Source organism: Dipodomys spectabilis, unplaced genomic scaffold (assembly GCF_019054845.1).
Source record: "Dipodomys spectabilis isolate Male_0828 unplaced genomic scaffold, ASM1905484v1 ptg000125l, whole genome shotgun sequence".
NCBI classification, from domain to species: domain Eukaryota; kingdom Metazoa; phylum Chordata; class Mammalia; order Rodentia; family Heteromyidae; genus Dipodomys; species Dipodomys spectabilis.
In genome coordinates, this window is record NW_024870802.1 from 19,667,772 (window position 1) to 19,792,981 (window position 125,210).

General features: G+C 40.4%; 2 protein-coding genes and 3 pseudogenes across 3 annotated transcripts; 4 read left to right on the top strand and 1 right to left on the bottom strand.

Annotated features, from left to right (window-relative positions):
- Positions 1-9,906: 9,906 nt before the first annotated feature.
- On the bottom strand, positions 9,907-101,303 carry Btaf1 (B-TFIID TATA-box binding protein associated factor 1). Of its 2 annotated transcripts, XR_006148836.1 has the most exons (39): positions 100,988-101,303; positions 93,432-93,555; positions 85,436-85,550; positions 81,953-82,099; positions 81,227-81,390; positions 75,772-75,908; positions 70,735-70,864; positions 70,414-70,482; positions 68,087-68,176; positions 66,480-66,575; positions 66,205-66,381; positions 65,602-65,742; positions 63,641-63,765; positions 59,258-59,378; positions 55,672-55,776; positions 52,398-52,547; positions 52,023-52,165; positions 51,590-51,764; positions 49,238-49,441; positions 44,929-45,355; positions 42,866-43,056; positions 41,308-41,461; positions 40,795-40,904; positions 38,109-38,310; positions 36,916-37,064; positions 31,612-31,764; positions 31,276-31,397; positions 31,025-31,192; positions 28,758-28,835; positions 28,525-28,654; positions 25,428-25,569; positions 25,216-25,346; positions 23,226-23,351; positions 20,254-20,406; positions 17,661-17,872; positions 16,392-16,551; positions 15,909-16,079; positions 13,092-13,489; positions 9,907-9,962 (listed from the first exon to the last, which is right to left on the bottom strand). XR_006148836.1 is itself a non-coding variant. In XM_042689200.1 (38 exons), the coding sequence occupies exons 1-38, from the start codon at positions 100,999-101,001 to the stop codon at positions 13,346-13,348; spliced, it is 5,550 nt and encodes a 1,849-aa protein (XP_042545134.1). In that variant the 5' UTR covers positions 101,002-101,303; the 3' UTR covers positions 12,328-13,345. The 2 variants fall into 2 exon arrangements, 1 of the variants encoding a protein (XP_042545134.1); XM_042689200.1 differs by lacking the exon at positions 9,907-9,962 and having other exon boundaries at positions 12,328-13,489.
- LOC122115728 lies at positions 14,137-14,880 on the top strand (annotated as a pseudogene).
- Positions 76,701-76,799, top strand: LOC122116069 (annotated as a pseudogene).
- A 13,387-nt stretch (positions 101,304-114,690) lies between the features above and the next one.
- Positions 114,691-116,026, top strand: Fgfbp3 (fibroblast growth factor binding protein 3). Its single transcript, XM_042689587.1, has 2 exons — positions 114,691-114,773; positions 115,142-116,026. The coding sequence occupies exon 2, from the start codon at positions 115,208-115,210 to the stop codon at positions 116,012-116,014; it is 807 nt and encodes a 268-aa protein (XP_042545521.1). The 5' UTR covers positions 114,691-114,773; positions 115,142-115,207; the 3' UTR covers positions 116,015-116,026.
- A 5,429-nt stretch (positions 116,027-121,455) lies between these two features.
- LOC122116021 lies at positions 121,456-122,072 on the top strand (annotated as a pseudogene).
- Positions 122,073-125,210: the final 3,138 nt, after the last annotated feature.

Sequence of the window (125,210 nt, forward strand, 5' to 3'; positions counted from 1 at the left end):
CCCAGGGGCTCAGCCCACCACGGCCTCCATCTTCTTCCTGGCCGGCAAAAATTCCCCCAGGGCCAGATGCGTGATGACCTCAGTCTCAGTCCTCAGAGAAAGGAAGCTGGGAAAAAGCCTCGTGCCTCTGCGGGCTCAGGCGGATCCAGACTCGCGGGGCAGGGAGCACATGGCCTTCCTCTGCCCACGAGTTGGGGTCTCGGCTGATGTTCATATCCAGAATAAGCAGCCTTGGCTATGGCTCTGTACGTTGCCTCAATGTTTAGTTCTCTTTTTGCTATTTTTTCCTGTCACACTTTTGGCTCACCTGCTAAGTTTGAGGGGCTGTTGCTCCCTGAATTCACCAAATGCTTACCGTCCCCCTCCCCCCACCCCCCCAAATTCTGGAGCTTCAATCTACGCATGCTAGGCAAATGCCCTACCACTGAGCTACACCCAAGTCCTTCTGTTTTCATTTTTGAGACAGCACTATTTCCTCTTCTTTGTTGGGGCTGGCCTTCAAACTTGTGATCCTCCTGCTTTTGCTTTTTGGTTACCTAGGATTACCGGTATGTGATGCTATATCCAGCCAAACCACTCTGTAAAACTCCCTTGGCAAGTCTGGCGGGCCTGGTGTCTTTGCAAAAGACAGGCCCTGTAGCTCACCACTGGCATCCGTCAATAAAAGCAAATCACAGTACCTATGCATATCGACTAGGATGACTAAAACAAGGGCCTGAAAATGCATGACTTAGGAAAGATCTTGGTAAGTACTGGTACAGGGGCGAAGTATGTAGCCACTTTGGAAAACGTCTGAGAAAGCTGAATGTATGACCTTTGGCCCAGCTTTTTCACATATAGTTCCCAACAGAAATAGGTCAAATGAGCCAGGCATGTGGTGGCACATGCCTGTAGTCTCAGCACTGTGTGGCAGGAGGAGCGAGAATGCCAGGCCAGCCTGGCTGCCTAGCCAAACCCTGTCTCATAAACAAAAATTAAGCCGGGCGCTGGTGGCTCACGCCTGTAATCCTAGCTACTCAGGAGGCTGAGATCTGAGGATCGCGGTTCAAAGCCAGCCAGGGCAGGAGAGACCGTGAGACTCCTATCTCCAATAAACCACCAGAAAACCGGAAGTGGCGCTGTAGCTCAAGTGGTAGAGCTCTCGCCTTGAGCTGAAGAGCTGAGGGACAGCGCCCAGGCCCAGTGTTCAAGCCCCAGGACCGACCAAAAAAAAAAAAGCAAAAATTAAAATAAACGACGTAAGTTAAAAAGAAAACCACATTATAATGATCACAGCAACATGTTTATATAAGCCCCAAATGAAGCTATCCAAATACTCTGAATTGTTAGAATGGATAAATTATACTGCATTTGCAAATGGAATACTTCTATCAACAGTAAAGATGATGACCTACAAGCATATGCAACATTAGTCAGAGCCCACAAATTAGTGTTGATCAAAATATCCTAGATGGCTAGGGTTGTAGCTGTAAAGCACAAGCCTAGCATGCCTAAGGCCCCAGGATCCATTCCTAGCATCAATCAATCAATCAATCAATGGCAACCACAAAAAGACACATAATATTTGATTTCATTCATTTCACGTAACTGGGAGTATGAAGGCGGCTTCTAGGGTATTGGTGACATTGACTTGGGTGATGGATACATTAGTGGTGAAGGGAAGGGATAGGGGTCCCTCACCTCAGTTCACATGCCAATCAATCACAGGAACTTGAGACCCACAATGAAAAGCATTTCAAGGGATCTCATGAGGTAGAAGTTGAGCCAGGATTTCAGTAAAAGAAGATCAGAGAGAAGTGGCAGGTAGAAACATCTCCTGTGCTTACCATGCAGGAAATGGAGACTCCCAATGGCGATTCTTGTCCAGCAGGGATTTCATGTTTAGTTCCTATCTAAGATACCTGGCCAGTGCAGACAATGAGTTCTGGATGTTTTATGCCTATTATGCAAATGTAGCTAAACTGGGTCTCATTGAAAAACATGGGGATGTAGTCTATGCTTACCCAAAGTACAGTTGGTGTTTCAGGATTTCCACTTGCCAGACATGTCCTTTAACTTTCTACAAGGAGGCAGCCTTGCCTTTGTGTATGTATCTCCGTTTTTGGTTAACTTGCATTTGTGTGGCCTGTTGCTCTCAGCTGACACTCCACCACCTGAGCCATTCCTCCCGCCCCCCACCCCCTGCGCCCAGCTTCTGCTGATTAATGAGGATGAGGGATGGAACCTCAGACTTTTCTGCCCAGGGTGGCTTCAAACCTTTATCTTTGGATCCCAGCTTTTGGACTAGCTAAGATTACAGGCACGAGCCAGGGACATTGGCGGTGGCAGCTGCTTCCTCTTCCTCCTCCTCCTCTTCTTCTTCCTCCTCCTCCTTCTCCTTATTTTCTTCTTCTTCTTCCTCCTCCTTCTCCTCCTTATTTTCTTCTTCCTCCTCCCTCCTCCCTCCCTCCTCCTCCTCCTCCTCCTCTTCTTCTTAGTATTATTGTTGGTCCTGGAGCTTGAACTTAAACCCTGGGCCTAGGCGCTGTCCCTGATCTTCTTTTTGCTCAAGACTAGCACTTGAGCCACAGCACCACTTCCAGCTTTTTTGAGTAAATTGTAGATTATGAGTCTAATGGACTTTCTTGCCTGGGCTGTCTTCTTGAACCACGATCCTCAGATCTCAGACTCCTGAGTAGCTAGGATCAGCTTGTTCTTTTAACCTCTAACATCTGAAGGGAGAGCAAGGCAGAAGCCTCCTGCTTTTTTTCTTTGTTTGCATTTCCTGGTTGTGGTTTTCTCTCTGAATTGCCTCTTTCACTGTTTATCTCTCGTTTCGCTGCCCCCTCAGCAGTCTTTCCCACCGTTGCAATCCTGCCTGTCCTGACCTGGGCACTTTTCTGTAAGCTTCAGTGGTGCACCCCAGACAAAGCAAAAAGCAGGGGCTCTGTGAGGCGTGCAAGTGGACATCTGCATCACATGGAATTCTTTCCCAGCCCATGTTCACAATTGTGAATAGCCACAGCTCCTTGCTGGGGTCATTGCTGCCAACTGACCACCCAGCCTGGCCCCTTGCCCAGTGACTCACACCATACTCCCCCTGCTCCCAATCCATACCTTGCTAATGTCAGGCTCCCTGAAGCCTACCATAGCACCTAGACTTTTTCTTTTTTAAAGAATAGGAAGCAGTGGAGAAAAAAAAGTTAAAAAAAAAAATCAGACCGGGGTGGGGGGTAAGGGGGAGGAATATTGGTGGTGGGGGGGTGGGATATGGGAAGGAATAGAGAGGGGAAACAAAGGAGGAGGCAACAATGCTTGATAAGAAATGTACTCATTATCTTGCCCATGTAATTGTAACCCCTCTGTACAGTATTTTCATAATAAAAAATTAAAAAAAAAGAACAACAACATCAGAGACAGGCACTGGTGGGTTATACCTGTAATCCTAGCTAATCAAGAGACTGAGATCTGAGGATTGTGGTTCAAAGCCAGTACAAGCAAGAAAGCCATCACCCTCTCTAATTAACCAGGAAAATGTCATACTGGAGAGATGGCTCAAGTGGTAGAGTGCCAGTTGTGACTGAAAAAGCTAAGCAGGCATGAGAGACCCTGACTTCAAGCCCCCGTACTGGCATGAGTGCATGTGTGCACACAGCCACACATGTGTACACACACACACACACACACACACACACACACACACACACACACTTCTCCACAGTTGCTGGTTGAGCAGGGAGCTTCAGAAAAGGCAGTTATTCTCCCAGTACCCATGCTGACGTTCTCCTAAAGTCTTAATGACTGAAAAGCTGAACTGGAGATGTAGCTCAAGTTGACAGAAAAACAAAAAAAGTGAGTATGAGACAGAGTTTAAACCCCATACTGGCAAAAATAAAAATGTCATCACTAAACTATAGATCATTTGTTAGATTTTCTTTTTTTTTGGGGGGGGGTCCAGTTGTGGGGCCTGAACTCTGGGCCTGGGCGCTGCCCCTCAGTTCTTCAGCTCAAGGCTAGCGCTCTACCACTTGAGCCACAGCGCCACTTCCAGCTTTTTTCAGTTTGCTTATGTGGTGCTGAGGAATCGAACCCAGGGTCTCATGCATGCAAAGCAAGCGCTCTACCACTGAGCCATCTTCCCAGCCCTTGTTAGATTTTCTTATCTTCCAGAAGTGTTAGTTTTGTTACACGTGTGACAAGGTTTTAGAAAGGAATACAGTGTGCATGTTTGCTTGTTTCTTTGCACATGGCTATTTAGTTAGTCCAGCTCTTTTCTCAAGGATTTTTCTGGGCACAGAATTCTAGTTTGGTAGATGTTTATTTCTCTACTTCATAGATATTTCATTCCACTTGCTTTTTGTTCTTTTGATTCATGAAGAAAATTGGATCTTTTTTGTTTTTGTTGGTCATGGGGCTTGAACTTGGCCTGGGCGCTGTCTCTCAGCTCTTCAGCTCAAGGCAAATGCTCTAACACTTGAGCCACAGCCCCACTTCCGGTTTCCTGATGGTTAATTGGAGATAGGAGTCTCATGGATGTTCCTGCCAGGGCTGCCTTTGAACCATGATCTCAGATCTCAGCCTCCTGAGTAGCTAGGCGTGAGCCACTGATGCCTGATTTTTTTTGGGGGGGCGGTCCGGTTGTGGGGCCTGAACTCTGGGCCTGGGCGTTGTCCCTCAGCTGTTCAGCTCAAGGCTAGCCCTCTACCACTTGAGCCACACCGCCACTTCCAGCTTTTTTTTCTTTTTGCTTATGTGGTGCTGAGGAATCAAACCCAGGGCCTCATGCATGCAAGGCAAGCGCTCTACCACTGAGCCACCTTCCCAGCCCAAGAATATTTTTATACTTATTTTAAAGGTGTTTTTACTTCTGCTTCCCCCCCTCTACATCCCAAATTTCATTTTTCGTTTTCCTAAGTCAGTCAGCTAGATGTGGATTTCATGTTTACTCTGCTTGGTGCTCTCAGTGTTTCTGGATGTGGGTTAGTGTCTGCTGCTACCTGGAAAGTTTAAGCCATTTTTTTTTTTTTTGGGTAGGTCATGGGGCTTGGACTCTGGGCCTGAGTGCTGACCCTGAACTCTTCAGCTCAAGGCTAGCACTGCACCATTTGAACTACAGCGCCACTTCTGGTTTTCTGGAGATAGTCTCTCGGACCTTTCCTGCCTGGGCTGGCAGGAACCATGATCATCAGATCTCAGCCTCCTGAGTAGCCAGAATTACAGGCATGAGCTACTTGTACCTGTGGCTGGCAGTTTAAGCAATCTTAAGCTACTTTTCCTTCCACTTCTATTGATATAACACACATTGAACTTTTGTAATTGTTCCAGTTCTGCGGTGGTTTCATTTTAGTTTTACTTTGTAGTTTCTGTTGGCACATTTTCTAGTTCAGTGGCTCTTTCCTGACCCTGTGTCCAGTCTACCGATGAGACCACCGAAGAAGTTTCATTTCTGTAACATGCGTTCTCTACTTATCTTACCCATGCATCCTTACATGTTGTCTGCTTTCCCAGTTAGAGCCCTGGTATACTAATCACGTTGCTTTCCCAGTGGCGCGCACGTGTGTGTGTGTGTGTGTGTGTGTGTGTGTGTGTGTGTGTGTGTGTGTGTAACTACCAGGGCCTTGGGCATAATAGGTAAAGGCTGTGCTGATGAGCCAGCCATATGCTCAGCCTTTTAAATTGGTTATCTAACTCTGGTATTTATGTGTTTTGTCTTGTCTTGCCTTGGCATGTGTTCTAATTCTTAAAGTCAGACATGGGTATTAGGAAAGAGGAACTGAGGTAAAGAGCTGTTAGCAGGAAAATGTTAGGGTGGTTTGCTCTAGTATGGATGTTAGTGGCTTCAGTTTCCTCCAGATTCCCCATTTTTTTCTCCTCTCGTCTTTGTTTAAACAGCTTTACTGAAATATAATTCATATGCCACACAATTTACTCTTTGCAAAGTCTACAGTTCAGCCAGGGTATTGCAAAGGATACAGATGAACAAGTACAGGGGAGGGAAGTGCAGAACTTCCCACCCTCCGACAGGAATTCCTTCTACATGTGCAGCCATTTGAAAACACAGTACTGACCCTCCTCCCATCCCTCCCCTTTCCCTTCTGAGGGGCAGGTATTGCAGGTGTGAACCTGTCTTAGCTCATTTTCCACTTTTTTTTTTTTTTTTTTGTATGTGCTGTTCCTGCCTGGGCTTCAACTTAGGGCCTGAGTGCTGTCTCCGTGCTTGTGCTCAAAACTAGTACTCTACCATTTGAGCCACAACTCCACTTCTGCCTTTAGGTGGTTAGCTGAAGATCAATCTCATATACTCTCCTGTCTAGGCTGGCTTTGAATCCAATTCTCAGATCTCAACACCTGAGTGTTAAGATCCAGTTTTTAAATCATCACATATTTGCCAAAGACTGCCACGCAGGGGCTGGGAAGTTGGCTCAGTGGTAGAGTGCTTGCCTTGCATGCCTGAGGCCCTGGGTTCGATTCCTTAGCACCACATAAGCAAAAAGAAAAAAGCCGGAAGTGGTGCTGTGGCTCAAGTGGTACAGTGCTAGCCTTGAGCTAAAGAGCTGAGGGACAGCGCCCAGGCTCAGAGTTCAGGCCCCACGACAGGACCAAAAAAAAAAAAGACTGCCAGACAATGCACCGCAAGCCTCCTCCTCTCCCCCTACTCTCCTACCCACTTCCTGATTTGAACCAACACTTTTTCACACATGTCAGGGATCTATTCACCCTGCATTCTCATGCTAGTGTCCACCCAGCAAAAGAACCTGTTTCTCTTTACCTTTCCTGCTACTGATCAACTAATATTAGCTTCTGATTTGTGTGCCAGTCCTGGGGCTTGAATTCAGGGCCTGGGTGCTGTTGTCTTGAGCTTTTGTTGCTTAAGGCCAGAGCTCTAGTACTTGAGCCATAGCTCCACTTCCAGGTATGAGAAACCAGCCAGCCCTTTTTCCTTTTTTTTAAATAGCATTTCACTATGTAGTCCAGGTTGGCCTCAAATTCTCAATCCATGCTGAGATTTGAAGACTGTATTACCATGCCTGTCTCTGACTTACCAATTTCTTTTTATTGTTCCATCCATGTTTGTTTTATGTATTTTGAACTGTATATTGTATATATCAATTAACACTTGCACTGGACACTGGTGGCTGAGATCTGAGAATCGTGGTTTGAAGCCAGCCAGGGCAGGAAAGTCTTTGAGATTCTGAACTCCAATTAACCACCAGAAAACCAGAAGTAGTGTTGTGGCTCAAAGTGGCAGAGCACTAGCCTTGAGCACAAAAGCTGGGTACAGCACCCAAGCTTTGAGTTTAAGCCCCATGACAGACAAAAATAAATAAAATTAAATTAACATGCCAGACATCAATGGCTCACACTTGTAACTCTAGCTACTCAGGAGGCTGAGATCTGAGGATCACAGTTCAAAAGCCAGCCCAGGCAGTAAAGTCTGTGAAGTTATTATCTACAATTAACTACTCAAAAGCTGGAAATGACACTGTGGTTTAAAGTAGCACAATACTAGCCTCAGACAATGCCCAGGCCTGAGTTCAAGCACCAGTACGGGCGCAAGCATGCATACGTGCACGTGTATGCTATATCCTCCTAGTTAATCTTATACCCCCTATTTTTTTCTTATGGTGGTACCAGGGCTTGAATTTAGATCATATCTTCCAAATATGTCTCTAGTCTTCATCTTTCCTTTATCTCCAGATTCCTATTCTACCTCATTATCTCTACTTCTGATATCCAATGGGTATCTGAAATTTAACGTGAACAAGAGAATTGATTTTCTTCTTTACCCCACCCCCATCCCCACCCCCTGCCACCACCAAACTGGTCCCTTTACAGTCTTCTATGTTTTTCCCCTGACACAATTTACCCAGTTGTATAAGAACCCAAACCAAGGGTTTGGATTGTAGTTGTTTTTTGCCAGTCCTGGGGCTTGAATTTGGGGCCTGGGCTCTGTTCTTGAGCCTCTCTGTGCTCAAGGCTAGAGAAACACTTGCAGTTTTATGTTGAGGTGCAACAAAGACTGAATGACTTGACAAAACAGAATGGGCTATGAAAAGAGAAAGTGAATGAGATGAGCAGAGACCACTTGTAAACATATGGCAGAATTTAGATATGGTCTGAATTTGATAGGAAGCCACTGGAGAATCTGCCAAGTAGGAAGACCAATTAGAAGCCACTTAAAGCTAGAAGAGACAAGATAGGGCTAGCTATTTTACTACTATAGAGATCAAGAAAGGTGCAGAGGGCCGGGCGCGCTGGTGGCTCACGCCTGTAATCCTAGCTACTTAGGAGGCTGAGATCTGAGGATCGCGGCTCAAAGCCAGCCCGGGCAGGAGAGACCGTGAGACTCCTATCTCCAATAAACCACCAGAAAACTGGAAGTGGCGCTGTAGCTCAAGTGGTAGAGCGCTCGCCTTGAGCTGAAGAGCTGAGGGACAGCGCCCAGGCCCAGAGTTCAAGCCCCACGGCCGACAAAAAAAAAAAAAAAAAAGAAAGGTGCAGAGATCTGAAATTGTTTGTAGCTACAGACAGAACTTGCTGCTGGCCTAAACTGCCAGACAGATCTTTCTGGACCTCTCATGAGGTATTAGATTTTCTCATTTTCAGCCATGACTCTGGCCTGATCTTTCTTACTTTCTACTAGTTTGTCTCTATGAACCCAACTGTAGGTAATTTCATAAAATAAACAGTTCAGCATAAGCTCAAAATTGGAAGTCTACAACTCTCTATCTATCCTTCCCTCTCCCTACCCCATTGATTGTTTTATGTTATCTTCATGTGTAGATACCATGTATTTTTTTTTTTGGGGGGGGGGTCGGTTTTGGGGCTTTAACTCTGGGCCTGGGTGCTGTCCCTCAGCTCTTCAGCTCAAGGATAGTGCTCTACCTCTTGAGCCATAGCACCACTTCCGGCTTTTTCTGCTTATGTGATGCTGAGGAATGGAACCCAGAGCCTCATGCATGCCAGGCAAGCACTCTACCACTGAGCCACCTTCCTAGCCTAATACCATGTATTTCAATGGGTTACATTTGATAAATCATCAAAAATAATATTAACTGCTCTCCTTTCATCTTAAGCTCTGCTAGACCCAGTGAGACATATCACTATGAGAGTATATATATATATATATATTTTTTTTTTTTTGGGGGGGGGGGGTCAGTTACAGGGCTTGAACCAAGGAACTGGGCACTGTCTCTGAGCCTCTTTGTGCTCAAGGCCAGCACTCTACCACTTGACCCACAGTGCTACTTCCACAGTTTACTGGAGAGAAGAATCTCATGGACTTTTCTGCCAGGCTAGCTTTGGACCGTGATCCTCAGATCTCAGCCTCCTGAGTAGCGAGGATTACAACATGAGCCACTAGTGCCCAGCTTTCACTGATCTTTTTTGCTCAATATGGATGGATTACAGGCATGAGCCACAAGTCTTGGGCACCCTCCATCTTTGTCATTCACAGCTGGTACCCTAACACTTGAGCCATGACCCCAGTTCAAGCTTTTTGTTGGTTAACTGAAGATGAATCTATTAGATTTGTCTGCCTGGGCTAGCTTCCAACCTAGATCCTCAGATCTCAGCCTTCTAGGTAGCTAGGATTACAGGTGTAAGCTCTCTTCAATTGCATCTAATAAACTATATATATATATATATACACACACACACACAAACTATGTCTCATTTATTGATAGACTGCATTGTTTTTTAACTTTTAATCATATTTTTGTGGCCTTTCTGATTATTATATTTGCATCTGTTAACTCTCCTATAAATTACTCTTATCCAAGAATCTCCTCCCCCCCACCCCCGCCGGCTCCCAGTAGTCTTACAGGTCAAGTTTACATTTATTGCTTTTAGGATGTCAGAAGTTGTGTTTCCTGTAGAATACATTTAGTATAATCCAACCATTAAATTTGCCTGTACAAAGCGACTCCACAGCGAAGAGGCCCGGCCCGTACGAACACCTCCTGGTAGTAGCACATGGAAACCTGGCTTGGATCCTCTGCTCGTAGCTATTCAGAAATAGACATTGTTTTTCTGATTCGGATGATTCTATTACCACATGGTTACACTGTGGATTTTATGGGAAGAATAAATGTCTTTCTACAAGGGTCTTAGGACTCAAATCCTTTATGCAACAGAACTTGACTGGTTTGAGTAAATTTCTCAGACTCAGAAACCATTTCTATGAGGCAAATTTTTATCAAATTAGTTGTTTACTTAGAAAGCTTAGTATCGGGCTGGGAAGGTGGCTCAGTGGTAGAGCGCTTGCCTTGCATGCATGAGGCCCTGGGTTCGATTCCCCAGCACCACATAAGCAAAAAGAAAAAAGCCGGAAGTGGCACTGTGGCTCAAGTGGTAGAGTGCTAGCCTTGAGCTGAAGAGCTAAGGGACAGCACCCAGGCCCAGAGTTCAGGTCCCACAACCGGACCCCCCCCCCGCCCCAAAAAAAAAAAAAAAAAAAAGAAAGCTTAGTATCAAGACCAGGCAATTTCTTTGAGTAACTCAAAATTTTATCTTATTGACTCACATTGCGTTTTCTGGCATTTGGTATCACCTTTCTGCAGTCAATTTCACATAATCCCAGTGAAGCAAGCATATATTCTTAGAGATCGACAGTTCACTGCAGAAGACTGTATTGGGATTAACTATCTGGAACAGATGTATAATAAAATGTTTGCTACTTTTTTTGTTGTTGTTCTGTTTTGCTGGTCCTTGGGCTTAAACTCTGGGCAGGGGTGCTGTCCCTAAGCCTTACTGTGCTCAAGGTTGGCACTCTACCACTTGAGCCACAGTGCCACTTATGGCTTTTTCTGAGCTTATTTGGAGATAAGAGTCTCACAGAATTTCTTGCCAGGGCTGGCTTCAAACTGTGATCTTCAGATCTCAGCTTCCTGAGTAGCTAGAATTACAAGTGTGAGCCCCTGACTCCCAGCACACTTGTTACTTTTCTGTCATTTCTATTATGTGTGTATAGTTCTACTTTTTGCCTGTAAATGGTGACATTCTCACATAGTTTCACTGGAATATTTACTTTTGAATAAGCTTACATAAACATCCAGAGGAATAAGGGTCTATCAGTTTAGTACCAAGGAAAAGTCAGAGTTTCTTTCATGTTACCATTTTAATAAGGTATTGAAAAATTAGGATATTTTAAAGAAATCTTTGTGGAATAAATAAGTATATGTGTAATAAGTATGTGTATAAATCATATATGAAAAAGAACAATAATATCCAGACCACCAAATTCTTAAAATTTTCTCATAGGAAATACCAGTGGTAAAATGGATAATCGCTGCATCTATAAGTTTAACTGTTTTAAATTTTCTATAACACACAAAAAAGGGAAACAACACAATGGATATTCATGAACCCATTATTTAGTTTAAAAGTTTTAATGTTCTATCATGCTTGTTTTATTTCCCAAACTTGCACGCTAAAAAAAAACCAGTGTCATCACATACATAAAGCTGACAGCGGGTCCTGAATGTCACTCATGGTCAGTTATCCTGTGTCTCCATTAGAAAGGACAGTGACTGGGACACTTAAGAATTTCTGTTTATGCATTTTTCCTTTGCTTGGAAAAACTGGAATGTATGGTTTAGCATTTCACAACAAAGGCTATTTTAAAAATAAAAAACTGTGACAACCTCTAAATGTTTTACTACTCTATACACATACTTTGAGATTAAACCTTTTAATATTATGTTTAAATATTTTGTACCTAGTTCTACTATTCAAATTGGGGTGTGGAGGCACAAAATAACCCTTTAATTTTTAGGGTGTAAATTCTTGTGTCCTTTACTATCTCTTCTTCATACACCTTTTTAGAAAATACCAATTGCTATGAACTACCTTAAAAGTTGATCTATGGAAATAGCAAAGTTTTTTTTAAAAAGTGTTCAGCTTTTAAAAACCTGTGTGACTGAACTATATATAATCAATCATTTTTTCTGATTATTTCCTACAAATAACACACAATTGCATATATTGTACAATTTCAATCTTATATTTATTCTCTTGTGGAATGCTAGGTTGAATGTTACAATATGGTTGTCAAGGCTACTGAAATGTGACACATGTCCATGTCTAAGTGCTGCAGAACAGTATAACTTTTATAATTTTAAACAAAACACTTGTTATTGTACAGCTGAGGTCTGATGGTTTTTAAATTGATACCTAAGCGTATGGTCTGACACAAACCTTGGGGATGTTTATTTTCTGTACATATATACAAATATATTCCATTTATGTGTATGCACATAGGCATGTATTAATTTATGTAGGAAATTTATAAAATTATATATACATATGCACACATGCATATCTATATACATCTATCCACCCTCACTATTGAGCTCATTTTTGTAATACTAGTTAATTGGCTTTATGCTCAATTATTGCTGCCTGGTATAATTACATGATTTTCGTGCCCAACCAGGCACCTCTGTGAGTCTGGGACAGACACATCTGTGCATACAGATGTGTATACTCATGTATGCTTGTGTGTATATATGTAAGAGGGGAGTTATATCTCCCTCTTCGTTTCAGTCATGCATTACTACAATAAACAGTCTTCACCATAGGTTTTGGAATTCTAAACAGTGTAAAATCTACTTCTGAAAAATTGGATCATTCATAGTTACAAAATATATTATATATATTTATATATATGATTGAAACTTATTGAGTACACATGTTCTTTGAATCTGGCTATATTCTAGCCATTAGATAAATTAAAAAAAAACAAACCACCCTCTTAGTAGGATGTTACGGTAGTCTTAAATATACCAGTACCTGAATTTAAAATGATGTTAAAGATTTGAAAAACACTATGCACCTGCATTAAATATATAAAGGTTTTCAACAAGGGCCTAGTTTAACTCATCAACATTTTCATGTTCCAAAATTGACTATCATAGTCATTATTCTTAAAATTATGGCTCATTAAGGCTTTTACAGAAAAAGCTCTATTTTTTAATCAATTATAAAATTATATTTTAAAGAAAAAATGTACATGAACCCCGAATACCCATGGACATCATCCTGGACAAAGTGACTCCACAGCGAAGAGGCCCGGCCCGTACGAACACCTCCTGGTAGTAGCACGTGGAAACCTGGCTTGGTTCCTCTGCTCTGCAGCTATTCAGCACATACAATTTAACCCTTTCACATTAGCATTTAAATTTAATACAGTGCAAATATTTGAGAATAACTTGTCCCCCAGTGAAACGAGAGCCAGCATTGTGCTGAATACTCTTCAGATCTATTTACACATTGAGCTAAAAGTTCACCATAAACTTAGAAATTTGCTGAATATCAGCAGAAATGTAACTGAACTAGCAGCAATTACGTTCACAATATTTGACAGTTACTTGAGAGAATGCATAAAATTTTCCAGGCTATATTCTGAATCATATTGTTCTTGATCCCAAAGATCACTCAGATTTTCAAGAATTGATTTCATACTTGCTTTTCCAGAAGTTGAAGTGTCAGCTTTTTCTGCTTTGCCATCCTTAAGAAAAATTGGCAAAAGATAATTAACTTCAGAATATTTTCCTTTAAAATACTAGACTTGCTTCTAATACTGTACCTATTCATATGTACTTATTCTATGTCCCTGCAACTAACGTACTTTTCCTTACTAATTTTTTTTTTTTTTTGGTTGGTCGTGGGGCTTGAGCTCTGGGCTTGGGTGGTGTCCCTCAGCTCTTCAGCAAGGTGAGCCCTCTACCGCTTGAGCCACAGTGCCACTTCCGGTTTCCTAGTGGTTTATTGGAGATAAGAGTCTCACGGACTTTCCTGCCCAGGCTGGCTTTGAACCTCCATCCTCAGATCTCAGCCTCCTGAGTAGCTAGGATTACAGGCGTGAGCCACCGGCACCTGGCGCCTTACTAATTTTTATTTGGAAAAAATTCCAACAGCATTACAAAGTACTATGGTACTTTTGTTGTATTTGCTTTTGTCTTTAGTCCCCCCCATATACAGTGGATATATATGGATATATATTACTAGTCAGGTGAATTAAATACTACACAAACAGTTTAGTGAGAGGTGCCAGGAGATGCTGCCACCACCTCCACCACTACCACTGCCACTGTCACCACCCAGACCTCATCCGTACTCCAGGCCACATCTGGGCTTTACTTCCAGGAAGCTAAGGTTTCTTTACCTCCAAAAAGAAAACAAAATTGATGCCCTGCATCCTGGAAGTTCACTTAGCACTGTGAAATTAGGGACTTCTTTCAAATGTGGATATGTCTAATCAAGGAGCAACAAGACCCAATGGGCTAAAAACTGAAAATAAAATTCACCAGGTTGAACTAGTACTTCTAGAAGAATCTATTGCTGAAAAATCAAGTCTAGTGCCATGTTTTGTGAAAGGCTAATTTCATGAATTTCAAAAGTACCACTGGGACTGCTTTTCTAACTCAATCTGTGAGTCTTGATGACCCAAAAGTAAGATTTGAAATAAGGGATATAGTGGTTGGTCAAAAGAGCTATCATAGCCTGGCACCAATGTACTGCAGAGCACAAGCAGCCATAGTTGTGTATGATATCACAAATGAGTCCTTTACAAGAGCAAAAAAAAGTGGACTAAAGAACTTCAGAGGCAATCAAGTCCTAACACTGTAATAGCCTCATTGGGAAACAAGGCTGATCTAGCAAAGAAAAGAGCTGTAAATTTCCGGGAAGCACAATCCAATGCAGAGGACAACAACAGTTTATTATTCACGGAGACACCAGCTAAAATATCAATGAATGTAAATGAAAGTTTCAGACAACAGCCAAAAAGCTACTGAAGAATGAACCCCAGAATCCAGGAGCAAATTCTGCTAGAGGAAGGGGAGTGGACCTTACTGAACCCACAAGGAGTCAGTAATGCAGTAACTAAACCTCCAGTTCGAAGTAGCTGGAATTTTCTGCTTCCTAAATGTTAACAACAGTGGAACTAGAGCATCTAACATGCCCAGTATGACTTCCAAAAAGAAGAGACTTATGATAGATGTCAAGTCTCTTTTTTTTTTTTTTTTTTTTTGGGGTCCGGTCGTGGGGCCTGAACTCTGGGCCTGGGCGCTGTCCCTCAGCTCTTCAGCTCAAGGCTAGTGCTCTACCACTTGAGCCACAGTCTTTTTGCTTACGTGGTGCTGAGGAATCGAACCCAGGGCCTCAGGCATGCAAGGCAAGTGCTCTACCACTGAGCCACCTTCCCAGCCCCTAGATGTCAAGTTTCTAATACAATATTATTTTTAAGTGACCTTAATTTTTAATAACGTGCATGTATCACCCTAATATTTCAGTACTAGAAAGAGAAAATAAAGATTGTGTATAACTGTTTCACTGAAAGTCAGAGGGAATAATTTCTCATCATTAGGAATAAAGACAAGTGTCTATCTGGACCCATGGTTATTCAGTTTCTCCAAATTGGGACAATAGCCATCTCTGAAAAAAGATTTGGAAATTAATTTGGGGTTTTGAAAACCATTTCTAGAAGGAGATTGATGTGGTTACTACTTACTTATTACTATTTACTTATTATGCGAGCATTTTTCTAAGTGCTTACATGTATCTTTTACCCTCAATAGCCATGTAGTAAAATAGGTATAGATGCCAAAAGAAGATAATTTGCCTAAGGTTAGAGTTAATGAGCCAGAAACCCCCAGCCATTAAGTTTTGCTGACTCCAGTGCTAAGATGACCTTTTGAATAAGAACGAACTAAGGAATGAAATCTTGAAGCAAGATATCAGAAATATCAATTAAAGCCCCAATATTTCCAACAGCTCAGAATATGCTAAAGAGTTTTTCTTTTTAATCTGGGTGAGAAAAATTCTTCCAAAGTGTTACATAATGAACATAAAACTTGTGTAATTTTCCTCTCTTTTGGGGAGCCCAGGGACTTATTAAAAATAAAACAATTGTATATATTCATTACCTTATCAAGAGTAAACAGATCAAGAAGTTGATCTGTTCCCATACTCTGCAAACTTGAATTCTCTTGGCTAATAACAGTGTTTGCTATGTTCATCTTGAATTTTTGCAAACCCATTATTTTTTCTTCCAACGTTCCTCTGGTTATTAATCGATAAACATTAACCACACGTTTCTGAATGAGAAAAAAGAGTTAAGTAACTATAACGTGAAATTAAAGTCAGGAAATTTCTATTTCCATACCAGTACCTCTATGACTCTAATTGGGTTTGGGTTTTTATTTTGTCTGACCTAGAAGCTGAAATGCTTGCAGGAACTTCAGAATATTAGGGAATAACAGTGGTACAAGTTTGCTTAAGCACCTTATTTAATGCATGAATTAGGTGACCTGTATAAGGTCCCAACATTTATTTATTTATATCAGAGCAAGAACTTGGTGGGATTATTTCCTCAATACACAAATTGAAACTTGTGAGTTGACTTTTACCTGGCCAATTCGATGGGCCCGGTCCATGGCTTGTAGATCACGCATAGGATTCCAGTCATGCTCCACAAATACCACAGTATCAGCGCCTGTCAAGTTAAGCCCCAGGCCACCAACATGAGTTGTAAGTAACAGAACATCTATGGATGGATCATTGTTAAACCTGAAAGCACAGATGTTAAGAAAATGAAATTAGTGCATTTTCTCACTGGGGACTAACAAAAAACTGCTAAATAAAAATGAGAGAGCCAAAATTAAAACATTGTTTTAAAAAGCTATTGAATAGATACTTCTGTGATCATTTGAGATTAAAGTATCTTTATTTATAAAATACCTTTAAACAATACATTTTAGCAATTATCAGAATTTCATAAACAGAAATAAAACCAGGCCAGTTATACTTTACATCAGATGAAGTCTAAGTTGCAAAATAATATAAGGAAACACTATAATTAAGACAAAATCCAACTATGAAGAGTGAAAACAGGTTACACCATTCAGTGAAGGCAGAGTATTCAGGGTTGCTAAATTTACTAATCCTGAAAGATACTGACAAAATACATCTATTCACTTTTAGGATATTTTAGAAAAAACTATTAGTACTATTAACATCAAAAACAGCAGCCACTAAGCTACCATTTAATACAGTCTTACTATGATCCAAATGGTGGGCTTTATACTTTATATGCATTGTTACTTGCATATATTCCTATTTTAGAGAAAGACTGGGAACACTACTAAAATAAGAAGAATCAGGAGGCCAACTTGGACCTGTATGCCTTCAAAGCCCCTTTGTGAATTGCTTACTTCAATTGTACATAACAGTCTTTATTTTTATCAGAAATGCTACTCTTGAAGTCAGCAAGCTGGGAGTAAACCTAGAAATCTGCAGTTTTAGTACAGCAACTCCTGAAGCAGAGGTTACAGAACCGCATCCAGTTCTACTTCCTATATGGGCTGTTTCTAACTCATTATTAGAAGATAAATAGGCTGGAAATTCTAGGCCAAGCTACTTGTTTCCTTCCACCTTAGCCCCATAATAACAATGGGGGAAAGTAGTTACCTTAGATTTCTTTCATGCTTTTCAGAGTCCTAATATAATCATACTTATTTTCTAAACCATTTATTTAACTGCTAGTTCTACTTTACAAGAAGTTTTATTTGGGTTGAAGTACAATAAGAGAGTTTACATTTGCAGACTGGTGAGGCAAACTTTAATAATGTAAATGCTAATGAATTTACTAAGCTTGTAACAGACTGGAAACTACTTACCGGGAAACAATTGAATGCCTCTGACCAGGAGGTATGCTGCCATCTAATCTCAAATAAGTGACAGAGGGCAAGTGAGGTTTGAGCAGATCATGTTCTACTATATCAAGCATGCTTTTAAGCTGACAGAAGATCAGTATTCTGTGCTGGGCCACAACAGACTCTGTGCCACTCTCTGAAGTGCTGCCATTTCCCAAACCACAGTCCAATAGCAACTTGGGGAATAAAAGGTCATTACACAGGTATTCAATAAAAAGATAACCAATCTCACTGTGACAAACATTTCTAGGTCAAGAAAAAGTTAAACTTACTTGTAACCTGAAAAGAAAACTAATAAATGTGTAATTCAAATGCAAATAAAATCCAATTTTTATTTGAATAGATCTATTGAGTGTCAGTCCTGGGGCTTGGACTCAGGAACTGGCTCTGTCCCTGGGCTTTTTTAGTCAAGGCTAGTGCTCTACCATTTGAGCTCCACTTTATCTTTTTAGTGGTTAATTGGAGATAGAGTCTCAAGGATTTTCTTCCCCAGGCTAACTTTGATTCATGATCCTCAGATCTCAGCCTCCTGCATAGCTAGGATTACAAATGTGAAACACTAGTGCCCTGCATTAGTTGATTGTTTAAATACACATATCTGATATCTTTTCCTAAAGAAAATTATATACATTTTATATATACGCCTACAGTAAAGTTTGGTCAAGTGAAAAAAATTATTCTATATCTGAGCCAATCCAAGTTAGTTATTCTTCAATTTTATACGGTAATCCATTGTTTTATGTTAGTAATACAGAGATGCATATATATGTGGATATATATATACACACATATTGTTATATAGATATTACAATAACTTATATTAACCTATGTCAAATCTAAAATCTCCAAACACTAGTTATTCTCCTTGAAATTTAGTACAGAATATTGCCAGTTAAATCAATTACTAAAGTTTAGTCTTTTTAAGACTAATTAGAACTAAACAGTATTAGTGTTAATATTTTGGTTCTCAGAATTTGTTTATTTACTCTAACCTTTTAAATCAAGAACATTATCAAGAAAGTAAACATTAGCAAGCTAGGTGTTGGATGCTCACGCTTATAATCCTAGTTACTCAGGAGACATATCTGAGAACCCAGGTTCAAAGCCAGCCAGGACAGACAAATCTGACAGAGACTTATCACCACTTAACCAGCACAAAAGCCTGAACTGGAGGCATGGCTCAAGTATTAGCATACCACCTATTATCAGAAAAGCCAAGTGACAGAATGAGTCCCTGAGTTCAAATCCCAGACTGGCAAGGAAGGATGGGAGAAACTTTAAAAAAGGAGAACATATTTGGAAATCATGTATCAAATAAGCACTAGTAAGCATATAGTAAGCTGAATAGTATTCAGAATATAAAGAACTTAAACAAAAGAGTTCACTCAAAAAATAAAGGACTTGTATGGACATTAAAAAACACACACAGGAAGTGGTGCTGTGGCTCAAGTGATAGAGTGCTGCCTTGAACTGAAGAGATGAGGGATAGCGCCCAGGCCCAGAGTTCAAGCCCCACGATCGACACACACACACACACATACACAAAATAGCTAACAAACTCAACAATAGTCACTATAGAATACCAAATAAAACGCAGAATAAAAATAGTGTCACAAGGGCTGGGAAGGTGGCTCAGTGGTAGAGCACTTGCCTTGCATGCCTGAGGCCCTGGGTTTGATTCCTCAGCACCACATAAGCAAAAAGAAAAAAGCTGTGGCTCAAGTGGTAGAGCGTTAGCCTTGAGCTGAAGAGCTGAGGGACAGCACCCAGGCCCAGAGTTCAGGCCCCACGACCGGACCCCCCCCGCCCCAAAAAAAAAAAGTGTCACACCAGCAACAGCAAAATAAAACTAAGGGTGTGGACAAATTGGAACCTTGGTATACTGCTTGTGGGAATAGAAAACAGCAAATAGGGGCATTCAGATAGGTATTTGTAAGCCAATGTTCACTGAAGCATTCATTATTCACAATGGTCAAAAGCAACCCACAAACAGACAAAATGGGGCATATATCTACAGTGGACTATTATTCATCCATAAAAGGGAATGAAGGACTGATACATGCCACAAATTGATAAACATTAAAAACATTATACTAAGTGAAAGAAAGCCAATCAAAAAAGGACAAATATGTCTCCCATCCTCCCTTGCCAGTTCTGGGACTTGAACTCACAGCTTCATGCTCGATTTTACATGAAACATTTTAAAGGAGGTACACACAGAACACAGATTAAAGATCACAGTGCGTGTGTGTGTGTGTGGGGAGGGGGGGGGGTTCCTGTTAAACTGTCCAGACATGTAATCCCAGCACTTGGAAGGCTGAGGTGGGTCATGAGTTCCAGACCAACCTGAAACTCTACAGTGAGACTGTCTCCATAAACAAAGTTAATATGGCACATTAAAAAAACAAAACAAAACAAAACAAACCTGTATAAAAAATCTAAGAAGCCACATTTTTAAAAAGTAAATGGTAAACATTTCAATAATCTTTGGGTAAAGCAAATTTACCTAATGTAATACATCAGGAAAACATATCTTACCCTTAAAAGACATACATACTTGTTTCAAAGCTGAAAGTTTAGGAGCATGTTGAATATCATGAAGAGAGGAATTCTGAACTGCTAGTTTTTCAGTAGTACTTTTGAATTCTGGATGCTGAGGTGTTAAGACTAAGGCTGGATGGTTGCATAGTTTACGTAGGTACTGTAATGCCTTTAAAAGAAGGAAAAGGTGTAATCCAAGTCATTTCATACACTACATGTTTGTATTTCTGTGTCTTCATGGCTATTCTGTCTAGAATGCCTTTTTTTCCCGTTTTTCCTTCACAAATTTTGACTTAAGAACCAGTTCAGGTGGACACTGTGGCACACATTTGCAATCTTAGCTAATTTGGAGACAGATGCAAAAGAATGGAAAGTTCAAGGCCAGCTGGGGCAACTTAGCAAAACTATCTCAAAATAAAAATTCAATAGCATAGGATGGTACTCGTGGTAGAATACTTGCCTTGGACTCAAACCCTGTCAATAAGGAAAAAAAATCAGGTCAAATGTCTCATCTATAATTTTTTAAATAATGTATATATTTCTACAAGGCCATTTGTAAGTTGAAAACATATGCCTGTATCCCCCAGTAGATAATAAGCTTCTTGTAGAAAAAAGGATGTTTTGGGCTGTAATGTAACTCAGTAGTACAACATTTACCCAACAGATACAATGTGCTAGTGGGTGAGTAGTTTGGAAGGAAGGAAAAAGAATATCCACTTTAGAAACCTTCCAAAGGGTCTGATAATGCAAACAAATACATCTAAAAAAGGATTTCTCAAAGTACAGGGAGTACAGGTTTCTTGGGGACCTTATAAACCTGCCGATCTCTCCCTAGTCTAATTAGACAGTATTCTAATACAGTAGGTCTAAGGGTGGGTGGTGGAGCTAGGAGACTGCTTCAGTTGATACTGACTGAGAAACAAAACCCTATAGGGTCTCTTCTCTGATTTAACTACATTCTTCCTCTCTCCTTTCCCTTCTCCATCTCTCCCCTCTTTTTTTCCTTCCTCTCCTCTCATTTCTCAGCTTACAATTTGGGTCTCACCCTTGGCACAGGAATTTGAATTAGGAAACACTAGTGACAAAGCTCAGACACCATTCAACATTATGCTAAAAACTGTGGAGAAGTATAAATCTTTTTTTTTTTTTTTGGTCTGGTCATGGGGCCTGAACTCTGGGCCTGGGCGCTGTCCCTCAGCTCTTCAGCTCAAGGCTAGTGCTCTACCACCTGAGCCACAGCGCCACTTCCAGCTTTTTTTTTTTCTGCTTATGTGGTGCTGAGTAATCGAACCCAGGGCCTCATGCATGCAAGGCAAGCGCTCTACCACTGAGCCACCTTCCCAGCCCAGAAGTATAAATCATTATAGTCATCTTTTCCCCTCCACATTAAAAATGCTTCAATACTTAAATCTTCTATGATGAACTATTTCAAGAGAGAAAGAAAAAGAGTTGACAATGTCATCTCTTTCATTTACTAATCCTTCTAGGAGATAGGATCTGTCTAGGATATCTGCACATATCAACTGTCCCTCAGATCTTGCTCAAATATCACTTTCTCAGTGAGGTGCCCTTATATAATCTACCCTGTACTCCTAACTCCATGATCCTATTCTCAGCTTTAGTTTTTCTTTTTCTTTTTTTAATTTAGTTTCATTTTTTCTTTATGTGGTTGGTTACCAAGGAATTGAACCCAGAGCACATGTATACTAGGGAAGCACTCTACCACCAAGCCACATTCCCAGCTCAGCTTTAGTGTTTCTTACATATGTATTTTACTATTTTTTATTTCTACAAGAGTGTTTGTCTCTGTTCTTTTGTTAGTTTGTTTTTTGATGCAGGGCCTTGGGGTTGGGATTGAACTCAGTGGAAGAGCATTTGACCAGCAAGTGTAAGATGTGAGTCTCGGCACTGAAAAAAAGAAAACAAAACCAAAAACCTAAATCTAGGGGCTCATACATACTAGGCAAGGACTCTACTCATAAGCTACATCCCCTCAATGTTTATTCCACTATTAACTAACATAGGACTTAGAAAGTTCCTGCCATGTGGTAGGTGCTCCAAGTGATTTTTAATGAAAAAGCAAGATTCTTGATTCTAAAACTCTTCACAGATGTACAAACATATAACAGACAAAAATATATCAAATTTTGTCCACTTAATTTTTTTTGCAGGGGGAGGATACTGGGTCTTGAACTTAGGACTTCATGCTTGCTAGGCAGGTGGCTCTATGCTGAGCCACACCTGCACCTTTTTGCACTGGTTATTTCTGAGATACCATTGAGAAGAGTTCTTGTATGTATGCCTGGACAGGCCTCGAACTACCATCATCTTAATCTTTGCCTCAAGTAGCTAGGATTTTGGGTATGAGCCACCAGTATCTAGCTAATATTACAGACTTTTTAAAGTGCTAATATTGAATAGATAAAAATAAACTCTTGCTGGGCACCGATGGCTCATGCCTGTAATCTTAGCAACTCAGGAGGTTGAAATCTGAGGATTGAAGTTCAAACCTGGCCCAGGCAGGAAAGTCTGTGAGATTCTTTTTTTTTTTTTTTTTTATATATATATATTTTTTGGGTCCGGTCGTGGGGCCTGAACTCTGGGCCTGGGCGCTGTCCCTCAGCTCTTCAGCTCAAGGCTAGCACTCTACCACTTAAGCCACAGCGCCACTTCCAGCTTTTTTCTTTTTGCTTATGTGGTGCTGAGGAATCGAACCCAGGGCCTTGAGCATGCAAGGCAAGCGCTCTACCACTGAGCCAACTTCCCAGCCCTCTGTGAGATTCTTTATCTCCAACTAACCACCAGGAAACCGAAGTGGCACTGTGGCTCAAGTGGTAGAGTGCTAGACTTGAGCTGAAGAGCACAGGGACAGTGCCCAGGCCGAGCTCAAGCCCCACAACCAACAACAAAAAAACTCTCTTTATTTCATTATTCCATATAAAAAAACTGTTCCATTAAAAAAACAAGTAGACTATCAGATATCTATACCTGGAATACATGACCTGTAGCTTTAAGTTTTGGTTTTTCGGTTTCTTCAGAAAGTGCAGCTGAAGAAACAGTCTCATCAACATCACACTTGGCACGAGACTTAGCAAAATCTTCATAAAGCTGAACCTGTAACATTGCCCCATTAAAAAAAAAATCCAGTTATATATATGTGTGTATACATACTTGTATGCATATATACACACACACATGTATGTGTGTGTGTTCAGTTTTCACAATGTAAGTAGCAAGGGCAAATCAGTAAATCAAATCAACCCTCATGGTGACAAATTATGATGCTTAAAATTCACTACTAAATAAACCACATATCTATTTTGGTAAGTTCCTTTACGATTACATTAATATATAACACATTAAGTATGGCTATAAAATATATTAGTCCAATAGTCCTTGATTCAATGCTTCCAGTGATGAAATGCAGATTCAGAAAAACAAATACATTATCAATAAAAGAGAACATGAATGTTCACAAGTGAAGGAGAAAAGTCTTCCTTAAATTTGTTGAGACCAAATTTTAAAAGGAATGTTACTGCTAGTCTAAAAAGAGAAGTCATTAAAGGTTAAAACATTACCTTGTGTTCTGGGTTACTACAACGCACATGCTAAACAACACAAAAGGAATAAAACCCAGAAAGCTAAAGAACAGAAATCAGAATAAAAACTTGAGTGCTAAGCTTCCTTCTGGAGTTCCCTTCCCCCAGCTTGTTTGTATGCTGCCACTGATTTTTTTTTTCATATAGCATCTTTTCCTTATTCTATCTACTGTGAAAGTATTTTTTTAATTTTACTCTGCTAAAATATTCTTTTCAAGAAATACTAATTCAACTTACGCAAATCAAAGAATGGGGAACCACAGAGATGAAGTATAAGAGAATTAGAAAGCTTTCAGACTCCAGATTAAACTCTAGTTGACTAGATCAGAACTGCTAACAAACTATCTATACACTATAGGAGGAAAAGATTCTAGCTGCATCTGTGAATCTTTTATTCATTTGGCCACGCTAAATCAGCTAGAAAATTCAGGCTCAGGGGCTACATCTTACTAAGACAAGGAACAGTTTCAATTTACATCCTTAGAAAACTACAAGACAAGGTTCACAATAAATTTCTCTGGTAATAGTTTCTATGTACAAAATCAGAACTGTGAAAAAGGCTAAATAAAATACTCAAAACATTTCAGAAAATATTTAGTATTTTAAAAAGGACTACCTAGACTTGAATTCTAGTCCTAATATATCTTAGCTCTGTAACTAGTTAATTCTTCTTTGCTTTCCTTATTTGCAGAAATGAAGATTATCAATACTTATAATGCTATTGTATAGATGATATGAGATCATCTATAGGCTGATTTTTGGCCCTAGTAAACTCTAGCTTATACTTACTGTCTGCCTACACCCACTTTTAATTTCTGTGATCTGAAAATATTAAGTGAAAAATGCCTTGCTAAACAATCTGTATTTTGTTTTCACCCAATATTGGCCCTATAGTACAAGAGTTAGTGATGCTAGAAATTTGTATATGCCAAAGAGAAGCCATAATGTGTTTTCTTTCAGTAAAAGATTAAAAATTGCTAATAAACAACTTTTATTTTTAAGTTGCTACAATTAATGGTGAGAATAAAACCTAGTATACATATAGGTTCAGTACTACTAGTAGTTTCAGGCTTTAACTACAGTGTCTTAGAATGTAACCTCCATTGATAAAAGACCATCTTCTCATGAATCTACCTTCACAACTCTTTATAACTATCCATACAGAAAAGCAACTATGAATGACACTGGACTTATTTTAATGCTGTATTCAAACTGCATGCATCTGAACTCATGTCTACATATCAAAACAGACTCAGTCCTAACGCCTGGCAAAGTAAAACATAGATTAGTGTTAAAACCTCTTTACTCAATATTTTTGAACCTGATTCAAAACATTCTGCTAATAACATACCACCAACCACCACCACCAATCACCTAACCTGGAGAGGACTGAGAGTACAATAATAGTCTTGAATAATTTTAGGTGGAAGATCCTGCAGAACATCTTCTTTCATTCTCCTCAAAAGAAATGGCAGGACCTGGCGGTGTAGTGCGTCCATTGCAAGAACACCTAGTAGTAAGAGAATATGGCTTCAAAAAAAGAATAAATAATATTCACTGACACAGCAATTATAACTATCTATTTTCATACCTGCTTCTTGTTCTCGACTAGAACTTCGAGCATCCCTACTTGCTAATATAGGTTTGCCATATCGAGCAGCAAACTGGCGTTCAGTACCCAAAAATCCTGGCATGAGGAAATCAAATAATGACCACAGCTCCAGAACATTGTTCTAAATATAAAAAAAAAAAAGTTATATTTTGCAGTGAGGTTACTTCCTTATACTTAAAATATAACATTAGTGAAAGCTCATCATGATGACACAGGTAAGAGATTATCATATTCTTAGGTAGAATGTCTCTATTTTAATGTTAAATTTAGATCTGTGCCCATGGAGAAATCTCTTCCACTGGGATGAGATATGAGCCTAAACATAATTATAGACTCTAAAAAATAATAGGACAGAAAGTTATGTTATTTCTGATTTCTTTTAATTCAGTTTTGATAATGAAATTGACAACAACACTTAAGGAATCTAGCCAACAATTATGTCAACAAGAAAAATCTGTAAGAGTTTGATTTCATAATTTATGGGATATGAGGCAAACTTCTTTTAAATTTTGTTGGAAGTTTAATGGGGGAAGATACAAAACAAAATGAAGCCAGCACTTTTTCAACTGGATAGTTTCCAAAAGATATAGATCCTAACGTACCCTCCCTGCTTCTCTCTCCTACCTTATCCCGCTCAGGCTTTGGCTCCCTATGCCGGGCTACTCTCCTATATGGATACCCTTCTAATCTCACTGAGACTCTGCAGCACAGAAACCCACCTGACAGCTTCAGAATTTAATTAGATAACCCCCTCCCCCCAATACTTTTAATGTCTAGGCCAAAAAAAGCAGTACCATAAAAAAATATTGTGGTGTGTTGTCTGTCTATCTCATATATCCTCCTATCTTTGTTTCCTGAGTGGTAAGATTATAATGTTCTTTGTTTATATCCAGCATTCTACATAATTTTATTTTTTATTTTTATTTTTTTTGGGTCCGGTTGTGGGGCCTGAACTCTGGGCCTGGGTGCTGTCCCTCAGCTCTTCAACTTAAGGCTAGCGCTCTACCACTTGAGCCACAGTGCTACCTTCTGGCTTTTTTCTTTTTGCTTATGTGGTGCTGAGGAATTGAACCCAGGGCCTCATGCATGCAAGGCAAGCGCTCTACCACTGAGCCACCTTCCCAGCCCTCTACATAATTTTAAATTGAAGTAAAACAAGTCTGGATAAATAAAGCCTAAAAAGCCTAAAGAATTTTTTTTCCTCCCTTTAAATATATCTTAAAAACAAAAACACTTTTGGTTGTAACATGTACATCTATAGAAGCTGCTTTTACTGAAAAGCTCTTGACTTAATTGGACATATAAAGTAAAAAAAGAAACAAAACAGGAGAAAGCTTGGCATCCTGCTGCCTCCATTTTTGCATATGTCCTGGCTCTGAACCTTTCACCACACAGTGACCAGGAACCCAGGAGGGACACAACAGACTGACTGATAAGATGTTTACAAGGAGGGAAGTAAAAATCTGGCCCCCAAGGGAAGGAACTTCAGAACTCCCTTAGGACAGACCACTAAGTCAAACAAGGATTTGTGCTTATCTGTCTTCCTCCAAGGAACACCTCGAAACTTCAATTCTTGTCAAAACCAGGACTGAAATAATGACTGGGAAAGTTTAATTGGGTATACCTTTTGTCCCTTGCCATTATTTCTTTCTCTATTTAAACATAAAGATCCTAAGGGTACTCCAAAAACAGGCTCACTTTACCTCTTCTTTTGGTATGCCTGTGCTAATAAACCTGCTTTGTCAAGGAGGATGAAGTGGCCAGATCTGACATATGGAATCCATGGAGTTGGGCCTGGGATCTAAAGCCCAGGTTTCAGTAACTCAGATTAGCTACCATGTGTGACCCTGGATTTGATCCCTAGCACTGCAAAAACAGACAAACTGAGAAAGGTTTGCGATCGTCTTTTTTTTTTTTTTTTGTGGTTAGTTGTGGGGCTTGTACTCTGGGCCTGAGTGCTGTCCCTGAGCTCTTCAGCTCAAGGCAAGCACTCTACTACTTGAACCACAGCACCACTTCTGTTTTATTTGGTGGTTAACTGGAGATAAGAGTCTCAAGGACCTTTCTTGCCAGGGCTGACTTTGAATCCTGAACCTAAGATCTCAGCCTCCTGAGTAGCTAGGATTACAAGAGTGAGCCACTGGTACCTGGCTAAGTGTGTCTCTTATGGTTGTTGCAATCTATAATGTTCACTTAATGAACCCTAACTTTTATAATAATTTTAAAGAATAAGAAAAAGTAATAAGGAGCCATCAATTTTTGAGATTCAGAAAGAATCATGTGGTGTTTAACTTCCCACTAACTGGAGAATAAACAGGGAGATATTCTTACCAGAATTCACTATCCAGGCTGGATGTGAACACTTGCATCCAATTTAATGCAGAAGTATGTGAAGATACCTGCATACCCACCCATTTCCTTACTTGTCCAAAATAAACTTCTAACTGCTTCCCTTTAGTTGTTTCCTGACAAGAATTCACACTATATGATAACTCCTCTTTAATGAGCTCTAGCTTTTCAGTGCTACATCAGATTAGACTGTAACCTAATAATCTGTAAGGATGGTCCGCCAGGCGCCAGTAGCTCACACCTGTAATCCTAGCTACTCAGGAGGCTGAGATCTGAGGATCAAGGTTCAAAGCCAGCTCGGGCAGGAAAGTTCGTGAGACTCTTATCTCCAATTACTCCTCCCCCCCACCCCCCAAAACCGGGAAGTGATGCTGTGGCTCGCACTCGCCTTGAGCTGAAGAGCACAGGGACAGAGCCCAAGCCCAGAGTTCAAGCCCCTTGACCAACAAAACAACAACCAAAAAAAGAATGGTCAGTGTAGAATCTAGTATCTTGCATATTTTGGACATAATTACATAGCTTAAATTACATAATTACATAGCTTAAAACTGTATCTTAAATGTGACCTTCAAAACCTGGTTTGAGACAGTGCTAAATGCCAAATGAACCATTATAAAAACAACACACAAATGGAATATCAACCTCACAAACTAATTCAGAAACAAATACAATGCCTCTTCTTCATATGCAAATATTTTTAATAGAAAAAAAATAGTAAATAAGTTACCTGGATTGGTGTTCCAGAAAGAATAATCCTATAATTAGCTGTCAGTTGTTTTACTGCTTTGGATAACTTTGTTTTTCCATTTTTAATGACATGACCTTCATCAAGAATACAGTAGTTGAATTTAATATTTCTAATGGAGAATAAAGAAACTTTAGTATCTTTTGCTAAATTAGAAACTCAAATACAGAAAATATTTTCTTCAAATATTTTCTATGGAATATTTAAATTCTTACCTAAAAAAATCTATGTCATTCCTCACAACATCATAGGAAGCCACTATCAGATTATGCCTTTTAACTTGATGCTGCAACCTTTATGTGAAGAAATAAACACTCAGGAAACAAGAATTATTAAAAACTGTATAATTTTAATAGGTGCTTACTGTACATACTACCTCAAATACTACTTTCCTTAAGACATGACCCTGAAAAGAGATGAGCACCTGATTCAAAATGTGGTTAACAAGTTCATTTGCCAACCTCTCTTCCTTAATATTCTTTTACCAATCCATGGAAAGGGGTAGAGGTAGATGGCCAATCATATGTCTTTCCATAATCAACACATACTGAAACATTAGAACCAGTGGAGCTATTAACAGCATTTTATTCTCTGACCACAGAAGTTGGCCTGTGAGCATGAGTCAAATAAGGCCAATAAATCATCTCTAGATTGGATATACTCCTGATGAGTTAGGGAAGATCGGTTTACTATGGGTGTTAACATAGGAAAATGTAGGCCTATGGATGTCATTCCCCCCCCACCCCCCAAGTCCTGGAGCTTGAACTCAGGGCCTGGGCATTGACCCTGAGCTTCTTTTGCTCAAGTGGTACTCTACCACTTGAATCACAGCACTGCTTCCGGCTTTTTCTGTTTATGTGGTACTGAGGAACCCAGGGCTTCATGAGTGAAGCAAGCACTCTACTACTATATTCCAGCCCTACGTAAGTTATCTTATTCATTCATTGAAAACTAAAGTCCAGAAGAGATCAACATAATATTATCTTTAGAGAGGGTAAGCAAATGAATGTGATTCAGGTGTGTCTGAAGCAAGAATTCACCTCTGAAATTCTCAAATTAGTGAATTATTGAATATCCTAGTTGCCAAGCTCATTTGAGTTGAATTCCTATCTCTTGTAAGCAAATGAATTCTAACTTAGAAGCACTTGAGTAAATTGCTTATCATGTAAGTTTTGAGCTATCTATATTCAGTCTGACTGTCCATTTAATTAACTTAGTGAACATGCACACAGGCCTTATTCCTGAGAGCCTTTATTTCCAAATTGCAACAAGAATACGTCTCATGGTGACCGTGTGAATACACAGTACAAAATTTTACATAAATGTAAAAATGTTTACAATAATGCCTGTGAGCCAGAGACCTGGCTCACAGGCATAGCATCAACCTAGCAAGCATGAAGCCAATTCAAACCTCAGTTCTGCCTCCCCACACATCCCCCCCAAGTGTCCGATCAGTAAATATTCATACTAAAACTAAAAATTCAGAAGAGCAGCAAACTTACAGACTGAATGAGTAATCTGTGAACAGCCAAATTTTAAGTTAATTAAAACAATTTTATGATTAGCATAATCATTTCCATTCTTTAAAATTTATATCTAGAAACGTTAAGAGATGTTGGCGTTAACAGCAAGGGGTAAAGCTGTAACAAATTTGGGTTGCCACAAATGGGTAGCTAGAGCAGTCACTTTGGACCAAAAGCACCTTTAAGGAGAGCGAAGGAAGAAGAAATAGCAGAAGGAAGGGGAACAGAGAAAAGAGGTCAGAGAATGAAAATAGATAACTGAAGTATCAAGGAGAAGCTATGGTCTTAAGGCTCTATAAATGGACATACAAAACTAGGAAGGGATTCTACTTGTTTCCTAACTCCAATACTTAAAAAGCTCAATAGATAATGGAAACGAGTTTTTTTCTTCGTTTTCAATTTTCTTTAGGAGGTAAGGAGGGTACAGAAATGAAGGGACATAGGGCAAACAAATGCAGCTGTGGTACTTTCTAAATACTACATTGAAAATGAACTATAAAACTTGTGGGGACTGGGATGTCAGTGGCAAAGCACTTTCGTAGTAAGGACAACACCCTAGGTTTGATACCCAGTAGCAAAAAAGATACAAAAACAAACAAACAAAAGCAGTTAAAGAACAACAAACTGTGGGTGTGAATAGGAGGGAAAAACTGGAAGAGAGCAAGGAAAGGAGTGACAATGTCCAAAAATGCTCACCTTCACTGTTACTATCTTCCCAAAGTAAACTTTTATTTTTTTTTCGGACATGGGGCTTGAACTCTGGGCCTGAGTGCTGTCCCTCAGCTCTTCAGCTCAAGGCTAGCGCTCTATCACTTGAGCTACCACACCACTTTCCACTCATCTTTCTTAAGTAGAAAAAGGTTGTCATATACGAAAAGTAGCTAGAATTCAAATTTAATATATTCTTCAAAACCACATAGAAAATTAGACATTTGTTTTTGTTGCTATAGAGCTCATACCTTATTCTTTCAGTGGGAGGTCCAGTATAGTGCAATGGATTAAGATACTCTCTGGAGCAAAATTTACCCACTTCATCCACCCAGTGACCTGTTAATGTTGGTGGACAAACCACCAAAGAAGGAAGTGGCATGCACTCTGCCAATTTTGATCGTGCATATTCCTGAGCCCTTTAAAAGCAAAACACAATAAAGTAACCAGCTTGTTGACATTTCTGATTCTGGAAACCTCATTTTAAAGCATTTTGCTTTACCTCTGACAGTGATCTCCTGCTAGAATGCAGATGGACTGTAAAGTTTTGCCTAGGCCCATGTCATCACACAATATTCCATGAAGTTTATACTTATTAAGAAATGCTAACCAGTTCACACCATCCTGTAAAAAGACATCAAAAAAAATTATAGATGTAAACAGATCACAAAGTTTTTTGCTATAAGAAAAGTTGGACACCTATAATCTTCATATAAGCAAAAGAGAAATAGTTAAGACACTAAACCCAAGATTTATTAAATCAACTGTAAAAACCCTATAAGGTACATTTGAAAGAATAGTGGCTAATCATGTGTACAAGAGTAAGCATTAACCTTACCTGCTGATATTTCCGTAGTTCCGCATTGATTGGTACTGGAATTTTGTAGTTTTCTAATTTTTTTCCATCTAACAGTTGTTCCAAAAAGTGTCGCTCTTTTGCTTTCAACTGGATTAGTTCTTCTGACATGTTTGGAGGGTCTGGAATGCCAGCCTAAAATGAGTATTTTAATATATTAAAACTACAATTTTTATTTTTTGAGACAAGATTTAACTTATAGGCCTTGGCTGTTTCATCACAATTTTTTATCCTAAAGTATCAAGTAAATTCACATCTTAATTAATAATAAATACACAGAATAAAAAGTAAGTCAAAACAAGTCTAAAGACTTTAAAGTCTTTTTTTTTTTGTGGGTCGTGGGGCTTGAACTCTGGGCCTGGGCGCTGTCCCTCAGCTCTTCGGCTCAAGGCGAGCACTCTACCACTTGAGCTACAGCGCCACTTCCGGTTTTGTGGTGGTTTATTGGAGATAGGAGTCTCACGGTCTCTCCTGCCCGGGCTGGCTTTGAACCGCGATCCTCAGATCTCAGCCTCCTGAGTAGCTAGGATTACAGGCGTGAGCCACCAGCGCCCGGCGACTTTAAAGTCTTTACACAAACTTTCAGCAATAAGTTTTCTCTTTTAGCAGAGGCAAACCTAGTTATATAGTTTATTTTAAATTAAATATTAATAAAAGCCTCACAATTAGATCTCAAAATGTGGGTTTCAAGGTCCCAGTAAGCCCCCAAAATCATTTCTACAATATTTCCTTCTCTCTCTCTCTTTTTTTTTTTTGCCAGTTCAGGGCACTTTCCTTAAGCTTCTTTTTGCTCAAGGCTAACACTCTACCACTTGAGCCACAGCGCCATTTCTGGCCTTTTCTGTTTATGTGGTATTGAGGAATCTAACCTAGGGCTTCATGCATGCTAGGCAAGCACTCTACCACTAAGTCACATTCCCAGCTCCTACTATTTCACTATAAAGAAATTACAGTGGTTTTTTTTGGGGGGGGGGGTTCCAGTCATGGGGCCTGAACTCTGGGCCTGGGCGTTGTCCCTCAGCTCTTCAGCTCAAGGCTAGAGCTCTACCACTTGAGCCACAGCGCCACTTCCAGCTTCTTTTCCCCTACTTATGTGTTGCTAAGGAATCGAACCCAGGGCCACATGCATTCAAGTCAAGTGCTCTACCACTGAGCCACCTTCCCAGCCCTAGTGTTTCTTTTTTTTTTTTTTTTTGGGGGGGGTCCAGTCATGGGCTGAACTCTGGACCTGGGTGCTGTCCCTCAGCTCTTCAGCTCAAGGCTAGCGCTCTATAGTGGTTTTTTTTTTTTAAATTGTTGACATTTGTGAAAATGTTTGGGCCTTGGGAAGAATCAAAGCAGGGACACCAAAATGTACCAGCAGGCATCACTGCATTCCTTACAGATACTCAACAGCATTTTCTAAAATAGCCAGTTTTGCTTGAACATGTCCCTGATAAAGTAGTAAATATATTAACTGTTATCAAACTGCAACCCTTAAGTAGACGATCTTTATAACATCCTGTGACATAAAAGGTGCACTACATAAAGCACTTCTGCTCCTTGTCAAAATTTAATATACTGAGGAAAAACCCTTATGAAATTGCTTAAATGGTGTGCAGAAATAGTTATTATTTAATAAATAAAGTCTTCATTAATCTAAAATTTTTATGAATTCAGTGATATTCATAAATTAATGGATACAACTTTGTTTCACTAATATATGTCATATTCTTAAAATTCAGATTTATGGCTCAGAATAGAGGCTTATACCTGTAATCCCAGATATCAAGAGGTGGAGGTTAAAAGGATCATGGTTCAATGCCAGCGTGAACAGAAAGTAATCAAGACCCATTTCAACCAGTAACTGGGCATGGTAGTCATTCTAGCTACAAGGGAAGTATAAAAGGACACCCAGGTGCTGGTGGCTCACACCTGTAATTTAAGCTACTCAGGAGGCTGAGATCTGAGGTTTGCAATTCAAACCCAGCCTGGGCAGGAAAGTCTGTGAGACTTTTTTTTTGTCAGTCGTGTGGCTTGAACTCTGGGCTTGGGCGCTGTCCCTCAGCTCTTCAGCTCAAGGCAAGTGCTCTACCACTTGAGCCCCAGCGCCACTTCCAGTTTTCTAGTGGTTTATTAAAGATAAGAGTCTCATGGACTTTCCTGCCCAGGCTGGCTTTGAACCATGATCCTCAGATCTCAGCCTCCTGAGTTGCTAGGATTACAGGGTGACCCACCAGTGCCTGGCTTGTGAGATTCTTACCTCCAATTAACCAACAAAAAACCAGAAGTGGCACTGTAGCTCAAGTGGTAGAGCACTCACCTTGAGCTAAAGAGCTCAGGAATAGCGCCCAGGCCCAGAGTTCAAGCCCCATGAACAACAAAACACAAAACAAAGCAAAAGGTCAGCTGTCAGAGGGGCCTAATTAAAAAATAAGATCTTATTTCCAAATTAAGCAAAAAAGGATGTGGGGTTGAGGGTAGAGCTCAAGAGATACAGTATCTGACTAGCAAGCATGAAGCCCTAGCTTAAAACTCTAATACCACTTCCCTCCTTCACAAAAGCATTTATGATAGTTAAACTACGAATTATTATTGTATTTACACAAAATTTGCCATAGGGATAGTATGTATATTAACACAGCTATTTTCACTTTATGAAACAGTATTTTATCCAAAAAGACTGGCAAAGGTATAGGGGCAAGGCTCAAGTGATAAGACTGGTTTCCTAGCAATCCTAAGGCTCTGAGTTCATACCGCAGTACCCTCATCTCAAAAAAAAAAAAAAAAACCTATTAAACTATGATTATTCTATTTGGATATTTGACTTATTTCTCAAAAAATAACTTGGAACAACAAGAAAAAAATATATCTTGTTGCCACTGACAAAATTCAAGTCTGCTAGAAAACCTGATAACCATCCCGATACTTTCTAAAAGCATTATCTGATATTTATTTTACCTGGTAAACCAACATTTTCCAAATGACCAATGCATGTTGCAAAACATGTTATCAGTAAAAGATTATTCAAATGTGTAAGATAAATCAATGAATTTTAATGTAATAAAGTATGAAAATTTATAGAACTTTAGAGTCTTAGAACACAATAAACTTTGTCTTTTGGGTTGTTGTAAATGTCAGATCAAAGACTACCCACAATTATTTGAAAAGACTGTCAAAATACTGCTCCTTTTCTCAAATATCTATGTCACTGAAGCTGGACTTTCTATAACCAAACTAACATATTGCAACAGAATAAATGCTCAAGTAAACATGTGGATTTGGCTCTCTACCATTAGTCAAACAAAAAAGATTCAAAAAAATACAAAGCTGGAAGCTAGTGGTTCAAGTCTATAATCTTAACTACTCAGGAAGCTGAGAATTAAGCATCAAGGTTTGAAACCAGTTCTGGCAGGAAAATCTCTAAGACTTTTTTTTTTGGTTGGTCATGGGGCATAAACTCTGGGCCTGGACACTGTCCCTCAGCTCTTCAACTCAAGGCGAGCACTCTACCACTGGAGCCACTATGCCACTTCTGGTTTTCTGGTGGCTTATTGGAGATAAGAGTCTCACGGATGGGCTGGGAAGGTAGCTCAGCGATAGAGTGCATGCCTTGCAAGCATGAGGCTCTGGGTTCAATTCCTCAGCACCACATAAACAGAAAAAGCCGGAAGTGGTGCTGTGGCTCCAGTGGTAGAGCACTAGCCTTGAGCTGAAGAGCTGAGGGGCAGCGCCCAGACCCAGAGTTCAGGCCCCATGACCGGCAAAAAAAAAAAGAGTCTCACGGATTTTCCTGTCCAGGCTGGGTTTGAACCACAATCCTCAGATCTCAGAGTAGTTAGGATTATAAGTGTCAGCCACCAGCATCTGGCTTCTGAGACTCTTATCTCTATTTAACCAAAAAAAAAAAAAAGCCAGAAGTGGGGCTAGGAATGTGGCTTAGTGGTAGAGTGCTTGCCTAGCATGCATGAAGTCCTGGACTCGATTCCTCAATGAACAGAAAAGGCTGAAAGTGGCTCAAATGGAAGAGTGCTAGCCTTGAGCAAAAGAAGCTTAGGATAGTGCCCAGGCCCTGAGTTCAAGCCTGGCCAAAAAGAAAAAAAATTAAATAAAAATTCAGAAGTATAGCTGTGGCTCAAGTTGGTAGAGCCATAAATCCTATCAAGACCTAAGAAGCCAGTCACTAATGGCTCACGGCTGCAATCCTAGCTACTTAGGAGGTTGAGATCTGAGGATTGCAGTTCAAAGCCAGCCTGAGCAGGAAAGCTCGTAAAACTCATCTCCAGTTAACCACTAGAAAACTGGAAGTGGAACTGTGGCTCAAAATGGTAGAGCTTTGAGCAGAAAAGCTCAGTAGCACTCAGGTCCTATTACTGATCAACAACAACAAAAACACTGTAAGCAACTTGGTAATGGTTATAGCTAAGACAAGGTTTCTCTACAGTTAAGGCTGGCCTTACATAATCTTCCTGCTTCATCCTTCTAAAAAAAGGAATTTCAGGTATGTACCAACATACCCAGCCAGATCTATCTCATTCCTGAAGACATTTCTATTTCTTACACTAGTCATATAAACTATTTCTATATATTTGATATTAGAGTATACTCCATCATAATGATCCAACATGATCCTTCTGAACTAGACCCGTATGTCTACACACTTCTTACAGATTAGTGCTGGTATGGGAGACTGAATTTAGGATTCTAACAGTCTTTCCTGCCCAGACTGGCTTCTAACCACAACCCTCAGATCTCAGCCTCCTGAGTAGCTAGTATTACAAGCCACTGGCACCTGGCTTTGCTTCTTGCAGTTTTAATTACTCTCTCTCAAATTTTCCTATCATCTGAATTTTATCCTTGAGAAAAAAGGCTATTTCTAGAACATCGTCAACAAATTACCATTCTTGTAGAAACTGCCCAATTCATTTATACTAAAAAAGGGAAGTCAGGTGCCAGTGGCTCATGCCTGTAACCGTAGCTTCTCAGGAAGCTGAGATCTGAGGATCACAGTTCGAAGCCAGCCCAGGCAAGAAAGTTTGTGAGACTATTACCACCAACTAAATCACAGAAAAAGTTGGAAGTGGAGCTGTGGATCAAGTGGTAGAGTGCTAGCATTGAGCAAAAGGATCTCAGGGACAACACTTAGGACCAGCAAAAAGAATTTAAAAAACAAACAAATAGAAATGTAAAAAGATGTTCTATAAATCTTAATGATTAACATCTTAACCTGACATGTTCTTTAAGAAGTACAATTATTATGAAGTTACAGAAAATATTAAATCCATAAACGAAATGTCTTCAACTTACCTCAAGTGGCATGAGTCTAATCAGTGTGGCAAAGCACTGTGTGGCCATAAATCTTACACTGTCTGTCTGGTCACTCATTCTTCCCAACACAGGAACAACTAAAAGGACAATATATGGAACAATACCAACGTCCAGTTGTTCCATTACACCTTAACAAGCAATTAAGGAAATTTTGATAGTTTTCAAGTAATGTTTTCACAAACAAATTAATATAACAAGACTGCAAACTCTGAAAAGTCCTTCATTTTCTCATCTGTACTATGAGGGAATAGAATGACTATGACCCAATCATAACACTATTTGAGCACTACTGTTCATTGACCACTACTGTTCATTAACTCTTTCATAATTAAAAATATAAAATCATGTTTCTATCCAAAGACTAAAGGAAATTTTGCTAAAAATATTTTTTCTTAGAATTTCAGTGTCAGAATAAATGAAGCCATGTTAGAAGCAAGGGAGTACAACTTAGTGTCACTCAGAGATTAATTCCAAATTTCTCACCAGAATCTTGACAATCACCAACTGGATATATTAGATCTAGGTAAGTGAAGTTCTTCTGTAATCTTCAAGATTTTGAACCAGAGTTTCTACTGATCTGATCTTCATCTTTCTTGCTCTGAGACATTTCTTTCAGATACTTTTGAGTTAAAGAATGGCTGCCATGTCTTTAACAGAAACATGCCAATGTATTTCTAGTTTTCTAGTGTATTTTAGTCTTCTTGACCCAATAAAATGAACAGTTTGGAAACACTATTTAACATCGTATCTGAATTATATTAATAAAGCATCAATTATAAACTCCAAACCCCAGTTTGTTATTGAATATGTAGTTTAAAAGTACATAAAACTATTTTGCATGTTAAAAAACTGTCTTTAAAATTTGTATATGAAATCTTTTTTAACTATAAAATATATTTATACTTGTAGCAGCCTTGTAATTAAATAAATCAAAATAAAAGTTTTCTTCTTGGAACAAAGTAGATTTTTTTTTAACTGTATTTTTTTTTGTCTTTTCTTTTTTGGTACTGGGGATCGAACCCAGGACGTTGCACTTGCTAGGCAAGCGCTTTGCCACTGAGCTACATCCCACCCCACAAAGCAGATTTTTTCATGTACTTTTAAATAAATAACTTTGCATCCCTAAGTAAAATGAATAACATTACTCAACAGTTTTTCAAAATAAAGGATACAGGCAAGTGCTTCAATTGCACCCTCTTGTTTGACATTGTCATCAATTGCTCCTAGCCATGGAAGAACCTTCTCCAAAAAAATGTTCATTGTTTCCATGGTAGCTATTTTACTCATGACACCTACACAGCGAGCAGCCATGTGCCTCACTGCAGTGCTTGGGTACTGAAGGCACATATAAAGATGAGGCAAATGCTGTACCAACTAAAAAAAAAAAAAAAAGGACAAATTAAAATACTCATTATTCTCTAATATACTGTAACATTAATAGCCTATATAAACTTTGAGACTCTAACTCCAAAAGAGTCCCCAAATACCTCAAAACATTATGGTCAAAATATCCTCAATATAAAATTAATCTAGGGGGAAAACAATGGAGGGAGTAACAATGCTCAATAGGAAGTGTACTCATTACCTTACTCATGTAACTGTAACCCTCTGTATAGTATCTTTACAATAAAAAAAAAAGAAAATTAACCTAAGTTCCCAATAAAATATTCAAAACTGTCTCAAAAGAAATGTAAAAAACGCAGAACTTCTCCATTGTTCAATATTATATCTTAGTTATCCAGAACTGCAAACAAGAGACATGTTTTCAAAAGATGACTGCTTTCAAATGAGTGAGTTGGCTTACACCTATAATCCTGGCTACTCAGGAGGCTGAGATGGGAAGGGTCATAGTTGGAAACTGGCTTAGGCAAAAAAGTTAGTGAAAGCCCATCTCAAGTAATAAAAGCTGGGTAAGCTGGTGCATGCTTGTCATCGCAACTACTAGGGAAGTATAAGGAAGACTGAAATCCAGGTTGGCCTGCACCAAATGTTCTATTCAAGAAATGACAAGCCAGGTGCCGGTGGCTCACATCTATAATCCTAGCTACTCAGGAGGCTGAGATCTGAGGATCACAGTTCAAAGCCAACCTGGGCAGGAAACACTAGCCTTGAACTGAAGAGCTAAGGGACAGCATCCAGGCCCAGAGGTCAAGCTCCATGACTGGCCAAAAAACAAACAAACAAAAAAAATGACAAAAGTAAAAAAGACTTCAGGCTATCTCTCAAGTAATTCAGTGTCTATTAGTAAGCACAAGGCCAATGAATTCAAACCCCAGTAGAGGGAAAAAAAGCAATTTCAATTCTCCTGAGACTGGGAAAAAGGCACCACACATCCATCATAGACCCCTCTAAATTTGCAGCAGTGGTTTAGGTTTTAGGTGCATATGAATACATAATTGCAATGACCTATTAATAGCATTATTAAATATGCTATATGAAACAACCAGATTACTGATGAGAACCAAATACCTGTCAAGTTAGGATAGCCTTACATTTCACATGAATGCAAACTGCTAATCATGGATGATGATGGCACAAAGATAAAGTTCTGTCTGCTAACAGTACATCAGAGAATTCTAAAAAAAAGTTGTTTGTGTTTCTTTTCTTTTTTTGAGTTGTCTTGCTATGTTCCTGGGGCTGATTTCCAATTCCTAGGGCCCAAGCAATCCTTCCCCTGTACTCTCCCAAGAAGGTGGGTTATAAGTCACTGTACCTGGCTTATGAGCAGAATTTTAACAAGCATGTTTTATTACTAATACACAGAAATTTTCATTGCTCTCTACTCCCACCTAGATTTACTTTTATAAATAATTTTTATGTGAAAGAAAACCAAATTAGAGCTAGAACCCTGCACAAGACTATAAATTGTACAGAATTTTCTAATATAGATATCTGAAAAGATAAACTTGCTTCTATGAAAAAAGATAACTGTTTTCTTCTCCTTCTGTCCCAATTCTGTCTAAAACAAAAAACTAAGAGAAAAGAAACAGCTAGGCACCAATGACTCATTCCTACTATTCTAACTACTTATTCTACTAGCTACTGAAGAAAATGAGGCTTAGAAAATTGAGGAAGTCTAGCATATACAAAAAAGCCAGCAAAAATACCTACCAAAAAGTAGGCCTGGAGCCAGGTTATCAGTGGCTCACACCTGTAATTCTAGTTATTTAGGAGTCTGTGATCTGAGAATACAAGTCCAAAACCAGCCAGACAGGAAAGTCCATGAGACTCCTACCTCCAATTAACTACCCAAAACCTCAAGTATAGCTGGCTTAAGCAGAAGAGCTCAAGGACAGTGCCCAGGCCTGAGTTCAAGACCCAGGACCATAATACACACAAACACACACACACTCTCTCTCTCCCTCCTCTCTCTCCTTTCTCCTTTCTCTCTCCCCCCCTTCCCCCCCCACCCCCTGCTCAAGCCCAAAGACCTGAGTTCAAATTCTGGTACCAGAAGTAATTAAAAATCACAAACCAGTGTTCTACCTTTGCCATTGACCAATTTCATATTAGGCAGGTGGTTTCCCTCTACCTTTCAACCTATTGTGAAAGCAGATCTTATTACATATGCTCTTTCTTTCTTGGAACTAGAACTGTTCTAATCAAATAAGGCTCAGTTTTTCTTTCTGTTTACACTCAGTCCTGGGCCATCAGAACCCTTTTCAAAATGTCTCTTATTCTAAGTTTCCTCATTGGGTTTTCTATCATTAATGGACCCAGCACACAGAGTTCTGAAGAAGCCTCTAGTTATACAATATAATGATGAGATCAAGCTGTACTTTCAAATCTTCAGTTGTTTTTTTTTTTTTTTAAGAGGACCATTTGTTTCATCTGAAATGCTACATTTGTATTAGTTACCAAGGGATGAAGTTCAGAATCCATGGAAGCGGCTGCTGTTTCAAAAACTTGCAGAGAATTTACCAGTTCTTGGGCAGGGCCATCTCCCTTTTCCAGGAGGGACTTTCCATCTATTCAAACATGAAATCTATATTATTTTGCAACTCTTTTTTCAAAATCTAAAGCACACAAAATTTTTTAGTACCTCTCCAGCTAGAACAAGAATATTGTCATGACCTAATTTAAGTGTTGGGGTATGTTACTTAAAAGCAATCATGAAGTTTAAAATAACAATCCATTTTAAATATCTTTTTTCAAGCTGTAGTTGAAAATAAAACCAGTATACAGAAAATGGAAAAATGATTATATATATGTAATATATACCTACACACATATATACATTTTTTAAACCAAACTTCCATTTTAAAACCTTGATGTCAGGGATAAACACATAAACATTTTTCTTCTAAATGGATATATTTACTTGGTAAGACACTAAGATTTAAAACTGAATTCAGAAAAATACATACATACCAAAATTATTTAGGTCAATTATATTCCTCAATGGGCCAACCATACTATCCCAGAGATGAGGCAACTTCACTGCCATTTCCCCACCAAAATGTTTCACTATAGTTGTCAAGGCAAATTCAGCTCCTCTTCGTTGTACCAGGTAAGGCTTCTGGGCCTTAAATGTTAGTTGAAATGAGAATTTCAGAAAGCTACATAATGCATTTAAAATTTTGTCAAGATAACTGAAAATCAACACCTAAGAATTGTTTCTATTAATCAATAAATTATTGGATATATACATATATAGGTACACACATATTTTCCAATAATTAAAATTATACAGGCCAAAAACTCCTAGATTTTTCTGTCCATGGTAAAATACATTTTTTCTTGGGCTGAGGACAGACAATAGAAGTATATGTGCTGTTCCAGAGACAGCCCCTAAATTGTTTTTCTTAATTTTCCCCACCCCTAAAAAAACTTAATTAGAAGATAAAAGATGAAATGGCATATCCTTATCTATGCTCATTTAAAGGACATAATAACATGTTTAAGCTGTCCTCAAGCTTAGAAACTTATTCAACAATATTTAGACACAAACCTTTGCCCTGCCTGCCAAGAACAAACCCTTTCTCATATTCCTCTCTTGCGTATTTTAATTCAAGTAGAAAAAGAGCTGTGAAAAGTAGCAGTGTAAATACCAAGATGACAGTAAATTTTTGATGAAAATTATTGTGGTAAAATATAGACAAGAAAAAGCCTTCACAGAATGTTTTAAAATGCAGGTGTTATTTTTTAAAGAAACTTGAAATAGACCTGTATTAAGAACTAGTCATAGGGCTGGGAAGGTGGCTCAGTGGTAGAGCGCTTGCCTTGCATGTGTGAGGCCCTGGGTTCGATTCCTCAGCACCACATAAGCAAAAAGAAAAAAAGACGGAAGTGGCGCTGTAGCTCAGGTGGTAGAGCGATAGCCTTGAGCTGAAGAGATGAGGGGCAGTGCCAAGGCCCAGAGTTCAGGCCCCACAACCGGACCCCCCCCAAAAAAAAAAAAAAAAAAAAAAAGAACTAGTCATAGTAGTCAATTTACTGCTGAACCCACATGGGTTCCTATAGCTTGCCATGAAGCGAATAAAACATTCATTTCATTGTAATAACTGTATGAAGCAGGGGGTGGCTAGTAGTAAAGTGCTTGCTTAGGCCAAACTCCAGGTTTGTCCCCAGAACCACAACAATGAGAATGATAATACTGTGTAACTTTCAAAACTTTTTAAAAATTACTCTCAGAAGAGGAATTCTGATAGGATAGAGAAAAGCTAGTTTACTAATCTCTTATTATCTTCTAGAATCATGTTTAATATAATTTGACTCATATCTTCTTTACAGTCAGTGCTTTAGGAATTCATTCACTTATGTTTATGAATACTTTAGGTACCCACTATCAAGGGTTCTTTGCCTAGGAAGATAAAAGTAAAGCTGGGAGAAATGACAAATGAGAAATTTTAAGCACAAAAATACAACCAGAAGCTGGTCAAAGAACTCATCTGTAAGCATCAAAGCTTCAAAATAAAACACTGCTTACCTCATCAAGTTCAACAAGGATATTCCCACTACTTCCTGCAGGAAAATCTGCTATTTGAGCTTTTACTGCTTTGGGGGTAGGACCTCGCCTACTGGTGATAGCAAATGCAGCTTTCTGATGCCTATACAGTGTAATTATACCTCTGTGTTTGGTGACAGTATGGTGCATTCCATCTTTTTCTAAGTTGGATCCTAATAGGGAGAAAAGTTAACCTCTTAATCATATGAGACTAAATATTGTTCTTCTCCAAAAGGGAGAGAACATAATATAAGAGGCCTTAATTTTTATAAACTGGCAATTTTGTTTTAAAATACAAAATGGCAACAAAATAATCTATTTGCTTAGGTTTTTTCCTAACAAGCTATCAAAGTTGTAGAATTAATAAAGCAATAAAGAATATCACATGCAAAAATGACTATATCAATACAAAAGAAACATTAAAAAATATTTCAAGCAAATTTCCTCTTAAATATTATTGTCATCCCGAAACCAGACATTAACCAGTGCAAAATACAGCTGTCTCACATGTCAATAAAAGAGGAGAAGCAACTGGACACTGGTGGTTCTCCTCTGTAATCTGAAGATCAGTTTGAAGCCAGACAGGGCAGAAAAGTCCATGAGATTCTTACCTCCAGTTAACTACACAAAAAGCCAGAAATGGAGCTGTGGTACAAGTGATGGAACACTACCCTTAAGCAAGAAAGCTCAGGGACAGTGCAGCCCGAGTTCAAGCCCCAGGACTAGTTAAAAACAAAAAGGTGTGTTGGGGAGGCGGGAGGAGATGCATGACTCTTATTACATTACATATTATCATGTGTTAAGTGTTAGTTCAAAATATCCTTTGAGTTCACATTTTTTTCAAGATCTACACACATTACTGCAAAGTTGTAGCTCTTTATATTTTGAATAATTTCATTTTCCAAAAATCTTAGCAAAAATAAACTATATGATTGAAAAATCTGAAGGAAGAAACTCCTGTCTACTGAGACCAACCTAATGAAAGGTATCTTCCATGTAAACTTTTCTGGATAAAAAGAAAAAGCTTTACTTTTATCCAGAGTTCACTCATCTGACAAAACAGGCACTAAATTAATGGAAGCCAAACAGTACAGAAAGAGCTTTCATTGGGCTGGGAAGGTGGCTCAGTGGTAGAGCGCTTGCGTTGCATGCATGAGGCCCTGGGTTCGATTCCTCAGCACCACATAAGAAAAAAGAAAAAAGCCGGGAGTGGCACTGTGGCTCCAGTGCTAGAGCGTTAGCCTCGAGCTGAAGAGCTGAGGGACAGCACCCAGGCCCAGAGTTCAGGCCCCACGACCAGACCCCCCCAAAAAAAAAAAAGAGCTTTCATTAACATCTGATATATTTTCTAGCATCATTATTATAAACAACAATAGTTTTCAAGGTGGACATAAGGGTGAACACATATATAAAAATTTTGAGTGGCCAGTCCTGGGGCTTGAACTCTGGGCCTGTCCCTGAGCTCCTTTTGCTGAAGGCTAGCAGTCTAACACTTGAGCCACAATGACACTTCCAGTTTTTTCTGATTAATTGGAAGGTAAGTCACATGGACTTTCCTGCCCAGACTGGCTTCAAATCATGATCCTCAGATCTGTCTCCTGAGTAGCTAGGATTACAGGTATGAGCCACCAGTGTCTACCTAAAGAAACCAATTCTGTTTTTTTGGTTTTTTTTTTGCCAGTCCTGGGGTTTGAACTCTCAGGGCCTGAGCACTGTCCTGGGTCTTTTTGTGCTCAAGACTAATGTTCTACCACTTAGCCACAGTGCTACTTCTGATGTCTTATATATTTAAATCATCTTACATATCAAATATCAAATAAGCTATGAATAGTTTATGTATACTTAAGAGGACTGATTGGTAATAAATGCATATTCATGTAACAAATAATTTTTGTTATAATCAAGCATTTTTCTATCAGAATGGGAAATGGAAAAAAATGGCTTTAACATGAACTGGATTTATGGTTAAATTATACCCATATGTATATGAAAAATTTAAATGGTTAATTTCTTCTCTATTCCAAACAAAAGGTTTAGATATATACCTTTAGAATTTTCCTGGCCACTTTGTGTTGGTACAGGACACGTTACACAAGGGGTTAGATATGGATCCACACAAAGTGAACTACAGAGGTTTTTAATAATTTTTGAATTGGGACAGGGTGTCCTTGTTGTGCACTGTTGAAGAAGTTTAGCTATGCACTGAGCTGCATAGTTTTGCACTAGTGTATTCTCTTCTTTTTTAATCGTCTCCATTAGTGGTTTTATGACAGGATTTAATTTCTCTGGAAGCTGTTGCAAACTCACGACTGCACATGCAGCAAAAGTATGTACACGTAACTGCAGCACTTGCCACTCCTGGTTAGTCTCTGTAACTGTCATTTGGACCTGTTGCCGTTTACTATCTAACTGCTGCAACACTTGAGGATTTAAATCAAAGGTCGATGTGACTTCATTAAAAACAGTTGTGACCTAATAAAAGAAAGAAATGAAAAATTATATTACACCAATCCCAAATAGACTGTAACTTCTAATTGGCAGGCAATACATCTTGTCTCACTCATAAGCTCCACAATATCAATGTTGTTTAACCACACAGTAAGCTAAATGAATGACTCACTTTATTCTTGGGCTGGGGATGTGGTGTAGCAGTAGAGTGCTTGACTAGAAAGCAATATATTCTTTAAGAAAAACATACTCTTGCCAGATGCCAGTGGCTCATGCCTGTAATCCTACCTACTCAGGAAGACAAGATCTGAGAATCATGGTTCAAAGCCAGCTGGGGCTTGAACTGAGGGCCTGGGCACTGTCCCTGTGCTCTTTTTGCCCAAAGCCACAGCTCCATTTCTGGTTTTCTGGTGGTTAACTGGAGATTAGAGTCTCATGGACTTTTCTGCCGAGCTTGTAATCGCAGATCTCAGCCTCCTGAGTAGCTAGGATTCCAAATGTGAGCCACAGGTACCCATCTTTGCTTAATCACCCCCCAAAACCCAAAAGTAGAGGTGTGGCTCAAGCGACAGAGCACTAGCCTTAAGTGAAAAAAGTGAGAGCTGCAGGACCTTAGTTAAAGCCCCAGTACTGTCACAAAAAAAATAAACAACAACAACAAAAACATTTAGGACAGTCATTGGCTAACTGAATAGTTCTTACTAACTGAACTGATTATTTTCATTCTTTCCCTGACCTCATCACCAACAGAAATGCCCAGTCAATAAGAGGATGATTTAAAAAAAAGAATAAAATTATGCAATAGCCATTATTTTAATTGTCGAGAGTTTTACAAGGCTACAAAGACTGTTTTACTCCTTTAAAACATAATTAAAAGACTGGTCAATTCTTAACAATTTTTTTGAGATATAATTCATATGCCATAAAACTAACCTATTCAAAGTGAACAATTCAGCCCCAAAAGAACACATATTCATTAATTTACTTATTTCCATCCAACCCCACGGATGGATGATCCATCCCCAATGATGGAGATCCCTTACCATTCTTAAAGATTCACATAAATGGAATCATAACATATGTAGTCTTTTGTAACTAGTTTCATTAACTTGTTTTCAAAGATCACCTATGTTGTAGCATGTAGAAATACTCAATTCTCCATTTATCAAACAGTATTCTACTATATGACAAATTTTCATAATGTTTCCCTCTCATTTATCTACAATATCAGTTATTAATATCTGAATCCTCTCTACCTTTGTCAATTATGAGTAATGATGTTCTGAACATTCATGTACACAAAGATCCTATAATAGTTTGCGTATAAAAAAATAAGTCTTTTTTTTTTTGGGGGGGTCCGGTCGTTGGGCCTGAACTCTGGGCCTGGGCGCTGTCCCTCAGCTCTTCAGCTCAAGGCTAGCGCTCTACCACTTGAGCCACAGCGCCACTTTTGGCATTTTTTCTTTTTGCTTATGTGATGCTGAGGAATCGAACCCAAGGGCCTCAGGCATGCAAGGCAAGCGCTCTACCACTGAGCCACCTTCCCAGCCCCAGTCCTGTTTGTAAACTACAATTACATATAAATAGATCCAGTCTGAACTTTATTGATCAGAAAAACCAACATCGGACAACAGAACTTTTTAACAAAGAATCAAATTTTGTTGTGTTAAAAAAATATTTTTTTCTATTATCACTTTTTCATTTATGTGGTATTGAGGAATCAAACCCAGGGCCTCATACATTCTAGGCAAGAACTCTACCACTAAGCCACATTCTCAGACCTTATTTGGTTTGTTTTTGCTTTGAGTCACAGTTTTACTATAAATCTAGCTCAGACTGACCTGGAACTCATAATTCTCCTGCCTATGGAGTGCTGGGATTACAGGAACATGCCACATGCCATGCCATGCCTATCTGAAACTCTAACTCTGAAGGCCTAGAAATTATCAATTCCATAATGATCAACACTGATAATATTATTAAAAAAGAAAACCTGAAGAAATACAAAGTAGGCACATACACATACACATTTATCATTTTAAAGTATCCAGGACTTTAAACTATAGCTGTATGACCATGACAATCTGCTCTATACAAAGGAACAAAAGTTAATTATCATGTTTTTATTACTATCTTTAGGTAGTTGTACAATGGAGTTCTCATTTAACAAAGCAGTTTATGAATACAATGTATCTTGATCAACAACCCCTTTCAACATTCTCACTCATCCCTCCCCTATTCACCTCACCTTCACTCCTAAATTTTGTAGGATAAACATTGGATTCTTGTCTGCATTTTACCCCTACCCCTCTTCTCCTCTTCATTTCTTTACCCCTTTCTCCTTGATCCCATCCCACCCCTTTCCAGTATCTATTTTCTGGTGTTTTGCTGAACTTTGATTTTTGTCTTTCTAAGGAATTATACTTATTTGAGATCTTCCTTGAATCTACCATCTTTCAGTGAATGTGTTTGTATACACTTGCATACTTCCCAATTTATGTACTTATGAGTTTGTAAGCTAAATCTAGCTTCCACATATAAGGGAAAACACATGGATATTTTGTCTCTCTGAGCTTGACTTCATTTAATTTTTTCCAAGACTTTCCATTTCTTCACAAATGGTACAATATCATTCTTTCTAATGGATGAGTAAAATTCCATTGTGTATACATGTATATATATACCACATTTTCTTGATCCATTTGTCCGCTAAGGGACATTGTGGGCTGATTCTACACCATGGTTTTAGTAAATAGTGCTGCAATGAACATGATTGTGCTGGTAGCTCTACTGTATCCTGGTTTGTTATCTTTTAGGTAAATGTCCCGAGTAGAATTGCTGCATCATAGAGTGGGTCTATGTTTAAGTTTTTGAGGAAACTCCACACTACTTTTTAGAATGTTTTATCAAGTTTACATTTCTACTAAGTATGCATTAAGGTTCCCTTTTGGTCTCATCCTCTCCAGCACATTATTATTTTCTTGATAATGGCCATTCTAACTGGGGTGAGGCACATTATCACTCCTAAATTATACTTTCCACTTTGCTTTGAGTTCTCACAAGACTCATTTGAAACAGTTACAATTCTAAAATAACTTGGAAACATTGTCATAAATAGGCTTTGCTTATGTCAATAGCCAGTGATATAGACAACTGAGGAAAGCTAATTATCCAAAAATTAATTCAATCCTTTAAGCAATATTTATTAACTAATATTAAAAGACTCAATGTCTTAATATACTAGAAAAACAGAGCATTCTAATGTAAGAGATACACACAACAGAACAATCTAACATACCACTGAGGTAAAGACAAGTTGCTGATAAATGTAAAAGGTAAAAACAAGTTGCTGTATAACATGTTGACTCTTAGCAAAAGAGTTTAGTGGAAATTAGAGTAGTCCAAGGCTGACCCTGGGCATAAAAAAATGAAGCAAAAGCTGGGCGCCGTTGGCTCATGCCTATAATCCTAGCTACTCAGGAGGCTAAGATCTGAGGATTGTGGTTCAAAGCCAGCCTGGGCAGGAAAGTCCGTGAAACTCTTATCTCCAATAAACCACTACAAAACCAGAGTGGCGCTATGGCTCAAATGACAGAGCGCTCGCCTTCAGCTGAAGAGCACAGGGACAGTGCCCAAGCCCAGAGTTCAAGCCCCACGACTGACACAAAATTAAGAAAAAAAAAAGACTGAGTATGGCTCTAGTAGTAGTATCTCCTATCTAGCAAAGTGTGGCCCTGAATTGAAACCCCAGCACATCTCCACTCCCTGCCAAAAACTGAGTAAGGATGATAGGCTACCAAGGCATAGATTAAACAAATTAATGTTTTTATGGTAAACAGTCATGATAAATTTCTAATCTTTATTTCATGCTCTATGTACAATTAAGAAAATTACTTCTTTACTCACCAGGTCATTAGCTTGATCTATTGTTAAAACATTGTTGTTTATTCTATTGCCAACTTCAATATGTGCATCAGCTAATGACGATATAAATTGTTTACATTCATTCTGCATTCGTGTGAATGGAACAGCAATTTCATCATAATATAAATGTTCTGAAAGGATATCAAGTAAACGTGGCTGCACAGCTAGGGTAACAGCTTTACACTCCTAAAATACAATAGACAACAAATATTCAGGACAAATATATAAATGTAATTTTACAGTTACATAAAGTTCACTTGCAACAATCAGGTTCTAAATTTCTACTGATTTTGAATCTAGGTTCTGTTATCTCACAGAACGAGTTAGTTATACAGAGAACCCTAAAATTTTAATATGACTACAGAACATGCACATAAAACCATTATAATTCCACTCTTATTCCATTCTAAATATATTCCAAAGCTTACACATATATATATACAGTAATGATTTAAAAGTATATTACAATAAAAATCAATCCAAAGAGAACATCTGGCATGCACTAATTAAAAATGTTATTAAAACTTCATTATTAGATTTCTTAACAGTTTAGCCATAGCTTCACATGCTATATGGTAGAAATGGATATATAATTTAAAAGCTACTTACCTGCCCCCAAATTTAACTAACCCTTCCCACTCTTTCTGGTTGTGGCCTGCCTCAACCAGAGGGGGACTGGCCTCAGTGGTGAGCCATGAGGGATTCTGTGGGATCTGGGTGATCAGCCTGGGTTCACAGAGTAAATCCAGAGAAGCTCTGTGAGGGTCCAGAAACCGAACTGTCAACACTTGCTGCTGAGTCTGAGAGGCACAAAAACACAGCATCACTGCCTCTCCAGCACACTGAGTCCTGACTAAAAAATAGATGAGACTTGCTTCTTTCCAGAGGCAAAGCAGGGGTCTCAATTGCAATAGAGCATGGCTGAGTTACTTTTAAGATACAGCTTTGACAAAATGATAAGTGATAGTAACAAACAACTCTCACAGCAAGTGCAGACAGTTAAATTTCCAGAATTCCAGTCAATGGAATAAACAAAATCAGCAAGAAATTTCTTTGGTTTACAGAAGCAAATCTTAAAGAAAATCAGACTCCTTACTTTTAACCTTACAGGTTAAAAGAGCTTGAAAAGAATGGTTTACCTGGAAGCATGAAAATTAGAGCTTAAATGTGGAGCTTGCTTTATTCTGCGACCAAAAATTCTTCCCTTGCTACTTACTATCTAAACAACTAATATTTCTAAAACAAAATGGACTGAAAATGTTCTATAGGAGGGATACAGTGAGGAATGAATGAGCAACTGAATATATAACATACAGTTTCTGGACTGTTTCTATACATAGTTTTTTTGTTTGTTTGTCAGTTGTGAGGTTTAACCTCCTGAAACTCCCCTGAGCATTTTTGCTTAAGGCAAAATTGGAGCCACTTGGAGCCACAGCTCCACTTCTAACTTTCTGGTGGTTAGCCTTGAAGAGTCTCAGACTTTCCAGCTCAGGCTGGCTTTGAACTCCAATCCTCAGATCTCAGCCTCCTGAGTAGCTAGGATCACAGGCATGAGCCACCTGTGCCCAGCATACTTTTTTTTTAGGGGTCACTTGTGGGGCTTGAACTCAGGGCCTGGGCACTGTTCTTGAGCTCTTTTGCTCAAGGCTAGCACTCTACCACTTTGAGCCACAGCACCACTTCCGGTTTTTGAGTAGTTAACTGGAGATTAGAGTCTCACAGGGACTTTCCTGCCCAGGCTGGCTTTGAAGCATAATCTTGGATTTTGGCCTCTTGAGTAGCTAGAGTTACTAGTGTGAGCCACCAGCACCCATCCTACATAGGTATTTTTAATATCAACCTTTCTTAACAAAATATATGGTGAAATAATGATTAAATATAAGCATAGCTAAGCACTACAAGCTATGGATTGGGAGAGCCAAGAAAAAAATCTAATGTAAGTAGGAAAGAAATAATGTGTAATGTTAACTGGAATACTTTCCTATAACTGTTGAATTTTTTTTTTCTCCTTTTGTTGATACTAGGTTTTGAACTCAGGACCTAGTGCTTGCTCAGCTGGTACTCTATTACTTGAGCCACCTCTAGCCTAGCTCTTTGCTGGTTATATTGAAGATGGAGTCTCTCGGACTTTTCTGACTAAAATCTGGCTCTCAACTTGATCCTCTGGGATCTCAGCTTTCTAAGTAGCGAGACTTACAGGTATGAGTCAATAGTATCTGGAAACTAGAATTTTTATGAAGAAAACATTCATTTCTCTGTTATAAAATATAAATAATCCTAAAAGCTAATGGAAATTGGTTTTATTTGTCTTTATTAGTTTGCGGACAATCTTACCTTTTGTAAAGTAGCCCATTCACAGATGACCAAAGCAACACTAATCCTCTGTAAAGCAGATTTGGAGTTCAAATGGAAGAGCAATAACTGTCCAAGGGATTCTGCTGGCTTAATTTCTTGGGTTACCATATTTACACCTGGATCACAAATACAGCAACAAAGTGCTCCTAACAACCTAAAATGGTGAAAAGATAAGTTACTATAAAAGCCCATAATTTTTCAGACAAAGGAAAACTTTGTAACTCCATAAAAAATGTTTTAAAATAATTTCATTTTTAACACTTAAAACAATTAAGGATATTTACTCCTTTGAATTTTTCTTAGGCTATAGCTAGTATAAAGGAAGAAGGACTGACAGACACAGAGGAATCCTTTGGTTAAATAACTTCTAAGACTAGACCTACATTTATGATTGAGAAGGGTGAATACTCACTTGGCTGCCATCATTCTGGCCCTCATCACTACAAAATCCCTGGTGGCTGGGTCTTCCATGACAGTGTCTGCACCTGCAATATACTCCTGAAGTACTTCTTTATTCTGGCTTTGGCCTTGGCGCAATTTGCCACCTGTTTTTTCCTACAGAAAAAGAAAGAAAAATCAAAATCAAAACTTAATTGGCAATACCAAATACTGTTATAATCCCAGTGTAATACAGCTCTTTTCATAAATTTAATGGCTAAAGATTACAATTAATTTTGTCATAAAACGAAATTAGGTTAATGATAAAGCAATATGGGTTTCATATCTGGTTACTATATTAATAATTGTGAGTTGACAATACAAATACATGATGTCCTTCTACAGTTACCTTGGCTCTAGCTTTTACTTCTAGCAACATATTCAAATCAATAGGTAAATGAGAAGGCTGCATCATTAAGCAAAGCCAAGCACCCATCCACGGACAAGCAGCTGCAACCACATACTGAACTGATGCCTTGCTCAACAGTTCCATCCAAACCTACAAAATAAAGGGGGAACAAAATAAAAATTTTCTTTAATATTTAACAAGTCTTAATACTGGGTTGAGGATTTAGCTCAGTGGAAGGGTGCTTGCCTAGCAAGTACAAGACTCTGAGTACGGGCTTTAGTCCAAGTAAGAAACAAAACCCAATACTTTTAAGAATACTAAATCTTTTATTTATTTATTTTTATTTTAATTTTTGCCAACCCCAGGGCTTGAACTCAGGGCCTGGGCACTGTCCCTGAGCTTCTTTCGCTCAAAGCTAGCACTCTACCACTTGAGCCACAGCACCACTTCCAACTTTTTCTGTTTATGTGTATTGAGGAATTGAACCCAGGGCTTCATGCATACTAGGCAAGCATTCTACCACTAAGCCACATTCCCAGCCACTAATTTGTTGTTGTCAGTCATGGGACTTGAACTCTGGGCCTGGATGCTGTCCCTGAGCTCTTCAGCTCAAGGCCAGTGCTCTACCACTTTTGAGCCACAGCACCACTTCCTGTTTTCTGGTGGTTAATTGGAGATAAGAGTCTCATGGACTATCCTCTCCAGGCTGGCTTTGAACCATGATCCTCAAATTTCAGCCTCCTGAGTAGCTACAGGGGTAAGCCACCAGCACCTGGCTAGCCACTAAATTTTTTTAAAAAGGAGGAAATAAGCTAGGTGTTGGTGGCTCATGCCTGTAATCCTAGCTACGCAAGAGGGTGAGATCTGAGGTTCAAGGTTCAAAGCTAGCCTTGGCAGGAAAGTCTGAGAGACCCTTATCTCCAATTGACCACCAGAAAACCAGAAATAGCACTGTGTCTAAAAGTGCTAGTTTCAAGTACCATGACTGACCAAAAAAAGGAAGGAAATAGTTTTGGTTTTTTTTTTGGCAGTGGAAGGTGCTAGTTCTGAGGCTTGAACTCAAGGCCTGGACACTGTCCCTGAGCTTTTGTGTTTAAGACAAGCACCCTACTACTTGAGCTACAGTTCCACTTCCAGCTTTTTTAATGTGTAGTTAATTACAGAGAAGAGTCTCATACAGACTTTTACTTCCTGAGCTATCTTCAAACTGCACTCCCCAGATCTCAGCTTTGCTAAGTTGCTTACAGGTGTAAGCCACCAGCTCCTGGCAATGGAGATTATTTTAGAAATTCATACAGAGGTTTATTTTGAAATGCTGTGTTTTGTTTTTAACTCAAGGCCTCATCCTTGCTAGGTAAATGCTCTACCACTGAGCAAAATCTATCTCTAGCCCTCCTTTCTAAGCACAAGCTTGGACCTCAATCTACTTATTTTGTTTAGGTTTCCCACTGAAGCTAGAGTGACAGAATACTCAACAACATCTAGCTTCTTCAGTTGAGATGGAGTGTCAATAGACTTTTCTACCCTGGCTGTCTACAATCATGATGATCCTTTCCTTGTTTCATTCTCTTCTGTAGCTAAAATGACAGGCAAATACTACCAGAAGGATATGGATATACCAGGGTGCATACAAATTTTTCTGTCTTGGCTGGCCTCAAATTGAGATCCTCAACTGTCCAAGTAGCTGGGGTAAAATGCTGTTTTTTTCATAAATTAATATACTTATACCATTATGAAATGATGCAAAGCAATGTATTCCTTATTTTTTTATTTTTTGCCAGTCATAGGGCCTGAACTCTGGGCCTGGGGCGCTGTCCCTCAGCTCTTCAGCTCAAGGCTAGTGCTCTACCACTTGAGCCACATCGCCACATCCAGCCTTTTCTGCTTATGTGGTGCTGAGGAATTACAAAAAAAAAAGGAGTGCAGAAGCCTACCATCTCAGCACTCAGGAGGCTAAGGCACAAGGACTGAGTTAGCCTGGCCAGGTGTTGGTGGCTCTTGCCTATAATCCTAGCTATTAAGGAGACTGAGGTCTGAGGATATCGGTTCAAAGCCAGCCTGGGCAGGAAAGTCTGTGAGACTCACACCTCCAATTAACCACCAGAAAACCATAAATGGAACTGTGGCTCAATGTGCTAGCCTTGAGCAAAAGAGATCAAGGACAAAATCCATGCCCTGAGTTCAAGCTCCACAACTGACAAAAAAAAAAAAGAGATTAGCCTGAGAAATATAGAGTGACCCTGCCTCAGGAACAATATAGAATCTTCAATATTTTACAAAAGTTTGAAAAGTAGATAGGCCCATAAAAAATAATAGTTGCCAAATTCTTACCAAATCAATTAAAATGCTTTTTTATGTCATAAAGCTATTTTTTTTTTTAAATTTTTATTTGCCTGTCCTGGGGCTTGGGTTCTGAGCTTTTTTGCTAGAGGCTAACACACTAACACTTGAGCCACAGCACCACTTCTGTGGACATTAGAGTCTCACAGACTTGCTTGCCCAAGCTGGCTTCAAACTACTATCTTCAGATCTTGGTCTCCTGAGTATTAGTCTTATATTCTACAAAAACTTCAAAGAAACCTCATTGTACTGAGCTAAATTTAGAAATGGTAATATCCTGGGATACATTAGAAACAGTTCCAATCTTGATTCACGACCTTAATAAGTTGTGTTTATTATGTCTAATATTAAACTGGCTTAAACCAACATACAAAAATACTACTACTATTATTAACCCAAGGTTAACAATGTTACCTTAGAGGCCAACAATTCAAGACTAACAATATATTGTACAGGTACAATACTGCCATTTCCTCCAACAAATGCTACTAAACATATCAAATGGCAGTTCTTTGCAAGACTTTAACACATAAGACTGATCTTGCTACATCAAGGCAAAAGAAAAAGTCTGAATTATGATAATTAGGTTCTATATTACCAATATACTGCCCAAAATACTTTGCAGGATCTATCATCATACTGATAACAGCAAAATAACTAAAGAACAACATTCTTTTCTTTTGCATTGAGACTTTCAGAATGTACTTAAAACATTTGCTATACTTGATATGAGGAGAAAAAAAACACATGCCAATCAGAAATTTATTATTACATAAAAACCCTAACTTTTTGTCTCATCTGGCTATATTTGCCAGACTTTTCAAATACTTTTGAATAGCTTTTAATTTTTTAAAATCCCTAACCAACAGTATAGTAAGTAGTAAAAAATTAAAAACACAGTTATTAGGAAGAGTAACATCTACTAGTTATATACCTTGTGAATAAGGTCCAGAATTTCCTGACTGCTTTCTAAAACACAAAACTGAAAAATGTGTCGAAGCATATCAGACAGGATAGGTATAAGCCAAGATGAAGAGTTCTGCAAACAAAAATAGAATCAAAGCAAATTAATTTAAGAAAATATAATCAAACAGATGTCAGCCTACCTAAAGTATAAATATGTTATTAGATGAAAATATTGCATTGTTTTATCAAAAAAGTTCACCTGGCCATAGATTTTGGTAAGATTTAAAGGCAACAAGTACCCACTGATTACTTCACTTCAATAGTTTGGAGAAATTACATAGTATATAATCAGAAAGGAGCTAGCTCAATTATTGTTAGTCAAAATTATCTGTTGATAGTTGAACTGTCTCCTGTCTAGAAGCAAATCACATCAGCAGTCATTTTGGTGACATCAAATATCACTGCTTTGTTAGGAAGATCTGGGAAATGATCATGTTATTGCTGCTGTGCTATAAGTGTTTAAGTTCTACTTGTTAAACAGTAATACAAGTAATGAGTTATATAACATCCATCCTAGAAAACTGTACTTTTGAGTTCACTACAAGATAAGGCAAATTCTTAATTTGAAGGAGCTATGCACATTCTTTTCTTAGATAAACTTATATACATAGGTATACCATTTTGTTTCCAATTCCAGCAGGTTCCAATGTCTCCTCACATATAGGAAGAACCTCAATCTAAAAGATTTTTCAACAATTCAAAAACTCACCCAAATCAAGCAACCAAATATCTATTGTGTGCCAGAACTCTACAAACAAGGAATCAGAAATACTGTCATTGCTCTTTAGATAATTAAAAGCATCCGTGGTATACTCATAAAATAAAGAGTATTATTCAGTAATTTAAAAATGAGCTAAGAGCCGGGCACCGGTGGCTCACGCCTGTAATCCTAGCTACTCAGGAGGCTGAGATCTGAGGATCTCGGTTCAAAGCCAGCCCAGGCAGGAAAGTCTGTGAGACTCTTATCTCCAATAAACCACTAGAAAACAGGAAGTGGCACTGTGGCTCAAGCGGTGGAGCGCTTGCCTTGAGCTGAAGAGCACAGGAACAGCACCCAAACCCATTGTTCAAGCCCCACGACCAACAAAAAAAAAAAGTAAAAAAATGAGCTAAGGCTCAGGAACCAGGCTCTAGGGCCATGCCTACAAGCCTGCAGTCTAGCTTCTCCAGAAGCTAAGATCTGGAGGATCATGTGCTCCCCCATCACACACACACACACACACACACACACACACACACACACACACACACACACACACACACACACACACACACACACACACACACACACACACACACACACCCTACAAAACGTAGAGTAAATCATGTGCTCCCCCATCACACACACACACACCTACAAAACCATGTGCTCCCCCATCTCACACACACACACACACACACCTACAAAACCATGTGCTCCCCCATCTCACACACACACACACACACACCTACAAAACGTAGAGTAAATCATGTGCTCCCCTCATCACACACACACACACACACACACACACACACACACACACACACACACACACACACACACACACCATCTACAAAACGTAGAGTAAACCCTAAAGTATGGACTTTAGTTAATAACAATCAATATTGGCCTATCAATTATAATAAATGTACCACCTGAATGCAAGGTATTAACAGGAAATTGTTTGGACAGTAAAAGAAATAAAAAGAGCATATATCTAGAGAACTTTCTGGACTTTTCCCTCAATTTTTCTATAAATCTAAAATTGCTCTCAGTCTATATGCTTTAAAAAAAAGCCATGTAAAATAAAGCAATTTGATGACTTCAAGAGGTTTGTCCAAAGTAAATTTAAAAATACACGGGGCTGGGAAGGTGGCTCAGTGGTAGAGTACTTACCCTGCATGCATGAGGCCCTAGGTTTGATTCCACAGCACCACATAAGCCAGAAAAAGCCAGAAGTGGCACTGTGGCTCAAGTGGTAGAGCACTAGCTTTGAGCTAAAGAGCTAAGGGACAGTGTCCAGGCCCAGAGTTCAGGCTCCATGACCAACCAAAAAGAAAAAGAATACTCAGAAACATTTTGTCATTATTTGGGGGTTGAGAAGAGGTTGGGTGGAAGGTAAGGACATTAGAAGACAATCAACATGATAGAAATACAATATATGCATGTTATATAAACAGAATAATCAAACCTACTAAAAAAAGAGGACAAAAAAGAAAGTAATTGTCATGTTGAATATGATCCATGTACACTTTATGTGTGTATCAAAATATCACAATGAACCTTCTTTGTATGATCAATATAAGCCTAAAATATTAGGCAAAAAATTACAAAATTGAAGTAAATATGAAATGAAAATAAAAGTAGCCGATGATGGTTATGGGTCTGTACCTCAGTTGTCAAACCAATCTGTACCTAATCAGAGAATTATAAAACAGACCCAACAGTTTTTCTGCTTAAGATTCTGATTAGAGGGCTGGGAAGGTGGCTCAGTGGTAGAGGGCTTGCCTTGCATGCCTGAGGCCCTGGGTTCCATTCCTCAGCACCACATAAGAAAAAAGAAAAAAGCCGGAAGTGGTGCTGTGGCTCAAGTGGTAGAGTGCTAGCCTTGAGCTGAAGAGCTGAGGGACAGCGCCCAGGCCCAGAGTTCAGGCCCCACAACTGGACCAAAAAAAAAAAGAAAGAAAAGATTCTGATTAGATAAAATCAAAAGAATAGAAAATAAAATTTATACGTTTATTCACAAAGTTTAACATAACATCATACTGCAGATTAAAGCAAATGCACGTGAAATATTCCCAATTTACATAAAAGTACATGGTTAGTGAACATGAGAGACATTTATTCATGCACATATCTGTCTTAAAAATCAATCTGCTTTTTAAAGATGATTGGTCCAACTGTAGTATCTATGTAAAATATACATATTATGTTGAAAGAATTTGGATTCCTTGTTGATATTTTCCCTAAGGCATTCTAATCCACCCACAGGGTTATTTTTTAAAAATCACAGTACTAAAGTATTTTATAAACAGGGAAAGGATTCCTCATCTAATGGGCTCAAAACACTAATATTACTTCAATGATATCTGAAGACATTTTAGTATGTAATTCCTGAGTATAGCATTCTTGGAAATAGCAGGATCTTAAAGACTGGGTAATCTTTAAGAGGAAGCAGCAGCCTGGGAATTCAAGGGCCAGTCACTTAAAATCTTACAATCTGGGATAGGTTCTGCTAAACACCACCTTGTCAATCATAGAGACCAAGCAAAGATTGAGTAACATGTATCCTATGAACTACTCAAATAATACTTGTATAATTATATATATACAAGCATTTACTAAAGACTTCCTTTGTGCTAAGCACTATGTTTTAAGCACTTTGTGCTGAAAACACAACCAAAATACTAAAATATTTGTCCTCATGATTTATTTCTCCATGTTTGTACAATTACTATATCTCTTCTAGCCCAGCATTTTGATCTTTGAATATGTAGCAAGCATGAGCTAATGATCAAGTTTATTTTATAAAATTAACTTAAAAGCTGCAAGATTTCTATAGTTCAGTTCTTACCTGATCCTGTGTTGATAATAAGGTAAACAGAGTTTCCAATGCTGCTCTTCGAACTGATGATATAGTGTGATGCAAAAATGGCCAGACACGTGGAACTAAAACTGTGAGTGACTGTTGAATACTAATAAAGAAGACACAAATTAATCTTACTCATTCTCAGTTGAAACTTCATATATTTATCCAAAGTATCATTCTCATGTGGATCTAGAGACTGAGATTTTAATCTTTTTGATTTTTTTTTTTAAAAAAAGGTGATTCAATTTTCATATGAACAGTCACCTAATACCCTTGCTGAAAAATGTTATTACAGAACCAAAACTGGCAGAGAGAAAGTTTGAATCTAACACTGGGGTTTTCTGTGGCACTAATATCGTGAACTACTTTTATCAACTTAAAACTTTTAAAACTGTTCTTTCTGAAGAAAATGGGATATTTATCTTAGTAATGCAATCAATCAGGTTTTCTAAACCTAACTCCATTCTTCCTGTGGCTAACCCCACCAACAGGTAGATACACATACTATTCATCCCCCTTTGAGGCTATTTATCAAATGGTTTGATTGTAGCCTTGTAATTCACTATTTTACTTTAGCAGTAAGTTAAAAGAATTCAAATTTCTTCCTTTCACAGATGAAATTATAATTGAGGAAGTAAGCAAAACCAAGTCTAGTTGAACTTGAATCATGGGATTCCTGTCATTCATGAATCATTTATAACAGTTACCTGGGTTAAGAAATGATTTGTATTACATTTGAACTATACACCTATGTAGAAAAAAGTATGGACGAAATGGTGTATGCCAACGTTATATTACTTGTCCAACTTCTGTGCTTCCTTTCTGGGGGCCTACCTTTTAACACTATTTTTTAGTTTCTATAAATATAACCTTTTATGTTAACATTTAGTAAGTTCACTTGCACACACAGACATCAAAACATGCACACACAGACATAAAAGAGACTCAGAAAACATAAAGGCATTACAAGGTCTTGTTAATAATGTTTAATGATTCATGCTCCCAAGGACATGTTGCATTTCTTCTTACAAAGCTGGAAAGTATCTGACAGATATAAGAAGCAAATTTTTGAAACAAATGAAAAAGATGGAAAACTTCAGTATTTCACATTGAATTACCAGAATTTTCATTACATTATTGTATTTTGCTTACATATTCTAGTTTTTCTAACACTATCCACTAAGGCTAATGGGCCAAATTCATTCCTCCTGTATTGTTTTGTTTTGAATTAAGTTTTACTAGCACACAAGCCTGTTCATCACTTCATGTAATGTACATGGCTGTCTATCTGATATGACAGAGTAGAACAGTTCCTGAGATTGTGGTTCACAAATTAAAAAAAAAAAAATCACTATTGGAACCTTCACAGAAGACGTTTACTTGTTAAAACCTTGATTTAAGCCAGGCACCTGTAAACCTAGCTACTCAGGAGGCTGAAATCTGAGGATCGCGGTTCAAAGCAGCCCGGGCAGGAAAAGCTGTGAGACTCTTATCTCCAATAAAATACTCAGAAAACCAAAAGTGGTGCTGTGGGCTCAAGTGGTAGCGCTCTAGCCTTGAGCTGAAGAGTCGAGGGACAGCACCCCAACCCCAGAGTTCAAGCCTCACAATTGACAAAAAAAACAAAAAACAACCAAACTTGATATGGAGTATTTTAAAACCCCAATATTGGGGCTGGGAAGGTGGCTCAGTGGTAGAGTGTTTGCCTTGCACGTGTGAAGCCCTGGGTTCAATTTCTCAGCACCATATAACAGAAAAAACTGGAAGTGGTGCTGTGGCTCAAGTGGTAGAGTGCTCGCCTTGAGCTGAAGAGCTGAGGGATAGCACCCAGGCCCAGAGTTTAGGCCCCACGACTGACAAAAAATAAAATAAAACCCCAATTTAGACAGGTTCTGATGGCCCATGCCTGAAATCTTGGCTATTCAGTGGGCTGAGATCTGAGGATCTCTTAAGCCAGTCCAGGCAGGAAAATCTATGAGACTCTTATCTCCAATTAACCAATAGAAAACTAGAAGTGGAGCTGTAGTTCAAAGTGGTAGAGCGCAAACCTTGAGCAAAAGAGCAAGGGAATAGCACCCAGGCTACGTTCAAGCCAATGACCGACAAAAAAAGAAAAAAAAAAAAAAAGAAAAAAGAAACAACAAAAAAAAAACCCCTGTATTTTGCAACTTAAGCAATGGAAACATAATAAATAGGAAACTCCACATATGTGGAATTTTTAAAATTTTTTAAAAATTCGATTACTTGGGCTGGGAAGGTGGCTCAGTGGTAGAGCACTTGCCTTGCATGCTCGAGGCCCTGGGTTCGATTCCTCAGCACCACATAGCCAGAAGTGGCACTGTGGCTCAAGTGGTAGAGTGCTAGCCTTGAGCTGAAGAGCTGAGGGACAGCACCCAGGCCCAGAGTTCAGGCCCCACGACTGGACCCAAAAAAAAAAAAAAAATTCGAGTACTTTTATAGGTACCTGGTTTGACATTTCTACTTGTGTGCTGTTGTATGAACCTAAATTTAGCATTCAATTACTACCAGCCAGTCAGCATTACTGAAACATTTGAAACATTTTCTATACATATCTTTGATTTTTTTATGTAAAATACTCATATAGTCAGAAATTAATAAAATATATGCTGGGAAGGTGGCTCAGTGGTAAAGTGCTTGCCTTGCATGCATGAGGCTCTGGGTTCGATTCCTCAGCACCACATAAGAAAAAAGCCGGAAGTGGCGCTGTGGCTCCAGTGGTAGAGCACTAGCCTTGAGCTGAAGAGCTGAGGGACAGCGCACAGGCCCAGAGTTCAGGCCCCACTACCAGTACCCTCCCCCAAAAACAAAACAAAAAAACAGAAAATATTAAAATATATCATGTGCATATTTACTGACCACACTCACTAGAACAGTAATTTCCTCATCTGATTCTTTTTTTTAATTTTAAATTTTCTTGCTCCAGTTCTAGGACTTAAACTCAGGGACTCTGTCTTTTGCTTGTCTTGCTTACTCATGGCTGGCATTCTACTATTTGACCCACACCTTCAACCCAGCTTTTACTGGTTAATTGGAGGTAGAATCTCAAGGACTTTTTTGCCTCCATCTAGTTTCAAACTGAGATCATCCTAGTCAGCCTCCTGAGCAGCCAGGCATCATATGTGAAGGTTCAAAAATTTCATGTTTCTTCTATAATGCTAATTAAAAAAACAATAATTCAGGGACCAGTCATAAAATTTAGAGAACATTATTTGAGCATCACTTCAAACATTAGAATAGGAAAGTCAGTAACGCTGTAATTTTAATTTCAATGTGGTGTACATTTCTGCCTCATCCAATCTTTCCCTTTTGGTATTATGTTATATTAGTATGTATTCCTTTTCTGAAGCGAACTTAATTATTCTGAAGAAATAAACATTACAAATAAAAGTTCAAAGAGAAAAGTTTTGGAAAATATAAAGCATTTTATATATATATATATATATATAATATATATATAAAATATATATATAAAATATATATATAAAACCCTAATATCACAGTCAAAAGTACATTGTGAGGTGAAAGCTGAAAATAACATGAAATAATAATGTTTTTAAAGTAAACTGTCTTAGTGTTCACAAAATAGTAAGTTGCACAACCAAAGTATACCAAGAGTAAGGAAAGTAACCTGCTTTGTTGCAGTGGTGGGGATGGGTGTGTACATGAATACTACCATTTTACTTTATTCCCAGCCCTCAAAGTGCTGGTAGCTAAAGAAGATGACTTCCTGAAAATAATGGTCGTTGCTATCCCCAATTCACTCCACTATCTTTTTTTTTTTTTTGGTGGTGGTGGTGGGGGGGGGGGGGGGGGGGGGTCCAGTCGTGGGGCCTGAACTCTGGGCCTGGGCGCTGTCCCTCAGCTCTTCAGCTCAAGGCTAGCGCTCTACCACTTGAGCCACCGTGCCACTTCCGGCTTTTTTTGTTTTTGCTTATGTGGTGCTGAGGAATTGAACCCAGGGCCTCAAGCATGCAAGGCAAGCGCTCTACCACTGATCCACCTTCCCAGCCCCCTCACTCCACTATCTTTTGAGTGTGTGTGTGTGCCCGGCCTGGGCACTGTCCCTGATCCTTTTTGCTCAAGGCTAGTGCTCTACCACTTGAGCCATAGTTCTACTTCTTGCTATTTTGGTGGTTAATTGGGGATGAGAGTCTCATGGGCTTTATTGCCAAGCTGGCTTTGAACTGAGATTCTCAAATCTCAATCTAAGTGGCTAGGATTACAGGCATGAGCCACCAGTGCGCAGCCTACACTAGTATTCTTAAAGTTGCAAGATGTCTAGGGCTTAATTAACTAGAAAGTTAGAAAAAGACTTTCTACTTTATACTATTAATTAGAAATAATTACCTGCATTGTTGGACCTGAGGATAAGTTAACAATGATGAAAGAAGAGTCATAATACTATTTGTTGAAGCTGTCAGATCATCTAATTCCAGAAGAGCATCCCATAAGGTATTTATAATAGAGGGTACCTATAAAAATCAGTTTTCAAAATAAATTATCAAAAAATTCATAAAACCTACAAAAAAAAAAAAAGAGTCAACAACAACATGTAATTCCAATGAAGTTGCCAGTTTTTTGTCTTTTTTTGTATGTGTCCTCGTCCTAGAACTTAGGGAGGGCCTGGAAGCTGTCTACGAGCTTTTGTGCTCAAGTCTAGCACTCTACCTACCATTTGAGTCACAGCTCTACTTCTGTTTTGGGTTTTTTTAGTAGTTTATTGGAAATAAAAGTCTCATGGACTTTCCTGCATAGATTGGCTTCAAACAGCAATCCTCAGATCTCAGCCTCCTGAGTATCTAGGAGTACAGGTGTGAGCTACCAGTACCCAGCTCAAACTTACCAGTTTTAAGCAAAGGACATTAAAAAGACAGGAGGAGGGAAGTAGTTGAGGAGATGGGGAAGGAAGGATGGTAGGGGAAAAACAAAGGAGGCGGCAACAATCCTCAATAGGAAATGTACTCATTACCTTACTCCTAACTGTAACTCTTCTGTACAGTATTAGAATAAAACACACATTTTAAAAAAGACATTTACAATTAATAATGCTCTATCCCGCCTCCTTTTTTTTTGGCCAGTCCTAGGGCTTGCAGGGCCTAGGCACTGTCCCTGAGCTTCTTTTGCTCAAGGCTAGCATTCTACCACTTGAGCCACAGCAACACTTCCGGCTTTTTCTGTTTATGTGGTACTAAGGAATCAAACCCATGGTTTCATACATGCTAGGCAAGCACTCTACCACATTCTCAGCCCCTATACCTCCTCCTTTTAATGCCATTCTATTCTACTCTATTGCTTTCTTGTGAACTAGATTCATACTGGACATGAATAATCAGAAAATAAAATAGCTTTTGTTTTTGTAAGAGACTGAGACTCCAATTCAATATCGGCTTTCACTCACTGGCTGGTACTCTACCACCTGAGCCATGCCTCCAATTCCCAAAATAGTTAATTTTCTATTTTATGTAAAAGACTAAACTTCAAAAACAATACTGTACAATGATACAAGGTATGCTACTCTATGTAAAGCAATTTTAGATGATACCAGCCATCACAAAAAGACAAATTTAGTTTTTCAGCTCATAAAATAATGCTAGCTGTACTTTAAACTTTGTGTTCTGGGTTTCATGAACTGAAACCATAGCTATAATATAAACTTTAGTTAGTTGAAATATCTACATTTAAAAGAAAAATTATAGCTGGGCGCCGGTGGCTCAAGCCTGTAATCCTAGCTATTCAGGAGGCTGAGATCAAAGCCAGCCCCGGCAGGAAAGACCGTGAGACTCTTATCTCCAATTAACCACCAGAAAACAGAAAGTAGCACTATGGCTCAAGTGGTAGAGTGCCAGCCTTGAGCTGAAGAGCTGAGGGACAACGCCCAGGCCCAGTTCAAGCCCCACAACCAACCAAAAATAATATTAACAATAATAATAATCCCTTCAAAAAAATTAGCTCAGATTTTAAAAAGCCAAAACCTAACATAAAAAGTAGATAACAGATATAATACATAATCAAGATTTCTTGTGGTTGGAGGCGTGGCTCGTTAGTAATGAGTAAAACCCATTACCACCTGCCAATCAGACAATGAACAAAAGTATCAAGATATGGAGTGTGAATCCTGGTCTCAGACCAAAAAAACAAACAAAAAACAAAAAACAAAAAACAAAAAATTTTCCTGCCTCAGATTAATGTATGTCACAAGAAAATTAAGAATAAAGGAGAAAAAAGAACTAGATGTTTTTCCAAATACTCCACGTCCTAAGTGTGAACATTTTTCTCCAAGGAGCAAACATAAGGAATACTGAATGTACCTTTTGTGTCTGAAGGTAGACCAGGCTTTCTACAACAGGCACTAATGATGCTGCAGCAACAGCTCTAACATCGTCATCAAGATCTTGAAGTCCTTCGATTACTCTAGTTAAAACTTTAGGTAATAAAGTATTAATTACATCCTATAAAATAGTAAAACAAAATAGATTAATTTTTTATAACAATGTTTGCCTTTAAATATTTCTACTTTTTTTAGTGGTTCAAACTTGCTTCAAACTTGCTAGATAAGCACTCCACCACTTGTATATGTAGTTAATGAAAGCTACTTCTTTGCACCCTTTTTTTTTTTTTGTCAGTCATGGGATTAGAAGTCTGGGCCTGGGCACTGTCCCTCAGCTCTTCAGCTCAAGGCTAGAACTCTACCACTGGAGCCTCAGCACTATTTCAGGTTTTCTGAGTGGTTTATTGGAAATAAAGAGTCTCACGGCCTTTCCTGCCCCAGAGATCCTCAGATCTCTCAGCCTCCTGAGTAGCTAGGATTATAGGCATGAGCCATGGGCTCCCGGTCTCTTTTCCCATTCTTATGTAGTTAATAAAATAAACTAAAACAATAAATTCACTTTAACAAAAACTGAAGTAGTTACCTGACGTACTGCCAATGCATATTTAATTCCCAGCAGACCACCATGTCTGACTTCCCACTGATCTTGTGTAAGTAATTTTAGCAGTACATCTACAGTTTTATGAACTCCTGTTTCATTCATGTGTTTTAAAACCACTCCTAATGTTTGAGCACAGGTTTCACGAACTGGTGCTACAACCTACAGAACAGAAAGAAAAAAAAATGTGCATTTGCAAATAAATAATTTTGTAGTATTTGTAATTTGTTTAGGCAAAACTTGACTTAGGTGATACTTACTTCATCAGAAACAAAATCTCCAAATCTGTCCAATGCAAAAACACAAAGGAGTCTAATAACCAAGTCTTCCAACCACTCTTGATGCTGCTGAATCATCTATTAAAACACAATTATTTTTAATAACAAAAACCACACCTATACTGGGATGGAAAGACACCTTATATCTAAAATTAAAAAAAACAAACAAACAAACCAAAAGCGGGGTAGATTATTTGTGTATGTGTGAGCGCCAATACTGGGGCTTGAAATCAGGGCAAGTTCTTGCTTAACTTTTTCACTCAAGGTTGTCACTCTACCACCTGGGCTATATTGTCACTTCCAGATTTTTTGTTGGTAAATTGGAGAAAAGATTTCTGGTAGCCAAGCACTGGTGTTTCACACCTATAATCCTAGCTATTCAGGAGGCTAAAATCTGAGGATGGTTATTCAAAACCAGCCCAGGTGGAAAAATTCCATGAGACTCTTCTCTCAATTAACCACCAAAAAGTCAGAAGTAGACCTGTGGCTCAAGTGATAAAGTGCTAGCCTTGAGCAAAAAAGTTTTTAAGGGCGGCACTCAGGCCCTGAGTTCAAGCCCCAAGAGACCAGCATAAAGAAAGAAAGGGGGGAAAAAGAGAGGAGAGAAAAAAAGACAGACAGTCTCTTCTATTTGTGTGCCTGGGTTGGTTTAAAACTGAGATCCTCAGAACTCATCCTTTTGAGTAGCTAGGAGTACAGGTGTGAGCCTCTGCCACCCGGCCAGGACAGATTATTTTAATAGAATGAACAATAACCAAAAAGTGTAACTCCTAATTATGAATTTTTAATTAATTAATTTTTTATTGTGAAAATACCATACAGAGGGGTTACATGGGCAAGATAATGACTACATTTCTTATGAAGCATTGTTGCCTCCTCCTTTGTTTCCCCTTCCTATCCCTTCCCATTACCCCCCTAACCCCCCCCACCGGATCCTCCCCACCACCAAAGTTGTAAAGTTTGTTTTTTAACATAACGACTTGTACATCTCATTGTTACAATGGGTCCACCTGTATCCCTATTTAAACGATTCGTTTTTTCCCTTCCCCTCCACAAATTATACCAACATCAAATACAGTGTTCAAATGTTTTTTTTCTTTCATGCAATTGTTTCTAACATATTTATAATTTCCTTGTTGCTTTGTATGTCCCTAATTATGAATTTTTAAATTAATTATGTCTTCTTTGATGATCAGTTGGAATAAGATTCAAAATTCATAATTCTTGTTACTTGTACTTCAAGAGAAATTACTTGAGATTTCTTTGTTATCAAGTATAACTGTCACATAGCTACTATCTATCCAATCACCAGTCTCGTTACTCCAGTCATGTTTCTCACTGACCTTTCTGATAGTAACTTATTCTTTCTGGAAGTTTTCCACTCAATGTTTCTAAACATCTTTCTCCAGAACTCATTTTTCCTGTCTAGAAATACTTTTTCTTATTTAAAAATATATTTTTATTCACTTTTTATCTATTTATATTTCTCTCTTATCCCACTTTATATACATACTCTTATTATTTTCCTATGTTGGAAATAGAGGCTAACCTCTAAACCTTGGCACTAATTATAGCTCTAATACACTTACCTCTTCTAAAGTGCTATCTCCCATTTTACCACCACTTTTTCCATGAGCTTTAAGAATTTCCCTAAGTCCTGTGCCTGCTCCATGTCGAACCTAAAAAAGTACCAAGAATCCAATGTCAGAGGTTAAATATTCAAACAAACTGAGTTTTTCTCTTCAATATGAAAGAGAATATTGCATTTTGAAGAAACTAAGTTTAAGTGATACATTACAAGAACGCATTTTTGCCAGGCACTGGTGGCTCATGCTTGTAATCCTAGCCACTCAGGAGGCTGAGATCTGAGGATCAAAGTTTGAAGTCAGCCTGACTCTTATCTCTGATCAACCAGCAAAAAGCCAGAAGTGGAACTATATAGTTCAAGTGGTAGAGTGTCAGCCTTGAGTGAAAAAGGAAAGCTACCCCATGAGGCCCTGAGTTCAAGGCCCAATACTGACACCAAAATAAATAAATAATCAACTATACAAGAATTACATACTTCTGGGGCTGGGAAGATGGCTCAGTGGCAGAGCACTTGCCTTGCATGCATGAGGCCCTGGGTTCGATTCCTCAGCACCAAATAAGCAGAAAAAAAAAAGCCGGAAGTGGCGCTGTGGCTCAAGTGGTAGAGTGCTAGCCTTGAACTAAAGAGCTGAGGGACAGTGCCCAGGCCCAGAGTTCAGGCCCCACGACTGGACCCCCCCAAAAAAAAAAAAAAGAATTACATACTTCTTAACTTTCTTTTATGTGTAATGTTTTAAAAGTCAACCAAGAAAACAGCTATTCTAGTATTCCTCTCAGACATAAATGCATATGGCTGTGCCTTCCCTATGCTCCATCTATATTCAGCACTGTCCAAGTAAAGAAGAGTTTTGGGGGCTGGGAAGGTGGCTCAGTGGTAGAGCGCATGCCTTGCATGCCAGAGGCCCTGGGTTCGATTCCTCAGCACCACATAAGCAAAAAGAAAAAAGCCAGAAGTGGCACTGTGGCTCAAGTGGTAGAGCGCTAGCCTTGAGCTGAAGAGCTGAGGGACAGCGCCCAGGCCCAGAGTTCAGGCCCCATGACTGGACCCAAAAAAAAAAAAAAGAAAGAGTTTTGTATTTTTCTCAGAACCCAAATACCAGTATTTTAGGAATACATGCATTAGCATTAAGTTCCAGAGCTACCAGTAATAAGAGCCAAGAAGACAATTCAAACAAAACATTTCTACTACACTGGAGCCCACAGATGAATCTCCTTTCTCAGAGAAGGTGAGGATATTTTGGCCAGTGTTATGACATCTGGAAGGGAAATTCAAGCCAATGACACTCCACTCACTTATTCAAACCTGGACATGAGTTAAGACAATTTTAAAGAGAAGTACACCAAGGAATAGAAATGGTTCTGAAAGGTATCCAAAGTGGGGGTTTCCCCTCCTCCTTTCTGCACCAGCAATTAAACCCTGGGCCTCTCACATGCATTCTAACATTGAGCTACAACTATAGACCCAATGCAAGGTAAGGAAATTAAGTAACAAAATCCAGGGGACAACCAAAGGAGAATAGAATGGTTTAAGACTACCAGCACACACATTCAACCAGAGGCTTTACTCTCACCTCTCTTATATACTGGGACTTGTTCAAGTGTTGGAGATTTCTTTCAAAGAAAGAAATCTTTTGGAGCGAAAAAGTTGGTGTGAAAATACTGAGTTTTTTGTTTTTCCTTTTCTCTCTGGTGCTAGGACTTGAATTCAGGGCCTAATAAATAGTAACACATACATACAAACTAACCACTGACCTATACTCAGCCCTTGATCAAAATTGTTTACTTTCGAAAATAAATAATTTTTACTTCATGGAAAGAAATGAAGCTGAAAAAGAAATGATAAGCCGGGCGCTGGTGGCTCACGCCTGTAATCCTAGCTACTCAGGAGGTGAGATCTGAGGGTCGAGTTCAAAGCCAGCCCGGGCAGGAGAGACCGTGAGACTCCTATCTCCAATAAACTACCAGAAAAACCGGAAGTGCCGCTGTGGCTCAAGTGGTAGAGCGCTCGCCTTGAGCTGAAGAGCCTCTGAGGGACAGCGCCCAGACCCAGAGTTCAAGCCCCACAACCGACAAAAAAAAGAAAAAGAAGAAAAAGAAAAAGAAAAAGAAATGATAGTGGAAAGAATGAAAAGGACAATTCAGAATATGATTAAAATGATGAGAAAGGTGAAAAATCAGTCTAAAATTTTGCTCTGAAGGTAAGTAATAACATGTACCACAAATTCAGGGAGGCACAAAAGAGAAGAGGTACCCTAACATAACATTCTTAACCTTGTTCCCATCATTAGGACACAACCAAAAAAAAAGTTGATAAAGATGTTTTTCTTACCTCCCAGGAGGGATTAAAAAGATCATTGCAAAGTTCTTCACAAAAACTTTCCAAAGGCCATTCATTTGTCTAAGTAAGAAAAATATAATTACTCCTGGCTCAAAGGGTTTATTTTACACTAACAATTTAAGTAATTCAATAAAGTATATTTATTTTTAGGTCTACCAATAGTATCTAGGCTTTAAACTTTTTTAATGAACAAGATTTTTTACAAATGAAGTGAAGATATGAAATTTTTATTAATAAAATCTCTCTCAATAGACAAACTACTCAATATTCTGACACATTAATTTGAGAAAATTATAAACAATTTCAACATACCTCTTCAATTAAGGAAGAAGTGTCTGGAATATTATCAATCAGGACTTTAGCATCATTTGTTGTCTGATTAATAACAACATTTGCTATTTTCCGTCTTTTTTCTTCTGGCTCCCCATCAGTGCTATCATTGCTAAAAAAGAAAAGTTGCCATTCTGAAGTTAACAAAGCATAATGTAAACCAAAATGAATGTAAGAGAATACACTGTTTTAACAGATGTTTTTACCATTTTCTGCTTATTCCATGTGTCAAAAATTAAAATTTACTGCTTCATGTTTTTGGGGGGTTGGTTATGAGGCTCTAACTCTGGGTATGAGCACTGTCCTTCAGGTCTTCAGCTCGAGGTGAGCACTCTACCACTTGAACCACACTGCTGCCACTTCCTGTTTTCTGGAGGTTAATTGAAGTCTCAGACTTTCCTACCCAGGATGGCTTTGAACTGCAATCCTCAGATCTCAGCCTCCTGAGTAGCTAGGATTACAGGTGCAAGACACCAGCGCCTGGCTTTGCTTAATATTTTTTAAGCAAGTTATAGCCCACCATTCTGTGCCAGTAAATTTTTTTTTTTTTGGTCCGGTCGTGGGGCCTGAACTCTGGGCCTGGGCGCTGTCCCTCAGCTCTTAAGCTCAAGGCTAGCGCTCTACCACTTGAGCCACAGCACCACTTCCAGCTTTTTTTCTTTTTGCTTATGTGGTTGGTGCTGAGGAATCGAGCCCAGGGCCTCATGCATGCAAGGCAAGCGCTCTACCATTGAGCCACCTTCCCAGCCCCAGTAAATGCTTTTGTTTCAAATTGGATTTCAAGTCTAATCTTATTTTCTCCTTCCCAACCAGTTCCTTTGAAACTCTTCAATAAAACCATTTAATCTGGTTCAATATAACATAATTCAGGCTTTTATATTCTGGACAAAGCAAATATACTGAGTAATATAGTATAATCTTACTAGTTCTTGAAAATTACAGAGAACTGGGTGCCAGTGGCTGAGGCCTATAAACCTAGCTACTCAGGAGGCTATGATCTGAGGGTCATGGCTTGAAGCTAGCTGGCGCAGAAAAATCCATGAGACTCTTATCCTCAATAAATTACAAAAAAGGCTGGAAATGTAACTGGGGCTCAAGTGGTAGAGCACTAGCCTTGAGAAAAAGTAGTTCAAGGACAGGCCCTGAGTTTAAGCCCTAGTACCAAGGGGGAAAAAAAGGAAGAAAAGAAAAGAGAGAAAAAAATAGAAAAGAACTGACCATCAAAAAACTTAGGTAGAGGGGCTGGGAAGGTGGCTCAGTGGTAGAGCCCTTGCTTTGCATGCCTGAGGCCCTGCGTTCGATTCCTCAGCACCACATAAGCAAAAAGAAAAAAGCCGGAAGTGGCACAGTGGCTCAAGTGGTAGAACGCTAGCCTTGAGCTGAAGAGCTGAGGGACAGCGCCCAGGCCCAGAGTTCAGGCCCCACGACCGGACCCCAAAAAAAAAAAAAAAAAAAACTTAGGTAGAAAATGTGTTCTTTTATGACTTAAGAACCAAACATGGAGGCTTTTCTAGTAACATTATTAAAAGGAAAGGACAAGCAAAAGTACTTTTATTGAAGCAGGGTGTGATGATTCGCATCTATAATTCTAGCCTGCCAACCTAGATTACACAGCAAAACTCAATCCAAAAAGGGGGTGGGAAGAAGTCTCTACTTTTATTTGGTATTTGAAAAATGGAAAACTGGTACATTTTTACAGCATATAAAGCCTATTTTCCTTAAATATCTCAATTTTTCTCCATCTTAATAGTGGGATCTATCTAAGCCTATGCTTCTTCCTTTAATTCTCTCCCATATAGCTACAAAGGTTGATAACCTGCCATCTTTAAACATGTTAGGCATGTTCTCTCATCCAGGTATTTCATTTGATAATCCTGTTTGGAATGTCTTTCACTGAACATTAAGATCTACTGGCCTCACTTCTTTGAGATCTTTACTCAAAGTCAGCTCTATGAAGCATCTCAGACCATCAAATATAACATTTCAAACTATGTTCTTTTTCTTCTTTTCACCCTATTAACTACTTGTATACATTATGTATATAGCCACAACACATTCATATGTGTATATATGTATGCATGTGCATATACGTGTATGCATGAATATATTTATGTATGTATCATCCATCTATCTTAGTCTTCATCTTTTCCTATACAATGTAATCTCTAAAGGCAGAAATTCTCATCTATTTCATTCACTACTGCATCCTCTGGACCTAAACCAGTTTTTGGCATATAGAGGATATGGTAATAAATACATTTGGAACAGTGATTCATGAAATCTAAAAAACTGGTCTAAGACTTAAATATCCAGATCTTTGGGTTCAAGTGCTTATATGAGTAAAATTAGTAGGAATACTTACTAGTTTAATTCTTATCCAAAATGCTTGACAACAGAGTGTTCCTGATTTTAGAGTATTTTGGGATTTGGGAATATCTGCATAGACTTTATTGATTGAGCATACCTAACTAAAAAATCTGATATCCTCTGAAATCTGAAGCTTGTGCTAAAATGGTTTAACTATTGGAACATTTTTGATTAGGGATGTTTAATCTTAATAAATTGTTCAATTTTAAAATTGTACAATTTATCCAGATGCTAGAGGCCCACACCTCTAATTCCTTACTCAGAAGGTTGAGGCTCATGAGGTTTAGGTTCATAATTCAAAGCCAGCCTGGGCAGAAAAAAACTATCTCTTCTAGTTAACTGGCAAAACAGTTGGTTTGAAGACATGATTTAAGTGGTAGAGTGTCAGTTGTGAGCAAAAGAGCCAAGCAAGAAGACAAGGTCCTGCTGGGTGCTGGTGGCTCACACCTGTAATCCTAGCTACTCAGGAAGATGAGATCCTGGTTGGAAGCCAGCCCAGGTAGAAAAGTCCCGAGAGACTCATATCTAATTAACCACTCAAAAATCAGAAGTGGCACTGTGGCTCAAGTAGTAGAGTGCTACCCTTGAGCACAACAAAGAGGCTCAGAGAAACAAAGGAGGAGGCTACAATGCTTGATAAGAAATGTACTCATTATCTTGTCCATGTAACTGTAACCCCTCTGTACAGTATTTTCACAATGAAAAAAAAAATTTTTTTTAAAGAGGCTCAGGGACAGCATCTATGCCTGAGTTCAAGCCCCAACACTGACAAAAAAAAAAAAGAAAAAAGAATACAAGGTCCTGAGTTTAAGCTCCAGAACTCCCCCCTACTACCAAAAAGGGCCCTACAGTTAACACTTAAGAGTTAACACTTTCAAAACCCAAACACCTTAAGTACAAATTTTAACCAAGTAGTTGTTTATTATTCCTTTGTGACAAGGTTTTGTGTGACAGGTTTTTATTTTGATTTTTTTTTTAAATGACAACACTGGAGCTTTAACTCAGGGCCTTACACTCTCACTTGGCTTTTTCACTCAAGTCTGGTGTACTACCACTTGAGTCACACCTCCATTTTAAGCTTTTAAACACTGTAAAGATTTTTAAGTTCCTGCAACTAGAACAAAGTACTACCGTCTGCAAAAAGTACTAATTTTATAGTATTTCTATTTATTCATCACTTATTTACTGAAACACTTTTGTACTTTAATAAGCCCCTGAAAAGAGGTAGTTTTTTTTGTTTTGTTTTGTTTTTGTGTGTGTGTCCAGTCGTGGGCCTGGGCCTGGGCGCTGTCCCTCAGCTCTTCAGCTCAAGGCTAGCACTCTACCACTTGAGCCACAGTGCCACTTCCGGCTTTTTTCTTTTTCTGCTGATGTGGTGCTGAGGAATCGAACCCAGGGCCTCATGCATGCAAGGCAAACGCTCTACCACTGAGCCACCTTCCCAGGCCAAGAGGTAGTTTTTATTTTTTTTTTTTATTTTTTGTCGGTTGTGGGGCTTGAAATCTGGGCTTGAGCGCTTCCCTTGTGCTCTTCAGCTCAAGGCAAGCACTCTACCGCTTGAGCCACAGCACCACTTCCGGTTTTCTAGCAGTTTATTGGAGATAAGAGTCTCACGAACTTTCCTGCCCGGGCTGGCTTTGAACCACGATCCTCAGATCTCAGCCTCCTGAGTAGCTAGGATTACAGGCGTGAGCTACCTGTGCCTGGCTAAGAGGTAGTTTTTAATGACTCTTTGATGACTATTGGTCTAAAGCCATGTATAGATAACACTTTTTTTTTGGTCGGTCCGTGGGGCATGAACTCTGGGCTTGGGCAGAACTCTGCGCTCTTCAGTTCAAGGCGAGCGCTCTACCGCTTGAGCCACAGCGCCACTTCCAGTTTTCTAGTGGTTCACTGGAGCTAAGAGTCTCATGGCCTTTGCTGCCCGGGCTAGCTTTGAACCACAATCCTCAGAGTAGCTAGGATTACAGGCCTGAGCCACCAGCGCCTGGCAAGATAACATTTTTTTTTTAAACTAAGAATCTAAAATAATCACTATCTACAGAATTGTTTTCTACAATAAAGTAAGATAGTCTGGCTTATTATCAAATATTTAGCATAGCCTCTGTCTTACAAACTGGTGATATAATACCCTGACGATACATTTCATTTTACTAAAACAGTATTCTTAACTTGTGACCCTTAGACCACCTTTCTGTATTCATTCTCTACCACTATCCCTTCAATCCAGTCATTCCAGTCATCATGCCATGTTTCTTGAATAGTCCATAATTAAGGTCTATGCCTGGAATGCACTCTCTTTTGTAGATTTTCAGACTTCATTTAGAACTCATAAATAGTAAAAAAATAAAATCTGCCATGTAGATTTTTCTGAACCAATTTTGGCAGATAGAAGATATGTTAATAAATATGTCTGGAATAGTGATTCATGAATTTTTCTAGGGGAGTAATCTTAGTGCCCAGTAATAATGAATACTCATAACTGAACAAGACAATGCAAACAGTACTATTCAGCTTAAAAAAAAAAAGGCAGCAACATGTTCTTTTATAACTGAAGTAGACATAGATTTGAGTGACACAGCAATTATTTTTAAGTGACTAAGTAGAAAATAATCATTATTATTTTAAGTGAATAAGCATAAAAATGATTACCTCTTCTCATTAGCTTCCACTGTATCCCTGGATCTCTGTTTTGCAAATAACTTAGCCATTCTTTTAGCTTTGTTCTTTTGTCTGTTGCTCATTCCTGCTCGAAATTCTGAGTCAATCAATTCAGCTGCCTGGAGAGTCTAAAAAGTAAAATAATGCTGAGTTTTAATGGTTAGAAGCTAAAATGAACACCTATAGTCCCTAGCTCAGTAGAGAATGTAAGAATATAAACTGTAGTATATACAGATTATATTCCTTTTTGACAGCCTCATGTCATTCTCTTATACAGCTGTTCTCTAATTTTATTCTCTTCCTCTTATTCCTTATTCATCTAAATCTTATCAAATATGCTTTGGTCTCAACTTTTTTATGACACAGATGTTAACACACATGAACGATTTTAACAGAGACAGGATTTTGACAAGATGAAATTAAAAATAACTACAATATAACCAAAAGTTATGAGGAAAAGAAGAATGTCAATGAAAGAAATTAATGAGTATTGGCTTACACCTGTAATGTTAGCTACTCAGGAGGCTGAGAGACCTAGAGGAACAATAGTTTGAAGCCAGCCTGGGCAGATCAGTCTATGAAACTCCCTCTCCAACTTGTCAGCTGGGCTGGAGATGTAGATCACCAGCTGTGCACAAGAATGCTGAGCAACAGATAAGAGATCAAGAGTTCAACCACAGGAAATGTGCCCCCGCCCCCAACATACACAAAAAGAAATTGATGACCAAAACATGCTGAGGAAAAATAGAAATTATAGCATTAAGCAATAGATTGGTCCTGCATCCTAGAGCCAACATGCTCCTTTTTTTGTTTGTTTGTTTTTGTCAGTTGTGGGGATTAAACTCCGGGCTTGGGCATTTTCCCTGAGTTCAGCTCAAGGCGAGCACTCTATCACATGAGCCACAGCATGATTTCCAGTTTTCTAGCAGTTTACTGGAGATAGTGCTAGCTTCAGCTACAGAGAAGATTAACATGGCCCCTGCGCAAGGATGACACCCAAGTTTGTGAAGCAGTTTACTGGAGATAAGAGTCTCACGAAGTTTCCTCCCCGGGCTGGCTTTGAACCGTGATCCACAGATCTCAGCCTCCTAAATAGCTAGGATTACAGGTGTGAGACTGGCCCAACATGCTCCTATACATGATCTACATCTTTGGCTCTATACTCTATTCATGGGAGACACTATAAAGACTGCATGAGCCAGGCATGCGTGGCTCAAACCTGTAATCCTAGCTACTCAGGAGACTGAGATCTGAGGATCATGGTTCAAAGCCAGCCCAGGCAGGAAAGTTGTGAAACTCTTATCTCCAATAAACCACAAAAAACTGGAAGTGGCCTGTGGCTCAAGTGGTAGAGCGCTAGCCTTGAGCTGAAGAGCTGAGGGATAGTGCTCAGGCCCAGAGTTCAAGCCCCATGACCAACCAAAAGAAAAAAAAAGAAAGACTGAATGGTAGGCTACATGTTGTATGGTGCAAATCTATAGCTCCAGCACCTTGCAAGGCTGAGAAGGAAGATCACTTGCATCCAGGAGATTGACTATAAACATTACCACCAGAATCCTGTCTCAGCAAGGCATGGTGGCTCCTAATTGTAATCTTGCTACTCAGAAGGCTGAGAATGGGAAGGCTGTGGTTGGAGGCCAGCCTGGGCAAAAATTAAGAGAGAACCCATCTCAAGACATAAAGAAGGGTACAGTGGTGCAAACCTATCTTTCCAGCTACATGGAAGAATAAGCAGAGTAACAAAGTCCAGGCTGTCCTAGGACAAATCACAAGATGCTATCTGAAAGATACCAAAGCAAAAGGGCTTGGGTGTGGCTCCAGTGGCAGAGTGACTGTCTAGCAAGCACAGGACCTGAGCTTAATCTCCCCTCCCCCCAAAAAAAAATCTTGCCTCAAAAATTAAAGTCTACAAGATTTGAAATTATTTAAGCCCAAAGCAAAAAATACTTCCAGTCCCTAATCCCAAGACTCAACTAGATTTGCTGCAGTCATGGTCCAGGAACCACCACTATGTATGTACACATGTGTGTATACACACACACATACATAAATACCTACATAAATATATACACATAGTCTGGGACATTTAAGGCTACAAAACTTGATATGGAAAACTCCAAACTAGCACTGTACACTCCACAATAAACTATTGTTTATACCTTATTTTTCTAATATGTCTATACATTCATACTCTTGCACTATGCTCAATATCTACTTTAGATTACTGCATTTCTAGTCTCTTTTATTTTATTCTATTTTTCCCTTATCTTTTATTTCTAGCTTATGTTTCTCATTCTGCCCAAATTCCTTCCATTCCTTTTTAGTTTTCATTCTGACTATATATTCCCTCCTTTTTCCTCTGATATCTGCCATTTTTCTCTTTTCTGTAAAACATATTCATAGCTGGGTGCTAGTGGTTCACCCCTGTAATCCTAGGTACTCAGGAGGCTGAGATCTGAGGATTGTGGTTCCAGCCCAGACAAGAAAGTCCCTGAGACTCTTCTCTCCAATTAACCACCAGAAAACTGGAAGAAGAGCTGTGGTCCAAAGTGTTAAGAGTGCTAGCCTTGAGTGAAAGAACTCAGAGACAGTGCCCAGACCCTGAGTTCAAGACCCTAACTGACCAAAAAAACAAAAACAAAACTTATTATCACGCATCCTTAAGAAACATACTACACAAATTCTAATGGTTCAGAAGAAAACTAGTATAAAGGCCAATATAATAATTTTCCACTGAAGCAAAAGAAAAAGACAAGGAAATAACAAGATAGGCAGGAACTTTTTTTTAATTAATTTTATTTTAGTTGGTTGTGGGGCCTGAACTCTGGGCCTGGGCGCTGTCCCTCAGCTCTTTAGTTCAAGGTTAGTGCTTTACCACTTGAGCCACAGCACTACTTCCAACTTTTTCTGCTTATGTGGTGTTGAGGTATGGAACCCAGGGCCTCATGCATGCAAGGCAAGCACTCTACTACTGAGCCGCCTTCCTAGGCCAGCACGGACTTTTTAAAAATAGAATTTTATTATTATTAAGGTGTTATCAGGTAATGAGTGTGTTTCTTTTTTGGAAAATGTCACCTATTTCTTTGCTTTCCTCTAGTTTCCCCTCCCATCTCTGCCGGTAAGTTACATAGTTCATTTTCTACATAAAGTATACTGAATACCAGGATTGCATTGGTTTATCTCCTTCCTTTTCAAAGCAGGGATTCTTAACAAAGCCCTAAAAGGATATTAGGGGTGGGTAGTGGAGGGGAAAGAGAATAATTGCATATGAAGAGAGAACTAGAGCTGAAAAAAGAAAAATTGTGGCTTTCTCAGTAACATATAAACAGGAAAAGCCAGAAGTGGTGCTGTGGCTCAAAAGGTAGAGTGCTAGCCTTGAGCAAAAGAAACCCAGGGACAATGCCCAGACTGCGAGTTCAAGCTTCAGTACTGGGGGGGAAAATCTGTGGCACACAAAAGTTGAACACATCCAAGCTAAGATCTAAGATCACGGTTCAAAGCCAGCCTGGGCAGAAAAGTCTGTAAATCTCTTATCTCCAATAAACCACCAGAAACCAGAAGTGGTGCTGTAGCTCAAGTGGTAGAGCTCCAGCCTTGAGCTGAAGAGTTGAGGGACATCGCCCAGGCCCAGAGTTCAAACCCCATGACAGACCAAAAAAAGAAACATATCCACTAGGAAATGAAACAATAAAGAAAAAGTGAAAGAAAAATCCTGAAACAGACACAAAATGAAACAGAATAAAGCTTTTAAAAAGAAGAATGTGGTGCCGGGCACTGGTGGCTCACGCCTGTAATCCTAGCTACTCAGGAGGCTGAGATCTGAGGATCGCGGTTCAAAGCCAGCCCGGGCAGGAGAGACCGCGAGACTCCTATCTCCAATAAACCACCAGAAAACCGGAAGTGGCACTGTAGCTCAAGTGGTAGAGCGCTCGCCTTGAGCTGAAGAGCTGAGAGACAGCGCCCAGGCCCAGAGTTCAAGCCCTACGACCGACAAAAAAAAAAAAAAAAAGAATGTGGTGCCGGGCACCAGTGGCTCACGCCTGTAATCCTCGCTACTCAGGAGGCTGAGATCTGAGGATCACAATTCAAAGCCAGCCCAGGCAGGAAAGTCTGTGAGACTCTTATCTCCAATAAACCACTAGAAAACAAGAAGTGGCACTGTGGCTCAAGCGTTCGCCTTTGAGCTGAAGAGCGCAGAGACAGCACCCAAGCCGAGTTCAAGCCCCATTATATCGACAAAAAAAAAAAGAATGTGGTTAAGCAAGGCATGAGTAGTGCACACCTGTAATCCCAACACTAGTGAGGCAGAAACAGGAGGATCATGAGATTACCTTGAGGTACATAAAAGAGGGAGGAAAAATGGGAGAGGATGTAACTATAAATACTCTGTAAGGTCAACATGGCATGAAGGGAATCATAAAGTTGCGCTTCTATAAAAAAAACTTCAGGATGAAAACATTTAGAAGAGTTGCTTATGGTTATGAAAAATTTGTGTCCCTCCATAAATTACCAAGGAATTTTCTTGCTCATAATACTTTTTACTATTATTTTCATGATTTGGAAAATTACTTTTTGAATATGTTTCTTAATTAGAAGATTAAATCATAGATCTAAAGACTCCCACTATTATATCTGACTATGATAGCTCCTACTTTTATTCTTCTAAAAAATTACTTTTATCTTCAATAAATTTAATTAATTAATTAATAAGCAAGCAAGCAATTCAAGCAATTAGTGTCATCAGTGGCTCCTTAAAGGTTTACTCTAGCTTTTATCTAACAATCTGTTATCTAGGAATTAGACTGAATTTGTTTGTCCCAAAATTTGTAAGTATAGTAAATTACAGTGCCACTAAACAACAATGAGAAGTTTATTTTAGCATTAAAAAAAAAAAAAAAGCCAGGAACCCAAGGCTCAAGCCTGTAATCCCAGATGAACTCAAGTGGCCAAGATCTGAGGATAGAGGTTTGGGCAGGGAAGTCTTGAGCCTCTTATCTCAATTAAGTACCAAAACAAACAATAACAACAACAACAAAACAAACCAGAAGTAGAACTTGACTGAATTCGCCTTGAACAACAACAAAAGGGACAGTGCTCTCAAGCCCAGAGTTTAAGACCTAGGACTGGCACCAAAAAAAAAAAAAGAGCTGACAATGTTGGCTTATACCAGTAATCCTTACTACTCAGGAAGCTGAGATTTAAAGACTGTGGTTCAAAGCCACTCTGGGCAGAAAAGTTAATGAGACTCTGATCTCCAATTAACTGCCCAAAAGCCAGAAATGGAGCTGTGGCTCAAGCGGTAGAGCATCAGCCTTGAGCACAAAAGTTCAAAGACAGCTCCCAGGTCCTGAGTTCAAGCTCCAGAACCTGTACTAATATAAAAAAAGCTACTACATAAACAAAACTAAACCCTTTGTACAATCTAATAACCAAATGTTTTACCTACAGGTTGTTTGTTTACAAGGGCTGCTGAAGTTGGGGTATAATCCAAATCTTCATCATTAAAGAGCTCTTCAGTACTCATTCCAATGGCTTCTCCCATATTGAGACCAAGTTTCTTCTGTAATAGTTTTCGTTGACGTGCTATCCTTTCTTTATGATCCACTTCACCTTTAAACAGAAAAGAAACATATTGCTTCCAAATCAATTAAGAAATTTTCTCCATTAAAATAAAAATTTTAAAAACTAAGTCAACACCAATGGCTCACACCTATAATTCTAGCTACTCTGGAGACTGAGATCTCAGACTTGCAGTTGGGAGCCATTCAAAGCAGAAAAATTGTGAGACTCTCATCCAATTAATCAATAAAAAGCTGAAGTGGAGCTGTGGTTCAAGTGGTAAAGTAACAGCCCTGAGCTAACAGAACTAGGTGCTGGTGGCTCACATCTGTAATCCTAGCTATCCAAGAGGCTGAAATCTGAGAATCACAGTTAGAAGCCAGCCGCCTCAGAAAAGTTCCCAGGAGACTCATCTCTAACTAAACCACTCAGAAAAAGCTGTAGGCATAGCTTGAGGCGCAGTGCCTCAAGTGATAATAGCAATAGCCTTGAGCACAAAGAGGCTCAGGGACAGCGCCTAGGCCCTGAGTTCCAGTCCCAGGACTGACATTAAATAGTATACCAAGTGATATAAGCCAAATTTCAGACTTTTCTCTACAGGATTACTACATACCTGATTTTTCATCTTGGACTTCAAATTCTGCACCAGCAGATCCCAAAAGCGATGCACCATGTTGTAACAATCTACATATATCAAATCTGTCAAAATTTAACCGATCTGTAGTAGATGAATCTTCCATAGAACTTTCTGAAGTAGATTCTAGAAGTTAATTTTAAAATATTAATTTGACCATGTAAAGTGAAGAATGAAAGAAAATAACATCAATACTTGTGTATAAGGGTTAATATCTTAAGAAAAAACAACAAAAATAGAAAATCTATTATTTATGATCAATTCTTAGTTATCTATGAACTATAAAATTGAAACATTCCCTTTAGAGCATCAGAATGTTAAGTGGGTTTATGTATATAACTGTTTCCAACTATGAAAACATAATGCTGCATGAAGAAATGCTATCCTTATGTTGAAATGTATATTAAATACCAGGCTGTCGCCATTTATTAGCAGCATGAGTTTTCCATGGTGCTCAAGTGAGAGACAAGGATATACACAGAAAAGCCAGGTGCCAGTGGCTCACGCCTGTAACCCTAGCTACTCAGGAAACTGAGATCTGAGGATGGAGGTTCAAAGCCAGCTGGGGCAGGAAAGTCCAATTAACCACCAGGAAACAGGAAGTGGTGCTGTGGCTCAAAGTGGTAGAGCACTAGCCTTGTGCTGAAGAACTGAGGGACAGCACCCAGGCCCAGAGTTTAAGTGCCATGACCAACAAAAAAAGAAAAAGAAAAAAGAATATACATAGAAAGTATTCATGAGGGGCTGGGAAGATGGCTCAGTGGTGGAGCGCTTGCCTTGCATGCATGAGGCCCTGGGTTTGATTCCTCAGCACCACATAAGCAAAAAAAAAACAAACCTGAAGTGGCACTGTGGCTCAAGTGGTAGAGCACTAGCCTTGAGCTGAACAGCTGAGGGACAGCGCCCAGGCCCAGAGTTCAGGCCCCACAACCGGACCCCCCCCCTAAAAAAAGTATTCATGAATATGTAATATGCATAAGAAATACTCATGAATAATAAGCATCATCCCTGTCTATATGAGTATCTTGGATACAAAACAACTTCCCCTTTAGCTCAGCACCTGTGATCATGCCTGTGTCCTAGCTATTTATGAGGTTTAGAGCTGAGGATTACTATTTGAAGTCAGATCCAGCAGGAAAGTCCATGAGACTCTCATCCCTAATTAACAATCAAAAAGCCAGAACTGGAGCTGTGGCTTAAGTAGTAGAACAGTAGCCGTAGCATAAAAAACCTCAGGAAAACACCCAGGCCATAATTTTTTTTTTTTTTTTGGGGGGGGGGGGGGGGTCCGGTTGTGGGGCCTGAACTCTGGGCCTGAGCACTGTCCCTCAGCTCTTCAGCTCAAGGCTAGCGCTCTACCACTTGAGCCACAACGCCACTTCCAGCTTTTTTTCTTTTTTCTTATGTGGTGCTGAGGAATCGAACCCAGGGCCTCAGGCATGCAAGGCAAGTGCTCTACCACTGAGCCAAACCTTCCCAGCCCCCCAGGCCATAATTTTTAGCCCTAGTACCAGCACCAAAAACTAACAAAAAAGAACTACCCATTAACATGATTCAATTCCCATACTTAAAGCAAATTATATATTCCCTTGAAGCCTGAAAATATAGGCTATACATGTTAAAATACAATGTAATTTTTCACTAAGGCAATAGTTTATTTAGCTAGTATTTGCATGTAATTAATCTGCAAACTAGGTATAACCCTAAATTTAAGGGAACTCATAAATATTTCATATTTTCCAGCAACCTTACTATAAATTTCAATGCTCATGTAAGAAGTCATTTAGTAAGAATCTGAGTAATAGAATAAATGCTAAGTAGGGATATTGAGCCAGAAAAGGTTCTCTTCTAAAACAAGTGTAATCCCTCTTGGCTATACATTTCATCTGACAAGAAAAGACATAACAGAGTAACTCAAAATATTAAGTGGCAACAAGAAGAGCCAAAACTTGAAGCAAGCTAAAGTCTATGCTAACCCTATGGTAATTAAAAATTAATGTGGCCGGGCACTGGTGGGTCATGCCTGTCATGCCTATAATCCTAGCTACTCAGGAGGCTGAGATCTGAGGATGGAGGTTGGAAGCCAACCCAAGCAAGTCTGTGAGATTCTTATCTTCAATTAACTACTAAAAGAGCTAGAAATTGAGCTGTGGCTCAAAGTGGTAGAGCACTAGCCTTGAGCACAAAAGCTCAGGGGCAGTGCCCAGGCCAAGTACAAGCCCCAGAACTGGCAAAAACAAAACAAAACACCAGAATCTGGTTGCACTATATTAAATTTCCACTTAGGGAACACTTATTTTATGTTACGAAATAAAGTACTCCCCAATTCTAGAATCTGAAATACAGCTAATTAAGATCTTTAGTTGGGCATGATGGATCATGCCTGTTAATTCCAGCTAGAAAGTAAAGAGAAAGTATTGTACTTCAGTTCAAGGCCAATATGAACAAAAAGTTAGGGTGACCCTGCAACCCTATCTCAAAGAACAAGCCATGAGTAGTGTTCCATGCCTGTTATCTAGCTAATTAGGAGGCACAGGTAAAGGATGAAAGTCAAAAGCTGGTCTAGGTAAAAAGTAAAACTCTGTATGAAAAGGAATTAAAGCTAAAAGAGCTAGAGGCATGAGTATTTGCCTAACAAGCATAAAGCCCTAAGTTCAAACCACAGTACAGTTCTGTTTTTGTTTTTGGTGTTGTTTTGGGTTTTTTTTTGGCGCAGGGGGGGCGGGGGAGGGGGGAGGTTTTTACTGGAAGGGGGTGTCTGGAGTGAACCCAGGGCCTGGGCACTGTGTCTGACTTCTCTGCTCAAGGCTAGCACTCTACCACTTGAGCCACAGTTGCACTTCTAGTTTTCTGATGGTTAATTACAGATAAGATCCTCATGGACTTTCCTGCCATGGCTAGCTTGGAACCACAATCCTCAGATCTCAGCCTCCTGAGTAGCTAGGATTACAGGAGTGAGCTACTGGCACCTGGCTAAAGAATTTTTTAAAGAATACAGATTAGGGCTGGGAAGATGGCTCAGTGGTAGAGTGCTTGCCTTGCATGCATGAGGCCCTGGGTTTGATTCCTCAGCACCACATAAGCAAAAAGAAAAAGCCAGAAGTGGCGCTGTGGCTCAAGTGGTAGAGTGCTAGCCTTGAGCTGAAGAGCTGAGGGACAGCGCCCAGGCCCAGAGTTCAGACTCCACGACCGGACCCAAAAAAAATAAATAAATAAAGAATACACATTAACAGCATTTTGTTCATCATTAAGAAGTATTTTTTAAGACCAGTGGTTAAAATTACCTTATACATTATTGCTAACAAGTTTATACTAAAAGCATGAAAATTAAGCATTTAAATAGGAATTATCAAAATATAGTTAAATATTACTAGAAAACACTTAAATATAATTATTATTGTTAATCCTATGATTCAACTGAATAGGATTTTACTTCAAACTACTTTTTCTACTTAAAAGCACCTTGTTTGGTTCTTGGCACTGGATTCCATTCAGGCACATTTTTCACTATAGCTTCAACAGCTTGTCCTGCAGCAATCCGAGTATCCCAATTTGCACTTCTCAAATAAATCAATACCTTAAAATAATTAGAAAATAAAATTATATATATGAAAAGTTTGCTAAAGGAAGCCAAAACAGGAAAATGTAAATTTATCTAATAGTTTATAATTTGGCAACCCACCAAATACATATAAAATACCTTAGAATTTATAAAATGCATTTATAAAATTTGATTATCTAATGGAAATATCTACCATCTTAACCATAAGAAACTTCTAACAAAAGAATATTTAAGTGCATTTTTCCAATAATAGCTATTTTTATACTCAGTCAACAAAACTATTTTAATACGCTGAAAGTACATATTTAATTAATCATACCCATTACTTTATGCAGCGTTACAAAACAAAAAAAACTAAAACACCCCAATCTTTAAAACCTACAAAAAGTAGTAAAACAATTTAGCAAGGTTATATGGCACGAAAGTAATATACAAATTATTTCTATTTATTAAATGAAGTTAAGAAAACAATTCTACCTGGGTACTGGTGACTAATGCCTGTAATCCTACTCAGGTAGCTGAGATCTGAGGACCATAGCTCAAAGCCAGCCAGGGCAGGAAAGTCCGTAAGACTCTAGTCTTCAGTTAACCACCAGAAAACGAGAAGTGGAACTGTGGCTCAAAGTGATAGAGTGATACCCTTAAGCAGAAAAGCTCATGCCCTGAGTCCAAAAGTCCCATAACCATCACTTCCCAAAAAAAGTATAGAGAGAATCCTATCTGCAAAATCATAAAGTAAAAATATTTTAGAACAAACTTAACAACACTGCTGAGCCAAGAGCATGCCTACAATCTTAACTATTCAGGAGGCTGAGAGAGAGGAGGATCATATATGGTTCAAAACTAGTCCAGGCAACAAAGTCTTTGAGACCCTTATCTTCAATTAACCACCAAAAAAGACAGAAGTGGAGCTCTGTCCAGTGATAAATCATGGTAGCCTTGACCAAAAAAACTCAGGGATAGCACCTAGGCTGAGTTCAAGCCCCAAGACCAGCACAAAACTACCTGTTGAAAGCCAGGTGCCAGTGGTGCACTCCTGCAATCCTAGCTATTCAGTTAAGTCCATGAGACTCTTTTCTCCAATGAATCGCAAAAAAAGATAGAAGTAGGACCATGTCTCCAGTGGTAGAACAGCAGCCTTGAGTGAAAAAGCTAAGGGAAGTGTCCAGACCCTTGGTTCAAGACCTAGTGCTAGCACACACAAAAAAGTAACATTGTAAACACACTAAATTTCAAAACTTACTACATGCAATAGAAATCAAGACAGTGTGGTACTGGTAGACTGACAAAACATAGATCCAGAAGGACCGAGTTGAAAGTCCAGAAGTAATCTTCAAAAAAGTTTTACAATCACAAGGTTAACAAAGATGTTAGGACAAACTCAGTGAGAAAATAATATTCTTTCAACAAATGGGGCTAGGAAAAACTAGACAGCCATGTATGTAGAAAAGAATGCTGACACCTACTTCACACCAAAATTAACTAAAAAGATGCACCAGAGATCTAAAACTATGAAACTCTTAGGAAGAAAAAAAAAATAAGAACAAATCTTTTTGTCCTTAGGTCAGGCAGTAATTTCTTAGTTATGACACAGGAAGCACAAATCATTTTTAAGTGATTATGACTTATTATTATGTGCTTCATAAGATACTGTTGTGGTATGAAAATTAAAGATATATTTGATTTAGGTACTTAGGCCATGTAGAAATTAGAATTCTCTGCTTATCAATAATGCATGATTTTGTAACTTTGTTTTTGTGGTTGTAAAATTGACTGTACTCCGCTTCTGCTACTAACTAAATGTGTCACTCCCAACTTTTGTTCTACTCCCCAAGCTTCTGGTCAACAGTCCCTAAGCAGAAATTGTAAACTCTTCTGGAGTGACCATTGGCCAAAATGGACAAAGAGCCCAACCGCGCAGGCTTAAGTTCTTTCCCTCATGTCCTTCCAGTCAAGAATGCTTAAAAGCTGATGCAGGCTGGCACTCAAAGCTGTGCCCTAAGATCATGACCTTGGGCACGGTCCTGATGAGTCAGTGCTTTGTTCTTTGTTAAAATTTTGTTTAAACCCGTGAGTGATTTTTGGGTCTTACTATCTACTGATTCCTGGATAATACAAAAACACCTTTTAAAAAAATGAAAGAAGCCAGACACCAGTGGCTCACGCCTGCAATCCTAGCTACTGAGGAGGCTGAGATCTGAGGATTGCAATTCAAAGCCAGCCCTGGCGGGAAAGTCCATGAGACTCTTATCTCCAATTTACTACCTGAAAACTGGAAGTGGCACTGTGGCTCAAGTGGTAAAGTACGCGCCTCACGCTGAAGAGCTCAGGGACAGCACCCAAGCCCAGAGTTCAACGCCCTCCCCATACCCCAAAAAAGAAAGATTACCCATAGAAAAAGTGCAATGTCATATACTGAGTAAGAGGCTGTATAAAGAATATATATATAAAGTTTTAGCTAGCCAGGCTAGGCAAATCTGTAATCCTAGCTACTTTGGAGGCATGCAGGAAGAACATGAATTCAAGGCCAGCTTGGGCAAAGTCAAGAACACCCTGTACAAAAATACAAACCAAGCAATAGTGGTTCACTTCTGTAATCCTAGCTATTTATAAGGAACACAGTTTGAGGCCAGCCAGGACATAAATTTGAGGCCCCATCCCAATCAATCGCTGAATGAGAGGTGATACTTGCCTGTCATCCTCACTACCTGGGAAGCATAAATAGAGACATCATGATCCAGGCTGGCCTGGGCACACAGGAGACCTTATAGAAAAAATAATAAAGCAGAAAAGCCTAAGGGTACAGCTCAATTGGTAGAGCACTTGCCTAGCAAGCTATAGGCCCTAAACTCAACCCTCAGTGACACACAAAAAAACAAGGGCTAACAGCATGAATCAAGTGGTTGTTTGTTTCAACAACAACAAAAAAACCAAGCTTCTTACACTTCATTAGAAAAAGGCAAGTAAATAAGCCAACCTAAAAATGAGCTAGTCAGGCACTGGTGGCTCATACTTGTAATCCTAGCTATTCAGGAAGCTGAAATCTGAGGAGCATGGTTCAAAGCCAGCCTGGGCAGGAACATCTGTGAAACTCATATCTCCAATCAACCACAAAAAAAAAAAAAAAAGTGGCGCTGTGGCTCAAGTGGTAGACCACTAGCCTTGAGCTGAAGAGCTGAGGGACGGCGCCCAGGCCCAGAGTTCAAGCTCCACAACGGACAAACAAAAAAAGCCAGCCAGGCACTGGTGGCTCATGCCTGTAATCCTAGCTACTCAGAAGACTGAAACCTGAGGATCATAGTTTAAAGCTAGCCAGGAGGGGGAGGAGGGGGAAAGGGGGGAGGGGGGGATGGTAAAGAAGGTGGCTCAGTGGTAGAGTGCTTGCCTTGCATGCGTGAGGCCCTGGGTTCGATTTCTCAGCACCACATAAGCAGAAAAAGCCAGAAGTGGCAGTTTGGCTCAAGTGGTAGAGCTCTAGCCTTTAGCTGAAGAGCTGAGGGACAGCGCCCAGGCCCAGAGTTCAGGCCCCACAACTGACCAAAAAAAAAAAAAAAGCTAGCCCAGGCAGTAAAGTCTGTTAGTCTCTCATCAACAATTAACCACCATTAACAACAATTAACTGGAAGTGGAACTGTGGCTCAAAGTATTAGAGCATTAGCCTTGAGTGAAAAAGGACAGTACCTAGGCCCTGAGTTCAAGCCCCACAACCAAAAAAATAAAAATGGATTTTTCTTCTTTTAATAGGCATAAAATATTATCATTTCAAGTTGTCAAAGACAGTCTTTTAAGTATCAAAGAGGTTAATATCCATTTACAGTTTGTTTTCTTTTGTCTTATTTTTACTATCAACGATCCATTCATACTTGGGTGTCAGTGACCCTTACCTATAATCCTAGCTACTGAACAGGCTAGATTTGATCTATTATGGGATTTGAGCTCAGAGCCTACCCATATCTGTTTGGGGTTTTTTTGTTTTTTTTTTTTAACTTACCTGGCACTCTACCACAAAAGACACATCTCTAGTCAGGCCTTTTGCTGGTTATTTTGGAGATTAAGTCTCAATGACTTGGGGCTGGGAAGGTGGCTCTGTGGTAGAGCGCTTGCCTTGCATTCATGAGAACCTGGGTTCAATTCCTCAGCACCACATAAGCAAAAAGAAAAAAAAGCCGGAAGTGGCGCTGTGGTTCAAGTGGTAGGGTGCTAGCCTTGAGCTGAAGAGCTGAGGGACAGCGCCCAGGCCCAGAGTTCAGGCCCCATGACCAGACCAAAAAAAAAAAAAAAGTCTCAATGACTTTTCTGCCTTGGCTGGTTTTGAATCATGATCTTCCAGATCTTAGTCTCCTGAGTAGCTAAGCTAGGTGTGAGTCACTCAGCTTGCAACATGTTTTTAATAGATAAAAGTAGAAACAACATAAATGTCTATCAACCAATGAAGGAACTAGAAGCAGTATACTATATATGTATTATAGGAGCATATTAGTGTGAAATATATTTGGCAATAAAAAGAAATGAAGTGGGGCTGGGAAGTTGGCTCAGTGGTAGAGTGCTTGCCTCGCATGCCTGAGGCCCTGGGTTCGATTCCTCAGCACCACATAAGCAAAAAGAAAAAAAAAAGCCAGGAAGTGGCGTTGTGGCTCAAGTGGTAGAGCACTAGCCTTGAGCTGAAGAGCTGAGGGACAGCGCCCAGGCCCGGAGTTCAGGCCCCACGACCGGACCCAAAAAAAAAAAAAGAAATGAAGTGACTGATGACATTATCACCACATTATAGTATTTTAAGTAAAAGAAATCAATTGTGAGAAATCATATGTGATTCATTTTATATAACATATTTTTCAGAATGGGAAAATCTACATACAAGTTAGTTTAATAGCTGTCCATAATTGGGTATGAGAGGGAGTAACTGCTAATAGATACGAGGTTTCTTCCTGTAATGAAATGTTTTAAAATTAAGATTGTGGCCCAGTGCCAATGGCTCATGCCTGTAATTCTAGCTACTAAGGAAGCCGAAATCTGAAGATGTTGGTTAAAGGCCAGACTGGGCAGAAAAATCCATGAGACTCTTATCTCCAATTAATCACCAAAAAAAGCCAAAAGTGAGATGTGGCTCGAATAGTAGAGTGCCAACCTTGAATGAAAAAGAGAAAAGAAAGTATCCAGAAACTGACTTCAAGCTCCAGAACTAGAACAAAAGAAGGAAAAAAAAAGATTGGGGTCATAGCTGTTGTACACAATGACCAAGTACCACTGAATTGTACATCTGTGGTATGTAAATTACATTTCATAAACCTGTTTAAACACAAAACTAAAGGACAAAAGGAAAATACTGAGAAAAGAGAAAGGGAGGGGCTGGGAAGGTGGCTCAGTGATAGAGTGTTTGCCTTGCATGCATGAGGCCCTGGGTTTGATTCCTCAGCACCACATAAACAGAAAAAGCCAGAAGTGGCCCTCTGGCTCAAAGTGGTAGAGTGCTAGCCTTGAGCTGAAGAGCTAAGGGACAGCACCCGAGCCCACACTTCAGGCCCCAGAACAGACCAAAAAAAAAAAAAAAAAGAAAGAAAGAAAAAAGAAAAAGAGAAGCAAGAGGATCTCAGCTGAAACTTTTTTTTTTTCCAGGTATGAACTCTGGGACTGGGTACTGTCCCTAAACTCTTCAACTCAAGGTAAGCACTCTACCACTTGAGCCATAGCACTACTTCCGGTTTTCTGGTGGTTAATTGGAGATAAGAGTCTCACACTTTCCTGCCCAGGCTGGCTTTGAACCATGATCCTCAGATCTCAGCCTCTTGAGTAGCTAAGATCACAGGCTTGAGCCACCAGCGCCTGGCTAGCAGAAACTTCCTTTTGAAATTATTTGATATCAATCAACACACTGAATTCTAGCCTTGAAAAGCTAGAATTTGTTTCTCAGTTCCTCACAGACTTAATCTTACTTACTCATGATTTCCAGTTTCAAGTTTCTCAGTCCTGCATTCCTTCTCTTGGGAGAGGGCTATGCCTCTTCCTCCTCACCTTACAGATTGAACATAATGTATAACAAAACCATCTTTTCGGATCTAGAAGGTAGAGCTTGTAAAGGTATCAAATCAGTCTTGTAGGTTGCATCTTGGTTAGAAAGTTAGAAAGGGGAATATGTTGGAAAGTCACTATTAAGACCTTATGGTACTAAGCATATAGTTGAGATTTTTGTATGTTGGAAAAAATCCTCTGGAATTCCTACTCCAACACATCAGGAAGGACAAATGAAAATGAAAGGAGGGCTAAGACTAAATGAGATAGGAAACTTGAGGCTTCCAGTGCTTGGGCAAAGATACTGATCACCCATCTTATCCTTTGTCTGCATTCTACCACACCTTTCCTTATACCAAAGCACTCTTGCTGTATTTTGCATGGAATTTACAAATTATTGCTATATAGATATACAAGCCCACCAGAGTTGAAAAAAATACTACCATTATATATAGAACATGGACTAGGACTATGAAAACAACACACCAATGAGAAAGCTTCTACTTCAATATTAAGATATATATACCATATATATATATAACATATATAGTATATGTAATATATATAATATATACATATATATAATATGACAAGAAACTTTAGGTTTTTTTGCCAGTTGTAGTGCTTGAACTCAGGATCTGGGCGCTGTTCCTAAGCTCCTTTAGCTCATGGCTAGCACTCTCCCACTTTGAGCCACAGCTCCACTTCCAATTTCCTGGTAGTTAAATGGAGTTAAGAGTCTCAGACTTTCCTGCCCAGGCTAGCTCTGAACTGTGATCTTCAGATCTCAGCCTACTGAGTAGCTAGAATTGCAGGTGTGAGCCACCAGTGCCTGGCTGACAAGAAATTTCTTATATATTCCAATTACTACCCATTTGAAAACTATAAACTATAATTATTATCTATTCAGAACAAGTTAGATTACTAACAAACCAGATGAACAACTTGGTTCATTACCAAATTGGGTCAATTCAGATGTGTGACATAAGCAAAGATTCTATATCGTTAAATTCCTTAAGCAATATTAATTGATTTAAAGTTAAAAAAAATTAGCCAGGTACCCTCAGCCATGCTTATAATCCTAGCTACTCAGCTTCAGATTTGAGAATCAAGAGAATTTGAGAACCAAAGCCAACTGGGGAGACAAATCCAAGAGTTTCTTATCTCCAATTAATCAACAAAAAGACAGAACTGGAGAGTCATGGCTGAAGAAACCAAGTAAGATTATTAGGCCAAGTTCAAGTCCCTGTACTGGCACAAAAAGAATCTAACACCTGGGTGTCAGTGGCTCACACCTATAATCAGGAGGCTGAGATCTGAGGATCATGGTTCAAAGCCAGCCCAGGCAGGAAAGTCTGTGAGACTCTAATTTCCAAATAACAACCAGAAAACCAGAAGTGACGGTGTGACTCAAAGTGGTAGAGCACTAGCCTCGAGCAAACAGCTCAGGGGCAGTGCCCAGGCCCTGAGTTCAAGCCCCATGATGGACAAAAAAAACAAAACAAAAAAAAAACAGAAGTGGCAAAATTCTCAAAACTACTTGGAAAACTCTTAAATTACTATTAAGAATTGTTATTTAAGGGGATGGGAAGGTGGCTCAGTGGTAGAGCGCTTGCCTTGCATGTATGATGCCCTGGGTTCCATTCCTCAGCACCACATAAGCAAAAAGAAAAAAGCCGGAAGTGGTGCTGTGGCTCAAGTGGTAGAGCACTAACCTTGAGCTGAAGAGCTGAGGGACAGCGCCCAGGCCCAGAGTTCAGGCCCCATGACCAGACTCCCCCCCCCACCCCAAAAAAAAAGAGTTGTTATTTAAGATGGACTTCTACCTTTGTTCTGTTCCCAATCCATAGATGAGACTACAATTATACTAAGAAAAAAATGAATTCTTACTTTAGATAAGAGATTATTTAGTTCATGAGGATGAAGCTTCACCACTTCTCCAAGTTGTTGAGCAGCAGCTTTTCTTGTGACTGGAGTAGTGCCAGTATCCAGTAAGATAAAAAGACGATCAAGCCTATAATAACAAAAACAAAACCATTAATCTGAACTATTTCCTCATAAGTTTGAGTTAGTAAATAGGTTGAGTCCCTAGGAATAAAGACCTATGATAAGGCTTCAGAAGATGCCTAATCATTGTTCTTAAAAAAGAAACAGATAGGTCAGGGAACAAGAACATAAGAATATTGGAGAGTTTATTTTGGGAAATAATAGCTTGGTTGTTCAGGGGACACTTAAGGGTATAAGCTAGTGCCCTCTTGTGGAGAAAAAGCCAGAAGGAGAGCTGTGGTTCAAGTGGCAGAGCACTATTAACCTTGAGCACAAAATCTCAGGGACAGAGCCCAGGCCCTGAGTTCAAGCTCCAGGACTAGAATATATAACAAAATAAAATAAATACAGCAATGGGAGGGAGAGAATGAGAGGGATAGAGTGAATAGCTAGCACTAAGAAAAAGGAAAGAAATGTACATACCACCTGATATCGAAGAAATAGCTGTATTTTCAATGCTCACAGAATTCACAAACTTTATAGACCATGATGACAATCTGTCTCATGAAGGTTAGAATGTGTTTGTGATTTTAACTAAGTATCACTATCTCACAATACTGTGAAATTTATGTAATCACTTAATCACAATAAATTTATGTAATCACTTAATCACAGCTGAGGGCCTGGTCCCTCAGCTCTTCAGCATAAGGCTAGCACTTTAATACTTGAGCCACAGCACCACTTCCGGCTTTTTCGGCTTATGTGGTGCTAAGGAATTGAACCAAGGGCCTCTTGCATGCGAGGCAAGCACTCTACCACTGAGACACCTTCCCAGCCCCAATGATAACTTTTTAAAATCAATTTGCATGGTGAATTTTGTTATATATTACCACAATGAAAAACAAAAACAGGGCTCAGTGACATGTGCAAGGCCCTGGATTTGATCCTCAAAACTTAGAACAAAAAAGGCTTTATACAAATACTGAGAAAAAGAAATAATAACAATAACTAAAACAAAAAACAAAGCAACAAGAATTTACCAGGATAAGAGCTGGGAAGGTGGCTCAGTGGTAGAGTGCTTGCCTTGCATGCATGAGGCTCTGGGTTCGATTCCTCAGCACCACATAAGCAGAAAAAGCCAGAAGTGACGCTATGGCTCAAGTGGTGGAGCACTAGCCTTAAGCTGAAGAGCTGAGGAACAGTGCCCCGGCCCAGAGTGCAAGCCCCACGACCAACAAAGAAAAGAAAAAAAAAAACAAAGAAATTACCAGGTTGAAAAGTTTCTACAATGTCTTCTTTATTTTTCTTGGCATTTTACAATGTTTTAAAGAATGGAATATTTGATAAAATGTAATTTTCACTAATACTTCCTGCCAACCATTACTGGAATGACACCAACAGAAAGTGAGGAGTAGGCCTAGTACACCTGTACTGTCCTATATAGGTAATTAGCATTAACATTTTTCTGTCATTAGGAAGGATCCTCTGAACTTTCCTCATATCAAGAAACTTATTTTCTTAGAAGAGGATCACAAAGGCACAATGTGCATCTGATCATACAAAATAATATTCATTGAAATGAACTCCAGAAAATGGAAAGGAGGTTTTTTCTTTTTTTTGTTGTTGTTGTTGGGAGCTTGAACTCTGGGCCTGGGTGCTGTTCTGAGCTCTTTTTTTTTTCCTGCTCAAGGCTAGCTCTCTACCACTTTGACCTTGTCTCAAAAAACCAAAGGGCTAGGGTTATAGCTCAGTGATAAGTGTTTGACTAGCACTGGCAAGGCCCTGGGTTTGTTCCTTGGCACTACAACAGAGAGAAATCAAATCTAAACTTAGAGGCTCTCACTGAAAAACATGAAATATTCTACTATGCATTGATTACAATCAGATCATGAGTTATTAAAGCAAGCAGCAAAATCATTAATTATTTTTAATGTGAAGGCTAGGGGTTTGGCTTAGTGATATGATGCTAGACTAGTACACATTGAGAGCCCTGAGTTCCAACTCCAGAATTGGGGGACACAGTGGATATAGTATTAGCTGGATATAGTAACACAGTCTCCAGTCTAACTCTCCCAACTGCGCTATTTCATTTCTGCTCCAGTGGCACAGTCCTATGGTGTCACCTAAGGGAGCCGAAGGCAGGATCTCCTGAGATAAAGGGTTAGATGGATGAAAGTGGCCATAGCATTAAGACTCTGTTTCCAAAAAGGAAAAAGAGAAGAAAAAAAACTTAAGTTTTTCCTAGGAGCCAGGCACTCTGCTAGGAACAGAAAGATCAGACATATTTTTCCCTCACACCATTTATGTTAATCAAGCAAGGGAGAGATAAATAGATAATTACTATGCATAAGTATTCCAACTGATAGTATATTGTTACAAGAAGCACAAGTGGAAATAAAACCTGAGAAGGCTTCCTGAACAAAGTAACATAGGTTTAGATTTAAAACAAAACAAAGCAAAACAAAAAACAAAAAAACAAAAACCCAAAAAAGATTAGAATTAGGCAGACTTTGCTAGGCACTGGTGGCTCATGCTTATAATCCTAGCTACCCAGGAGGTAGAGATCTGAGGATCGTGAGTCAAAGCTAGCCCAAGTAGGAAAGCCAGTGACTCTTAATCAGCCAATTAACCACCAAAAAGTTCTGAGTTCAAGCCCCAGGACTGGCACGCGTGCATGTGAGTGTGCACGCGTGCGTACACACGCATGCACGCGTGCACACACTCACACACAAGCAGACTTGAAGCATGGAAGGAAGTGTCTCTATCTCAAAGTGGAAAGAGAGGGAAGCAAAGGTGGGAAGAGAACACATGTGAAGGCAACGAGGAAGGAAAGAAAGAGCACAGAAAGTTTAAAGAACAAGTTGAGGCAAAAAGCAAATCCACAAAGGATCTGATAAGCTATTGGAGAATTTGGACATACCCGAAGTGGGGGAGCGGGGAGGGGGGTCGGGAATGTCAGCTATCTGGGACAAGCACTATCCTCAGCCCATCTGCTTACACTGATAATTCTGCACAGTCCACAAATGATGTACTATCCAAATGATGGCTGGCAGAAAAAAAAAGTTCAAAAGCAACAGAAAACTAACGTATTTTAAGCAGAAAAAATAACAGTTAAAATCTGGGTATTAGCATGGCTAATATGGCTGAAATGAAGGATAAATTGGGAGTGAGACACCAGGAGGAAAAAGCAGAAGAACAAACTTTTTCTTTTGGTGTTGGTTCTGGGGCTTGAATTCAGGGCCTGTGCATTGTCCCTGAGCTCAAGGATACCACTCTACCTACCACTTGAGCCACAGCTCCACTTCGTTTGTTTGGTTTGGTTTTCGTTTTTTTTTTTTTTTTAATGTGTGAATGGAGCCAGTCACTGGTGGCTCCTGCCACCAGTAATCCTAGCTGCCTGTAATCCTAGCTACTCAGGAGGCTGAGATCTGTGGATCATGGTTTAAAGCTTGTCCACAGGAAAGTCTGGAGACTCTTTTCTCCAATTACCCACCAGAAAACCAGGAGAGACTCAAATTGGTAGAGTGCTAGCCTTGAGCAAGAGAGTTCAAGGACAGTGCCTAGGACCTGAGTTTATGCCCCATGACCTGGTGAGGAAAAAGTCTCATGGACTTTCCTGCCCAGATTGGCTTCAAACCTTGATCCTCAGATCTCGGCCTCCCAGTAGCTAGGAATTCATTCCAGGAATGAGCCATTAATGCCTGGCTCCAAGGCTACTTCCGATGCAGTTATCTTGGACTACAGATGATAGAAGCATGGAAGACTATCATAATTGGTATAGAAAGAAAAAAGAGGGGCTAGGAATGTGGCTTAGTGCTTGCCTAGCATGTATGAAGCCCAGGGTTTGATTCCATAGTTCCACATAAACAGAAAAGGCCAGGAGTGGTACTGTGGCTCAAGTGATATAGTGCTAGCCTTGAGCTGTAAAAGCAGCTCAGGCATAGTGCCCAGGCCCTGAGTTCAAGTTCCTGGACTGGTAATGGCAAGAAGGGAGGGAGGAAAGGAGGGGGGGGGGGCCAATGTGCTTAAAGAATAGCTTGAAACAATGATTTGCTGTCCAATGTGAACTCATAAATTAAAAAATAACTGTCAGTATCCTCAAAATCTTGGGGGGAAAGATCTGGGGCTGGGAAGATGGCTCAGTGGTAGAGCACTTGCCTTGCATGCCTGAGGCCCTGGGATTGATTCCTCAGCACCACATAAGCAAAATGAAAAAAGCTGGAAGTGGCGCTGTGGCTCAAGTAGTAGAGCTCTAGCCTTGAGCTGAAGAGCTGAGGGACAGCGCCCAGGCCCAGAGTTCAGGCCCCACAACCGGACCCCCCCCCCCCCCAAAAAAAGAAAAACAAAATCTATGGGGCTGGGAAGTTGGCTCAGTGGTAGAGCACTTGCCTTGCATGACTGAGGCCCTGGGTTCGAATCCTCAGCACCACATAAGCAAAAAGAAAAAAGCCAGAAGTGGTGCTGTGACTCAAGTGGTAGAGCGCTAGCCTTGAGCTGAAGAGCTGAGGGACAGCGCCCAGGCCCAGAGTTCAGGCCCCACGACCGGACCCCCCCAAAAAAGAAGAAAGAAAAGAAAAGAAAAACAATATCTAGAGGCAGGCAATGGTGGCTCACGCCTGTAATCCTAGCTACTCAGGAGGGTTAGATCTGAAGATAGCAGTTTGAAGGTAGTCCAGGGAATAAAGTTTGTGAGATTCTATCTCCAATTAACCACTAGAAAACTGGAAGTGGAGCTGTGGCTTAAGGTGGTAGAGTGCTAGCCTTAAGAGAAAAAGCTCAGGGACAGTGCCCAAGCCCTGAGTTCAAGCTTTATGACTAACAACAACAAAAAATATCTACAGAAAAAAAGAGCACTACTGTTTTTTGGGTGTGGGGGGATTCTTTTTGAAATGCAGTCATTCAATTCAGAAATCAGATGTCCTACTGGGCACTGGTAGTTCTTGCCTGCAATCTTAGCTTCTTAGGAGGCTGAGATCTGAGGATCATGGTTCAAAGCAAGCAAGGGCAGAAAAGTCTGTAAGACTCTAAATGTATTTCCAATACAAACTACTTAGTAATAGCCAGCCAGAAGTGTTGCTGTGGCTCAAGTATTAAGTACAGTGCTAGCTTTAAGCACAAAGAAGCTCAGGGACAGAGTTCAGGCTCTGAGTTCAAGCTCTAGGCCAGGCAAAAAAAGAAAAAGAAAAAAAAAGGAACTAACTAGATGTCCTATTTGGATTAGTTAACCAAAGCAGGTAAGACTTTTTAGATACTATAATTTTGTCTATACACAGCTACATACAAACTAGGGACCGGTGGCCCATGCCTATAATTCTAGCTACTTAAGAGACTGATATTGGGAAGAAGGTAGTTAGTTCAAAGCCAGGCCAAGCAGAAAAACCCGAAACTCCATCTCCAAAATAACCACCAAAAGTAAGACTAGAAATATGGTAGAAGAGATGGAGAACCAACTGAATAAGTAAGCCCAGCAAGAGGTGGTCCTGAGATCAAACCTCAGTATTAGCCTCCAGAAAACTATACCCAACATTTTGAAATAACAGCCTGCTCTAAAAAGAAAGTTCTCGGGCTGGGAATGTGGCTTAGTGGTAGAGTGCTTGCCTAGCATACATGAGGCCCTGGGTTTAATTCCTACTACAACATAATCAGAAAAAGCCAGAAGTGGTGCTGTGGCTCAAGTGGTAGAGAGCTAGCCTGAAGCACAGAGAGGCTCAGTGACAGTGCCCAGGCCCTGAGTTCAAGCCCCAGGACTGGCAAAAAAAAAAAAAAAAGGTTCCCATTCCCTTATACATTATAACTCAGTAGAAACAAATTTCATGCTAAACTTATGCATCAATGTATTTATGATATATAAATATGCAGAAACTTAATATACCTCTTGGATTTTCTTTAACTAATTTTCTGTGTTCTGAAATAATTTCCTCACATTGAATGGATTAACCTAGCTATTAAATAAAAATTAGATGTCCTGGGGCTGGGAAGGTGGCTCAGTGGTAGAGCGCTTGCCTTGCATGCCTGAGGCCCTGGGTTCGATTCCTCAGCACCACATAAACAAAAAGAAAAAAGCCGGAAGTGGCTCTGTAACTCAAGTGGTAGAGCGCTAGCCTTGAGCTGAAGAGCTGAGGGACAGCGCCCAGGCCCAGAGTTCAAGCCCCATGACCGGACCCCCCAAAAAAAAAAACATTAGATGTCCTATACTACCGGTACCTAGCAACTCCCTTCAATCCAACTCCCATGAGCTCTCTCACACCATTTCATCAGTTATCTAGGGAATCTGTGAGAGATAGGTTATTCTTTCCTTTGCAAAACAGATAAAACTTCACATAATGTATTCAAGGTATATGTTCAATTTAAGAAAAATGATACTGGGGCTGGGAAGGTGGCTCAGTGGTAGAGCGCTTGCCTTGCATGCTTGAGGCCCTGGGTTCGATTCCTCAGCCCCACATAAGCAAAAAGAAAAAAGCCGGAAGTGGCGCTGTGGCTCAAGTGGTAGAGTGCTAGCCTTGAGCTGAAGAGCTGAGGGACAGTGCCCAGGCCCAGAGTTCAGGCCCCACGACCGGACCCCCTCTCCCCCCCCCAAAAAAAAGATACTACTTATTTTCATTACTTTCTCTTCCAGTCTATGTGCGATGAGGACCCAACTCTCATTAAAAGTTAGTTCATCAATCTAAAGAACTTGGTGAATTTTAAAGAGTACAATCACCAGGGACTGCCCCCTACTTACATTGGACTACCAAAATACACCTCTCAAAAGTTCTCAACCTCTCTATCATATCGGAGAAAAATAAAATAAAACTTTCCTTCTGGAGCTACACAACGAAATGTCTCGTTGGTATTTCTCTTATTTCCTTAAAGATGTCCCACGGACGGACAAGATCTGAAAAATAATTTCAAGACCCGTGATAGAAAGATAGAGCAAACACAGTCACCTGTTTAAGATCTCAACAGGGAAGAGGGAAGGAACATTTTACTGCTAAACAGAAAAAGAGTTAAGCCAACTGCCTTGAGGAGAACATACCCCTAAAAGTTGTACATTAAACGTGAGCACCATCGCGAGGGACTCGTGAGATAACCATGATCCCAACCTCCCCATCTTCCGACAGTTATTGTCAGGTTGTTGGACCACGAAATGGAGGTTGGGGACTCAAGACTGAGGATCCTGAATCGCCTAGCACTGAAAAGAGGGAAGAGAAACCGGAGACGAGACACACCGCCAAGAGAAAGAAAGGAACCGCCCTCGCGTGCCCAGGTGCCTATTTCGCAGGAAAACGACGTTCTCGAGCGCACCGGCACGGAGTAACCCCGTCCACCCCGGCCGAGGGGCGAACTCCAAACTCTGGGCAACAAGACGCCGGAATCCAGCCAGCGACAATGAGCACGGCTCCTCTCCGGCGGCGGCGCGGGGAGGAGACCGTGCCTCGCCCTACCCCTCTCCTCCTCCGCTCCTCACGAGTCAGACCCACCTGGAGACCGCCATGGCCCGGCGCCGGCGGTTCGCAACTCGGCGCGAGCGACGACGCGCCGCGCCGCCGAGGCGCTAGTTTCCACAGAGCGCAGGGGAGCGGCGCAGGCCCAAGCCAGGCAGCTGAGGGGAACTGCCGGGGCGGCGCGGGGCGTGCGGGCCCGAACCCTCGGGCATCTGCTCAGCCGTCTACCCGAGCTCGTCCCCTCCGTGGTTCGGGGAGCCAAAGGGTCCGAGACCGAGGCGCCGGCGGCAGCACTCAGACCCGCACGACTTCAAACCGGGTGCCCCCAACCCCGCTCTTTGCTGACGCAGGCGTCGACACGCCGGGCTGAGCGTCAGCGCGCCGGAAGTGACGTCAGCGCGCCGCGCGCGGGACTGCGCGTAGCCAGCGAAGGAGAAGAGTTGAGGCGGTCGCGTGGGCCTGGCCACCTGGGTTCCGGGAAAAAGAGTTGTTTGTGCTGATGTGGAAAGGGGTTCATCTCTCTCCTCTTAGAACGAAGCAGACCAGTGAAATGGGGATCCCACCCATTTGCTTCAGAAAGAAACAGAATTGGCCAAAGCTCGAGCCTTGACCTCGCATTCCTTTCCATTCCGTCCTGAGCCTCCTCTCCAGGCGGCTTCTAGACAAGTAAACAGGAGATTTAGGGCGCTGGTCCCGGTGCCAGTGCCCGTGGGAGGGAGGGGAATCGAGACACATCGCCAGCGGCGCTCAGTGACCTCTTTGGTTTTTCCAGTTCCGTGTAGATCTATCTGCCCATGGTTTTGCGAAAGCCACAGCTGGGACTTGAACTTGCGGGCTGAACTCTGTCTCTCAGGTTTTTCCTCTCAGAGCTAGTGCTCTACCACTTGAACCATAGCTCCACCTCCAGCCTTTTTTTTTCTTTTCTTTTTTTGGTGGTTAATTGGACATAGAATCTCATGGGCTTTCCTGCCTGGGCAGGCTTCAAACTGCAATAGATCTCTGCCTCCTAAGTAGCTAGAATTACAGGTGTGCATGCCATTAAACACTGTAAACTTTATGCTGATAGTCCATACCTACCCAGTCTCTTCAGGTAGGCTCATTTTATGGCCACTAACCTATTAATCTTCAGAAAACTTGGTGTGTCATGTTACTCCTCTGCTCATAAAACATGCCTATTGGCTTCTCATCACCTGAAAAGGTTTACATCTCCATCTTGAGTCTGGTTTTCATTTGTAAAAGGAGGTTGATGAGTAGCACTGGGAGGGCTATGACAAAATGAAGCTGTGTAGTTAGCTTTACACTTGGGAAACTAGATATTTGAAGAAAACTTAAGTGCCTATATGTTGGCCACATGACTTCAGTTATTTTACATAATTAGTAAAATAGAGCTATAGGAGATTTTGGTTGCTGGAGTTGGGGAGGTAGGGTCTTGTCTGTTTTAGTAGGGGTGCTAGAGATAGAACCTAAGTGAGCATCTTTGGTTAAAGTGTTTTACCTGCTCTACCACATCCCAGCCTGTAAATTTTAATTTTCACTTTATAGGTGAGGAAACTAAGCTCTGAGTAATTTGCCTAAGATCCAAGCTAGTAATAATACTGTTAATCCAACAATTATTTATTTGGACCTTGTGTGTCGGACACTGCTAGGCACTGTTTATATTATTACACAAGATCTGATTAAGTTGATGTTCAAGTATCTTCACATTTTCACACTGGTTTCATCTGCTTCGTTCATTTATCTCCCACCATTACAATTATGTCTTGCTATTTTTTTTTTTTTTTTTTTGCTGACCTTATAGAGTATTTGTTTAACCAAAATTAACACTCTATTACATGAGTGATAAAGGCTTCAAATTGGACCAAACAGTACAGCCTATGTTATTGCCCTATAATCTCTACACTGGGATGCGAAGCAGGAGGAATACAAGTTCAGCATCAGTCTGGGCTATTGTACACTATCTCAAAAAAAAAAAAAAAAGTTAAAGAAGGTGCACACTTGTAATCCTAACTACTCAGGAGGCTGAGATGTGAGGATTGAGATTCAAAGCCAGTGGATGCAGAAAAGTCCATGACTCTTATTTCCAAATAATAACCAAAATGTGAGATGTGGAGCTGTGGCTCAAGTGGTAGAGTGTTAGCTTTGAGCAAAAAAAGCTCAGCAGCGAGGCCCTGAGCTCAAGCCCCAGGAAGGGAAAAAAAATTACTTTCTAATAGAAGGAAAAAAAATAAACAGATCAACACAAAAAATATGTTTACATGCTATGCAAAACAAAATGCTAGAAAAGAGGGTTTCAGACTTGTAACTGGATAACTAGGGAAAATCTAAGGAGATGCTCACGTGAGGCCTAGATGGTAAGAGGTAGCTTAGCTGTGAGGACTAAGGAACCATTCATGTAGAGGTTACACCTAGTGCAAGGGCTTCTAAGAAGTTAGCTCTGCTGGGAGATGAAAGGAGAGAAATAGAAAAGACTCTTTGTAAAGAATTTGGATTTATCTTTTATATATCAAGTTCTTGAAAGATTAGAGATAGCTTCATGCCAGTATATATGTTTTTGTTTTTGTTTTTGCCAGGCCTAGGGCTGAAACTCAGGGCCTGGGCACTGTCCCTGAGCTGCTTTTGCTCAAGACTAGCGTTCTACCACTTGAGCCACAGAACCCTTTCCAGCCTTTTCTGTTTATGTGGTACTGAGGAATCAAACCCAGGGCTTGTTGCATGCTAGGCAAACATTCTACTACTGAGAGCCACCTTCCCAGTCCCTGCCATATATACACATATATGTATGTCAGTCATGGACTTGAACTCTGGGCCTGGGTACTGTCCCTAAGCTTTTCAGCCACCAGCGCCCGCCTGGCTTCCAAATAAATTTTTAAACCTGGTTTACAGACTCATAAACCTGTACTTACGTGCATGTTCTAAGGATTAAATGAATTGACCTGTGATACACTTAAGAATTCTAAGTGTATGGGCTGGGAAGGTGTCTCTGGTAAAGTGCCTGCCTTGCATGTATGAGGCCCTGGGTTTGATTCCTCAGCATCACATAAGCAAACAAAAAAGCCAGAAGTGGCACTGTGGCTCAAGTGGTAGAGCGCTACCCCTGAGTTGAAGAGCTGAGAACAGTGCTCAGGCTCTGTGTTCAGGCCCCACAACTGACCAAAAAAATTATAAAAAAAAATTCTAAGTGTTGTGCCAGGCATTGGTGGTTCACACCTGTAATCCTAGCTACTCAAGAGGCTGAGATCTCAGGATCACAGTTCAAAGCCAGCCTAGTCAGTTAAGTCCTGAGAGTCTTATCTCCAATAAACACTCAAAATACCAGAAGTGGGCTGTGACTCAAGTGGTAGAGCGCTTGCCTTGAGCTGAAGAGCTGAGGGATAGCGCCCAGGCCCAGAGTTCAAGCCCCATGACTGACAAAAAAAAAAAAAAGAATTCTAAATGTTGTATAAATATTAACTATTAGTTTTACTGACAGAAGAGTGATTTTACAAATTAATACTTTAACTGGCACCAGTAGCTCAGGTCTGCAGGCTAAGATCTGAGGATTGCAGTTTGAATCTGATCTGGGCAGAAAAGTCCATAAGACTCTCTCTTTTCTTTTTTCTTTTTTTGGTCGTGGGTCTAGAACTCTGGGCCTGGGCGCTGTCCCTCAGCTCTTCAGCTCAAGGCGAGCGCTCTACCACTTGAGCCACAGCACCACTTCCGGTTTTCTAGTGGTTTATTGGAGATCAGAGTTTCACGGACTTTCCTGCCTGAGATGGCTTTGAACCTTGATCCTCAGATCTCAGCCTCCTGAGTAGCTAGGATTACAGGTATGAGCCACCAATGCCCAGCTCCATGAGACTCTTATCTCAAATTATCCAGCAAAATCCAGAAATAAAAGTATGGATCAAGCAATAGAATGCCAATTTCAAGTGAAAAACTTGGGTCAGAGCACAAGGCCCTGAGTTCAACATCAGTACACACACACACACACACGCACGCACGCATGCACGCACGCGCGCGCACGCACGCACGCACACACACACGCACACACACACACAAGCAAAGGACTTGAATAGGTATTTTTCAAAGAAGCTACACGGATAACCAAAGAGACTCAATGTCATTAATCATCAAAGAAATGCAAATGAAATTACTATATCTACACACAAAATGGTTATCATTAACAGCAACAACAACAAAACAGACATGGTGTTGTACACTTGTAGTTCCAGTACTCAGCAGGCTGAAGCAGTAGGATTATGAGTTTGAACTCTATATTACAAAACCCTTGGGCTGGGAAGGTAGCTCACTGGTAGAATGCTTGCCTTGCATGCATGAGGCCCTGGGTTCGATTCCTCAGTACCACATAAGCAGAAAAAGCTGGAAGTAGTGCTGTGGCTCAAGTGGTAGAGGCTAACCTTGAGCTGAAGAGCTGAGGGACAGCACCCAGGCCCAGAGTTCAGGCCCCACGACTGACAAAAAAAAAAAAAAAAACCAAACCCTGCCTTAAAAAAAAATGAGAGCTGGGCGCTGGTGGCTCAGGCCTGTAACCGTAGCTACTCAGGAGACCGAGATCTGAGGATCACAGTTCAAATCCAGCCCAGGCAGGAAAGGCTGTGAAAATCTTATCTCCAATAAACCACCAGAAAACCTGAAGTGGCACTGTGGCTCAAGTGGTAGAGTGCTTGTCTTGAGCTGAAGAGCTGAGGGAGAGCACTCAGGCCCAGAGTTCAAGCCCCTGACTGACCAAAAAAAAAGAGAGAGAGAGAGAGAGAGAAAAGAGGGGCTGGGGAAACCCAAGTGTTAACAAGGATTTGGGGAAAGTAGAATACTTCTGCACTATTAATGTAAGCATAACGTGAAGTAACCACTATGGAAAAATAGACAATACAATTGAAGTCCCTTAAAAAAGCTAGAAAGCTGGATGTGGAAGTGTAAGCCTGTACTCTAGCACTTGGAAGATCAAGGCAGGATGATCATTTGATGCCAGCCTGAGCTAAAGAGCAAAGCACTGTTTAAAAAAATAATAATAGGGGCTGAGAATATGGCTTAGTGGTAGAGTGCTTGCATACCACGCATGAAGCCCTAGGTTTGATTCCTTAGTACCACATAAACAGAAAAAGCCAGAAGTAGTAGTATGGCTCAAGTGGCAGAGCACTAGCCTTGAGCTAAAGAAGCTCAAGGATAGTGTCCAGGCCCTGAGTTCAAGCCCCAGAACTGGCAAAACAAATATTAATAATGATAAAGTAAAAATAGAATTATTTTTGGGCTTGGGTACTCACAGTAATAATCCCAATACGAAGGAAGCACAGGTAGGATGATTGACGTCTGAGGCTAGTCTGTAGCAAAAAGCACAAAACCATATGTGAAAACTAAGCCAAAAAGGACTGTGAGAGTGGCCCAAGTGGAAGTGTGCCTACCTAGCAAGCTTAAGGCCCTGAGTTCAAACCACAGTGCTGCAAAAACAAAGTCTAAAAAAATAAATAAATAAAAGCCAGGCGTTGGTGGCTCATGTCTGTAATCCTAGCTACTCAGGAAGCTGAGATCTGAGGATCACAGTTCAAAGCCAGCCCAGGCAGGAGTGTCGGTGAGACTCTCATCTCCAATAAACCACTAGAAAATGGGAAATGGCGCTGTAGCTCAAGAGCACTTGCCTTGAGCTGAAGAGTGCAGGGACAGCGCCCAAGCCCAGAGTTCAAGCCCCACGACCGACCAAAAAATAAATTAAATAAATAAATAAATAGATAAAGCAGGGCTAGGAAGATGGCTCAGTGGTAGAGCGCTTGCCTTGCATGCATGAGGCCCTGGGTTCGATTCCTCAGCACCACATATGCAGAAACAGCTGGAAGTGGTGCTGTGGCTCAAGTGTAGAGCACTAGCCTTGAGCTGAAGAGCTGAGGGACAGTGCCCAGGCCCAGAGTTCAGGCCCTATGACAGAAAGAAAGATAGAAAGAAAGAAAGAAGAAAGAGAGAGAGAGAAAGAGAGAGAGAGAAAGAGAGAAAGGAAGGAAGGATAAAGGGATGGAGGTATGGCTCAAGAGTATTTTATACATTGAGTCCAAACTCTAGTACCTTAAAAAAATGACTGCATGACCTAGTAATTCCATTCAATTAATATATCCAAATATAAATATATTTTGGATATATACCGAATATATCCAAAATAATTGCAAGCTATAACTTGAAAAATATTCCTGGAAGTGGAGCTGTGTCTCAAAGTGGTAGAGTGCTAGCCTTGAGCAAAAGAGTTTAGGGACAGCACCTAGACCCTGAGTTCAAGCCCACAACTGACCAAAAATGAAAAATTGATACAACACTTTGCTTAGTGCCATTATTGGTAGTAGCCAAAAAGTGCAAACAAGTCAATATCTATCCATAATGAATAAGTGACTAGGGGGCAGTGGGTCATGCCTGTAATGCTAGCTACTCAGGATGCTGAGATCTGAGGATCATGACTTGAAACCAATCTGGGCAGCAAAGTCTGTAAGACTCATCTCCATTTAACCACCAAAAACCCTGAAGTGGAGCTATGGCTCAAGTAGTACAGTGCTAGTCTTGAGCAACAAGAAGCTCAGGGACAGCACCCAGGCCCTGAATTCCAACCCTAGCAAAAAATAAATTTAAAAAATACTGAATAATAAGTAAAATGGCATATTATTGAATTTAAAAAGGAAAAAGAAGTTCTGAGACATTCTACTGTATAGGTGAACCTGAAGGATATCATTTATCCCAGGAGAATAAATTCTTCATAATTTTACCTTATATAAGATGCCAATGCCTATGTGTTCAAATTCACAAAGGCAGAAAATTGAATGACACTGATCAGAGAGTGAGGAAAGAGAAGGGGAGCGACTGTTGATGAATACAGACTTGCAGTTTGGGCAAAAGAGCTCTGGGGATGGATGATGATTCAAATGTATGGATGTGCTTAATGCCCCTGAACTGTACACTGAAAACTGGTTAAGGCTGGGAATGTGGCTTAGTGGTAGAATGATTGCTTAGCATGCATGAAGCCCCAGGTTCGATTCCTCAGTACCATATAAACAGAAAAAGGCAGAAGTGGCACTGTGGTTCAAGTGGTAGAGTGCTAACCTTGAGCAAAAGAAGCTCAGGGACAGTGCTCAGGTCCTGAGTTCAAGCCCCAGGACTGGCAAAAAAAGAAAGAAAGAAGGATAGAAAGCAAGAAAGGAAGCAAACAAGCAAGAAAGAGAGGGAGGAAGGAAGGAAGGAAGGAAGGTAGGAAGGAAGGAAGAGGGAAAGAAAAAACAAGAGGGGGAGGAAGGAAAGGAAGGAAGGAAGGAAAAAACTGGTTAAAATGGTAACTTTTATGTATTTACTCTAGTTCACATAAATAAACAGAACATTCAAACATTTTAAAAAAACTTTAGAAACAAAAATTCAACATCTGCATATATGAATATAGTATACAGAGAATACCCAGAAAAGTTATTTTTGTTGTTTAATACAGAATATTGATGAAGATCATTCCGTGGAGAATACAAAACTGTTGAAACAGTTTTATTCTGGTTGGCACATTAGTTATAAATGTGGTTCCATACCTGAGAAGAAATTGCTAAATACATCTTCTAGGCTCAACAACAAGACTTTGTCTATAATTCAGAAGAGATAAAGCACATAAGTGAACACAGACCTAAACTGTTCTTTAGAGATAAAATAGATCCGTTATGGTATTTTTAGCTTTGGACGAATTCAATTTTCAGTGTTTTATCTTTTACCCACTTAAAAAAATAAAAAACAAATCAAGGCATGTGTTGGCAATATGGACCAGCTCAGGAACCAGGTGGGCAACCACAGGATATGAAGAAAAAACAGTAGCAAATCCGATGCGTAGCAGTTGGTAGCTTTTTTTTTTTTATGATGAAATAGGACTCATTTATTCTTGCTTGTCCTTGGGCTTGAACTCATGTCCTGGGCACTCTCCCTGAGTCTCTTTGTGATCAAAGATAGCACTCTACTACTTGAGCCACAGCACCACTCCCAGCTTTTTCTGAGTAGTTTATTGGAGATAAGAGTATCACTGACTTTCCTATCTGGGCTGCCTTCAAAATCGAGATCTTCAGATCTTAGTCTCCATGAGTAGGTGGGATTACACGTGTGAGTCACCAGCTAAGACTCATTTTAATCTTATGTCTACCTTTTATTCCTCCGCAGAAATGGCAGAAGATTTTTTTTTTCATTTAACCTCCAGGGTAAAATTGCAACTTTTTGGAATCAAGCTTTCCTTACTATTACAGTCCTATTGATTGTTTTGTTTCTAGATACTGCCAGAGAAGTGAGGAAATAGTCCACTACTCATACCTTTGAGAAAAGCACAACCAACAGACCTAGTGCCTATGAACATTCACAGATGACACTTTTTCCTTCTCAAAGTAATCTTTGTATCTCTAGAGTTTTTATTACTTTTTTTGACTAGTGTTGAGACATCTGGTTACACTTAATACTCAGCTGAACAAAGGAGTATTGAAAACTCAAGCAGAAAATACTAATAAAGTTGTCAAAAAGTTTACGGAAGAGGATGGAAAATTAAAATACTATCTACTTTTTTGGTAGCTCTGTAAATGTTATTGGTATCCTAAAGGAATGGCATACTATTTTTCAGCATCCAAAAATTTTCACCTGTAATTCTAGCATTGGGGAGACTGAGGCAGTCAGATCCACAAGTTCAAGGCCAGCTTGGACTACATAGTAAGTTTCAGTCCGGTCTAGGATACAAAAGTCTTATCCTTGCCATAGTTTAGAAAAAAAAACTTTCCTGCCTGGTGCTGGTTCATGCCTGAAATCCTAGTTTAAGAGGCTGATCTCTGAGAACAGACAGCAGTTCAGAGCCAACCCAGACAGGAAATTCCATGAGATTCAAAACTCCAATTAATCACCAAAAAACAAATGTGGAGCTGAGGCTCACGTGGTAGAGCACTAGCCTTGGGCTCAAAATCTCACAACAGTAATTGGGCCTTTATTTCCAGCCCCAAGACCAGCACATAATAAATATGTATTTCCTTTGTTGGTATGTCACAGGACATCTGTGTGCCTTTACTTTTTCTTTTTTTTTTTTTTTGGGGGGTGGGGTGGGTGTCCATTCATGGGGCCTGAACTCTGGGCTTGGGAACTGTCCCTCAGCTCTTCAGCTCAAGGCTAGCATTCTACCACTTGAGTCACAGCGCCACTTCCGGCTTTTTTCTTTTTGCTTATGTGGTGCTGAGAAATCGAACCCAGGGCCTCAGGCATGCAAGGCAAGCACTCTACCACTGAGCCACCTTCCCAGCCCTGCCTTTACTTTTTCCTTTGAGAACAATGCTCCTGACAGCAAAGCATGAGGAATATCTCATAATTCTAACTTTAGATAATAAAAACTTTTCATGGTAATTAGGGAATAACACCACAAGATGTCACTCTTTAGCTGAAAATTGATTCCAGTTCCATCCAGTACCTGATAAAATAAGCAATGCCACAACAGTACAAAAGCCTGTGATTACTTACTAGTGCTTTGCCCATACAAATAAAGGTGGTTGTTGTTGCTTGAAAAGACAGAATTCATTTTGTGTAATGGATTAATTATTCACTTCTCACTATGAAATTCTTGGTGGTGCATCTTATTTTCATAGTTGCAAATTGATTTTCATTTAAATTTAACAAGTGGCAATAAGACATAACTAACTCTGAAAGTAACATAGTAAAACTCAGAAATCGATGTGTAGTGGTCACTGACCACTGAAGGTCAAATGGACTTGTGACACTGTCATGAAATGATATGTAATCCTGGGAGACATTATATATTACCTCTCTCTCTCTCTCTCTCTGCCTCTCTCTCTCTGCCTCTCTCTCTCTGTCTCTCTCTCTCTATATTTAATATGTGTGACAATAAAGTTAAATATATTCTTCTAATTCCAAAGTATTTGGTTGGTTGGTTTTGTTTTGTTTTTTGATTTTTGGGGTTTTTTTTTGTCAGTTATGGGGCTTGAACACAAGACCTGGGGCACTGTCCCTGAGCTTTTGTGCTCCAGGCTAGCTCTCTACCACTTTGAGCCACAGCTCCACTTCTGGTTTTCTGGTGGTTAATTGGAGATAAGTCTCATGTACTTTCCTACCCAGGTTGGCTTTGAACTGGAATCCTCAGGCCTTAGCCTCCTGAGTAGCTAGAATTACAGTGTGACCTACCAGCACCTGGCTAGCATTTGGGTTCTTACAGTAGTAATAAAATTCTAACTGTTCAAATACAATAAATACCATTAGAGGTCAGTAACAGAAAATACTTTCTTAGAAACAGTACGATCAGAGATGTAAATCTTTTTTTTTTCCACTGTTGGAATGAATCCTAGTGTCTTCCATTTGCTAGGCAAGGGTTCTACCACTAAGCTACATCCTCTTCCCCTAGATATAAACTCTTGAAATTAAACAAAAAAAGCACATATATTGCTAAGAAAAAAAGATGGTGGGGTGTTACAAAATATCAAAAGGTGTTGGGTGCTGGTGGCTCATGCCTGTAATCCTAGTTATGCAGGAGGCTGAGATTTGAGGCAGCCTAGGCAGGAAAGTCCATGAGACTCTTATCCCACAACCAAAAAAAATATATATATACTGTAAGAAGGAGTAGGAGAAAACACTAGAACTCATAAGCATGGGCAGAAACTTTTTGGAAAGACTCCCAGGGGCACAGAGATAGGACAGAGACTTGACAAATGGGATTACACCAAAATAAAAGGTTTCTGCACAGCTAAGGGCATATTTATTAAACTAGAAAGACAGCCAACAGACTGGGAGATCTTTTTTTTTGGGGGGGGGTGGTCTGGTCGTGGGGTTTGAACTCTGGGCCTGGGCGCTGTCCCTCAGCTCTTCAGCTCAAGGCTAGTGCTCTACCACTTGAGCCACAGCGCCACTTCCGGCTTTTTTCTTTTTTTTTTTTGCTTATGTGGTGCTGAGGAATCAAACCCAGGGCCTCAGGCATGCAAGGCAAGCACTCTACCACGAGCCACCTTCCCAGCCTCAGACTGGGAGATCTTTACCAGCAGTACATCCAACAAAGGCCTAATATCCAAAATATACAAGGAGCTCAAGAAATTAACCCCTACCAAAGTATAAAGCAATCATTAAATGAGCAAAGGAGCTAAGGAAGCGTTCTCTGAAGAAGAGGTAATTTGAATGGCAACTAAACATAAGAGGAAACACTCATTATCCCTGACCATAAAGGAAATGCAGATCAAAACAACTTTGAGATTCCATCTCACCCCAGTTAGACTGGCCAACATCATGAATTCAAACAACAACAAATGCTGGTTGGGATACAAGGGAAAAGGAACCCTATTGCACTGTTGGTGGGAATATAAACTAGTACAAGCACTTTGGGCAGCGGTCTGGAAGTTCCTCAAAAAGCTAAACATAGACCTTTCCTACAACCTCGCTATACTACTCTTGGGCATCTACCCAGAACATCACAAGCCAAGATACTATAATGACACTTGTACATTGCTACATTATTCACTAGGTCATTGCTGTGCTATTCACAATAGCCGAGATACGGAAACAGCCCAGATGCCCTATAATAACTGAGTGGATAAAAAAAAAAAATGTGGTACTTACACACCATGGAATTTTTTTTTTTTTGGTTGGTTGTGGGGCTTGAACTCTGGGCTTGGGGGCTGTCCCTGTGCTCTTCAGCTCAAGGTGAGCGCTCTACCGCTTGAGCCACAGCACAACTTCTGGTTTTCTAGTGGTTTATTGGAGATAAGAGTCTCACAGACTTTCCTGCCCGGGCTGGCTTTGAACCTCTATCTTCAGATCTCAGCCTCCTGAGTAGCTAGGATTACAGGCGCGAGCCACCGGTGTCTGGCCACAATGGAATTTTACACAGCCACTTTCTAGAAAGAATAATTTCATGTCTTTTTCTGAGAAATGGATGGACCTAGAACAAATCATGTTAAGTAAGGTAAGCCAAGCTCAGAGAGACAAATAATGCATGGTGCATGTTTTCTTTCATATGCAGAAACTAGATATAAAAGATACCTGGACATGATAAATTATAATTATACAGGACTCTAGGTATTCATACACAGTGAGACTGAAGAAGGAAACTCTTAGGGGAAGAACCCAAAGGTATAATGCCTCTGTCTGAACCTCTGAACATTTAAAATAATCTTCATCAAAATGAATTCCAGGAAATGGAAACAATATGTTTTTTGTTTTTGTTTTTCCTGCTTTCTGCCAGTCCTGTAACTTAAACTTGGGGCTTGGGCTTGTCGTTGAGCTTTTTTTTTGCTCAAGGCTAACACTCTACCACTTGACACTTCCAGTTTTTTTCTGTGTATGTGGTACTAGGGCTTAGTCCATGCATGTTAGGCAAGCACTCCACCACTAGGTCACATTTCCAGCCCTTTTCTTTTTCTTTCTGCTACTGTTGGTGATGATGGCATTGTTTGTTGCTTTTGAGGGGGTTTGTTTCTTTTGTTTTTTTGTCCTGTTTATCTGTCTTGGGCCCGGGGAAGAGAGCACAGATATGGAGGGACAAAAGGTGAACAAATGCAGCTGTGGTACTCAGTAGACATTATGTTGAAAATGAACTATACAACTGTGGGCAGGGAGTGGAGGAGGAAACTGGGAGAAAGCAAAGAAAGGGGTGACACTGCCCCAAAAGAAATGTACTCATTACCTAACTTATGAAATGGTAACCCCTCTGTATATCACCTTAATAAAATTAAGAATTACAAAGAAAATATCAAGGTTTAAGTGGTAGTATAACAATCTTAGGGGCTGGGAAGGTGGCTCAGTGGTAGAGTGCTTGCCTTGCATGCTTGAGGCCTGGGTTCCATTCCTCAGCACTACATAAGCCAAAAGAAAAAAGCCAGAAGTGGCGCTGTGGCTCAAGTGGTAGAGCGCTAGCCTTGAGCTGAAGAGCTGAGGGACAGCACCCAGGCAGGCCCAGAGTTCAGGCCCCACAACCGGACCCCCCTAAAAAAAAAAACAACAATCTTAGCATTTAACAGACTGAGGCAGAAGGACTTCAAGTCTAAAAATAGTCTCATATAATTGTCATCATCATCAAAGTGTTCTTACTCATAGCTCATTCTCTAGCACTTGAGTTATGACTCCAATCTGACATTTTGTTGATTAATTGGAGGAGTCTCACAGATTTCTCTGCCTAGGCTGTATTTGAACTTTTTCTCTTCAAGTCTCAGCCTCCTGACTAGCTAGTATTGCAGGAATGAGTCACCAATGCCAGCAATAATAGTAATTCTTAAATATTTCACCATTTGAATTATTACCTTTCAAGTATAATGCAAACAATTTCCTTTCCTTTCCTTTTCTTATTCTGGTACTGGGGTTTGAACTCAGTGTCTTGATCATGCTATGCCAGTCTAGACAAGTATTCTACCACACACTAATTCACACTAGTCCCGAGTCCAAACCTGGTATTGGAAAATATAAATATAGTACAGTTGTGTAAACAGTGTCTGGTTTACACTATGATTCTTGTTTCGTTCCAACTGTCTAACTTTCATTTTTTGTATAATTTATATATGTAAAACTAAAGAAAGTTTTGTTAAAACTGTAAGATTATTTTAAACGGTGGAAAAAATACAAGATCTATATTTCATGTTGCAGGCAGGCCTGCTCTCTCCGTGTGTGTGTGTGTGTGTGTGTGTGTGTGTGTGTGTGTGTCCTAGTGGTGGGAAGTGCAGTGTGAGAGGAGTTTGGGAGGGGCATCGTAGGGGTGGTGCTTTCTGTCCCATTGATAACAGTTCATTCACTGGGAAGCAGCTAAAACAGGTTAATCGCCTATTCAGTCTTTCCCGCTACGCTAATCAAGTTCTGCCACCTCGCCCAGAACTCGGTAAGTTCAAAGAGCAGTAAAAGTGCACGCTTCCGAAATTTAATCGGAGATGATTTTGTAGGCCATTTATTGGAAGTGGGGAGGTTGGAGGGTTTGGAAGTGGTAAATGCAAACATCCTAGTGCATGGGTAAAGAAATCTCCAAAGCACAAGTGATTCTTTTCAAATACCTATTTTGATTCTTAAAACAGTGAACTGGAAAGCTCTTTAGAAAAGCCCCTCTTAGACTGCGGCTGCCCATGGGAAAAGTGGGTTTGCAGAAAGCTCCGGGGAGGGAGTTCGCAGGCTCCTAGCTAGGGACGAAGGGCTTCTTGGGGGGCGTGGAGGTGGGGAACCCGGTGGATTCAATCTCTGTACCATCATCCGCAGATCCGGGGATGCTCCTGGCCTGGCGTGGCCTGCCCTGAAAGCACCCAGGGAATTCCAGAAGCGTGGATGCAGACCCCGCAAGCCATGTGTCCCCAGAGCGCGCGAGCGGGGCTCTCCCTGCGGCTGCTGCTGCTGCTGGCGGCCGGCTGCCTCTTCGCTGAGGCCCGGAGGGACAAGGGGGCAGCCGGCAGCCCGCTGCAATCGGCCTCCAGCCCGGGGGCGGGCGGTTCCTCGGGTCGCTTCGTGAGCCCGGAGCAACACGCGTGCAGCTGGCAGCTCCTGCTGCCGGGCCCCGGAGCCAAAGCCAGCAGCGAGCTGGCTCTGCGCTGCCAGGGCCCGGACGGGGCGCGCCAGCAATGCGCCTTCCGCGGGGAGCCCGAGCGCTGCGCCGCCTACGGAGCCCGCCGCCCGCACTTCTGGAAGCAGGTGATGGGCGCGCTGCGCAAGAGGGGGCGGCCTTGCCTCGACCCCACTCCCCTCCACGCCCGCGTGTGCGCCGGAAAGAAAGGCCGGGGTGCCGAGCTGCGCCTGGTCACCCGCTCCACCCCGCCCGCCGGCCTCACTACGGCTGCCCCGCGCCTGCCCGGGGAGCCCAGGCTCAAGGCCAGGAGCCGGGGGCGACCCCGGCAGCTCGCTCCGGGCCCCGACGCCCCGGCCCCGCCTTCCCCGAGCGTGCCACCCCGAGAAAAACCTTCCGAGCGGAAGATCAAAGGGGGCAAGAGGAAGATGGCCTCGGATCCCGGGCAGGAGCGACCCATGGCCACGGGGCCCGACCCCGATGGGCTGGTGGAGAACGCCGAGCTCACCCAGACCTACTGCGCCGAGAAGTGGCACTCGCTCTGCAACTTTTTTGTCAATTTTTGGAACGGTTGAGGCTGCGATCTGGAAGGGACTCGGGGGTAGGGGCGCTGGAGAGGAGGGAGGGCAGGCTCCGGGAATCTTAGAACCCAGCGGTCCTGGATAGCAAGGGGAGAGGAGTCCAGATTCTAGGATGGGCGAGGGGGTGGGAAGGGGTGGATAGGGTGAAAGTCTAGGGGGGTCTGGAGAATAAGGCAAAGCAGTTAAAAACATTGAAGGGTCCCAGTTCTGATTAGGAGCAGACTAGTGGAAACAGAAATAGGCATGGCCTTGTGCAAAAACTATAGACTCTACAGAGAGACAGGTACAAAGAAAGACTGAGAAAAATCGTTAGCAGTAGGTGACCTGAGCAATGTCTTCTCACCAATTCAATTGGCAAAGTGACAGGCCTGGTTTTTTGTTTTGGTTTGGTTTCCTTTTCCAAATTGGTATGAACATAGGCACAGCTTGGTGTCACAGGAAACACCTGTGGAACTAGAAACCTTGTAAGCCAAAAGTGAAATCTAAGAAAATATAGTCATGTAATGGTTGCATTTTATGGAATGATATCTAATTTTTTTATTTTTATTTTTTGCTGGTGCTGGGGCTTGAACTCAGGGTCTGGGCTCTGTTGCTGAGCCTCTCTGTGCTCAAGGCTAGCACTCTACCACTTGAGCTACAGGACCACTTCTGGCTTTTTCTGAGTCATTTATTGGAGATAAGAATCCCCATGGACTTTCCTGCCTAAGCTGGTTTTGAGCTGCAGTCCTCAGATCTCAGCCTCCTCAGTAGCTAGAATTACAGGCAAGAGCCTCTGGCATCCAACTATACCTAACATTTTCAACTTTCTAAATTCAGAAGTGAATTGTAAAAGTTTAGTGCCTTGTGAATCCTTTTAAAATAAACAAACTTCTTTATAATTGATCCTTCTTCAAAACCAGCTCAAATATAATATGTATCCCAGTCATTTTGACTGTTATGTCTCATGTGCTTAACTGTTGATTTCATTTTTAATGTGATTGACTTTGTACTTGTTAAGTGCTCAATAAAAACTGCACTCTAGATATAAAGAACTGTAAAGGCAATGGGAATTGTCCCTGTCTTTGTTCTACTTCCAAGTACTTTTTTTTTTTCCTGTCATAGGGCTTGAACTCAGGGCCTGGGTGCTCTCCTTGAGCTCTTTATGCTCAAGGCTAGTGCTCCACCACCTTGAACCACAGCACCACATTCAGTTTTCTGGTAAAAACTCACTTTCCTGCACAAGTTGGCTCTGAACTGTGATTCTCAGATCTCTGCCTCCTGAGTAGCCCCCCCCCCCACCATACTTCTAAGTACTTCTAAGTAAGGTGTTTATATTTTGAGATAGGGTCTCTCTCTGAGGTCCAAGCTGGCCTTGAGCCCTATCCTCTTGCCTCCATCTCCAAAGTGCTGTGATTACAGGTGTGTACCACCATATCCAACTTGAATCAAGTTGCTTGTAGTACTAGAGATTGAACCTGGGGCTTGGAGACAGTGTTCTACCCCCTGAGCTAAGCCCCCATTCCTGAATTAAGTTATTAAATACACTTGGAATTGTTAGAAGGATAAATGAGTAAGAAGGGCTTTAGCTCTGTAAAGCTTTGAGAAAATTTCAAACATGTCTGTGGAGAGCCCTAGCAGTTGGCTCAAGGTCTCAAACTCTTGCTTAGCTTGTGGTGTGTGTGTGTGTGTATGTGTGTGTGTGTGTGTGTGTGTGTGTGTGTGTGTGTGTGTGTGTTCATGCCAGTACTGGAGCTTGAACTCGGGACTTGAGCACTATCCATTAGCTTTTGGGCTCAAGGTTAGAGCCTTGAGCCACAACTCTACTTCTGGCTTTTTTGTGGTTAATTGGTGACAAGAATCTCACAAACTGCCTGGCTGGCTTCAAATTGTGATCCTCAGATCTCATTCTCCTGAATAGGTAGGATTATAGTCATGAGCTACCAGCACCCAGCTCCTGTGGTGGATTCTGATGCTGCTGCTGCTGGACATGGTTCGCTAACTACACCCCTCACAGCATATGCTCACTAAAGGAGAAGTGAGCAATTCACTCCCACAGTTGCTATAAAAGATTAACTTTTGGCTGATGTATTAGTTGGGTGTTTTCTCCCACTATCCTTAAAATGTATTACAACCAAAGCTAATAGATGTATAGGCAATGGATTCAACTCTTGTTTTTACCACTAATCACTATATAAATTTCATCTCTCTAAGTCTGGTACTTTTCCCAAAGGGTTGTTAGAGTATTAAATGTCATGCTTAAATAAAGCTCATGTGCAGGCCACCACACTGTTGATTATAATAAATAAATATATGGTTAGTGTTCTCATGTATTTTGAGTACCAGTGCAAGCCCCCAACAGGGACTTTCAGTATTAAAGGGCACTTGCACAAAATCAGCAGCAGCTTTCCATCTCAGTGGGCAAGAACGTAAAGGCAGAAGCAAGGGATAGGGATGCAGCTCAAGGGTAGAATACATGCTTAGCATATTCAAGGCCCTGGATTCTTTCTCCAGCAAAAGAGAGAGAAAGAGGGAGAGACACACACAGACACAGAGACACAGAGAGGAGGAAGATAAAAGGAAAAGAGAGAGAGGGGAAAAAAGGAAAAATGAAAGAAGAAAAAGGATGAAAGGAAGGGGAGGGAGGGAGGCAGAATAGCAGGAAAGAGAGGGAAGGAAGGAAAATATTAAAAGAAGCTGGGCACTGGTGGCTTACTTATGTAATCTTAGCTACTTAGGAGGCTGAGTCAGCCTAGGCAGATAAATGCATATTACTTTTGTTGGTGGTGGTAGTGGTAGGGGTTGTAGTGCTTGAACTCTGGGCCTGGGTGCTGTCCCTCAGCTCTTCAGCTCAAGGCTAGCGCTCTACCACTTGAGCCACAGTGCCACTTCTACCTTTTTCTGGTTATGTGATGCTGAGGAATCAAACCCAAGGCCTCATACATGCAAGGCAAGCACCCTACCACTGAGCCACCTTCCCAGCCCCTCCATATTATTCTTATACCAAATTAACTAGCAAAAAGCCAGAATTAGGGCTGTGGCTAAAGTGGTAGAGCCTTGAGCAATAAAGCTAAAGGATAACACATAGACACTAAGTTCAAACTGTAAGGTCCGCTCCTGGAAGGCTAACAGACTCCACCCTCCTCTCAGCAAAGTTTCCACCCAGTACCTGCGTTACCTAGGCAACTGGGACACCTGGAAGAGGTCACATCTGCATCTGCTGAGGTCACATCTGAATTTGATGTGACCACACCTTTCTCCGCCCATACCCTAGATAAGGCCTAGCCCAGGCCCAGACGCCCTCTCTCTGCTCTTCTCTAGCTCTTTTCTCCCTCTTTCCTCTCTCTTTCCCAGCTCTTTCTCTTTCCCAGGCCTTTCCCAGCCACGTGGAGTGCCAACCTTGCCTGGTCCCAGCAGGTCTACTGAATAAACCTACCCCTTACCTGAATACCACATGCCATGCGTGATGCTAACACAATCCCAGTATTTGTGCATGTGCACATGCATATGCACACATGCACGCACGTGCGCACACACACACAAACACACACACAAGGGAATTTTGTGACCATGAGAGCAGTACTCACATCCTTGAAGTGGAAATGCTAGCCACTTGTGAGGAATTTAAAAGGCAAATGTTTCTGTCCAGAGTTCATATGTAGTCTTAGAGGCTAGAGGACCACACCTGACCTCCCAGCTTTCTTACTTTAAAAAATGACTGCCTTTAGTTCTTGCCCACTGCTATACATCTGCAGGGCTTTGATGAACTTATCCAAGTTTTGTCCTTCCTGTGACCTCTGGTTCATCACACTCAAATTTTGCCCCTTTTCAAAATTTCAAAGCAACCAGAAAATACACTAACGTCTTCCCTTTCTAAAAGGAAGAAGCTGACTTTGGCTGGATTAAAATTATTGGGGGCAGCAGAATTCAGTGATAGAGGGAATGCCTTGCATGCACAGTGTTCTCTCTCTGGGTTAATCCCCAGTACCACATTAAAAAAAAAAAACAAAACTGAATGGCTATCATATATAGACAACAAGCAGTTAGACAATACAATGGAAGTTAACATTACTAATAACAACACAAAGTAAAAGAATTCACAAGGAGAAGACTCAAGAGTAAATATGGGAGAGCTAACACAGAGATACTTTTGAGAGTAGAAAAGAAAGACTCAAAATGAAACCATATGGATATTTTTATTAGAAAAGAGAGCTTCCATATTTTAAAAATGTGTCCATTTAAACAGGATTATAATTAAACTGTCAGACTTTAGGAGTGTAAGAATTAGACAAACTGATTGTAAAGTTCCAATGGAAAATCAAAATGCAGGAGGGATGCAAGTTCGGATGTTTCAGAGAAAGACCGAAAGACAGAGAGAGAAGGAGAGAAGAAAGATGCTTTCATTAAGGGATTTGACTTGAAATGACTAAAAACAGTCTCCGAAAGGAATGTTGGCAGCTTGGTACAAAACAATGTAAATACTGTGTGGCAGGGGTGGAGGGGAGGGTTGTTTCTAGGTAACCACAGGGACTCCCTGTAAAAACCTGAAGCTTCAGAGCCCACCAGCATTTCAGCTGACAGTGGCTGCCTTTGAGCTGGGTGGTCATGTGATTTTGGTGGCGCTGAAGACCCTAGACCTTTGATCCATATGTCTTTTTTGTTCTCAGGCACAATGATTACAATAAGAATGATTCTTCTTCACACCAAGACAGGCATAGGATGCTGGTGCATTGATTTGAAGATGTGGGAGAGAGGTGAAGGGGAACTGCCAGTGTGGGATCCCCAGAAGGGCGAGGCATCAAAGTTTAGGCTTAGCCATGGGCTGGATAAGAATTGCTTCACAGTCCAAGTTGTCTACTTGTGGATATGAAACTAGAACAGTGCATCTTGTGGAAATGTTTTAAGAAGATGAGAGCGGGTGAGGGAGAGGGATAGAGGGATAGAGGGAGTTGAGTTGAATTGGGATACATTTTATACATGTATAGAAATGTCACAATGAAATCCTCCTTGTACAATTAATGAATGCAAGCAAAAAGAAAAAACTAATAACAGAGATTCTGTACTCAAAAAGAAAAAAAAATTCTTGGACAATGCCACTGCACAAAATTCCTATCAGTATCTAGAGGCAGCAATTTATTTCCTAATCTCTATTACTGCCCAAGGCTCTAAAGGCTTTCACTTGGGGAAAGGGGTGTGGAGAATTAAAGCAAAGAAAGAGATCAGGTGCCAGTGGCTCATGCCTATAATCCCAGCTACTCTGGGATTATTTAACCCTGGAAACAAATGCCAGAAGACTCATCTCCAATTAACCAGCAAAAAGCCAAAAGTAGAAACATGGTCCAAGTGGTACAATGTCAACCTTGAGAGAAAAAGCTAAAGGACAGTAGCCCAGGTTCTGAGTTCTAGTCACTGGCACACACATACAAAAACAATTGACTTTCCAACTTGAGCTGGACAGAATGGGTCCTGCAAAGAGAAGTGGTAAGAAAGCCGGGCGCTGGTGGCTCACACCTGTAATCCTAGCTACTCAGGAGGCTGAGATCTGAGGATCGCGGTTCAAAGCCAGCCCGGGCAGGAGAGACTGTGAGACTCCTATCTCCAATAAACCACCAGAAAACCGGAAGTGGCGCTGTAGCTCAAGTGGTAGAGCGCTCGCCTTGAGCTGAAGAGCTGAGGGACAGCGCCCAGGCCCAGAGTTCAAGCCCCATGGCCGACAAAAAAAAAAAAAAAAAAAAGAAGTGGTAAGAAAAAAGGCTGTTCTGCTATCAACCAGTGACTGCACCACCAAGAATACACCATGAACATTCACAAGCACACCCATGGGGTGGGCTTGAAGAAGCATGCTTCTCCTGAACTCAGGGAGATCCATAAGTTTCCTTTGAAGGAGATGGGGGACTTCAGATGTGTGCATCAATCGATACCAGATTTAATAAAGCTGTCTGGATCAAAGGAATGTCTCCTATTGATCTGTGTGCAGTTATCTAAAAAACTTGCAGATGAAGATTTACCAAACAAGCTCTGTACTTTGGTAACCTATGGCCCTGTTACCATGTTCAAACATCTACAGTCAATATAGATGAGAACTCACCAGTGAGTGTTCAAATAAAGCTATAACATCACCTTTGCTTGGTTGTTAGTATATTTCTAAAAGCAATTCCCAGATGTGGGATCATTTGGAGAGCACAAGAGCTCTTGAAACTACTGATGGCTACCCAGCCCCTGGAGTTTACTTGATCAGGGTTCAAGGCTAGTTTTATTTTATTTTATTTTTTATTTTTATTTTATTTATTTATTTTTTTTGGGTCCGGTTGTGGGGCCTGAACTCTGGGCCTGGGTGCTGTCCCTCAGCTCTTCAGCTCAAGGCTAGAGCTCTACCACTTGAGCCACAGCGCCACTTCCGGCTTTTTTTAAAATTTTGCTTATGTGGTGCTGAGGAATCGAACCCAGGGCCTCAGGCATGCAAGGCAAGCACTCTACCACTGAGCCACCTTCCCAGCCCCTTATTTTTATTTTTAAAACAGATTCTGATTTGAGAAACTTTGACAGAGGTGGTTGGGGAAATTGGAACTATGTTGAACAATTTTTCAGGAACCAATGTGTAAGGATCAGATGTCTTTGGCCAATTCACACATTTTAAGAACCCCTACCCAGGCTCCAGGGGCCTGTAATCCTAGCTACTTGGGAAGCTGAGATCTGAAGATTGAGATTTGAAGCCAATTTAGGCAAGAAAGTCCATGAGGGGTGTTTGTTAGTTTGGTCTGGTTTGGTTTGGTTTTGCCAGTGCTGGGGCTGGAACTTGGGGCCTAGACACTGTCCTTAAGCTGCTTTTGCTCAAGACTAGCACTCTACTACTTGAGCCACAGTACCACTTCCGGCTTTTTCTATGTATGTAGTACTGAGGAACTGAACCTAGGGCTTCATGCATTCATACATGCTAGGCAAGCATTCTACCACTGAGCCCCATTCCCAGTCCCCATGAGAGTTTTATTTCCAATTAACCACAAAAAGCCAGAAGTGGAGCTATGGCTCCAGTTGTAGAGCACTATCCTTGAATACAAAAGCAGCTCAGGGACAGTGCCTACACCAAGAGTTTAAGCTACACACACACACACACACACACACACACACACACACACACACACACACACACACACACACACACACACACACACACACACACACACACACACCCCAAAAAACAAAAAACTCTACAATGATACTGTAAGGTCCGCTCCTGGATGGTGAGCAGACTCCACCCTCCTCGCAGCAAAGTCTCCACCCAGTACCTGCGTTACCTAGGCAACTGGGACACCTGGAAGAGGTCACATCTGCATCCGCTGAGGTCACATCTAAATTTGATGTGGCCACACCTTTCTCCGCCCATACCCTACATAAGGCCTAGCCCAGGCCCAGACTCTCTCTCTTTCTCTCTCTGTTCGTTTCTAGCTCTTGCTCTTCTTTTCTAGCTCTCTCTGCTCTCTCTCTGCTCTAGCTCTTTCCTCTCTCTTTCCCAGCCACGTGGAGTGCCAACCTTGCCTGGTCCCAGCAGGTCTACTGAATAAACCTACCCCTTACCTGAATACCACGTGCGTGCTGGTGCTGTTCTTACTCGGCTACCTCTTTTTAAAAACCTAACAGATACATTTATAGATTTACGACAACAAATGGCAGTAGGGCTTTGAAAAATGATTGCAGTGATGGTTGCACAATTGTGAATATAGTAAGAACCATTGAGTTAATAATAATAATAATATAAAATCAGGCATGATATATTATTTTGGTGATGCAGTTTTACAAAATGCAACATAATATAACAGGGCCATGAAAGGAAAATACTTTTGGCTGCAGCCAACTTGTGTTGCTGGTCAGCTTGCTGTTTTCTTATTCAGATTCAAACTGACTGCCTCCCTCCCTCCCTCCCTCCCTCCCTCTCTCTCTCTCTTTCTCTCTCTCTCCCCCCCCCCCCCCATGCTGAGAAGGCCATATATTCTTTCAAGTAAACCAGGCAGTCCCCCAGCTTTCTTATCTTTCTCTGACACAGAAAGGAGTAAACTTTTGATAAGAACACCCAAGTCGCTTGTTCTGTAGACCAGGGATATGCACTGTGTCACCTACTGAAGCACAGGCACGGAGTCTTACATGTGAGAGCTGAGCATGAAAGCAACTACACCGAGTTTTGAGAGTCTTAATTTTTCCTCATTCTTCTGATGAAAATACATCTTGTTTCCTTTTTCTCAAATCTGTCTGTTGTAATTGGCATTCTGAGGCCAAGGGACCCAGCATTTGTGAACAATAAGGTGTTTTGTTTTGTTTTGTTGTTCAGTCCTGGGGCTTGAACTCAGGGCCTGGGCACTGTCCCTGAGCTGCTTTTGCTCAAGGCCAGTACTCTACCACTTAAGCCACACTACCACTTCCAGCTTTTTCTGTTTATGTGATACAGAGGCAGGGCTTCATGCATTTTAGGCAAGCACTCTACCACTGAGCCATATTCCAGCTCACAATAACACTCTAGTGTTTATCTGAAAGTTTGATGTTACATACTAACTGAAGTTCATAGGCATCAGCTAGGAAAAGGAGTTTCCAGATGGTTGAACGTGTAGAGGAAGCTGAAGGTGGTGTAGAACCTCACCCTCTGTCTTTTTTTGTGTGTGTCAGTCTTGAACTCAGAGCCTGCTAGTGTTGTCCTTGAGCCTTTTCACTCAAGGCTAGTGTTTTTATCACTTTGAATTGCAGCTCCAATTTTCTGTCTCATGGACTTTACTACCCGGGGCTGGCTTTGAATTTCAATCCTCAGATCTCAGTCTCTTGAGAAGCTAGAATTACAGGTGTGAGCCATCAGCATGTGGTCAGTGTTCAGATTTAAGCTGCAGAAAATTTCAGGTTGAAAAAATAAAAATTGAGGAGCTGGGGGTGTATTCCCTGGCTGATCACTAGCCTTGAATTTCCATCCTTAGCATCATCCTGGAACCCAAAACTACCATAAAAGTGCAGATAACACAGCTAATTGCAATGTATGAATCTTTATTTTGGTCTGGATATTAAAAAAAAACAAACCTAAAAGTCATATATCAGAAACAATGGAGAAAATTTGAATAAAATGTATATATTCTGGCCGGGCACTGGTGGCTCACGCCTGTAATCCTAGCTACTCAGGAGGCTGAGATCTGAGGATCGCGATTCAAAGCCAGCTCAAGCAGGAAAGTCCATGAGACTC

Excerpts from the sequence above, each read along its gene's own strand:
- Btaf1 (XM_042689200.1), bottom strand. Across the intron at positions 41,462-42,865 it reads TCCTTGTTGAACTTGATGAG|GCCCAGAAGCCTTACCTGGT; the intron begins GTAAGCAGTGTT and ends CTAACATTTAAG. Across the intron at positions 28,836-31,024 it reads CCTCCCACTGAAAGAATAAG|GTTGCAGCATCAAGTTAAAA; the intron begins GTATGAGCTCTA and ends CTTCACATAAAG.
- Fgfbp3 (XM_042689587.1), top strand. The coding sequence starts at position 115,208 with ATGCAGACCCCGCAAGCCATGTGTCCCCAGAGCGCGCGAGCGGGGCTC.